Consider the following 144,179-nt stretch of genomic DNA (forward strand, 5'->3'; position numbering starts at 1 on the left):
GAGGAAATGCATACTTGAGATCCAGCCATATTGCATTTTCTGAATTAGTGATAAATGGCGGAGGGCCCAGCCCATGGTGGTCCAGGTTCTATAAGAAGGTAAGTTAAGGAAACCGTGAAAAACAAGCCAGTAAGCAACACTCCTCCATGGCCTTTGCATCAGTTCCTGCCTCCAGGATCCTGTCCTGTTTGAGTTCCTGCCCTGACTTCCTTCAGTGATGAACAGCAATGCTGAAGTGTAAACCAAAGAAACACTTACCTCCACAACTTGCTTGTTGATCTTTGAGTTTCATCACAGCAAGAGAAGCCCTAACTAAGACAGAAACCTTAGGATCTAGAGAGTATTATATAAACGGAGGGGGAGAAGTCAAGAGCTTTGTGGGTATTCTATACAACAGGGCAAAGTGGAGTTGTCGATTATGAAAACAAACAGAGGAGGAAGTTTTAAGCAGAGTTTGGTTTGGGGAAAAATGCCCTGGGGAGGAGGTGTGTGTGTGTGTGTGTGTGTGTGTGTGTGTGTGTGCATGTATGTGTGTGTGTGATTATCTAGACCACAGGCTCTGAGTCAGCTTCCTGAGTCAGATTCTATTTTTCCATTTTAATGCTAGGTGATCTAAAAAAGTCATTTAACTTTGCTGTGTGTAAGATTTTTCATCAAAACGAGCATTGTGTATTTGGGGAAAATAAGTTGGCATCTACTTTCAGAGAGAAGGGGGAAGCAAGTGATTGCTATGAGTGCTATTTTGACTGGTTTATAAATGACCTAGGTTGCCTTATCAGACAAATAAGATAAGAAGTAAAGATGATTTGTGAGATTATTAAAGCCGATGTAAGATTTATTTAATCTAGAGACTGTTTAGAGATTGTATCAGAAATGTTTCCCTTAAAGCTACCCTGTGGCAGAGTAGAGTAAAACCATGAATGCCCAACTTCTAATTACCATCCCATTGCATTGATTTTACACTCAGACTATGTGCCCTGTGGCTGTATGGTAGAGTTCTCTACCATAGTTTAGTTGTTTCACTGTAAGAGGAATATGTTTGGCACCTTGGTATGGATGTTGGCCATATTGCTTACTTCGATGTATGGCAGAGAAACCATGCCTCATGTTCTTTCTTCCTCTGGCTAGTTAGTTAGCAGATGCAAGTAGGTTTGCCATGTAGCAGAGGTGATGGGTAGACCTGCAGTAAGAAGTAGAACCAACCAGCGCACAGAATCCCAGTCTACATGCATCTCTGCAAATGCATGAGTAGAACTGTAGGCTACTGAGAGCCTTCGTATTTGTCATGCAGCATTATGGTGGAACTAGCTGATACAAACATCTGATAGGGCATTGGTGTAGGCGGTCCTTCTGTTTATGTGTTGCTTTCATTGGTTGAATAAAGAAACTGCCTTGGCCTAGTTGATAGGACAGAACTTAGGTAGGAGGAGTAGACAGAACTGAATGCTGGGAAGAAGGGCAGAATGGTAGAAGCCATGGATCTCCTGCCTGAGACAGATGCTGGTTAGAATCTTGCCAGTAAGCCACAGTCATGTGGGGATACACAGATTTAATAAAATGGGTTAAATCAATATGTAAGAATTGTTGAAGGAGTGGCGGGAAAGAATTAGCCAATAAGAAGTTAGAGCTAATGGGCCAGGCAATATTTAAGTGAATACAGTTTCTGTGTGATTATTTCGGGTGTAAGCTATCCGGGTGGCTGGGACAAACAAAGGACCCCCACTATTTTTGTAACAGGACATGCTTTTTCTTAATGATCTTAATACCTTTCCAAGACACTCAGAATCTATTGATATTCTTCTAGGAGTGGGAATCACTTATACATGCACACACATACACAAATAGCTCATTATGCTAGTTTCTCTCAGACTCAACTGTCAATCACCAATCTGTTTAAAAAGAAATTCTTATTATATTAGTCCACAGTGCTGCTACAACAGAAAAGCACAGAGTGGGAAATTTATAATAAATAGAAATTTATTGCTTTACTATTCTGGAGCATTAGAAGTCCAAGACCAGGATGCTAGATCTGGAGAAGTTATAGAGATAAAACAAGGCCTGGACTTACTCCATCTCAGGGGCATTGACCTACCCACAAGGCAGGAGTCCTCACGGCTTTCATCTTCTAGGAGCCCCATTTCCCAGCACTGTTACAATACAACTTGGACCTCAACTTGAGTATTGGAGGGAAGACAGTCAAACTATAGTACCCCACACTCTTCCCTTTCTTCTTCCCCATAACTTATGTGGGAGCATGATTCATGCTCTTATGCAGCTTTTTACATGTTTATTACTCTTTCCTGATCATTTCTCATGTTGTGGAAAAGGCAAATTCATTTATCAAATTAAATCACAGACATCTGAAATATATACAGATAAAGAAAACTGTGTGTTGGAGGGGGTAGTTAAGGAAGGCTTCACGGAAGAGAGGAGATCTAAGTTGGACTTTGAGATTGATGGAGGAGGGTCATCTGTCTATGTGTTATTTTCATTGGTTAATAAAGAAACTGCCTTGGCCCTTTGATAGGACAGAAAATTAGGTAGGTGGAGTAGACAGAACAGAATGCTGGGAGGAAGAAGGCAGTGAGGCAGACACCTCAGGCAGACGCTATAGCTCTCCTCCCCAAGATGGACTCAGGTTAAAATCCTTCCTGGTAAGCCACCACCTCATGGTGCTACACAGATTAATAAATATGGGTTAAAGCAAAATTTGAGGATTAGCCAATAAGAGGCTGAAACTAATGGGCCAGGCAGTGTTTAAAAGAATACAGTTTCCATGTAATTATTTTGGGTAAAGCTAGTCAGTGGCAGGGAGCTGGGAGGCGGAAGCGGGCCCGCTGTCCCACAACATGAGATGTTGATGGAGATGCAGGAAGAAGGAGAAGCAAATGATACAATGGACGGAGAGGGGTCAACTCAGGAAAATACAGGAGGGGATTCTCCTCATGACCTCATCTCATCCTACGTGACCCCCCCTGTGTGGTCCCACCTTAGAGTATCACTGACATGGCACATAATATGGGGGATGAGATTTCTAACACATGTACTTGGGGGGGACATGTTAAAAGTATAGCAGTACAGAAGACTGGATTGAGAAAAAAAAATTCATCAAGAGAAACATAAACAGGTTAACTTTGCATGGGAATCAATTGAAATGATGTCAAGCATCTTTGACTGGCCATGTTTTGTACCCATGCAATTGTGTGCATATGTGTGTTTTTTCATGCATGACTTTAATTCTGATTTATGATGAGATGCTTTTAATTTGGCTCCAGTTCATCTACTCTGGGTAGAGAATGTTCAAAGAATTCAAGTCAATATCAGACTGTCAAAGAACCTAAGAAAACTGAAAGAAAGACCTAGTGCATGGTGGGAGTTCTGAGCTAGAGATGTAACAGAGTGCAGGCTACAAGACTGGAAGTCCCTAGAGTGGGCTACAAATTGAAAGAGACAGATCACAGGGGCAAAACAATAGCAAGTAGGGAGAAGTACTAGCATTTCCCCTATGTTTTCAATGCCTGAACATGCTGCAAAGAAGAGAAGGTTAGTATTTCAGATGCCACGGTTTCCATGGCTTCCTTCAAGGAAAATAGGTCCTGGAGCAGGGCTGAGGGAAGGCAGCAAGTGATCAGTGAGCTTGGAAAACCATGTGATGCTCTGGACAGACAGCAGATCTCAGGGCTTCCTGGAATGCCACTCTCACTGAGGCCCACCAAAAGGTAATAATTGGGTGGGAATGAATAGAAAGGACTGGACTTTTGTACACTAAGGTCTGGGGACAGAACACTAAGACGTAATGGTTGCGATATTTTACTACCGGCTGACAAAGAGCAGACTGAGCTCTTAACTTCTAACTCCTGTATGTGTTGCCCATGTATCATCATGTGCAAGGGAGCACGCTTTCTGGACACAATCTCTATGTCACCTGAGGTAGATTTTTTATGATTTTGTCAAATAAGTAAGCTGAAATAAGTCTGATTGCGTGCTTTACTTCCATCAGCATTGAAGATTGATGTGGCTATGGTTACACTATGCTGGATCGTGACCTAACCAGGAGACTCCGAATTGCCTTGGGCTGCCTTCCTCAGTTTCTAGACAAACTGAAAGCCTATGGCTGAAGAGAGCCAGGTCCATGGGCAGATGATCCATTCATTCTGGCTTCTATGAGTATCTGGTACTGGCTCATAACTAGCACCTGACTAGTAATTATCACATTGGATTTGATCATACGGAAATGCAGTCTGCATAGCGAAGGAAGGAAGCTTGCAGAAAGGGTGCTGTGATGGCTAGCTTTTATTGACACAAACTAGAAGCATTTGGGAAGAGTACCTCAGTGAGGAATTGTCGACATTGGGTTGGCCTGTGAGTATATCTGAGGGACATTCTCTAAATAATGTGTGATGACTCCGTCCACGGTGGGCGGGGCCCTTCCTTAGCCAGGGGTTCTGAGCTGTGTTGGTTGAGAAATCAAGCAGCACACAGCAAGTAAGGCAGTTGACAAGCAAGTATGCCTTCATGCATCAAATCCTTTTCTCTTGATTGTGGATATAGTGTGATGAACTGTTCAAAGTTCCCACTTTGACTTTTCCCCAGTGATGGACTGCAACCCTTCCTCTTCTAGGATACTTTTTCTCAGAGTATTTTTTAAAAAGATTTATTTATTTAATATACCACAACAACAGAAATGAAACTATAACAGGTACTCTTCATAAGAGTGAGCCCATGGGAGTGGTGTAGCCTGGTGCCCTCTGTGGACTGTTGACTCAGTGCCTCTATGTTCCCTAGTCTCTGCCAACACTCTGAGCTCCATGGGAATCTTGGGAGGTGCACCTGCAAGCAGATCCTCAAATAGAAATGGCTGAACTTTATATTATTTTTAAGGTTGATGATGAAATAAATCATAGGTCTGGGAAATGTGTGAGGCTGAAAGTTGAGCAGTTCTTAAAGTCTTCCTTCCTCAGAGAGGATAAAAGCTGTAGTTCTTTTGTGTGATAATGACAGACTGTCAGCTTCTGTCTGTTTGCCTGACTCTCAGTCACTGAATAAATGCTGGTAATTGCTAATTGCCTGGAGAAGAAAACTGACTCACAGCCCCAAAGTACCTTGCATCTTGAGCTGGCTTTATGTCTAAATCAGGGCATAGCTTGCTGTAGTCTGCCTCCTCTACTGTTTTGGGGTTAGATTAATTCAAGTTTGAATTCTGTCAATGACATCTCATTGGGAACTTTGAGGAATCCTATACCTCTATCTTTCCTTATAAATACAATAAGGAAGCGAAAAGCATTTGATAAAATTTCTTGCAAGTTGTTTGCATGCTTGGTAGTGGTTGACTGAAGTGACTATTACTCACACTTGCCAGAGTCCTTTAAGTGTCTTGCACTCTGATTGGTTCTCTGAAAATATATGAACTATCATGGATTTATGGCTGCATAAATAGCAGCCACAACGATTTATTTTTACCTTAAAGATAACTGGAACATGATATGGAACCCTCAGGATCCACATATCAGAGGGTCATTTGAGTGAGGATGGGAGTGTGACCAAGGTACCACTCAGTAGGCCACTGACATTGATTATTCAGTCCCTGTGACCTGGCTGTGAATTTTCTGGATATCAGTGTGTTCCAGGTTTTAATAAAGTTTAAAAGGAAAGAGATTTTAAGGAGAGAATTCAGAGTTTGAGATGCAACACAGAGGGGAACCATTTTCAAATATCGAAAGGGAAAGAATGCAGCTCTCCTTGGGACCTCTCCAATATCTGCTAAATGTCTGACACCCTTTTGGTATTTTCTGTTTGTAGTAGGGTGCTGCGGACCTCTTCCCACAGCCCGGCTCATGGCTGCCTGGTTAGCTTATGCACCAAAATAACGACACACAAACTGTATTCTTTTAAGCACTGCTTGGCCCATTAGCTCTAGCCTCTTCTTGGCTAATTCTCATATCCCGATCAACCCATCTCTAATAATCTGTGTAGCATCAGTCTTACCAGGAAAGATTCAGCATGTATGACCTGGCGGCTTGCTTCATCGCTTCTGCTCTGGAGAGGAGAGCATGGTGTCTGTCTCTCAGAGGAGCTGCCCTGCATCTGAGCTCACTTCCTCTTCCTCCTAGCATTCTATTCTGTTTACTCCACCCACCTAAAGGCTGGCCAATCAAATGGGCCAAGGCAGTTTCTTTATTAGCCAATGACCTTCCTCCATCATCTGTTGGGGTCATAAGCCAGTGGTAAGAGTCTGGAGTCATTAGTTCTGGGAGGCCCAGTGTGATTGTCCTCCTCCCTCCAAAGTAACTACATACTTCCACATTAAAACTAGAGGATATAAGGGGGTCATCAGACAGTCTTCATGATAACGTCCTATCTCCAGAGGCTTAAATGATAATAGTTATCGAGAGCAGGGCTTAGGCAATAGCACTTTGTATTTTCAAGTAATTGGGCAGCTTTAATAAGTAGCTGGATGAAAACCCTTTCTGTACAAAGGCTTCTATCATTATCAAAATCCCTGTAAGCTATTTTTGACTGAAAGATTTAATAGTAGTTCTTGATTCAATCCACATGCTGATTATTAGTGGTTTTGCAGTGGTAGAAATCTGCTCTGAAAGGTTCAAAATATCCTGGAAGGTAAAAAAAAATGGTGAGTTCTAGGTGTCTTAGTTACTTTTCTATTGCTATACAATACACCATGACCAGGTAAGTTGGTGAGAAAAGGGTTTATTTGGCTTACACTTCCATATTGCTGTTCATCACTGAAAGAAGTCAAGACAGGAATTCAAGCAGGGGCAGGATCTTGGAGACAGGAGTTGATGCAGAGACCATGAAGGGGAACTACTTACTGGCTTTCTTTTCAAGGCTTGCTCAGCCACCTTCTTAGAGAACACAAGACCAGCAACCCAGGGATGGCAACACTCACCAAGGGCTGGGTCCTCTCCCATTGATCACTGAATGAGAAAATGCCTTAGAGTTGGATCTCATGGAGATAGTTCCTCAACTGAGACTCCTTCCTCTGATGACTCTAACTTGTTTCAAGTTGACATGTAAAACTAATAAGTATACAACTTATAAAAGAAAATACTAATTGCACTTTTGTAGTAGAAGGCTGCTTGTTTGTTTCCTGGCTGCCCAGACTCCCAAAATAATCACACGGAAACTGTATTAATTAAATTACTACTTGGCCCATTAGCTCTAGCTTCTTATTGGCTAACTCTTACATCTTAAATCTGTGTATTGCCATATGGCTATTGCTTACCAGGTAAAGTTCCAGCATCTGTCTCTGGCTGGGCTACATGGCCTCTCTTCACTGTGCCTTCCTTCTCCTAGCACTTAGTTTCCCCCATCCAACTCTATTCTTTTGCCCTATCACAGGCCAAGACAGTTTCTTTATTAACCAGTGATATTCACAGTATACAGAGGGGAATCCCCCATCACCTTCCTTTTTCCATTTAAATAAAGAGGGAGGTTTTAACTTTAACACAGAAGAATTACATATGGCAAAACATTATCAAGCAAGAATTACAGTTACAATATTTATATCTACTTTATATTCATCATAACTAAGGAAACTGTAACTATAGGTATCTATTCTTCAACTCCATCAAAGACTCCAGAAGGATACAACATTACCTAAGTTCACAGGAGGTTCATTATAAACAACTTCCAAAACTCTAGACAGAGACTTCTTACTGTCTGGAAAGTCACTCAAAGTTCTTCTGTACTTCTGGGGCATCTATCTTCAACCTACAGGACCATAGTATTTAGCAAACTTTTCCACGAAGCAGAAAATTTCAAAGACAATTAGTTTCACTTATATTTGCAGTTTGTCAGTCACTTTTTTCTGTGTCCTGCAGAATGTCTCGCAGACTCTTGCATGTAGCAGGAACCCTAAAGGACCATCTCACCTTCTTTACACAACTTCAGCAGTCATTTTTCCATGGGTCCTGCATGTCCAATTCACATAGCATACCATCAAGCAGTCCAAGCAAGAGCAGTTTCTTGCCCAAATGGCTAACCAACTCATAAGAAGCCTTTTCCTTGCCTGCCATCCTCTTGAAGTAGATTGGTACTGCCAGGAGCAGATGTGTCTCATTGTCATGAAAAATCCTAAGTTATTAAAAAATTTTAAATGCCATATTCTGTAGTCTTTGAAAGGTTTGGAAAATGCCTATCCATCTGAAATATATCTCTGTAATCTAGAAAATCTAACTAACATGACTACAAGCTTGATGATTACTATTAACCTATATTTCTTAATTATACATTATAGTTTTTAAATGATCTGCACAAACACAATACCTTAATCAAGAGCAGAAATATATATAAAACAAAACTGACCTAAAATTTGTATCAATAGACTAAGATCGATACCAATGCAAACCTCTATATCATATCCCACTTTAAATGTAAACAAACATTTATAGACAATATTTGGAAATATGGGCATAGTTCTCTACAAACTGCTTCCTGCTTTTTGTTGGATGAAGTATTTTTGGGGGTGTTCATGGCATCCTTCAGGGGGTCTTGATCCATACAACACATCTGTGGCTTCAAAGGGTTGAAGTCTATGATGACTGAGCAAAGGTATGGCAGCAGGAACATCTGAGAGCTCATTCCTTGTTCCACAAATAGGAGGCAGAAAAGACTAAAACAAATGGCATGAGTCTTTTGAAATCTTAAAGACTACCTACAGAAACATCTTTCTGCAAGACCACATGTCCCAATCCTTCCCAAACAGTTCCACCAACTGGGACCAAGTGCTCAAACATATGAGCCTGTGGGACCGGTTTCATCTAAATCTCTACATTCCACTTCTAGGCCCCTATAGACTTGTGATAATATTATAATGCAAAATTCATCTAGTTCAACCTTAGAACTCCCTATATTCTTTCATAGTCTCAGCACAATATTAAGGTTCAAAGTTCAAAATCTCTTCTGAGACTCAAAACAATCTTTTGCTTGTAATCACCTATAAAATCAAAAAGTAATTACACACTTCCAACATACACTGACACAGAATAACCATTATTTATTTATTTATTTATTTATTAAAGATTTCTGCCTCCTCCCCACCACCACCTCCCATTTCCCTCCCCCCCAATCAAGTCCCCCTCCCTCATCAGCCCAAAGAGCAATCAGGGTTCCTTGCCCTGTGGGAAGTCCAAGGACCACCCACCTCCATCCCGGTCTAGTAAGGTGAGCATCCAAACTGCCTAGGCTCCCACAAAGCCAGTACATGCAATAGGATCAAAAACCCATTGCCATTGTTCTTGAGTTCTCAGTAGTCCTCATTGTCCGCTGTGTTCAGCGAGTCTGGTTTTATCCCATGCTTTTTCAGACCCAGGCCAGGTGGCCTTGGTGAGTTCCCAATAGAACATCCCCATTGTCTCAGTGTGTGGGTGTATCCCTCATGGTCCTGAGTTTCAGGACCATTATCATTTTTAAATGGAGAAGTTGGGGTGTAGTGAGGAAATATTGGACCAAAGCAAGACTGAAACTTGGCAGGGAAATCTCTAAATATTGTAGTTCCATAATGGAGGAGGGTCATCTGTCTATCTGTTGCTTTCATTAATTAATTAATAAAGAAACTGCTTGACCTGATAGGTCAAAACATAGGTAGGCGGGGAAGACAGAACAGAATTCTGGGAGAAAGAAAGCTGAGTCAAGCAGACGCTATAGCTCTCCTCTCCAAGATGGATGCATGTTAGAATCTTTCCGGTAATGGTGCTACACACATTAATAGAAATGAGTTAATCAAGATATGAGAGTTAGCCAATAAGAGTCTGAAACTAATGGGTCAGGCAGTGCTTAAAAGAATAAAGTTTCCGTGTAATAATTTTGGATAAAGCTAGCCGGTGGCCGGGAGCCCTTCCGGGCGGGCCCGCCGCTCCTCACTACAGTTCCATGTCTAGTATCAGAGGGCTCAGATGGACCCATCCTTCCAGCTTTGGAAACTGCAATATACTTCTATCTCTCGGGCTAGTTCCACTTCCTGTGTGCAGCTCTCTTTGGTAGATATCCCATGGTTCTGGGACATCTAACATCTTGGGTTCTCCAACACAATTCTGTTTTCATTTTTATAGCTTTACACAATGGCATTTCAGGGTCTCTACACTCCTTCTTACAGTGACTCTCCTTAAGCATAGAGGAAGATTCTACAGCTCCTTATATGTATATCCTTTATGACTAAAGCCTGGACTACATGGAGGACATGACCAAGTTTGACTACCAACTTGGGATGTACCCTGGCATTCTTGAATCACATTTGTAGCAACTTTGATTTGTTGTTGCTTTTTGAGAGAAGAAAGTTCATCAGGTCTTTGCCTTTTACAAGGTGGAAGCTTATCTAGGTAGGGTTGTAACTGGAGGCTACACTTTTGTCTCCTGGCTGCCCAGTCCCAACTCAGGTAAGAGCTTCTCCCTCTTTGTCCTTCTTATTCTTATTCAATGAGCTCCACTTTTATTTACTTAATTCACTTGTGAATTTTTCTATATTAACTTTCACCATTATCATTCTTTTATAGCTTATGTTCATAAAGGATTATAATTATTATGCATACACATATATATAATACATATATATGCATTTTATATACATGTGTATTGAACTTGAATAGATCTCTATCATCTTTTTGTCTTATACTTAAAACCATCTTCATGTAAATCTGTAATATTAACTTGGAGCAAAATTGGAAAATGATCAGAATCTTTGATTTTGAAATTTCAGTTTTTGCCAGTATGGCTACCAGTATAAAATATTTACTATTAAACTGGTGTTTAATTTATTGTGTTCAAATTATAAATATTTATAGTTTAGGAAAGAAATTAGCATCAAAAGAATTTAGTATATAACTATTACATAATTCAATTTGAAAAACAGAAAGGTATTTATATTTTGTGATTTTTTTTATACTTTGAGAATATCAGAGACAATACTGATGTATTATTTATTTTTCTGAAGCAGGAGAAAATAAAGGTAACAATTAATAATTAAGAAAAATCATTTGTTGACCTTGTATTAGGCATGAGTAGACAACAAGCAAAGTCAGAGAAATGGAGGAAGATATAAAACTTATCCTTTTGATTGTGTACTATACCACCAGCTGGCCTCTAGATTTATATCTCCAATTATGTACTGCTGTTTATATTGTAGTGACATACCACCCTTTATTGCATAGCAGTTTCCTCACAGACAAAACCTTCCACCATGGATAGAAGCTCATCAAGATGTAGGTTGTTCTTATTGGAGGTAAAACATCTCATCTTTGCATGGAAGCCTATTGAACTCAAGAAGTAAACACCAAACTGACTGGATTCACTGGGGGCTCTCCCTCCCCAAGTTTATATAAGTTGTAAGGACTGCTGAGAGCCACTCTCTGATCACCCTAGTGGCTTGGAAGAGGCAGGGACCAGACTGAAGAAGAACGCTTAAAAGAAATCCCACATTAGCCCAGAACTGAGTATAATGAGGGTTATTTATTTAGTGGGGTAGACTCACAGATCACAATCCTCTGCTGGAACAGGGAACAACAACTGAATCCTGCAGCTGGAAAAGAGGTTGGGCGCGTGCTTTACATCAGCATAATAGTATAAGAGGCCACGCCCAAGTGGGTGGGTAACTTAAAGGATACTGGCGGTAGGAATTCCTACAGGCCAAGGCAAACTGCCTGGAAGAGGCTCAGACAATGCGTAAACTCAGTCACCTGGAAAATATCCCTTGCAACCTGTTGAACTGCCTGTAGGCTGTGCAGTGTGCTCCATGTTTACAGCTTTTATGAGATGTCACCCATGCTGGGGTGAGCTTTGTTGATGTAACTGTCTTTGAGTCATTTCAGCTCTCAAAACCCCTCGTGCATGTTCTTGTAAGAAACCCCAATAAAACTCATTCTTTCACTATGTTGGACCTTGGTGGTATCCTTACTTTGGTCTGTTGTTGGTTCTGGTATGAGTAGACAGTTTTCTTCCCACATCTCTCCTGAAATACTGTCACAACACTTCATATGTTTGAGAAATGATTTTATTAAAAGTGCTACCAATCTTAGCCTTGACTTCTTTGTATGTAAAATGGGATTCTAGTAGTGTCACCTGGCAAAGTTGTTGTGAAGATTGGATGAAATAATAACCATAAAGAACTTAGGGGTAGACTGCAGATGGCTCACAACTGACACGCTTACAGGATTAGTACTATTATTAAGTGGGCCATTAAGTGTGCTGTGAAGGTACAATAGGGGAGTTTTCTTACAGCAGGCAGTGAGCATCTACTTACTTTTTGCTTGGTTCCCTCTTCTACCCTTCCATACAAGCAGTATGTTGGGAATCCTTTCTAATGAACAGCCCTACCCATACTTTATGATGCTGTATAGAAAGCAGTCTCAGATGCTACCTCTGAACAGTATGTTCATATTCATGGCTTTAGAGAACATTTAATATCATGTTCTTTTAATTTTCTTCCTCTGTCTTGAAGTGTTAGATGACTTGCTTTGACTTTTCTCTTCAAAAACTTGTACTTCTTTTCAATAAGAAACAGCTATAAATGCCAGGCTCCAATGGGGAAATTTTGAATGGTGTCCCCATCTGCTGACTTCATTCTTTGGGGGCTCCAGGTCTCTGCAAGGGTTGGGAAAGGTCTATACTTCAGGACCTCAGTCTTAAGTAGACCAGAGAGGCCAACATTGAGTCTGCTCAGTTCTGGTTATGTATTCTGGAACTTGAGTGAAGATTAAATTAATAACAGCTAATATTGCTATGTATGTAGACAGAGATTGTGTCAGTATTTACAAGCATGTGTATCCAGCCTTTCTAATAGGAGGAAAACTGTGACTCTCATATACATTCTATTATTCTAACTTATTTCGTCTTTGTAAAAGACATCTCCAGTTAATTGTATGCAATAATAAAGGAAGCAGTAAACAAAAGGTCTTATCAAGTCCAAGGTTTAGTTGACCACCAGCCTGCCCCTGGGAGTCCTATGACCCCATTAAAAGTGTCAGATAAATAAAAACTGAAGTTTTTCTCTTCCCAACATGAACTCTCATTTCAATAAGCCATTCCTGTCACCTATTTTTGATAACTGGGTTAGCTATTCTTCTCATTTTCACTTCTTGAATAGCATTTCTCTTTGACTCTACCCTGAGAATGCATATAAATTTTTAAATAAGCGCCTCAGCTGGCCAGTTTCTGGAAGGATGTTTCTGCAGGATGGCCTGATTATTCCTGTTATCTGGGTCAGCCATTTGGGGAGGGAGCTTCTGAGTCATGGCTAACATCTAACATGTTGCTGTCCTGAACGTAATATGTCATTCCTGGTGTGGTGCTAGGTGTATTACCTTTCTCAGTGACTCCTTGAGGGTGCAGGAGGGTTCCAGTGACTGAGGGTAAGTTATTCAGGGACATTGCATCTGCTGCCATTATTATCTGTACCTTAGAGATCTGATCTCTTTCCATCTGGATAGCACTCACACACAAAGGCTTGGGTTGAATGTTGGTGCCTTAGAAAGGGACACCTCGTTAACAGTGGTGACTCTATTCCATGAGGCTCTTCCCTAATCCTTTGGATGAAACAACTCAGCGTCATGCTTCAAAAGGTAGTTCATTCCTAGTCTCTGGGTAATAAAAGAACTCTACATTTTCAGTGGGTATCTGAGTAGAATTAAGTGATGTATCCCTATTCTGCATTTACACATGTGCACAGTTATATATACAAGTGTGTATTTGTGTATATCTCCAGTGAAGGATTTGTATTCAGAAAACATAAAGAACTATAACCCAATTGAGTGTAATGTATAACCTAATAAAGAATAGATAGAATAAGGAATAATTTATACAGGCGTATTATAAAAGGAAGTATCCAAATCTCTTTAAGGGAATGATAAGGTACTTATCATAACTTCTTTACTGTATAAGTTATCATTGCATATCACCAAAGGCTAAAACTGCTAAAAAGCTGGCTCTCTCAAATGCTGACTTGAATAAAGAGCACCAGGACTCTCCCAGATTGCAGGAGGAAAGGAAAACCAGTGCAGTCACTTTAGAGAACTATTGGGAATTACATACCAAATTGCTCTGAACTGAGATATATACCTCCGATCTCTGGGGTAAGTAGGGCCTCCGACGCTATGTCTCTGAAATGCACTTCCCCATCCCTAAGGTTCTTGTCAAGTAAAGAACTATGAGAACAGACTGAGACTGGAATACGCAGATAAAAGTCTACCTACTCCTTACACATACCAGGAATCAGGGCATCAGCTTTGTCTGCAAAGGTGATACACCTTTCTGCACCTATGCTTGGTCGTCGATTCCTTGGAAGCTGTGGTACAAGGACAAAGTGAGCTAATGATGCACTGTTCAGGCGTTCTAGCTTATGAAACCCCTTCCTCAGTAGTAAACAGTCCAGGAGTGAGCATTATGGGGAGGAGAGGCACTTTTTGTCCAGCTTGCCTCGACTGGTGAAGTTTCTGAGGTGTTCCATTGACCACATACAGTCTTCATGGACCTAGTGAATAGCAGTACTGTTGTCCCATTGTACTGGCCTTTCACTTATATTTTAATAAATAAAGCTTGCCTGAAGATCAGAAAAGTAAGACAACCACACTGACCAGCCTTACAGAGCAGGCAGCAATGATATACACCTTTAATCCCAGTAGCCACACTAGTTTACCATAGAAACCAGGTGGTAGTGGTGCATGTCCTTAATCCCAAAACTAGAGGGGATTATAATATGGGACAAGGCAGTTCTCAGTCTCAGTCTCCTTCTGGACTTTCCTGGAGGCAGGATCACCATTTTCGGACCTAGGTCGAGGTAAGAGCCAGTGGCTGGCTGCTTTGCTTTTCTGGAGAGGCAAGCTTTATTTATTAAAATACAAGTGAAATGTCACTACAGCCCATGCATGTGTTTCATGGGTTCTCCTTGTTAGTAAGCTTTTCTTGTTTCGAACCAGGTCTTAGCATGTTGTTTTCAGTGTCTACTACCCTTCTGATGGTTCTATAAACTATGGACATAACACTACTCAGGGAAATGGTTGTATCATGTGAACCGGATCTGTACATATGGAAACTGCTTATGGTAATAAGATGAGGAACAGCCTATCTGCCGATTGTCATATATTTTCTATAAAGTCCATTGGAGGTCATGGGACTGGATTGGTCCTTAACTGTTTGCGAATGGAAGACCCTTAAGGGATTGGACAGTAATGAATGCCTGTGTCAGGAAGTTGTATTTGGTGGTAGTCTATAGAATTCACACAGGAGCATTTAACAGTCTCTGTAAATAAAAAATACAAAGCTATCCAGATACTGTAGTAGGTTTTATTTCTCATTAAATGTATGAATGAAATGGTGAGATATTGTCCCACTCAAAATAATACCTAACCAGTAAATGTGCTCTGTATTTCACCTGTTGAAACCTTTATTTCTTAAAAAGAATTTCATCGCTTAATGTCAATCAATAGTATGCTTATTTTTGGAAAGTTTGTTAGCAATAACTGGAGTGATTCATATTTTCAACTCTGTAGCTTGCAACAGTGAAATTTTGTTGCTGTTTTGCTGTTTGGCTTGGCTGACCAGTTAAGCAAATAAAACTAAACTTGTTGAGGTTTGGGGTTAGTTTGATTCTAAAATTAGAAACTGGAAAGATAAAAGCCTCTTTCTTTCATTCCTATTGAATTACTACTTATTGAGTACCAGAGTTAATATTATTTTTATTTTTAGGTAATTAATTAATTGGTATATGATTTTTATAACCCTTTAGCTTACAACATTTATCTGGAGAATATATAATATATTATTTGTGTGTGTGTGTGTGTGTGTGTGTGTGTGTACATCTTTGCCTGTATATAAGTACATGTGTATATGTAGATATGAACGTACATGGAAGCCAGAAGTCAACTTGGTTATAATTCCTAAGATGCTATCTACCTTATTTTTTAAGACATGGTTTCTTACTAGGACCTAGAGCTTATGGATTAGGGTAGGATGACTGGCTAGTGATCTGTGGGGATCGGTCTGTCTTTACTTCCCTAACTTTGGGATTGCAAGTACATGCCACCATATTTGACATTTATTTATTTATTTATTTTAACATGGGCACTGGAGAAAGAACTCAAATCCTTGTGAGACTAATAACTTCAAACAGATGTAATATGTGACAATAGAAAAACAAATTATATTTGCTTTACTAGTAGGTTTTCTTTATTAGTTATAGATAATCATACATCACATGCAAGAAAATCACAATACAGCCCAAAATGTTTATGGATTCTTGCACAACAACAGTAACACAATGCAAGAGTTTACATGTTGCTTTTTACATACAACTTCCATAAAAGAGTCAAATAGAAATGCTGCAAAAAGAGTTCAGCAACGTTCTTAATGCTTGGTATACTAGTCAATACTTTGATCTGTGTAAGAGTCATTACCATACAACAGGTAATTGTTGGAAAAGCTACATTTGATCATCTTTTCCTACCTGGAAGTATGCACAATATAGAATGATAGCTTAGTCTTTTCTGCAAGTGAGGGTGTTTGTTTCTGTAATAATAACATTCTTGTAGGGCCAACATAATAAGTAAACAAATAACCAAACATTAAAGGAAGGACTCTCGGGAAAGAATGTTGTGTGCTTTGGACCATTCCTCTGTGAATCATCACAACAAGCCAGAAAAATACTTTTGAAAGATGTGTGCATGTGCACATGCGTGTGTGTTTGTGTTAGGGAAGTTGTGATAAACAACCTAGCTAGGCAGCATGCTGTGTTCATTGCTATGCCAGTGGATTTTACACACAGTTTTGGAAGATATGTTTGTGGTTTTATTTACATGGATATAAAAATCTGCAAAGTATGAACTATGTCACACTTCTTTTTATTCTTATTTTTTATATGCTACTTACTGGCATTTCTCCGTCAATTAAAATGTTCTACTGTCATAGAATCTGACCTAATATGCTGACAAGCATGATTCCAGATTGACTTTACCCCTGAATTTTGAGGAAAAGGTCAGTTCCAGTCTTCTCTCATAGTCCAGAATGCAAAGAAGAGATCATTGGGTGGGAGGTTCAATGTTCTACTTAGAGTAGACTCAGTGCTATGGTCCAAAGAAGGACACTTCTGCCTCCTCTTCTGCAGCTGGAGAGAAACGCAGCTCCCAGGAAATGGTCCACTTAAAACACTTGAACTTAACTACGTGAGAATCTAACCAGAATCATTACTATAGTTTGATTTTTTTTTTTTGCTGAAGCATTATGGGTTGTTTTTAAACACTGTCATTTGTTAACAGAATTTCAGATGCAATTAAAACTGTGGAGTACATCTTTTTTGCCTATTTTTCTAGCAGAACTTTTCTGGACATCAAGAGTGCATTGTTGGTGTTATGAAATATTTAATGACAAACAACACGCCTGATGCTTAGACTTATGCTTTTCCTTAAAAAAGAAAACTTGTTTACTTTTTACATTGGCTAAATGTTGTTCAATGTATTTTAGAAAGCTCCATTTGCAAACTCATTTGCTTACATTTCATGTAACATAATGAGATGAAAACAAAACCACTGCACATTTAAAACTGTAACTATTAATTAGGTGAAAAGCTCAGGGAATGTCTTGCTAAGTGGAAACTGTCAGTTTATCTGATTCTAATTAAATTAAAATATCATTATCTACCTGTTCATATATTTCTTTCATATTGGTAGATGTATTTCTAAAGTCATATAGAATTACATATAATGGCACTGATAACATTATGATCTCTATATAATTGCCACGTAACAGGGATGTGTGCTAATGCTTTTACCAGTTCTGACTAGTTTTGTGATTGATTTTCTCAAACTGTATACTAAAATTCTAACTTTACTTCAATGTGTGGGACTCTCCAACATTACTTGATGCTGACATGAAGTTGCTTTGCTATAAAGTATTATAAGAGATGGAACTAGGTCTAAGCCCCTGTGCACTTTTAACATGACAGAGTCAAACTGACTTTTTCATATAGAACCAATCTACCATCATTTTCCTTATTCTCTCTACAAATACTGAGCAAGTGAGAGCCAGAATGATCACTTCTGATTGAAAATTTATATCCAAAATAGCCCAGCCATTCTCTGGCAGTTCCCACCCAATGGATTTCTCTTTTTCTTTCTTTTGATTCTGTAGTTAGCTCTTTTCTTCATGGTGTCCGTGGTTGATGGCTTCCAGCTGTCTCCAAGAAGCCAGGCTAGTTAGAGACTAGCCAGCAGGATGCTGCCTCTGTCTTCCAAATCAATAAGAAAACAGTAACCGAATTGATCTCTCAATGGTTTAGTGAGGCTTCAGCCTCACTGTTAGGAAATCAGTGCTCGAAAAGAGATACTCTGGATTTATAAGCACAGCCATGCTGTCTTTCCCTGCAGATCATACAGTGGGTGGTCCCAGTGCCTGGATTTTACTGGAATTTGTTGTATTGTACATTGTAGGGGATGGAGCATCTATGACAGGAAATTATAATATATAATTTAGTTTATAGATTATTTAAAATATTTGTTTCATTATAAAGATGATTAGGTGTGCATCACTGGGATTAATGCCATTTCCTTTTGGTTCCTTCAATAAATGGATAGAGTTTATAAAAACAGTTGGAAACAACCTGGTAGGGTATCTCTTGACCGTGACCCTGGCATGAGACTGAGGCAGAAGGATTGGCAAGGGTTCAAGGTTGAGTGTCAGAATAACCTGGAATACAGAGTGAGACCCTATCTCAAAAAACAAACAGAACAAAACAGCACCACCACCACAACCAGCAGCAGCAACAGCAGCAGCAGCAGCAACAATAGAAGAAACCAAACCTCTCTGAAACAATGAACAAAACCCAACAGACGAAAGCCCCTGAAAGTTCTTCAGGCTAGCTCAGAATCTTCTTATTTTTGCCCCATTCATGTCTAAGTTGAGTGACTGAGTCACAGACAAAGGGGACTCTGAGAACACTTGGCAGGTTACTATCAGCAGGGCTGGGATTATAAATCCCTCAAATAACCTGTCACTTGAATCTAATTTGTATAGATTTGGTAGCTGGTATGGAAAGAACCAGCTGGGTAGGAGGCTGTTGAGTTTCTCTATTCCCTTGAGAAATAAAGGCCCAGAATTTCCATAGAGCAAATGAGTTGTGAGTTAATTCAGCCCGATCAGTAGCAGTGCCCCACTGAGTAGGAGTAGGGGTGAGACTGGGGGCAGAAGGGAACAAATTGTATCATAGCAAAAGAGAGTAACCAAGGGGCCTTGTTATTTTCTGGTTTTCTGTACAGACCCCTGCGGAGGCAGGAGCAGGCAATGGGAATCAGGTTTGCCACCTGCAGAGGTTCAGGAGAACAAGAACCAGCTGATTGTGTTTCTTGGGTTGGTAGGATGGGCATTGGACATTAAATGCTAAATGGCTCTGTATTTAAAATGATAAGAGCACAGCAAGCCATTAATAGACATGGATGGTGAAGGGGAGTGGCCAGCCAAGAAGTCAGGCTGGGAGCTCAGGTCTGTCAGGAGGAAGTGCTGACAGGGGGCATTACAAAGGGAAAGCCATCTAGGACAGAAGGCAGAGGGGGAGATGGTGGGTGTTGTTTTATGGAGAATGCCTCTGTGCATTGACACAGGTTTCAGAGGGAAATGAAAGACCCTGAACACAACAAAATATGAGTAATGACAAGCAACATATCCCCCAATCAGAAAGCAAGCAAGCAAGTAACAATAGCCCAAACTTCTTAGGAAGTAGGCAAAGGAAGACCCAGGCTTCACAAACACCTGCCGGCTATTTTGTCCACATTTGCTCTCAATAGGGCCTTCTCTCTTTTGAAAGTGTCTGGTAGAATCCTAAGGGGATAAAGTCCACTCATTTTGAAGTAGGAATGAAATTTTATCCACAGCAAAGGAGGAGCCACAAATGCCGTGCTGTATTTCAGCCCTGTGCTATGAAAGGAACACCAATGCAAATGGTATATTCTTGTTGGAGGAGTGTAGGAATTCTAGCGTCACTTAAGATCCAACAGGATTCGTAGACTCACCTCTGCCTGGAGAGGGCTGGCCACCTGCACTGAGCTTTCCTGAGGACCCTGGCAGCTGATCTGATCCTATCTAGGGACCTGCAGCCTAGAGGAGAGATAGGCGCTGAATTTGAGACTTAGTTGTTTGGCTGCCACACCAAATGGTGACATTGCCACTGTACCAGATCTACAAAGTATTCCTGCAGATGAGGTGCCTGTCTCCAGAGGGAGCCAGGACTTGGAAAGCATCAGACACTGGATTCAAGCATGGTGAGGTATTGTGGTGCTTCTGCTCTCCTTGAAATGGAGAAAATTTCAGAGTCCTCTGCTTTGACATGTTTGAGAAATCATATCCCCAAAGTCAAGCAAACGCAACCTTTGCCCTCTCTCTGGTATGTGTTAGGTAGCATGGTTTTATTTTTGTTTTTTTGTTTTTTTTTTTTTTTTTTTTTTTTTTTGGTTTTTCGAGACAGGGTTTCTCTGTGGCTATGGAGCCTGTCCTGGAACTAGCTCTTGTAGACCAGGCTGGTCTCGAACTCACAGAGATCCGCCTACCTCTGCCTCCCAAGTGCTGGGATTAAAGGCGTGCGCCACCACCGCCCGGCGGTAGCATGGTTTTAATGTGCTTAGATCACCCAGCTCGCTGCTGCTGCTCTGGGTATGTGTCTCGGTTCAGTTCCCAGAACATTCTTAGGGAAACTACCACTGTCTAGATTTCTTCCCTTTCTCTGCTCGCATCTTCCGTAGCATAGACTCCTTCTCTTTGCGTCTCCATTTGGCATATAGTGACTTTGTATTCATGGAAAATTTCTCAACATTAGTTGAGGATGCCAATCACATAAAACTTTTCCATGTTTGAAGCAATACAACAAAAGTCTCTTTCAAGAGATATGAAAGGCAATGGAATATCACAGCCTGGTTTTTGAGATTCGGTTACTTCAAAAAAAAAAAATTGAATCTCAAGGTGGGAAGAAGGACCTATGTCATAGACAGCCTTTAAACACTCTTTTCCTGAAAGATATTTTTGGCGGCTAAATATTCCTATTATGGTGTATGCGACAATGTTGAGATGAAATGTTCCTCCTCTCACTGAAAGGGCTTCTGTGCTACCTCTCCGAAGTGCAAAGGGAGCATGCGCGATCTACGTAGGCGGTGCATATGTCGCCGAAAGCCTAATTGCTATTAGAGGGATTTTAACAATCTTAGATTTCCTGTGCTGTGAGAAGCAGACTCTATTTGTTCCAACTCTGGGTGGCAGCTGCTCATTGAGAACCAACTTCTTTTGAGATGGAATTAATACCAAATTTCTTTTAAAACTACAGGTGTCATTTGATCATTATAAATACGTCCGTGTTTATGTTGAAACATGTAGGATCGTTCTGGTTAATACTGCGGTGATTTAGGTGAATGAGTGAGTGGCACTGGGTTTGCATTTTGTTTTCTTCTTCCAGGTGTGTGTGATGGTGACATCTGTAAATGCAGCCCGTAGGCTGAAGTTGGAGGATCATAAGATCAAGGCAGCTGGGGTTATATTGTAAGCTGGAGGATAACCTAAGCTACAAAGTAGGAACTTGTCTTGGGAAGAAGAGAGAAATAAGAAAGGAAAAGAAAGAGGGCGGGGCTGTGTTTGCTGACGCTGCATCCTGTCGGATAATATCCAATGAACACTGTATAACCTGTGAAACATTGAAGGAAACACACCTTTCAGGTATGAACGTAAGATATGGAAGATGCTTCTAGACGCTGGGCACAGTTTCTGAGAAAGAGCCATTTTTCAGGATTCTTCTCATTTTATGCTTAATAACAGACTTTTCCAAATCATTCTGCCCTTCTTATAAGCTTGTACTGAGGACTTCAGTAAATCTGTACTTCCGACTGCACAGAGGAAGGCAGGAGGGGTCCTTCTTTCTCCTGCTGTGTCTCCCCCACCATGGCCCAGTGGCCCCACCCACTTTTTATAGTTCTTCTTCTAAGCCTCAGTTGTCTGCTGTTGGCAGTGTGTAGTATCTAAAACACAGCCATGTTAGTTACATTAAACAGGACCCCTTGTCCGCGGACACTATGAGAGACCATGGCCTCACTCCATGGTCATCATCACACACTGTACACAAGAAGTTGTTGGCACCTGTGCCTCCTCACTCCCTGAACAGTGGGCCATCCCATAGCTCCTGACACATTTTACGACAGAGGGGAGGAAAGACTATAGGGTGGAACTATTTCCAGTGAAATTCAATTATCTCCAGTATAGAGGTCACGAACTTGGGCCCTCTCCTAAGCTCCTGCCTTAACCGTTAGTGCCAGAGGCCTTAGATACAGTCTGTACACCTGCTCTCTGAGTCATCTCCAAGCAGGGAACAAAGATGTGTTAGTGTTACCCCACAGGTGGCTATGTACAGCAATCTCCCTAAGCTTGCCATGGTCACTGTTTTATTTGCTTCAGCACTGATAAGTTTTCATTTACAATAGAAAACATTTAGTACATGACAGGTCAAAATTATTTTTTTTTAAAAAAACATTGTATAATTTAATCCCAATCATTTCTTTTTGTTCATTTTCCTTATCTTTAGATTGCAATGGAAAATTAACTCTGCCAGACTGAGGGTTCTCACTTCTCTGTGTCACTGAGCTGCAAGGTAGTTCTAGCATGCAGACTTTGAAACTGGCTTTCTATCAAAACACACTGGTAATGCCTTTCTGGCTTTAGATTGTAGTTTTAAAATTAACTCTTTCATAGTGTATTTTCTTTTGTAAGAGATGATATGAAAGAGCCTTGTGCACACATGTATGATGCTTGCAGAAAAAAAAAATCATGGGTCAAGTCCTAAATCAAGTCCACTTTTCTCTCAGTCATATGCCAGGTAGTTCCCACCCAGAGTAGGTCATTGTTCAGGAATCGTGAGAACTGAAAAGGGGCCCTGTGAACAGAAACAACACTGTGCTACCCCCAGAGAAAATGTGTGCCACACAGCATCCTGGAAGTAAGAACGTTCTTCCTCCGCACTTACATTCATACTTCACCCTCCCTAGTGAGTCTCATTTGCGTTTTCCATTTTAAAACCCCGAATCTTTTTAAGATTTTGGTTTTAGTTACTTCTGTCAGAAAATGTAAAAACTGCGATACAAAGCCCATCTATCCTGGGATGTAACATCTGAGAAATGGAGGTTATTAGAGCCATCATTGAAAGGAAACATTAAAACACTTATCTTGTTTTCTTTTCCTCCTCTAATGGATACATGGCCGGGTCCATGTAATTATAGCCAATCAGATCCGAGACAGTAAATCCAGTTATTCTGATCTATGACAGCTGTCTTCCAGAAACTGTGAAGCATATTGGTGTCTTGTTGGACAGATAAAGGGATACACATTTTACAGTAGTATCTGCTGGCTGCATGCAGACTCTGGAACCCTTGTCAGGAGCAGGACCAAGGGTCTTGCTATCTACTTCCATCTCCATAGAAGATGACAAAAGTTTAAAGTGGTGAACTTCCTTGCATGGGCCATTTGACTTGGCTGTTACTCCAGATCTAAAATTGGGCGACTGCCAAATCCCAACAGCATGTCACATCAAAAAAAAAAAAAAAAAAAAAAATCTAGTCAGACAGGACTTTTCTTAGAGATGTTACATTGAAGATTGATGTCTTATCAAGGAAATCTTGATATTTAGTCAAGAAAAAAAAAGACCAAGATAATAATTATGACATTACAAAAAATGCAAATCTTTAGGGAAAGAGGTTTGGGTATTTTTAATATTTCATATTGAAGTAACTACATAGGATTGAGAAACAGATCACATCGTTTTCTATATGGTTGTTTGAGTCTGTCTTGTAATTATGTTTATTGGGTCCATATTTTAAAAAAATGCTTAAACTTTCCTGTCACCTAAAAAAAAATCTGTTGTTTTATCATGCTGTTTCAGAAGGCATCAGAGAAAATAATCTAAAAGAAAGCATGCAGAATGGCAATGTTAGGGAGAAATAAAGATAGCAAAACTCGTGGCTTCTGGCTTGGATGGCATGATGAGTTCACTGGGTAACTTCATAAACTTAACTTGGGAACACTTGGAGGACAGCGAGGGAATTAGGGAGGCCATCCCCATATTGTAACTCCCAGAAAGTCATTTCAGTGTGGGAATCAAGCACTCTGCAGCTGACACCATGTTTGGCATCCCCTTCATTTTCATTACGGAGCTATGGAGAAGATATGTTCTTTCAAACAATACAAAACCAAAAAATGGAAGTGGCCCTGACGTCTTAACTAGACAATGATTTCAAGGTGAACATTGTAGGTCAAACATATCCCCTTACAAAAGACCAGAAAGACTGGAACTTTCCATAGAAGGTGACTGAGTTAGAGGTTAGAGGTAGCATTTACCTTAGGGTTTACTACAATGAACTTAACAATTGATAATTTCTTTTTGATAAGGTCATATGTATTTTCTTGAAAATAGAAATTCTACACACAAAGGGGTCATCTTCTGTGATGACCGCAGCTCACATACCATAGAGTATTGTGGTCCACTGAGTGTGTTTCTGGTGGTCCTGTATATGAACTGGATTTAGTAGTATCATATAATCTTCCTCCCGAGTGCTTGGTACAGTATGAATGTCTCTCATATGCAGGATAAAGTAGCCAGAGAGGGCAGGCTTTGAGTGATGCTCTAGGAAACCAGAGCCTCCTACGTAGCCCAACAGCAACCGGATTCCAAGTAGATGGTGGCCTCTAAGCTCAGCGAGACTCTGGATGGCATGGGAACCTAGTTAGGGCAATGGAGCAGTTTCTGCTTCCAGGTTTTCCAGCTGAAAGAAGAAAAAGAGCAAAGACAGTGAGTGCTTAGGGACTGGTCAGAGGGCACACTCGTGATTATCTTCTGGATTTAAGAACTGTCATCTGCAACCCATTTTTGCTAAGTGCTCAGACATTGATCAATATTTTAGTTACGGTAAATGTCTCAGGTCATTAGAAATATTGTTTTACATGCACTTCCTTATAAAACAGCAATTGATAGTTTTCTTGAAAATTTTTATTTATGTTTCTTTAGCTAGAATTATACTAAGTAGCCCAGGCTGAGCTTAGATTAGAGATCCTCCTGCCTCAGTTTCTTGGGTGCAAGGATTGCAGAAATGTGCCGCTATAATAGGCCTTAGAAAATACATCCTAAATAAAATTCTTTCTCTTTGTTTACATTTTCCTTTCCTTGACCTCGTTAGTGACTGGAGCAAAATCCCCAAAAAAGAAATTGAATGACTTTGTTTTACAACTTATTTCTAGATGAAAACATTTTTTATTTTACATCCAATTCTTAAAATTTCTTTCTGTTTTCCTCTCAAGTCGTGGGTATGGAAGACTCCCAGTGGGAAGCATGTCCATTGAAGTGTAGCATGAATTCTGCCTGGGTGTGTGAGAATGTTGTGTGGAATTTTCAAGTAAGCTAAGAGGATTATGAGAATGGAATATCTTGCAATGAAACAAGTTATTTCTCCTGTCATAACTGGTGAGCTATGAGGGTGTCTGCATGGCAAGTATAAAAAGTTGCAAGGGACTTTTTTACAAAAATTAACTTATTTGAGTAAGTTTTGAACTTCAGGATAGGTGCAAGAGTTGAGTGGTACAAAACGTGTTTGTTCACTGCTTACACAGATCCCTCTGCTAACAATTATCCCACAGACTTTCTCCCCTTTTGTCTCCTCTCATCTATTTGCTTGTCTATGTGTGCACACACATTCACACATACATTTTTAACCCATTTAATGTCATGCCCGTACGTATTTCCTAAGAACAAAGACTGGATCAGATTGATTTCATCATCAGGTGGGACAGCTCATCATGGACTGGAAGGCACTGAACACCGTTGCTGCTTGTGCCCTGAGCTGACGTTCCTGTGACCTGTCATGTAGGCAGCTGAGATGGCACAAACTATCACAACCCTGAGCACTATGCCAGTGCTTGTTCTTAAGGAAGCTTTGGTTGTTGCTCTTTCGGGTGCTGAGACTTTGGCTTTGGGTATCCCAACTGTGACAGAAGCCACTGTGTGTGTGGCTGCCATATGGTCTCTTTACATTGCCCTGTGGGATTCATGGATAGAGGAAGTAGCACCAACACGCTCACGGTCTGTTGTTTGCTGCACCATAGTGAACTGAGTCTTATTATCTCCTCACTACAATCTGTGGAGTGGCTGCAGGGAAGCCACCTGCCTGCTTGGTCATCTCCTTTGGAGTCTTGTTACCTTTTGCCATCTTCGAAGAAGTCGGGATCCAGTGCCAAAGTGGTATAAGATTCAGGATGTCAAGGTAGGCAAGGAACTTTTACAATAGAGAAAAGACAAAAGTTTGTGATCTGTTTTCAGGCACATTTGGAAAATTTTCTGTGGCTTGTAAAAATGTGTGTGTGGGGGGGTCAATGAATTGTCCACATCTGTCCTACCTCTAGATAAAAATGAGTTGGGATAATGTGTGGAGGCTGATGAGAGAGGGGTAAAGTTTAACAAGTGTTTATAGTTGCTGCCTGGGGGTGGTGCATACTACGAATCCTATCAGGGATTCCTAGACTTAAGTTGAAAGTAGAAACATCCAGAGGGCAGCATGTTCCCCAAGACAGTGTCACAGCACAAACCAGTATTGATAGGGAAAGGAATGGAGAATAGGAATTCTTTGATTAATAATTTATATGCTCTGAGCTGCTGGATTCCCATCATTGTAAAGACGGCTGGCTCATAAGAGACCCTATATTTAAGGAGAGAAGCTATCATCAATGCAGATTCATGTCTCACAATGAGGATGACTATTGATGACTATTCTGAATTTCTGTTTTAATCACTACCTATGACCGGCATGTGAAGATTTCTCTTCTTGATTCCATGGAGAAGCTATTCAAAATATGAAAACTGGTAATTCTCTCAGCTCATTCTGTGCTGAGGGAAAGACCCTCCCTCCCTAGGAGTATAACTACTGAGTTTATAAAATTACTCTTCTCTCTGCAAAGTCAAATCCTTCACAAACCCATTCTTGCTAGATCTTACACTGACAATGTGCTTTCTTAGGGCCAAAAGCTGCCCAGGAGAAAGGCAGCACTCTAAGTCATGGGATACTCCTGAAATCCCAAAACAGAATCCAACCCATTCCCGAAACACCCAAGAAAAGATGGGTCTGCCCACGAGGACTGGGATACCCAAAGAAGATTCAATTTGGACAATCACTAGAGAAGTTCAATCTACACATACATCATCTCCCCCATTCTCTGAAAAAAGGAAGATGGTTGCCACAGGTTAAAGCCTTGCTTATATGGGACATAGTTCTCTTTTGGAGATTACTAGAAGAACAATTGTGTAACTTAGAGCAATTGCTTCTTTTTTTTCTTGCCTGACCTTGGTAGACCAGAGAACTCATCCCATGAAATGGAGATAGGCAAGAGTGGTTGGAGTTTTAACTTCTATCCTTTTTTTTTTGAAATATGCCTTATTACTAAATATTGAGTTGTCTTGTAGGGCTAAGGTCATACATTTAACCAGACAGACTTTAAATAGTACCATAGGGCATGGAGTAATTGGGAACATGAGTGAGGCTGATTGGACCCCTTGATAGGCACTACTGTCTCTTTTTCTACTGATAACTGACATATTTGTCTTGAGAATGCTTGTGATTTTCAAGCAGGGAGATTTTCCCCTTCTGTAAGAATCATTTGTAGAGAGATGACTGTGGGAAACATGCAAGGAGGTCATAGTTCATCTTTTGGTTTTCTCCTATGTTTTAAAAGGAAGCAATTTAGAATTTCTAGGAAGAGACTAGGAAACCACAGCCTTGATGAAAGGATACTAAGCCAACAAGACTAATGAAAAATGCAACATCTCACTATAATCACCCTGTGTGACCAGTGACAAAAACTAATGGGATCTGGAGGCTTACAGTGGACAGTTGCCAACTGAATTCAGTTAACGTGACAGCAATGGCTGTTCCAGGCTATAGCCTGCTGTCCTGGGCACTGTGATTGTAAATGAATAAACTAACAGTGATAGCACATGCTTCGGCATGTTGGACTTATGTCTTAGTTACTTTTCCATTGCCATGAAGAGACCTATAAAAAAAAGCGTTTATTGGGGGTTTAGTTATAGTTTCAGAGGGTAAGTCCGTGACCATCATGACAGGAAGCATGGCAACAGGCAGGCAGGCAGGCACGGCAACGGAGAAGTAGTTGAGAGCTTACATCTGATCTACAAGCGGGAGGCAAAAAAAGACAGAGAGAGGGAGACTTGGCTTTTGTAAACTTAAAGCCCACACCTTACCAGGGAGACACCTCCTCCAAGACAACACCTTATAATTCTTCCCGCCAAAACAGTTCTATAAATGAGGGACCAAGCATTCAAATAAATGAACCTGTGGGGCTGTTCTTATTCAAACCAGCACAGTTTCCATATTGCACTTTTCTCAAGCCTATTGACTCTTTCCCTGACTCAGTACTCCAGATCATGTTATTGTGCTGCCAAAGCAGAAGAGTTATGAACAATCGTGAGTCACTCCATGTGTGTGCTGGGAACTGAACTGAGGTCCTCTGCAGAAGCAGTAAGTACCTGGTCTTAGCAATTCAACCATCCCTCCAGCCCCTGAGGTACTGTTTGAATTCTCCTGTGGTTTGTCACTATATGGGAGAATCAAAACACAAGCCAACCCTGAGCTGACACCATTATGTTGATGGTTTTGTGTTCATAGGCTCCCAGTAAATGATCTTGGGAAGCTCATTAGGTCTGATAAGACACAATGATCAACCATTTATGTCAAAGCCCTTAGAGAAAAATATGGTCCAGTCCTAGAGTCATCGATGCAATCATTTCTCCCTGGGCTGACCACGATCAGATAGGAAGCCTGGTACTGAATGGGACTGTTCAGATGTTATCTGTGCATCCATCCTGTTGAATTAAATGGGAGTTTCATCAAATTTGGCTGGGAACTTAAGCAGCAGAGGTGACATTGGAAACTATTCCAATAGCTCAGCCAGAAGCCCTTTTTGAATTGAAGGTCTCTGGGAATGGAGTCAGCCCCTAACCAGCATTACATAACCCTTGGGATTGCAAACCCATATGTCCTGACATCTGACATTAGCCACTTTGTCAGTGGAAGAAATGCCTTAGACCCTGAAGATACAGGGAGGACATAATAACATTCCTGTTATCTCACAGCTTCAGTCTGGCCAAACAAACTCATGACTCACCAGAAATAAGCAGTGACCTGCCAACTGTGCTATTGCTGCATTTACCGCCTCTGTCCACCTGCTGTGGGAGCAGAAGAACTGCTGTTGGCAGGCTTGGCTCTCAATGATCCTGCTGTGCCTGATGTTATTAGAGGCAGCTCTAGACAATGAATCCCTCTCGCATGTAAACTCACAGAGAGTTACGTTAGTTATGCTCATGACCATGACCGTTCCTGTGCTTCTCTTGACACCTAATGTTATGTAATGTATAGTGCCTGGACTGTAGCCACTGGGTGACTGTGGCCATCTGGTTTAACCAAACCAATGCAATGACAATCCAAATCAAGTTTATCAGTGACTCCTGACAGGGGTTACCCACTCCATTCCGTTATATGTTTATATGAAAGGCAGAGAATCCCATAGGGTTTCTTTCTAAGGGCAAGATTGCTCTTGGGCTCATTAATTTTTGTGTGTATAACCATGCATGTAGAAGGCAGATAACATGGGTTAATGTTCTCTATTGTTCTCCACCTTATTTTTAATACATGGACTCTCATTGAATCCTAAGTTCAATGATTTGATTGAGCTGGCCAGCTGTGAACTCGCCCGGTGTCTGTTCCCCACCCCCGGGATTACAGATGTTTCCCACCAGGCCTGGTTTTTAAACGGGTGCTGGAATCAAAACTCATGTCCTCATTTTGTCTAGCAAGGACTTTATACACTGAATCATCACTCCAGACCCAAGCTAACTTTTAATGACCCACCATCAGTGATATTGGCATACCATGTAGATATTTTCTTTATTGAGACCCCAGGTAAAGAATACATGAATATATGATTTTCTTCTTCTATTCAGCATTGTGAGGACTGTCCCTGATATCAGAGTTCAGATTCTAGAGGTAGCTCAGACATCTGTCTTTCACTCTACAGACAAAAGCCAATGAGATGGAAAGAACCTCAGAAATGAGCAGCTGCATCAGAGCCAGCATTTTCTGATGATATCTGGGTCTCTGATTGGCCTCATCCCATAGTCTGGCTAAACAGAGTGGAGTTGATATGGCTTCCAAATGCTTTTGTTGATTTTGGATTAGTACCTACAATATGCTGGCACAATGTATGCTAACTGTGAGTAAGGATGCTAAGGGGTTATCTAAAATTAGACCTATTAGTTTTCTCTGGGATGTAGTTGAATCTGCCTGGTGTAGTGTAGTACATGGTTAATCTCAATACTACATGTCAACCTCATTCTGTCAATGACATTCAGTTGACAGTAATTCTAATCAAGTGTTGATTGAAATAAATGGGGACAGATCTGGTCTGAGCATTTGCAAATAACCAATCTTTGCCAGTAAGCCACTGCCATGTAGCAATATACAAATTAATAGAAATGGGTTAAATTAAGATGTAAGAGTTAGCCAATAAGAAGTTGGAGCTAATGAACCAAGCAGTGATTTAATTAATACAATTTTTGTGTGGTTATTTCGGTTCGGGGCTGCCGGGACAAACAAGCAGGCCCTCCTTCTACAGATTGGAAGTAAATCTAGAAATGATGTCCCTTCTCCCAACAAAGTTTGTCCTCAGGGTTAGGGACATCATTTAGGGGTTGATTATAATTGGTATAGAATTGTGGTTGGGGGATAAATTTTATAGACTCAGGGACCTCTTTGAGAAAAAAAGGGAAAATTGGATGGGATAATAGATTAATATGAGCTTACTCACACTAATAATAATAGTGAGTAATAGAGTGAATACTTGTGAGTTATTATTTATAGACAATTAAATTGGTATAGATTCTTGTATATTGATACAAAGTTAAATTATATTGAATATTGTATGAATACATGCACCTTTGTTTATTGTATAATATTCTAATGTGAAGTTTTAGTCTTTAAGTTATAAAAGTATTAAGAATTATAGATCAATAGTCATCTATGTTTGTAATACTTATAGTTAGACTAGTTAGGTTCTTTAGATACATAGAGATTATATTCTGCATAGATAGGGAGTCTTCAATCACTTCAAAGAGCTGTAGAATATGGCATTTAAATAACTTAGGATTCTGTTGAAGTGAGACATGATTGCTCCTGGCAGCACTGATCTACTCTCAAGAGAATGTTGAGCAGCGAAGACACTCCACTTGGAGCTTGTCTTCGTCTTGGCAAAACTGGTTTTTGGGCAAAGAAATGCCCATGTCTCAACCACTGATAAGGTACATGGTATCTAGTAATGGATAAGCAGGACTGTCAAATCTTGCCAACACAGGGTAAGGTGGTTTTGAAAAATTTCCTGCCTTTGAAAATGGTCTGTCAGTTATTCTAGGCCTTAGCCAAAGTTGTTGGCTTCAATGTTGCAAATGAGACTTTGGGTGATTGCCAAGGTAGCCAGTTGTCTCTGTCATTTGTTGCACATTTTGGAAGTTGCTTTATTGCACTTCCTGCTTACTCAAGTAATATTATTTCCCTTCTCAGATTTTCAATGGGATTGAAGACTAGATAGTTGTAGTTACTTTCCTCTCATGACTTGGCCAAGTTATTTATTATACAAGACTTAAACTACTTAGGATAGGATAATTATTGAATATATTTGTTCTTATTGTATATAATTTTGTGTTAGGCTTAGAATTCTCTTATTTAACCAAAAGGGGGAAGTGCTGTAGGAAGTCTTACAGGCAGTGGTTACCGGCCCACTGGGACGTGACCTCTTATACTATATATGCCAATGTAGAGCATATATCCGGCCTCTTTTCTGGCTGCAAGATTCGGTTTCTGATCTCTGCTCAAGCAGAGGATTCTGATTAGCGAGTCTACCCCTCAATAAATAACTGTCTATTTCTCAATTCTGAGCTAGTGTGGGATTTCTTTTAAGCATCCTTCTTCACCTTTTGCTCTGGGCTCCCAAGTTGTGGTGCATCTCACCATGTGTGTCAGTGTTCTGGTCTCACTGTGTAGTATGGTGAGGCACAGAGCAAGGGAACTTCACTGCCATGCTTCTGCATATGCTGTCTTCTTGGATCCCCTGAGTCTATTCTTATTATCCTTGGATCTGTGGTAAGCTCTTGCTGCGATAGCAGCATCACAACTCTATAGTGGGCTTCTTTCTGACAAGAAGGACATTGCAGTCACACATGTCCATGGAGTTGGCAGCTGACATTATATACTACCCTTAGATCCATACATTAGAAGCATAGATATAATTCTCTGTTAATTTTTTATTTTATATCAACCATCTTTTAAATTGTAACTTTTCCAGGAAGTCAACTAGAAAATCCCCTTAAGCTCTGTTTTACTCTATTTAAAAAAAAAATAAAATGTTTGAAAAGCTTTTAGGCTTCAAGGTGAAACTTATTTAAGGAATTTTAGTTCTTCTCCATAGAAAGAATGAAGTATTTCCCGTAGTTTTAGGGCTGGAGAAAATGTAAGAGATTATGTTTTTCAACTTTTCAATCTACACAAGGGAAATATATCCTTGAAAAGTAAAGGGATGTGCACTCATGCATTGGATGAAAACGTTGATTTATTTAATATTTGATTTTGCAGCCCTCTTCCACTTTTTCTTCCTTATTTGCAAAGCCATCAAAAGTTGAAACTGAAGCCAGTAACTGAATCGGTTCCTTTGGAAGCTGATCAGTGTTTGCCCGTAATAGACTTCAAAAACCCCATTCATTAGAGAAATCATAAAACCAGAATCAAACAAAAACCATTTAGAGTCGATGACTCATAGGCAAAGATCTCAGTGTTCCTAAGTAACAGGCGCTCGTCCTTTCTTCAAGGCTCATTGCCTGAGTCAGGCATAGTGGGATTTCAACTGATTTCTGATTATACAGTATAGGTCTCTTTCTGATGTGGGGACAAGATGCTTTGTATAGTATTTCTAAAGCACACTGGTGCAGATGGATTGTGCACAGGACATTCTATTCCAGGAGAGAAGTTTATAGACATGGTGCATCTTTCCTCTAAGGTCCCTAGATTCACTTTCACTACCACTCATTCCCCATTAGGTCTAATGCAACTTGGGGCAAGAAAGTTGTTTAAGCACCCATGTCTGTCCATCTGTCTGTCTGTTTCTCCTTCCCTCTCCTTCTCTCTCTCTCTCTCTCTCTCTCTCTCTCTCTCTCTCTCTCTCTCTCTCTCTCTCTCTCTCCTTGTGTAAGAACATTTGCACTTGCATGTGGAGCTCAGAGGGAAACTTTGGGTGTCATGCCTCAGGTGCTACCCACTGTTATTTGAGGCAGAGTCTCTCAGTGACCCTCAAGTCAACCTATTAGGTCAGAATGGATGGCTAGACATTCCCACGGACCCATCTGGCTACGTTTCAGAATGCACACCACCATGTCTAGCCTTTTTGTGTGGGTTCTGGGGTCTGAATTCAGGTCTTCATGCTAACAAAGTAAGCACATTACCAACTGAGTAGTTTTCCCAGTCCTTGTTATAAAAATTCAAATCATCAGTTATACAGACAGACAAAAAATGCAGCAACTTTTTTACCAAATATGGTCAATCAGTGGCAGAGAACCCTGTAGTTTAAAGGATCTTCGTGTGATATTCCGGATGCTTCCTCCTGCTTTTAATGTGGGATGAATTTTGTCCTTACACTACACCTTTTCTGCAGTAGAAGAAATCTTAAGTGATTATGTGTTTGGTTCACTAAGAGACGCTGGCCCCAGAATCTGAATGATGTCATCAACTAAGTTCTAATTCTGGGGCAAATGAGGCCAATTAACTTCTGGTCATGAAGCAGTCCCTTCAACAGCCACCAGCATGGAAAGTACTCGGTCTAAGGGTTGTCAGTGGGTTTGGCACCAGAAGCATGGTACCCGCTTCCCATGCTTGCATTTGCCATAAGGAGATATAGTATCTTTGGCATGCTTCTCCCAGCTCTGTGTATGTGCCTTTTCAAAACAAATCTATTTTCTGCAAAGATATTGTATCCAAAACAAAAAAATGTGTCATTTATAAGGCTTACTCTTAGCAACATGCAATTTAATTAGACAAAAACATATCCTAAAGCTACACAGACTGTTTCCCTCATAATTACAGCCAGAGAGTGGTAAGCTTCAAAACAAAGCAAAACAAAAATAAAAACCCAAACAAAGAACAACCTGCTTGGCTTTCAGAGAAATAAAGTTTATGGTTTTGCTTGTATATAGATGCATTCAGAACACTTATTAAAATGCATGGGAATGAGAGTTTTCATAATCAATTTTAGAGTTCTGGTGACTGTCTGGAATTCTGAGACATTGCTATTTATTTTCATGAGACATTGAATGGCAGATTGATTCACAGCTTCAGAGTTGATGGTCTCTGGTGGGCTTGTCAAGTCTGATAGAGCAAGGTGCCTCTCTGACTATGGGATGTGCACAATGTATTACTTCTACATGAAGGTATTTTGACTCCCTCCATCATTTTGCTTGCTTATCTACTTTGCTTATTCCATTACTGAAGTGTGAGGTCTGCCTGTGTGAGGCTAACATTTCTTTAGTCCCAGGTACTAGAATTGTCTTTCTGATCTAGTCACATGGCTTAGGTGCCTTGGTTCATGCTGCCTGTCATGGGGGAGGGTTGAAGAGGGTGAGGGGAGAGGGAGGGAGGGGAGCAGAGAAAAATGTAGAGCTCAATAAAAAGACCCTCTCTGAGGTCTTGAAATATCTACTCTCACACTCATTTTGTTTCCGTAATTCAATTTTTGGACTACATATTTCCTCTAGTAACCTCTATATTTCTTGTTTTGCATTCTAGTATTGTGGGAACCTTGTCTAATCAGTTGGATTATTCATGCCATTTCTCTACTGACCGGGGCTCCTAAGAATACAATGAGATAAAATTTTATAAAGCTATGTCATGACATCATTAAGTTCAGACCAGAACTAAACACAGTATGAGGTTATAGATACTGGTAGAGGTTCTCAAATCGTATTAAAACACTGGCCATTGAGTTCACCCAGCTGTGCCATCTGGCAGTTGATTTCATTCTCTGTAACTTTGCCATAAGCAATCTTTCTTCTCAAGGCACCTGCTTCTTCTCTCTGTGCCCTAGGTTCTGGGACAAGCTTACAGCGCTAGGTATTTGCTGAGTGCTCTGCTCTTTCCCATTAATCTTGGCACTCTATTTCCCTGATACGCCAGAGACTCTTCTCCTTGGGTTAAGATTTATGTTTCATGAGTCGTGTTTCATCAAATCCTTCAAGGCTTTGCTATCACCAGGAGGTTTGGCCATATTCAGAAGTTCCCAGTTTTAACTACACACCTTCTTGGCCCTTAATTCTTCCTGAATAATGGTTAAGGCTGTAGGTCATTTTCTCTGACAGAGAAACTCAAAGTAATATGAAGTTTATGGGATCTGAATGAGACTGTATTTAGTAATAATGAGGAAATTTTGAATATGCTGGCATTTTGGCTGAAATCATAATGAAGAAAGTGCAAAAAGAAAGGTATTCTTAGCTGTAAGTTGTAACAAATGTTAAACAGTTGATTCTTTGTCAAATGCAGAAAAGTCATATCCCATTCTGTATTTATTAACTCTATAATTTATTAATTATATTTGCTTGTAAATTTTTTAAAAGACTTTTTCTTAAGATATTATTTCTTAAAGTCATCTTTCATAAACTCTGCTGGCCTGTCACCTATCTTGAGGGCACCTAACTCAGCACAAAGACCAGTCACCTGTTTCTTTTGTTTTAAAGAAACACATATTCCAAAGTCCCTAAAACCCAGGGATATTTAAGTCTCTTTGAATCAAAAGAAGCAGATGATTTCTCCTTTATTTATAAATCAGCTTCTTGATTATTATGAAGACTTGATAATGTGGGGAAAGAGGCATAACCCGGGTGGTCAGGGCTGGATCCCATACATATTATCACGAGATTTCTGGTGCGTGCATGGAAAACAGAATAGTCAGAAGAAGTAGTGGCTTGTAACATAACATGGATGTACAGTTTAACCATCCTTCTTTCTTCCCTTTCTCCCCCTATCTTTCCCCATTCCTCTCTTGCCCTCCTCATTCCCTTCTGTCCTATAAACAAATAACCCAGATTATATTTTCTATACATCTATTCTTGGACCCAATTATTTCAGACTGTGTTATCACGTTCAGCTTGTGTTCCATAGAGATCTGAAAATTATATATAGTTTTATCAGAAATCCACTAGTAATCTCCTGTTATTTCAGTTCCAGGATGTCTGATGCCATCTTCTGGCCATGGTGGGTATAGTACTCACATACGGTAATGTTCACACACACACACACACACACAAAATTCAAAGAAACTTCAAAATAGTAAATTTGTTTTCATCAAAGATGGTTGCAAATTAAGTATTTACCTTAGTTTCAACTCTAGCCAAGTAAAACAACATCTAATTTAAAAGTAGTTTAAAAAGAGAGTTGCTCTATTTTATGAGTTATGTATAATAATGGGAAAAAGGAAGCACAAGGAAATTAGATATTAGTAAACTGTTCATCTAATCTTTAAAACTCTCCCTGTCAAAAATAAATACACATCAAAATCACCATAAAACAAAATGGAGAGAGCCAGGAAGTTGATTGATTGATATCGAGCCACATTGATTGACAGCCTGGGTCATAAAATTAATTGTAGTTTGACTTAAATCTCAGTCACTGCATTTTAACTATGACACTGGTTACATTCATCCATAAACACTCTTTTCTACAGTTATAGAGATCATAATCCATACTGCATATGAATAAATAATATACTTTCCTAGCTACAACCAAATCTATAAATGTTATTAAAGCCAAGTATGCAAATAGACATATTTCTAATTAAACAATATTTTAGCATTATTATACTTAAATGATGGAACATACTAATTGCTTCTGTTATCTGTAGTTTACCTTTGTGTAAGCCTAGATAACTCTAGTTTCATATATATATATATATATATCACTCATTTATAACACACACATGATGATTGAACCATTTTCCTTTGAACCAAAGAGCTGAAAGAAAAGCCATTTTGGTTTCATTCACAAAGAATGCATTAATGTGGTCCAGTACTGTAATTTTGTGAGCTATTCTCATTTCGGGCTTTTGTCATGGAATTGAAATCATTTTCTTCCCAAATCAGCTCTCCACAGATGTCCTACAAAAAAACCCATGAATCCAGTATTTGATAGTGATGTAGTTCTTTTTTAAGATCAGGCTTTTGCATTTTCTTCTCTGAGAAGACCATAGTTTCATAGCTTATTCCAATGCAAGTCTCTCCTGATATTTGGCCTGCTTCTTGGAGTGAGATGCTTGGGTTGCCAAGAAAATGTCTTCAAAATGGTAATCAGAGGGTTTAGGTGACCTTATCATACCAATGAGAAGAAATTAACATGATATTAACTTTACTGCTGTTGCATGAGTTAAGGCTCATTGGTAAAAATTACTGCTTGTCTTCAAAGGTAACTATATTATTTTATAAATCTTTTTATTGATTTTTATTTTTCTCTGCTTCCTTCCCTGCCTTTTCCCTCCCCTTCAACCCTCCCCCAAGGTTCCCATGCTCCCAATTTACTCAGGAGATCTTGTCTTTTTCTACTTCCCATGTAAAATAGATCTATGTATGTCTCTCCTAGGGTCCTCATTGTTGTTTAGGTTCTCTGGGATTGTGATTTGTGCCAGGTTTTCTTTGCTTTATGATTAGAAACCATTTATGAATGAGTACATGTGATAATTGTCTTTCTGGGTCAGGGTTACCTCACTCAAAATGATGTTTTCTAACTCCATTGATTTGCCTGCAGAATTTAAGACGTCATTATTTTTTTTTTCTGCTGTGTAGTACTCCATTGTGTAAATGTACCACATTTTCCTTATCCATTCTTTGGTCAAGGTGCGTTTAGGTTGTTTTTATGTTCTGGCTATGACAAACAATGCTGCTATGAGCATAGTTGAGCACATGTCTTTGTGGCAAGATTGAGCATCCTTTGGATATATACCCAAAAGTGGTATTACTGGGTCTTATTTTACAAATCTTACATTTTCCTTTGGTGAGAAAACATAACAATTGCTCATCAAATATGGTAGTAATTGAAGGAAAAGGTATAACTTTTTTCCATGTGTGCATATATGTGTGTGTATATGTTCTATGAATGCATGGTCATGCTATTGGACACGTTTGTGTGTGCATGCACACATGTGTGTGTATGTGTGTGTGTGTTAGTCAGTGGTTGAAGTCAGGGGTCTTTCTCTATTTCTTTTCAACTCATTTTTTTGGGATAGGGCCTCTTCCTCTCATTAACTGGGAGCTTACTGTTTCAGCTCCACTCTATGGATTTGCCTGCCTCTCTACCTCTAGTGCTGAGATTACAGATATGTGTCACATGACCTAGGGATTACATACATGTGTCACACAACCTGGAGATTACAGATCCGTGCCACATGACTTGGAGTTTATGTGGGTGCTAAGGATACAGACTCAGGTCTTCATGGTTGCACAGCAATCATTTTGCCCACTATTTAAATCAGAAATTTTGGTATAGTATTTTTATTTAAAATTCAGGTTCTTGGCCTCACACAATGAGCCATGATTTCTTCAAGGATATCTTACAGATCCTGTGTTGTCTGGAGTTCAGCATAAAGGCAGAGAATGTCTGGTTATCATCATACCACACTCACAGAAAGAGGCATAATATTGGGGTGAGAGGGGTAGAAGAGAACAGTTCTCAATTATTCTTAAAACCCGTGGTTCTTGTCTAGAGCACACCTGTTACTGATTATTGGGTGTTGTATTTAACGTCCATGAGCATTTGTCCTCTTTTTCTCTGTCAGAGATGCTATGGCAAAGAGATGTGCTGGACCATGCACAATCATCTTTTAATTTATATGTTGGTATAGGAAAGTATCATAGCATTCTTCTATGGTTATAGTTGTTGTATTTAAATAATAGCCATATTGACCTAACAGAGTTACCCCCTCGCCTTATATGATGTTAAACACTTTCAAAATCACCCAGGTATCAAGTATAAAGTGCCTTAAAGGGTAAGGTTGGGTAGAAATCAGGCAGGAAAAGCCCTGAGTGGATAGTGACATTTCAGGTCTGAACGAGACTCATGTTACTCGCAGTCCATAGTGGCAAGTGTTCTGTCCAGTTCATCAGGACAGCAGGATGCTACGTGGGTGGGGAAACTCAATTGTAACAGGAACAGATGGAACATAAATGCTTTCATTGGGCTCCACCTAATCAAGATAAAAAAGCTGTAAAGGTGGCACACTGAACATAAAGCCACCGTGGGTGCTGCAGAGGGACCAGGACGCTGAGCCTGGGATGAACAAAGTCCAGAGGAGAGCGTTACCCTCTCCCCATTCTCAGTGACAAGACTTCTTCAGGCCAGTGAGTCCAAGTCTTGATCTTTTAAAGCATCTTGTTAAAAATTAATGTAGAAGACAAGTTGAAAAGTCTAACTTATGTTTAGAATATCGTGGGCTGAGGTAGAGAATGCCTACTCATCATTGTTTCTGAAGGGTGGACCCCAAATTTCAGTGTTATGGTGTCATTTGAGTTACAGTTGGTTATATAAGAAAGAGGTCTTCCAAATACTTCTCTGTAAAATACAACTCTCCCCTTATTCAGCTATTCTGTAGATATCTGTGGAATGTTTTTTAATATTTCAGGGACTGGGCTACATAGATACCAGAGGTACAAGAAGAAGCAAGATGGATGTGTTCCTGCTGTCAGAAGCAATGGAGTGGCTGTTTGCTATGGCCTGAACAACTGTGACCACAGTGACCTTTCCTCTTCCCTCTCTCCATCTCCTCACAAGAAGACCAGAGTTCCTGTCTTCAGGAGCTAGACCCTTTCCCTCCCAGCCATCCAAACCTAGGTTGATAGAAAGCATGGATGTAACTTTGCCATTTACTTTAAGAGTTATGTAAGTGTGGGTGGGTATGCATGCATGCAGAGGCCTGAGGTCGATATTGGGGGTCTCTCTTGATTACTTTCCATATGATTAATTGAGGTAGGCTCTCTTGAATGAGCCAAGAGCTCACTAACACAGCTGGTTTCTCTAGCCAGCTCTCTCTAGGGATACCCGTCTCCTGCTTTCTGAGGGTTGCAACCACAGGCAGGCTGTTGACTCCTGCCCCTCAGTATTCATATGGATTCTGGATACCTAACCTCTGGTCCTCATGCCTGTGTAGCAAGTACTTTTGCCACTGAGTCATCTCCCAAGGACACTGTCTATTTCTGTCACCAGACCTGAGTCTGTTCGCTTTTCTCTTCCTCAGAACCTGTGGCCATGAGGAATACAAGCTTAAGACAACATTCTAGAGGATGAGTCTATGGATCCAGCTACTCCTCCTGTGGTTGTCTTAGATGAGGGGACTGATAGTCCCAACAGGGACTGGCTTGAGTGAGAACAGCTAAAACTGACAGCACAGGCAAGCCTGGCCCAAAGTACTCATATATGACACAATTGTAGTCTGTGTAGATGACTGCTTCTAGACTCTAGGTTTGGGAATATTTTGCTGTACAAGAAAAACTTAATTAGATGCCTTCAGCTAGAATGTGTGACTCCAAATTTATGCCAGGCATAGAAATTTCTTGTATGGCTTATCAAATTACCTTGGTAACTGCCACATCGTCACTTCACTTTGTGCTGTGTGGACATGGCCTCAGCGATAGCTGTCAAAATACAGACACTCTCGGGAGGTTTGACATTGGATCTCTGGTCTGCAGAATGGGAAGTTGACTAATGTGCTTGACGTGTGACACGTGGAATATAATATATATTTTTTTTGGAGAAAACACAAACAGACAGAACATAAACATTGATCACCATGACAAACTATTCATACTTCTAACTAAAAAGTTAACACCAATCCAGTTAGTCTTGTTTCCTAACAATATGGCTATTTTAAACAAATGAACAAATAAACACAAAACTCACAGTAACACTGATGTGGGATTCCCCTCTGTATGCTGTGAATACCATTGGCTAATAAAGAACTACTTTGGACCTATAGCAGGGAAGAACTTGGTTAGCTATGTGGGGAAAACTAAACTGAATGCTGGGAAAAGAAAGGTGGAGAGAGAGAAGCCATGTAGCCTTGACAGAGACAGACATTGGGAATTTTACCTGGTAAGCCACGGCCATGTGGCGATACACAGGTTACTAGAAATAGGTTAAGATATAAGTGCTAGCCAATAAGACGCTAGAGCCAATGAGCCAAGCAGCGTTTTAAATAATATAGTTTCTGTGTGATTATTTTGGGTCTGAGCTGCCAGGTGGCTGGGAAACAAGATAGCAGCCTCCTCACAACAGATCTGATGAATACCTGTTCATCAGATTTGGACTCTGTTTGAGCTGATCTAATGATTCACATAGGCATAGCCATATAGTCAGACCTCCTTCAGATCTGATTGGAATGTCTGCCTAAAAATATCCACCATAGGATTTCCTATCATCCCAGACATCTTCACATGACTGCCTCGACCCTAAAGAAAAGACATACTGGGAGAGATGGGTGACAAACAGCTTTGATTTCTGTTAATGTTCAAATATGTCAGAGCATCTTTTCTGCTCCTTGCAGCTTCTCTTCTTGGTCCAGCTCTCCCAGCTGGGCCTCTGGGAAGCAGCCAGTTCCAGGCTAATGTGCTTCCCTGTTATCTGATGCTGACGCCGCTCCACAGAGGCAGTGATAATGATAAGTGCTAATTGGATGTATTTCTAAAGCAAACCTTTTAGTTACTTAGGACAGAACTTCTCCAATTAGCTTCCCTTCTACTCTCTGACTGTGCAAGAACCACTCTGATGTGCAAACACTGGGTTTGGAAGGTAGTCAAAGGCAGTCTTGGAGAAGCTGAATGGCAGTCTTGTTTAAGTCAGATAGGGGCTAAACTGGAGAGATTGGGGGCTATGCTTCCATTAGAGGAAGGACAGGGTAGGTCAGGCAGGGCCCTACAGGAAGCTACCAATCAGCCACGCCCCTGTAAACTAGGGAGGAAAGACCCAGCACGGCACTTGGGGAAGGGAGGAAGAGCCCAAGCTTCCCTATTTCCATCCTTTTCTGTAATGAAAGTAAGCTGTTTCAATGCAAAGGATTTGAATCCTAGCTTGGGACAGATAGTTTCAAATTCTGTTCTCTAATAGGCTACCCATGGGTTGGAGAAAAAAATCATTTTAAATCCTTAACCCTTTTAAAGTGACCCACAAGAGTTTGAAAGCCATGAAACATGAAGGACCACTTAGAAAAAGAAACAGTCAGTGTGGATAACAATGAGAGGGAGACATGGGGAGGTGGGGAAGCAGAGCAGAAACCTATTTCTTTATGGCTTTGATTTTCAAACTGGAAACAGGGAGATAAATTTGTTAATACTTGCTTTTGTGATGGGAATGAATCCGCCACCATTACCACATGCTCTCCAGGGGAACTGGCTCACATGTTTTATGTTAGCCATGTGTCTCATTTAGGTATGAGGATTCCATGTCTCCTGAGGCAAATTCATCTCGGTTGTATTACATAACTATGACGTTGTTAGAAAATGGAGCCTTGGCTAGGCTGGGTAGTCGCAGTTTGGGGGTGAAAAGGGACATGGAGAGATGGGTATGAGGAAGAGACAGCAAGTGGGAACAACTACCACTGTGATGGTCAAGGCTTTCCTCTGGCTGCTCCTCTGATGGATTCTGAAGTCGCTTGTATAAAGCTGCTGTCCTCATAGCCCTGCCCCTTGAGAAAATAAACTTGACCCAAAATTTTGACCCAAGCATTTATTTCACAGGAGTCTTGAACTCCAGTTTAGTGTTATAAAATTTTATATGCTGTGATTTTTTTTTTCAGGTGCGGTAAGCATTTTGGAACACTTATTTAAAATTTATTGATAATTAAGTCATACGTGTACTGACATTTTAGGTTAGATGTCAAATTATTGCAAAGTGGTGAGTTAGGAAGTTTTGAGAGTATTGGAGATAACTTCTTCATTTCTTGTATGGTTATAATATCATGGATAAATCTTGGATCTTCCTGGGACTCTCCTGGACATAGGAAGGAACACATGTCCAAACATCTAATCATTCTTAAATAATTTCCAAATAGTATGGACAGTGTTTAAAATAGATTTTAACATAATAGTTAGCAATATTCTGGCATTTGCTCTAGTCAGACACCAGTTATTACAAACCAAACTCTTAACAAATACAGAGATGGGTATACTTTGATTTGTTTTTCCCTTTTCTCCTTTTCCATGACATTGATTTTTGGGACTATTTTGTATTTATAACCACAGCAGATAAGGCTCTTTAACAACAGAATTGGAGTGTGGTTGGCTTTTAAGTGGCAGAGATATTAGTGTGATATTGTCGGGACATAGAAAGTTTCTGTGTGAAACAAGTACTCCAAAGGAGAATTACATCTATGATGTACTACAGCCATTAATTTTGCAAAGAAGACAAAGCTAGGAGGATAGTAACTTTTCACAGCTTGATAGATGGTCGGTCATCATTTTTATACCTAAATAAACATGTTCAAATATATTGAGCACATTTATGTGACACATCTTTCTGACATCATGATAAGAACTTGGTCCCCTCCTCCCTCTCTTTTTGGGTCCGGCCTCAATTCCCCAGTAACTGATCTCCTAAAGGTTTTAAATATTGGATTTCTACCAGGTGATGTATTTTTTAATAAGCTACATGTAATTTTAGAAAGCACATACCTGATGGTTGGTTCGATCCACTGTGTTAGCCGTGGAGGGGTGGTCTCTAGTGTTCTGACGGACTCGAGTGGAGTTCTGCTGTTCGATCGTTGAGGAGGTTGGGATGCAGAATTCTCTAAAGCAGCGCTTGAAGTTTTCATCCAGGAACGCATAAAGAACAGGGTTCAGGCAGCTGTTTGTGTAACCCAGGGCGATGCAGAAGTGCCAGGAAACCGTCTGGAAGGTAGTCTCTGGAATCGTGATCAGGGCTTTGATGATGACGTAGATGTGGATGGGGGTCCAGCAGACGATGAACACAGCCACGACCACCAGCACCATCCTGGTGATCCTGCGCAGGTTCCTGTCCTTTTCCTTGGAGCCTGACAGCATGCGCACGCTCTTGAGCCGTAAGATCATCAGTCCATAACACACGGTGATAATGAGGACTGGCATGATGAAGGCAAAGATGAAAACACAGATTTTGAGCAGGTTCTCCCAGTACCAGGTGGGATGCGAGAACGTGAGGGTGCAATCTATGGATCCTGGAAGAAAAGAATTTTCAAGGAAAATTAGCAGCGACATTTAGTTATAGCATTAGGTACCGAAGCTGCTCCTTTGTCTACTAATAGCTTTGACCTGAGCTAAGTGAAGGTTGTTGCTTACACAGACGTGTGAGGGAAGAAGGAAACTAAGAAGGAAACTCACTTATTGATGACAGAGAATTTACTTCCTTTTCTCCCCTTCCTACATTTCCCATTTTTCTGTCAACGTGTATCACATTAAGATTTTATGAAGCAAGAGTTATGTGCATTTTGCGATGAATCAGGCACTTGTCGGATTTATGCTGTTATAAAAGCTATAACCATCGTCCCAGGTTCCCAGGAGTTTCCTGCTACCGAATGTTTCCCCTCCACTTCGGAACGACAGTTGCTGCTAAGTCAGGACAGGTAAGTTTGTCAACTGCTTGAGAATTTAGAGCAAGCTTCAGTGAAATGTTCTCTGGACTTAAGCCTAAATTACGTTTGGAAAAGCTACGCTCCCATGCACTCAACATATTGTTGAAGTAAGTTCAGAGAAATCAGCAATATGTAGACTTTGTTCCTATTAACATATCTAAAAGGCTTGTAATTATAGAGAAATCTTTCTGTTTCAATATATTTAAAGGCATTTTATTATTTTTATTATTTTAGTTTTTCTTATTATTTTTATTATTGTAGTTAATTAATTAACCAATTTCTTAATTGAAAGTACAGTTCAGCAAAGATACTGTGCCATGAATTCTACTTGGCTCAGGATATCACCAACACATCAGACTAGACTTGACTCAGGCCCATGTTCACCCTTACCCTGCCTGTATTTTGTGGTTGCCATGAACATGACAGGCAGACCAATGGCAGAAGAGAGGAGCCAGTTGCAGACATTGACAATTTTGGCATTTCGGGGGGTACGGAAATCCAGGGCCTTGACCGGGTGGCAGACAGCAATGTAGCGGTCCACGCTCATGGTGCAGAGGGTGAATATGCTGGTGAACATGTTGTAGTAATCTATCGAGATGACGATCTTGCAGAGGATGGTTCCGAAGGGCCACGTTCCCATCAGGTAGTTGACACTCTGAAAGGGCAGTGTGCTGGTTGCCAAGGCATCTGCCAGAGCAAGGTTGAAGATGTAGATGTTGGTGGCAGTCTTCATCTTGGTGTATCTAGGAAACAGGAGAAGAGTGGAGGGATTATGAGAGACACCACCTGAACGACTGGTGTCATTGCCTTAAGAAAACATCAGTTGTTAGTGGAAGACCCTAAGAGTAGACCCAGGACTCTGTCAATGTAACAGTTGATTTTTTTTTTATCAACGAGTTCCCATGAGATAAATAGTTATTTCCCTAATTGCAACTTTTCTTTTCTATAAAATAGTTATTACAATAGAAAACATGACAATTGTAAGTGTTGTTTATTTACTTGAGACAGTTTCATGTACCCCAGACTGGCTTTTTTTTTTTTTTTTTTTATTTTCGAGACAGGGTTTCTCCGTAGCTTTTGGTTCCTGTCCTGGAACTAGCTCTTGTAGACCAGGCTGGCCTCGAACTCACAGAGATCCACCTGCCTCTGCCTCCCGAGTGCTGGGATTAAAGGCATGCGCCACCACCACCCGGCTGAGCTCATTATCTTGAACTCATGAACCTCCTACCTCTAACTCCGAGGTTCTGTGCACTGCTTTACTTAGCCCATTTCCTTGTCTTTAATGTAGTAATTGCTGTGATTGGTGCAATTGGCATGGGGAACTACAAGAGAGTGGATAATTATACTCTGCATATAAGAGAATATTTCAGCTATATGAAGAGATTTAAAATTATTGAACACTATTGTGGTACAAGGACATGTGTACCTCTGCATGTGCATAGATACATATCATAGATACATCCCTGCACTGGCTGATATGGGGCATGGAAATAATCCTTGGTAAATAGAGCAGGTGAGGGACAAGTAAGGTGGAAAGCATTCCAGAAGCCAACATTTTGTCTTTAAGTTCAAAGAAGAATGTGATGCTAAAAGTAGACCATTCTAGAAGAAGAATAAGAACTCTACTCAAGGCATAGAGTTGAAATGGTTCAATGAATGTATTTGGCATTCTGAAGAGTAATATTCTACCAGGAAATGGCAGTGAGCATGAGGGGGAAATAATACAGATGCCAGGAGGTAAGAAAAGTGTATGTGATGATGAATAAGCCCTCACCCAGTGGTGATTGAAATTTAAGACATTTTTGGCTTTATTTTTAAGATCTTTATTGAACTGTCATTGACATGTAAGAAATTATAAATAGTGAGTGCAATTGGGCAAGTTTTGACATATGTATATCTGTGAAATCACTGTGATCAAAATCAGTTTTTGGCTATGCATCAAAAGTCCTTTCCTTTATATTGCTAAAAAGTTTGTCATTGTGTGATTATACCCCAACTCCATAATCCATTAATTTGTCAATAGGAAGTGACTGACATATAGTTTTTGGCTGTGGTATATTAATCTACTTTGAGCACCCAGTTAAAAATAGAATACACTTCCTCTCTTGGCTAAATAGCAAGAAGTGTTGTTTGTCTTGCATGCAAACAGAAAGTTGAATGATGAGGTATGGATGATACGCAAAAGCATTTGTAATAATAAATTAGATCGATGATAGAATACATCCCGCACATAGATACCACTTATTGCTTTCCCCAGTTAGTATCTATGCACTCAAATTCTTTAATAGTATCCTCAGAATTATGCTAGAGAATGACTTCCTTCCCCTTGTCTGTCTGTGAGCTGTGCCCTAGGCTCTGCTATTGGTTCAGGCCACGAAGATGTTAAGAGATGGAGATCATAGGAAATAGATATGACTTCTGGCTTCAGTGGAGTCACTATGGTTTAATTTTTTACATGGTTCATATATTCACAGTGTGAATATATTAATATTCACTTCATTATTAATGAGGGGTCTTTTAAGAGACAAGAGTAGCAGGAGATCTTTAGGCTATTGATTCAGGATTTTGTCCTCAAAATGAATTGGCCTAGTCATTCCAACTCTGGTTGTTACTTGAGTGAAGAATGCTATAAAAGGGAAAGAATGAGCAATGCCCAGCATCATTCTGGACTTCCTCCAGACATTTCGTACCTTTTGCTAGCATGAATGCCTGTCTTGACATCAGCCATGATATGAATGGTCTGATTCAAAGAAGGGCTCTCACCAGAGCTCGCTCCATGTTGTTTGGAATTTTAGCCTTTAAAGTTGTGACTTATATAAAACTCTTCCTTTTTATACATTATCTGGTCTGAGTTATTTTTCCATAAACATTGGAAATGAGCTAATTAAAAAACTAGAGGTTTTTCCCTCATGGGAGGATTTTTAAATAGGACATCAAACCTGATGATTTTATAGCCTATAGTTGTTGGGAAAACTCACTTGAAAATGGGGTTTCAAAGCCCCCTGCCTGAGGATTTTAAAGAACACAAGAGACTGCAATACTTGAAGCAAGGGCTTCCCTGGACATTTTATTTACAGAAGCTAGTACACTCTCCTTTAAAATTTCAGTTTGTGCTTAGAGGCTCAGTCAAGCATGGTTAAAAATCTAAGTCATTCAGCACCAACAGCTCATTTCTGTGGGATTTGGTATTCTAGAGCCTCTGGTAGAGGGCCTTAATTCAATGTTCCAAGGCTGTTTTGGTCTCTGTGAACAGCAGGGAGCTGAACCTTTATATTATTTCATGGGCATCACCAGGACCAACCAGCTGAGTCTGTTTCTTGAGTTCCACTTTGGACACCAGGCGCACTCTGCAGAACTTGCAGAACAATTGGTGCATTTCAGATGCAAGGTGCTGTGGGATAATGCTCTTGAACACTGTAAAAATTTGTCACTCACATTGGTTTAAAAAAATGCTGATTGAATAGTATCCAGGCAGGAAGTATAGGCGGGGTAACCAGACTAGAAGAATTCTGGGAAGAGAAAAGATGCAGTCCAAGCCAGATGCAGAGGAAGCAAGATGAGAACACCTTACTGAGAAAAGGTACAATGTCACGTGGCTAAACATAGATAAGAATTATAGGTTAATTTAAGTTGCAAGAGCTAGTTAATAATAAGCATGAGCAGAAAGCCAAACAGTTTGTAATTAATAAAGGCCTCTTGTGTGTATTTGGATCTGAACAACTGTGGGACTAGATGGGACAGAAAATTTCATCCTGAAGGCCACCCTGAGTTGTTTTAGAGCTATTACTTTCTTCAAGGACTTTAATATAGGAGGGTAGAGATATCCAATTAGCTTGAGATAAGTCAATGGGATTCAGTAAAGACCATATACCTGACAAACATAAAGTAGGTAGTTTCAACAGAAGCAAATGCTATGGAAAATCAAATTATAATGGCTTTTAAACTCATTTACTTTAATGTTCAAGATATTGAAATAATTTTGATGTTGTGATAAATGGAAAGATTTTCCCCAAAGTAGAAAATGATTTTTTAAAGGCATACCATGACATTAGTCACACTCTGGAGAGAGTACCTTCAGGCAGTTTTCTGACCCATTCCACTCTTGGCATTTTCTTTAAATTTATTTGCTCACTTAGAATGTATAGTATATTTTAGTTAAAAAAATTAATTCCTCCCTTGTAATGAGGTGCTTTGCAATAAAATTTGATTAGTATTTATCATAAATGGAAAAGTGAGTGGAAGGTATGCAAAAATTTCAATCCTGCAATGTACATGTTTATCACAGTGTCATATGAGATTACCACATGGTTAATACATGAAATATTACTTGTCAATTAAATAAAAGAAAGCAAATATTATAAAGATTTTTCAATTGGCATTTTATGGAAGCACTGATATTAAATTTTTCTTATAAGGTCTGTACACCCTTCCCCTGAAGTGAACTGGAATTTCAATGCCAGTTACTCATGCTTTGAGTCATTTTAGTAGCTTTCTAAATATATGAAAGAGAATTATAGGGCCTGGAGGTTTGCTGATGCCTTCAGTGTATTTCCACAGTCTTTCATCTGGAGAAATGGTTTGCTTGGGGAAGGGGTACTGCTACTCAGTAAAGGAGCCTTTCATTATGCTCTGCTCTGATGTGGTGGTCTGGATGTCCTCTTAAGAAACTGAGATGAATTATCAGAGACACACTAGATTCTATAAGGAGTAAATAAGCCAGAATTAGCAAGCAGACGATGTAAGATAAAGGAAGGATTGTCTTTGCCATTCTCTTTGCTTGAGAAAGTTTTGACAAAATCCATGAATATTAAATGCAATCCTTTCTCCATCCTTTAATTTCTCTACTTCTTACTGTGCAAGGAGAATGGAAGTAAAAGGGAGGAAATGAGCAGGTACAAAAAGTGAACGAACAAGGTGTATGGCTTGGCAGACTCTCTTCTGGATTCCCATGCCCTTCCTGGTGTTGGCTGCACCTTTCTCTACTAAGCAATGGCCCAAATACTTGCTTTCTAGTTATCCTGCTAATAATTTCATAATAAATATTGAAAATACATGTATTCTAGATAAATGATTATGTTTTGTAAACTCAAAGGCATAACTATGCAAAATCACTTCAAATATGTGTTCATCTTAGGACCATCAGTGTTTGACTACCTGAGTATGTGTCCAACCTATGTCCTAGGCTAGGGTGAGGCTGTGCAAAGCCTCTTTCATTGGTCCCTCTCACATGGCACATGGACATCTTTCACTTCTAAATGTCTATCATTTGCATGTGGTTACAAAGCAACTACTGTGTGTTGCTACACTTGTTCTTCTTGTCATTTTCCCAATTATAGCTACTTTCTAAAACCTCTCTGAGTTTAGTTCACTGATGGTAAATGAAACTGCAGCAATCCAACAACCTGTGTGATGATCTCCCAGCATCCTGGCCAGTCTTTCCTCTGCTTTGTTTCTGAGTTAGTTCTTCAAATGGTGATGACTTTTAGTTCAGAAACAAAACTGACAGAGGGAGTCTGAAAACAGGAAGAATACATTTTCCAGTTTGGTTTGATGGCTTTCTATCAAATATACCATATATATTTTATATCCTATCTATCACATATCCTTCACCCTTTCCTCTATTATACTATAGGTATTTGCAATAAAGTTAATAGGATTTGTAGAAGAAAAGTCTCCAGGCTTGGGCCCTTTCCAACCTTTCAGGATTTTACCAATTTGAGTGAGGAAGGAAGAGGTTTAATTCCACAAAGCTCAGTAAATTTCTTTTATAAATTTGGCACTGAATTGGAAACATATACTTATTTTTCCATGACCTTTGTGTCTACATCTGCACACAGAAATCCATATTTGTAATGGAAGAGGAACACCCCTTTGAACATTATCTTTTCAATCTCATGATGAACGAGGTAAATAAAATGAAATAAAGGTATTTGTCCTACATTGCAGGCAATTATGCAAGTAGAGACATTGTCAACTGAATAGCTGTCTGAATTTCTCCATTATTATTCAGGTTGGAATATATGGGTGGATGGTGCTGAGGAGAGGCAGGAAATGATGAATAGGGAGAGGGGAATTCTGTAATAACAAGTCCCAAATGAAAACTATCATTGTCCATGAATATGGAAAGAGGCCATATGTTAGTTTGCTGTTTACAGTTACATTTTATACTACCTTGGTTAAGAAGGAAACAAGGATCTCTTTGTAAATTGCTTAAAGCAGTTTATCTGAGTTTCTTTCAAAGGTATGCTACATGGCCATTGATCCCCATTCCCCAAGAGCCAATACTAGCAGAGAACAGTTGAATGACCTCAGAGTGAATCTTCCTCTATAGGTGAAAGGTGATTTATTTATCATTTTACCCAAGGGAAGACAGAAGTTTCCAGAAAATTAAACAAAGAAGCATAGCCTTCTGGTGGCGAATTAGCAATTCTCCACGTGTCTCTAGAATAATGGACTACAGGAGCCCTTGACTGAGCTCATCCTCTTTTTACCCACATGTTCTCTGTTCCTGTTTTCTCTTTGTCTACTCTCCCTTTTTCAACCCCAATTCCCTCAGGGATGTCATGAGAAAAGAATCTTCCAGATAGAGTTGCATAAAGTTTTACTTTCTTGGAGCATTGGTGAGCTTTATGCAAAGAAAGCTTAAAATGAATAACTGATATTACTTTACATCTGGGGCTAATAAAAGTCAGAGTAAATTGTAAATCTTCCATTGCTTGAAGTCTAATGGGGATGCAATTCTATTGTTTCAAGTTTCTTACCAACACTAGCCTTCATTTAATTTGATTTAACTTTATATTTGGCTATTTGCAATTTTCTGTTACTTTACTTAATATGTTTTAATTAATTTTTAAATCATGTGTATACCATGTATATTGACTACTTCCAATGCCCCCAACTCTTTACTACTTTTGTGTATATATCCTCTTCCCCACAAATCTCTCTGCATATATGTCCCTGTCTGTCTGTCTGTCTGTCTGTCTGTCTGTTTCTCATGTTCATGTTTATTTGTTTTGTTTTGTGACACACTACAATTAACCAGGGCCATCAGTATGACTGTCACATCCTAAATTTACAAGAAAAAACATGGTTTACCTTTAAAAAGTTTTTGATTCTATGATAAATACATAGTTTAGAGAAATGTTACTTTGCTGCATTGTGTGATATAAAGAAGCAGTTAGAATTGGATACAATCAATGTGTCACATAAAGACATAAGGTTTTGAGGTGAGGGGACTTGTTGATAAAATGAGGGCTTCAGCAGAAGTGGGAGTGGAATAAAACCGGGCTATGGGGGAGATAAAATACAAATATTTTATATACACTTATGAAATTATCAAAGAATAAATTTTTAAAATCTTAAAAAAATGAAAAAAAAGAATTGGATACAATTTTCTTATCTGTAACCTAGAACTTTTACTTGCTGAAAAATAGAACACACACACACACACACATACACTATTTCAAAACATCATCATCAAAGCTCCCATTTCAGAGCTACAGCTTTATGGTTTATAAATAGTAACACTTTATAACTTTCAAATTCAGAACTTCTAAGAGGAAAGGAAATTTTTCTATGATGTGGGATTCCCTTCTGTATGCTGTGAATACCATTGGTGAATAAAGAAACTGCCTTGGTATATTGATAAGGCAGAACATGGGTAGGTGAGGAAAACTAAACTGAATGCTGGGTGAACGGAAGCAAAGTGAGAGAGAAGCTATGTAGCCCTGCCAGAGACAGACACTGGAACTTTAGCTGGCAAGTCACAGCCATCTTGTGATATACAGATTAATAGAAATGGGTTAAATTAATATGTAAGAGTTAGACAATAAGAAGCTAGAGCTAATAGGCCAAGCAGTGATTTAACTAATACAGTTTCTGTGTGATTATTTTTGGGGATGAGCAGCCGTGAACCAAGAAGCAAACCTCCCTGAAATAGATTGGTGCCCATGTGGCCAACTAAATCCATGTAAAACCCGAGAAAGCTTAAAAAGGAATCCTAGGCACAAAATAACATAGTTAAGCATGGTTTGGTAGTGGCATTCTCTTGGCTGACTCTGCTTGCTAGAATGACTCCTTTAAGAGAGGTTTTCCTGATTCAGTGCTAGCACAAAAAGAGCTGCAGCTTTGAAATGCTGGCTTTCTGGGCCTTGCTGCCAATGCTACCTCTAACTCTTTCAGGAGGCTGAGCACTTAAATGGAGTTTGTAAGCAGCATGTTTCAAACCGTTAATTGCTTGACTTAGTCCTGGTATATACTTGGAACTGGGGTGGTATACACAGTTCAGAGGTAGCAAATAGCTCCACCATACTGGGCTGGGTGGGGCAAGCAGGAAGTGCTATATTTACCCTAGCGATGGTGCAGCTTAAGTTCATAAGAAGTGCTAAGCATTTTAAAAAGCACTTCTGGTCAGAAAATAATTACAGATATGCAATAATGACAAATCCAGGAAAAAGACCACTAATGAGACACAGTGTGTTTTAAAATATTTACCTAGGCTTGGGAGAGAGAAGAAAAAGAATATAGAGAGTTACAAAATGAAGTAAATGGCTTATAGAAAAAAATGAAACAAAGTCTTTAAAGAGACAGAGTATAGACGGTCATAGATTAAAAGGAGTAAAGAACAATAAGCCATGCAAAGATGAAATATACAAAGAGAGTCTGGATTATGTATATTATTGTGTTTCCTTTTAATTTTTTGACTGTAAAGAAGCTAAGTAATCAACATATATACTTTAAAGGTATATTGTCTTCAGAATATGGATCTAAGGATATGTTGCTTTGGAAAAGAGGTTATTGTTTGTTTCCACAGAAGATGAAAACCTATGTATTCATTCCAGGTATATATGGTTTGATGGACCAAGAGCCCCTGAAAGGTTGCCATACACCACCCAAAAAATTATTTCACCCAACTGCTTACTGAGATGAACTTAGCACACAAGATACACCATGAAAGACCTGAATAACAGCACCCCAATCATCAGGAAGTAGTCTAGAGAACTAAACTCAAATTCCTAAATATTGTTTATAAATGTTTGTTTATATGTAAAGAAAGATAGGCTATAGAGATGAATACTTTGCATTTGTATGGATCTTGTTTTATGGATACAAATGTAAAGTCAATTTTGTTGTATTTTTATTTCTGCTCTTGATTAAGGTATTATGTTTGTCCAGCTCATTTAAAAATGTAGTATATAACTAAGAAATATAGGTTAATAGATAATCTCCTATAATAGTCAAGCTTCTAGTCATGTTAGTTAAGTTTTTTAGATATATAGAGATATAATTCAATTAGATAGGTGTTCTTCAAACCTTTCAAAGACCTACAGAATATGGCATTTAAATGTTTTAAGAATTTAGGACTTTTCGTGACAATGAGACACATCTGCTCCTGGTAGCACCAATCTACTTTAAGAGTAAGATGGGCATCGAAGAGGCTCCTTATGGAGTTTGTTAGCCATTTGGGCAAGAAACTTCTTTTGCCTGAACTGCTTAATGAACTGGACATCCAGGACCCACAGAAAAATGACTGCTGAACTTGCCTAAAGGTGAGACAACCCTTTGGGGTTCTAAAAAACTTCATGAAAAGTCTGTTAGACATTCTGTAGGACACAAAAAAGTGACTGATGAGCTGCCAATATAGGTGGAACTGTCTTTGAAGTTTTCTGCTTCATTGTAAAGTCTTCTGGATACTATGGGCCTGTGGGCTGAAGATGGATTCTCCAACGGTAGAGAAGAACTTTGGGTGACTGTCCAGATAGTGAGATGTCTCTGTTAATTCTAGAGTTTTGGAAGTTGCTTACAATGTACTTCCTGTTTACTTAGGTCATATTTTATCCTTCTGGAGTCTTTGATGGGGGTTGAAGGATTTATAGTTATAGTTTTCCTTAGTTATGATAAAAGATAAAGTAGATATAAATATTGTAACTACAATTCTTGCTTAATACCTGTTTTGTTATATGCAATTTTACTATGTTAAAGTTAAAACTTTCCTTTTTATTTAAAAAGAAAAAAGGAGGGGGAGGTGATGTGGGATTTCCCCCTGTATGCTCTGAATACCATTGGTGAATAAAGAAACTGCCTTGGCCTGTTGATAGGGCAGAACTTAGGTAGACGTGGAAAAATAAACTGAATACTGGGAGAAAGGAGGCAGAGTGAGAGAGAAGGAGAGAAGCCATGTAGCCATGCCAGAGACAGACACCGGAACTTTAGCCAGTAAGCCACAGCCATGTGGCATTACACAGATTAATAGAAATGGTTTAAATTAATATGTAAGTGTTAGCCAATAAGAATCTAGAGCTGATGAGCCAAGCAGTGATTTAACTAATACAATTTCTGTGTGGTTATTTTGTGGCTTAGCAGCTAGGAACCAACAAGCAGCCCTCCCTGCAACAGTTCTATGCACCCACAATGCATAAAATCTAGCAACATCTGATAATGGTGTGTCTGTAGACATTTCTTTAATATTGAAGAAAACATGAATAGATCTCTGAAATATGCTAAAATGGTATCAACATTATTAATACATTTTTGGAAACAAATGCCAGTTTCAATATTAGAAAAACTAATTGCAGAAGCTTGTAAAGCTCCATGGGTGCTCAGGTTAAAATTCTTCAGAGAATGTAGGCTATTGGTAAATAATTTTCCTTTGAAATTAGGCTTTAATGGCTCACACGCACTTTCAGTGTTGTTTACTGACCTTACTCTTTGGTAGTAATTTGATGATGTTGTAGTCAGCCAGTATAAGTAGGAGATGAACAATGATACAGGGAAGGAAAAAAGCAATAGACACAAGTAAGGAATTATCTACCCTTTAAAGCATCCTAGCACAAGATGGGTACAATTGGATGCTTGTTGAAAGGGGCTAAATGAAAGGACTGGAGTACAGCAGTTTAATTCATTGTGATACAAGCAAAGTTTTCTTAGCAACACCAAAAACTTGAAATAAAATAAAGAGAGTATTTATTTTTGTCTGGATAATTCATCACCAAAGTTTAAAGTCATTAACTGACTTCATCAGAGAAACTTATGGAATAAGTCTGAGGTAGACTACCTCAAGACCATGTTATTGAACACCCTGTGTTACAGGAAAAAAACAGGCACAGAGGGCTATGAGTTTAAGAGTGTCTTCTCTGCTTCATTTCTCCAGACTTCTCTAGGAGCTGAAATGTCCCCACTATACTGCCTTCTGAGACTTGCATATTTATGAGTGCTTTGCCAACAAGGTTATAAAACATTTTGCCCATGAAAATTTCTGCTCATGGCCCAGTTAAATCAGGTTAACCGTGGAAAACATTTATTTTCTTTGCAGAGTTATATCTGTTTAGAGTATCTCTGAAGTCAGTTTTCTGGTGTGTGTGTGTGTGTGTGTGTGTGTGTGTGTGCGCATGTGCATATGTGCAACTGTGTGTGCACACATGTGCTTGTGTGCATCTGTGTGTATATGCATGCATGCATGTTATTCATACCGACTTTCCTTACTCTGAGGTTGTTAAAATGATCTAAGTAGTAACACCAATAAATCATACAATGGGATTTCACTGGGTCTGCCTTCCTCTATCAGAGAGGAAATCAAAACAAGGCTGTGTCTTAGAGTACTTCAGTACATAGCAGGCACTCAACATGCTTATATTTGTGATACAAGAATAAAATTGGGCTGCAGAGATAGCAGTTGAGAGCTTTTGCTGATCTTGTACAGGACCTGATTTCAGTTCCCAGTTATCCTCGTGGTTAGCACCCATCTATAATGCCAGTTCTAATGGATTTGGCACCCTCTTCTGACCAGCATGGGCACCAAGCAAAACATTCATGAGCAGAAAATAAATAAATAAAATGAAACCCAAGATCATCCTTGTGATGAAACATTAACCCCATTTTCTCCTCTTTATTTTTATATCTCAAAGACAATTTGTAGAGGTGTTGTTGTGGTTTTCAATGAGACTAAAAGAACACCTGGCGGGAGTTGAGGGTGCAGTCTAGAAGCTCTCCAGATGGCGTCACACTGCTTGTGGCTTTCGTTGATTTTGACTGTGGTATTCTGTTTGCTGTTTCGTTTGCTGAAGAAGTCACCTTATTATTCTAAGAAATATAGTTTTCATAGTTTCCTTTCTTAGAGTCTATTTTTTAAAGTTCTCTTTTCTTTATGTAAAATGTCTGTTTATTTGAAAAATGTATTGCATGTGGTACTTGGTGGCCTGTCCAGTTCAGGATGTGTGGGCAGTTGTTTCAGCAAAGGTTGCTTTTCTTTCATCCCTCTGTTCATGCTTTTAACATATAATGTTAGCTTTTTGATATCTACTCATGTCTAATTTCATGTGATTCTTCCTGTTTCATGGAAACATTGATTTTATTTATCTGAAAATATTAAGTATAATATTTTAAAGTCATTGTGTGATCTCTTTTTGCGGCTTTTTTGGATTGTTGGGTACCCACTAGTCTCCTTCATTGTATAACACTGCCATGCATGAGCAGTAAGATGATGGAAGATTCAAGGGAGATCTTTGAAGTCAATAATCATCACAGCTTATCTGGAGTCATGGCTGGAATTATCCAGTTTTTAATAAGTATAGTGGATGGTTGTATTAGTAGATGATATGCTCATATCTCCTAATCTGGTTTTGAGTGCCTTCTAATCTCCAGAGAATTGCTAGTCCCTCAGATGCAGCCTAGCATTTCTGCCCCAACCATTGCACCATTGCTTTTGTCCAGTTTGTGGACTGGAAAACATACAGTGTGAACTGACACAGTTTCTGCCTCTATGTGGGACACCTTTCCTTAATGTAATGGCATTGATGTCCCTTTTGAGTCCTAACTGTTCATCCAGGCTTTCTGTTAGTCTGGCTAGGAGAACATTCTTCCTTCTAACTCTATGGCTCTAACAGTCTCAGTTTTCTCAGTTCTCTTATCTTCCCCTTTAAAAAGAATAAAAACACCTATCTTACAGTGTAAGGCAAAGAAAAATTGTATGTGTGTAGTTTCCCTTTATCTGCCTATCTGTGAGCTTTGGCTTCTGAATGGAAATTCACTTTATGTCCCACAGCTCTGTTTTGTAAATTTGAAATAACTGTTCTCTTTGCAGAGAGGTCACCTGTTCAGGTTTGGGACAAGGTGGGCTGGTGTTTCAATCTGGATTCGAAACAGGAAGACAGCAGGATACAACTCAATCACATCCACCATAAATGTATTGTCAGTAGCAAGGACAATGCTATTTCTTCTTCATATGCTAATTTGTTTTATATTCCCACAATGGGTTAAAACATTACCAGGAAAAACAGCAACACTTAACTGAACTCATTAAACTGATATTGTACCATTTTCATAAATTTATGTGTGGCTACCATTGATAAGTTATTTACTTATGTTCTTTCAAAAATAATTTCTAAGGTGTTCTGGATATGAGAGCAGGCGATAGAGTTTTTTTGGGTATTCATAGTGGACCACATTGAATTTACTTTCAAACAGTATAGAAAACCAAATAAAGGCAAATCTTGTGTTCTTCATGGACTTGAGAATACATTTCAAATTTCTTATGCTCACACCTGAAACCATAGTTCCAGTGAAAATGAATGATGTTCAACAGAGTATCGGCTGCTCTATTTGTGCTAGACCCCAGAGCTGTGTGGAGTCTATGATATCCTGAATATTCTGCTGTGGTCAATCTCAGCAATCTATGGGCTTTCCTGGCTCTGACGTTTACATGTACAGCTATCATCAATTAAGACAGTTTTGGTCATTGTATGGAGTCTTGAGAGACTCCATTCCTATGGGAATAAAATATACTTGCTATGTCGCCTCAGTATTTCCATCTCAGTCCTCATGTGAAGTTCCCTCATTGCTGTGGGAAACATAATAATGAGATACAATAGTCGTGAAGTTGAATAATAGTGAGAAAGATAAAAAGCCTCAGACACTGTTCAGTTAGTTTAGTTGTAATCAGGGAGTTCCTCTGGGTATCAAAATTATATGAAGATTCTCCATATACAACAAACAAACCATCACCCACAAAAAAAAATAACCAAAAATAAGTTGACTTTATAATCGTGTTTATGAGAGAAATAAAATAGAATCTGCCCACAACCAGAAAAAAACAAAACATCTCCTGATTAACATGACCACTGTTTCTCAGGCAGATGACCCCTTCCTTATTTCTTAACTATACTTCTGTATGTATAACATTATTGATGCATTTTTATCGAGTTACCTTTGTGTGTTCATTCAGACAAACTCCTGTTTCTTCAAATTCTCTTGTGATAACCAACTTCAGATTTTTGTGATGTTTCCTCTTTATTGGTATAGCAAGTTTATTGAATATACAAAAAGTCACAGACATATCCCTGCTGTTTTGGGACTCATGTATATTGATTGTGGAGTGCACTTGGACATAGTAATGTAAATTAGTAGGGTGTACCCTCACCAGGAGGCCAAAGAAAATCAGCCATGGAGAGAGGCCTTAGAAATTCTCCAGCTACATGAACAGAGGAGAACGGGCCATTTGGGGGACACTATAGCTATGACAGCTGCTGTACCACTAATGTTTTGGCATGTGCACTCAGCAGTGTTTGTAGAATAATAAACGTCCAGTCCATCTGAAGCTAGGCAATTACGAGGGCAAGAATTTTGTACCATCTCACCATAATGTCAGCACTGGCTCCCTTTTTCTGATCCTCTGTCCATTCACTGTCCCTGCAGTACCACACTCTAGGCTCTCTCAGCTTATAGATCTTCAAATCTCACGTCTTCAAATCCTAACCAAAACAACCACCACCAACAACAAAACCCAAACCAGACTTTAATTCTAGTGAAGTGAAGAACTATTTATTATAGTCAATTGATTTATATTTATAGCAGGTTTTTTCGTATCTTCTAGGGACAGTTCATATATTACAATGAATATGTAGTGTTCTCTGAGTTAAAATTTTAGCTGTCAATGTCTTGGATACCTGAATAGTGGTCCTAAGAGCTATCCTAAACCCATTCAAGGACTATGAATCTTTAGACCAGTGAATAAGAGAAACTTTTTTGATTATGTTAATTTTCTTTAATTTGCATTCTTTCTCAAGTTAGAAATAACATTCAGGTATAGCCTGATAGGGACAATATGTTTAAAATTAGGACCCATAGGTATGAGCACCTTATCTGTGACCTTAGTTATGTGACTGAACCCATTGATTCCCACATCATAAAGAGCTGATCCCATTACCAATAAAGATGACTGCTGAACCAAAGGAAAAGATAATGGAGCTACACACTGCTTCTGTGCATTGCCATGACAGCTAGTAGGTATGGCCTGCTCACTGTGTGCCTGGCATCATTCTAAGAAGGTTCCTTGGATTTTTCTCAAATTTCATAACAGATTTATGAGATGTATACCATTATTTTTTGGTAGATGAATACACTAGGATTCATGAACACTGACGACCTCACTTAGGAATAAGCGAGGCAAGGGATCCGAGCAGATGGCTGAGTAGGAAGCTCCAAGAGTCTGTCTTCCCCACTGAGCTATGATTGTACTGGCAGAATCTGTCTGATGTAAATATTTTGGAACTTTGGAGTACATTGAAGATTTACAACTTCCAGAGGAACATTTGGGCAGTAAACTGCAGTTAAGTTCGGTCAGTTTTCGCATAGTAAAACTGTGTAAAAGTGTGTAAACTCCAAGCAAGTTAAACAGCAAGAATTCTGTCCTACAAATATCAATGTGTGTGTTCTGGTCGGATCAGTGCAGACACAGAGGCATGGAGCATTGCGAAATCCCTTCAATGGCGCAAATCCCTCCTCCTACAGCTGAAACAATGTCAGGAGCATCTAAAGGTCCTGGGATCTTCACTCTCACTTCCTTCATTGTTTTAAGAACCTCCTTTCTTTTGGAAGACAGACATGTAATATTAAGACAGCCAACAGAAAGTGTATATATAAGGAAAATGAAGAAGTGACTATTTATGGCCAGTGAAAAGAACAGGCTCAGAAAAGGTAGGAAAGACCACATATTTTCATCTCTGGCCAATGCTTGAAGCAGGTGATGATCTACATGATTTAAAACAAAACCAAAAACAAATATCCACGGACTTCAGAGAGAGAATCTGGTTGCCAAATTTCATAGGCTATTCTATTCAAGGTAGATTTTTGCCATAAATACCTTAAGGCACAGACATAGGAAAATGCTGACTATTTAGAAGGAGCAGAATAAAGGTAGGGAGAAAAATAAAGCATAAGCTGAAAGAGAGAGGATATCAGACCAAGTAGAGAAAGCAACAACTTCAAAACAAGTCTTAATGATGGTCCACAAAGTAATGGACCATTGTGGAAAAATCAGGAAAAGAATGAGTGGGCAAGATAGAAATACTGGGTAGATGTGCAAAAGCTAAAGTAAACCAGAGGGAAACCCTAGATCTGGAGATAATGGTAAATAAAATGGAAATTAATGAGTAGAAGAATCAGGGAGCTGAGGGTCATTCAAGTTGAAAGTATTCAAGCTGAAGAAAAGAAAGAATGAAAAATAGAGCCTACGGGATGAGTGGGGAAATGCAAAGCGAACTAAGACATAAAATAGAAAGAGAGAAAGAAAAGAGAGTGTTTGAAACAATGCCAGGCACTCCTTAAGTTGGATGGATGATGTGAACATGTAAGCATTCAAGGTGGTGACCCTAGGTAGGATGGAATCAGACACTTATTTTGAGATGCACAGTGAACCCACCAAAGGACAAAGGGAAGCTTAAAAGCATCAAGCTTTTATCACATGTAAGATTATGCCTTAGCAGCTTTCTCATCAGAAATGTTGGAAGCTGGAAGGTGGTTAGAGGGTTAGCAGACTTAAAGTGTCAAAAGGAAAACATCATCATGTAAGAATTTCTTCAGATGTGAGGAGAAAATTAGGACATTTCTAGGTAAGCTAAAATTGATGAAATTTGCTAAATTTTGCAATTCAAGACATCCTACACTTGGGAGGCAGAGGCAGACGGATCTCTGTGAGTTTGAGACCAGCCTGGTCTACAGAGCTAGTTCCAGGACAGGCTCCAAAGCCACAGAGAAACCCTGTCTTGAAAAACCAGAAAAAAAAAAAAGAAAAAAAAAAAGACATCCTAAAGGGGGTCTTGCAGGTTAAAATAGAAATATAGTTGACAATAACTTGAAGCCATATGAAGATAAGATCTCACTAACAGAAAACTAATAAGCAATTATAAAAACTAGCATTGTAAGAAGTCCACTAGTTAGTTCCTGGCCATTTAGCCTTGAAATAATCACACAGAAACTATATTATTTAAAACAGTACTAGGCCCATTAGCTCTAGTTTCTTATTGGCTAACTCTTACATCTTAATTTAACCCATTTCTATTAATCTGTGTATTGTCAAGTGGCTGTGGCTTACTGGATAAAGTTCCATCTGACTCCCGTGGGGCTACATGCCTTCTCCCTGACTCTGCCATTCTTTTTCCTAGCATTCACTTTAGTTTTCCCCGCCTAGCTCTGTTTCCCTATAGCTCTGCTATAGGCCCAAAGCAGTTCCTTTATTAACCAATGGTAATCATAGTATACAGATGTTATAAGGAGGGTGCTTGTTTTTCCCGGCCACCCGGCTAGCTTAGACCTGAAATAATCATTCAGAAACTGTATTAATTAAATCACTGCTTAGCCCATTTACTCTATCTTCTTATGCTAACTCTTACATCTTAATTTAACCCATTTCTATTAATCTGTGTATCACCATGAGGTCATGGCGTACCAGCAAAATTGTAGCACATCTATCTCTAGCAGTGGCTACATGGCTTCTCTCAGACTCCACCCTTCCTTCTCCCAGCATTCAGCCCAACTTCCCTGCCTACCTAAGTTCTGCCCTACTATAGGTCCAAAGCAGTTTCTCTATTTATTAATGGTAATCACAGCACACAGGGGGGACTCCCACATCATACAGAGGGAAATTCCACATCATAGCATTATTAAACTAGTGGTTTGTAGGTACACAATTCTGTTTTTTTCATGAGTTACATACTGAGACAGTGAAAATATAAGTCTAAAAGCTAGCATTTTGCTAGGTATGATGACACATACCTTTAATTGCAGCACTAGGAAGGCAGAGGCAGGTGGATCTCTGTGAGTTTGAGGCCAGCCTGATCTATTAAGAGCTTGTTGCAAAGCTACAGAGAAACCCTGTCTTGAAGAAACAAATCAAAACAAACAAAGAAACAAAAACCCAACCAAAACAAACAAAAAACCCCACCCTACCCCAAACAAACCAAAATATATACGTAAATAAATAAATAATAAAAGTCAAGAAAAAAAAGCTAGTATTTCTTCAACCTTGTTTTAGAAGTTCACATTTTGTTTTCTATATAAGATACTAATGCCTTAAAAAACACCACCAGGAAGCAGCAATTATGACTAAACTGATAAACCATAAGAGATCAGGTCAATAACCATCAAACTCTTCTAATAAATAAAACCTTTGGACATCAGACTTCTAGACATACATACTACCAATCATCAAATATGTTTAAACTATTGAAGAAAAGAAAGCAAACACTTTCCCATTCTTTCTAGGAAGGATGGGGAAGTGTTTGCACTGATTTGACATCAAGGTTCAAAAATTGCAACCAGCAGAGAAATCTACAATCGATGTACAAATAAACTTATGAAAAACGGGTGCAAAAAGTTCTAAACAGAACACTGTCAATCAAGATTTGCAGCATATTATAAGTTGTATAAATCCAGGATATCTGACACCCCCTTCTGGCATCTGTGGGCACATACATGCACACAAAAACAAGTAATAAAACCAATCTATGAAAATAATTAAAATAGGGTTGACAAAATGGCTCAGTAGGTAAAGACACTGGCTGGTCAAGCCTGAGGATCTGAGTTTGATCCCCATGACCTAGGGTGGAGGGAGGGAGAGTGCTAAATCCAGAAAATTGTGCTCAAGTACTGTGACACACCAGATACACACACATGTGCGTGCATACACACACAAGTTAAAAAAATAATTAAAATGATGAATTTCTACACTGTGTCAGTATTACTCTAAAGGAAAATGTGAATCAGAGTAAAAGGAGCAATGGGGGCAGAATTTACATCTGTAATCTGTTTGTTGTGACATATGGCCTTCTCAGCTCTACACTTCACTGCTACAATATACACACCCAAGCCGTGAACTATCTGCATGATAGTCAGTCTCACGGAGGTTATAAAGGTTCACAAACATCTCAACCCATGTTTGTGCAAATGGATGCTCACAAAATCTGTGGTAGCTGGTGAGACCCCGTATTTAAACACCACTGAGATTCCTCACAAATTTCAGGCAGGAAGCAAACACTGTAGTTAGGAATACCTTGATGCTCCTCGTTACACCAGTAGGAGCTGTCACTAATTAGGATTTATTTCATTTGTTATCTGGAGTTTATAATTATGGAATTTGAATTTTTTTGGAAGTATAGCAATATATAATGTTAAATAGTAGCATAAAACGTTAGCACTACATAGTAGGCTTCAGATTGAGAGGAATTAAATGTGGGGAAAAAAAGCCGTTCCGAAGGTTGTTAAATTTTTTAAAGGCAATTTGATTAATGCTTATGGCAATTTAACTTGAAATCCCATTTGTCAAAACTGCAACTGAGCATTCCTTTCTCACCCTTTCAGTGTGCCCAGGTACCTGCTGCTACCTAAGTAGTTTAGCATTTCATTAGTTCCTGCAATGCTAACGTTCAGGGCCAATTGAAAGAAAAATAAAGGCAATGCAATTTAGCTCCCTGGGATCCTAATTTACATAAAATTACATATTTATCACCACTGTTTTTCATCCAATAATTACATAATTTTCTTGAACTTAAATACCTTGCCTTCTTGGACTTTTTTCTAAGAAACTAAAAGTAGCTTATTGAGGGTTTTTTTTTCTTCTTTTAAGTATGTTCAGGCAGAGATTGTTGGAAGGTATTTCCCCTCCCCTGTGGAGAATTCAATAGCATTTGTTAGGGGAAAATATGATTCATGAATAAACCAGTGATTTGGCAAAGCAAGGAAATACCATTAGTTTTTAAAGGCTGGAAGTTCAGTCTTACAGTGTGACGGGGTTATTAAACCTATGCAGGATTGGCGCCCAACTTGGAATGGACTCCGTTGGCAGTAACAATGTTTCAGTAAGAAATAAGGAATACAAGTGTGGTTTTAATAGAACAGCTCCAAGCACAACGATGATTTATTCTTTCCTATGAAAGCTCTCCATGAAGGAAGTATTGTGCTGCTTTTGGAATCATCTAGTATCTTTGAAACTTCTTTTAGTTTTATATTAGTAACTGTTTTTTTCCATACTGTACGATTTACTTAAAAAAAATCTGATGAGTTTGGAAATATGTATGTGTGTGTGAATATATGTATATATATGTGTGTGTGTGTGTAAAATACATATGCTACAATAAAAATCACTATCAATGTATATAGGCAACTCTGAGAACAGTTGGGTGTATTTAATATCCTGATTTTATGATCAAAATGATAAATTTTACAGTTTCTCCTAACTAAAAATAAAAATCTTATTAGGCTTTATGCGCAAATTTTATGGGACTTTTCTTTACAGTATCTTGACACCCACTTCTCTACTTTAAATTTTCAAAAAATACACATTTTTATGATTACTCTGTTCCCCCATCAAAATTCTCTTTAGTGGTTGACACTGTAGCATTCAATCACTCAATGCATGCTCACATTCATTTTTGATAAGTGTGGTTTTCCACTGAGATACATCTGACCTGCCTTGCAGCAACTTTCAAGAACCAAGTTGTTTTCAAGTTGAAGGGTAGATATGATGGCAAAGTGTGTGTGAGGGCTGTGCCAATATCATGAAGATCATGGTTTAGTATTTATGTGGTTACGATAGGGCAGTTTTTAAAAATGTGCTCGATTAGATGAAAATATCCAGGTAATGATACATATACATCTGGGGTTATCTTCTTGGCTTTAGCTTGCCAATCATTTTGTCTCTGATGGACAAGAAAACAATAGTTTAGGGTTAGCCCTAAATGGAACTATTTATTGTTGTTTTCCAGAAACAAATATCAGTCTAATTTCTATAACAGACTGTTATCATATTTTCAAAATCAAACATAAACATTAGTTAAAAAACATTTGAATTCACAAATTTCATCACTCAGTTTTACAGATAGGGAAATTTTAGTAATTCTGTGGCCATTGCATTTTCTGCTTTGTGAAGTAGCACCTCCTCTACTGCCCTAAGTGTCTCACATCAGGTATTTGCGAAGTGCTGGGTATGCGGTAGAAGTCGGGACATCTGATGTCACCTCCTAGAAACACCTGTGCAATGCATCTCCCATCCCAGTGTACATGCCACAATCAGGCATTTCCTTGTGGTCTCTTCCCACTTCTGCGGAAGAAGCTCTCTTCTGTTCACCTTTGCCACTTCAACTTCTTTGTCCCAGTGAGGCAAATATGCATTGTTTTCAGGTGAACAATTCACAACTAAGAACTCTTCTCTCAATGTTAGCTTGTAGTCTATCACCAACAAAGCAGAATTCCACTTGAAGATTTCTTGGGATACCTCCCCTCCCCAATCTGCTTCTAAGTAACAGCATGTGGAATGAAATGGAAGGGGATATGCAAGGAATCCGTACGAGATATGAAGAGGTTCTGTTTTTATACTGTTCATGACTATCTCCATCAGCCATTGAAGAAGAAAGAGAAGAGGAAGAGAGTTGTAGGAAGAAGCAAGAGCGAGGTGGGGATATCTATTAGTCTTATCTTCTGCTTGCCATGCTCAGGCTGCCTGGACCCACACAGGCATGTCTGTGACCTGGAGTTAGCAATGATGGCAGATAACCTGCTCAGAGTCTCAGAATTGCCATTTCAGTAGGGAGGCACAGACACAAAACATGATAAAAAGGTTTACCTTTTTATTTAATTAGGTAGACCCTTTAGCAAAATTCTTGAGTAAACTTGTTACTCTTCTTTCAAATAGATTTTTTAAAGATATACTTGCAGATTTGATCCTTCCAGATTCAACTTGAGTTAGTCACTCTCAGCTTCTACAGACTCTCTCCATGGGTGTCTTTGGACTGTGACGTGTGATGACAAGAAGGCCAATCTTCCACAGATCAGCATCCTCCTTTCAGCTGGAATGCTGAAAATATCTTTCCAAATCAAGCCACAACAACTCCTTTTATAAGAATTTTACTTTCAAAATATTTATTTAATTACTTTTAATTATGTGTGTGCATGCGTGTCTGTGTGTGGGTAGGTGTGTGTGAGTGTAGGAAGACCCACAGAGGCCAAGTACATCAGATATTCTGGAACTGGAGATACAGGTAGGTGAAAGCTACCCAAATGGGTACTGGGAACCCAACTAGGGTCCTCAGAGCAGCAAATGCTCTTAACCACTGAATCCTCTCTCCATCCCCAAGAACTTTGCTTTGTAGAATTCCAAATTTTTAGTCATTAGCTGCTTAGGAGAAGCCCTCTAAACATTGCTCTGTTTTTTTCATTTCTTTTTTTTTTCTTGACAGTGCTAGGAATTAAGGCCTCATAGTTGACTGCCAAGCTTCCTACCACGGAATTGTATACTCAGCCCAGCACTGTTATTTTCAGGAACCAGAAACAGGACACTGAAAAGCAAAGGATTAAAAAATTATTACAGAATTAACATAATAATATCTGGTTAATAATGTATATATATATAGTATACCCACATGTATAATCATTTATAATGAATTATATATATAATTATAATTAATTTATAATATAATATATTATAAATGAATATACATGTGGGTATACTATAACATGAATAAAGAAGAACCAGAAAGCTTAAATATTAAATATAAGGGGACAAAGAAGAACTGAATGCAAGTAAGGGATCGAAGTTATGAAAGTGGAGATTAAGCTAATTGGTCTCCTAGTTCCAGTATTTTCTTTTTCTTTTTTTTGGTCGAGGGATGGATAAGTGCACAAAATACATTTGATAGTAAACTGTAGAATCTAACATAAAACTATACAGCTTCAATTTCAAGTATCAATTCTAACCATAGAAGTTATTTAATTATATAGAGTTTTACAAATTTTTGTTTTAAAATAATAAACTTAAAACATTAAAATAAATCAGTGCATTGAAACAGTTCAGCTGTCTTACATCCCTTGGCCCGCTGGGTTTTAAATACAAGACTGGAAATGTAAGAAAGGCAGTCTCTGTCCTTTAGAAACTTGTTTTCACCAAGTAGGAAATTTCTGTGGTGTGTGTGTGTACATACACACACAGGCATTAAATGTAATTATAGAAAAAAGTCATGGATCTTTGGTATGGGATATCCTGTTTATGTGTTGCTTTTATTGGTTAATTAATAAAGAAACTGCATTCGCCTGTGATAGAGAAGAATAGAGCTAGGTGGAGAAAACTAAACTGAATACTGGGAAAAAGAAGGCGGAGTCGGAGAGATGCCATGTTGGTGTGGGAGAATGGTTTGTATTCTGTCTGTATTATTTTAAATAAATGCTGATTGGTCAGTAGCCAGGCAGGAAGTATAGGAGGGACAACCAGACAGGAAGTAGAGGTGGGTCAATGAGAACAGGAGTATTCTGGGAAGAAGAAAACTCTTTATGCAGTTGTGAGCCCGCCACAGAAGAAGCAAGATGTGACTGCCCCGCTGAAATAGGTACTGAGCTATGTGGCTAACATAGACAAGAATAATGGGCTAATGTATATTATAAGAGCTAATACGAAGCCTGAACTAATGGGCCAATCAGTTTATAGTTAATGTAGACCTCTGTGTGATTTCTTTGGGACTTAACGACTGTGGGAACCAGGCAGGACAGAAAACTCTGTCAACACCATGTAGCCACCAGAGGGGAAAGGTGCAAGCTACCAGCTGGATCCTTGCTGGCAGGCCACAAGCCACATGGTAAAATATCAAATAATGGAAATGGGTTAATTCTAGGTGTAAGAACTAGTTAGCAATATGTTCAAGCTATTGGCCAAGTGGTGATTTAAATAATATAGTTTCTGAGTGATTATTTCAGGAGTCTGGGCAGTTGGGAAATGAACAAGCAGCCTCTAATAACAGATCTTGCTGAATAATAGATCTACAAAGCTGAGCCCAGCACAGTGACTGTCTCCTCATTGTTTATTGACATGAGTATTAGCTTTGCTGTTCACAGATATGAAATGTTGGCAGCAGGAAAGTGTAGAAGTGTTTTCAGATCAAAGTTGAGCTTTGGCATGTAAAAGCCCACAAATAATTAATGGATTCTATTTTCCCAAGCTGAAAGGAAACGCAGGCTCAGATAACTAGACCTAGTTAGCCTAAGATAAAAGGTTAAGTGACAATGTCACAGGGTGATAGAAAGAAGCCCTGCAGATACAGACTTGTACGGGGTCAGATTGCCCACATCCTCCATTCCTGACTTCTGTGAAGCAGGGTCTACCAGGAACAGAATAGTCACCAGTAAGTTATTACTTAAGGAATATTCTGGGAAGACAGAAACGAAGAGAATACACCAGGCGCACATCCAAGTGAGCCCTCACCAGCTGGCTCACAATCCGTCCTCAACGCAGTAGAATGTAGTACTTTTAAAGATGGAAAAGTTAAGTGTCATACATAATTTTGCTCAAATATTAGTTCCATCAATTTTTTTTGCCAGACAGATTTGAACCTAATAAATTTGTCACCTGTGAAGGTTGGGAAATGTTACTATTTTCCTTAAACTCTTGATATAAGTCTGGGACTGTTTAAAGCAGTAGAGTAATTTAGGATGGCTAGTAGAAATCTAGGGTATAGTAGTGTTCAGAAAATTCAAATAATGGAGGCAGTGATGATGATGATGATGATGATGGTGTACCCAATGGATTTAGTTTCAATATTGTATATACTTTTCTGGAGGACAGATTTCTAGGGAGCACATGCTCTCTCTTGTTCATTTTTATCTTTCTGGACTTGTATTTATCATTGCTTTATATTCACTAAAGTACTGCTTTTTATTGTCCCAACATGGCTTCTAGATGTTGATCATGTGTATTAAAGATACTATGTATACTGACCCATGATTGCTTTAAAATCACAACTCTTTCCAAAGGGTTACTTTGAGCAACTATCCTTCTAAAATGTTTTAAGCCTTTGGTTCTATGACTTTGCCTATTCCAGCTAGAATGTTAATTAATACATTGTATGTTGTGTGTCAACCTAGAATCTAAAAACTGTGTGGAGGTAAAAATGTAGCAGATGCACTGGGGCACATTGGATTTGTCATTGTTTCAGAGTCAGAGTTTTTAATATATTTATTGACAGGGTTTCTCTGTAGCTTTCGAGCCTGTCCCGGAACTAGCTCTTGTAAACCAGGCTGGTCTCAACTCACAGAGATCTGCCTGCCTTTGCCTCTCAAGTGCTGGGATTAAAGGCATACACTACCACCATTCAGCCAGAGCTTTTAATTTTAATATCTTAGAAGACATGTTCTTATGTCAAACACATTTTGAAGGTGTTTGAATGCAAAGGCATGCAGAGGGTATGTTCATTCTTTGCTTCATGCGCTATGATTTGCTGAGAGAATGGTGCTGGTGAAATGATTCATCTTCTTCCTAAGACTGCACTTTGGAGGAAAGGAAGGATGCCATCTAATTCGGCCACTCCAAGTTAAATCTGGTACATCAAAGAGAGTGCTTTGTTCATAGTTAGTGCTCAACAAACATAATGACTATGTTTAATCTTCTTTAACATCACTCTGTGCATTAATTGCATTTCTGTGGCTATAATAAAATTCCATAACCAAGGCAACTTATAGAAGGAAGCATTTACTGGGGGGGCTTATGGTTCCAGAGGGACAATTGTGGGGAAGTAGCAGGCATAGAAGCTGGAGCACACTGCTGAGAGCTCATCAAACATGTACCAGGAAGAGAAAGAGAGAGACAGAGAGACAGACAGAGAATGGAATGGTTCAAAGAAACCCTCAGTGACATGGCTCCTTCAGTAAGACCGAACCTTTTAAACTTACCTGGAGAGTGCTATCAAGTAGGGACAAAGTATTCAAACATCTGAGGCTGTGGGAGGCAGTCTTATTTAAACCACCACAGTCTGGTCAACAATTTCTACCTGGTGTGGCCTCATGCACTAGTAATGCCAGTACTGGGAAAGGGTGGCAGGAAAATCAGGAGTTCAAGGTCATCCTTGAATTACAAAGAGAATTTGAAGCCAGTCTTGGCTACAAACCCTTAAGCCCAACACCATTTTCTTCCCTAATTATAGTTACATTATGTGAGAACTCCATTATTCAATATAATGAAGACTTTAAAGCCCTCACAATTTTAAGGCACCAACTTTAATCCTTAGATATATGTTTTATTTTACAAAGGGGTTAATTTTAGCTTCTTTTTTCATTAGAAGAAAAAATATCTTAGAAGGGTCTTTATTAGTGTCATCTGCTTTTAGTAGTCATTTATTTTAGCAACCGTAGCTCATCATAGGAAGCAAACTCTCATTTAATTTCACTCAATCCATGTGCTTTCCTTTTCAGAGCTGATGGGGGATGAATGAGAATGAAACGACGTCAGTAATAATTCTTCTTTATTCTTCTTGGCAAGCACAACCAGGTGCGGATGTTCAGGTTTTACTGCTGGCAACATTTTTCAATTAACATTTAATCTTCCCCCACAGAAAGTTCAACCTCACACTGGCATGGAACCCAGCATTTCAGTGGAAGAATGTTGAGAAACAAAGCCATCCCTTCCATCGCTCTGCTGTTCCTCACTGTCTTCATTCTGAGAGGGCACAGTGTGCCCCAAGAGCATTATTCCCTACCACATTTAGGACTTACTTTATTTATAGGGGTTGCTGTCTTGATTTTGGCAGTTGATAGACACAGTTTTCAAGTCTTAGAATAATACATTATCCAGGCATTTGGAATAAACAGACAGGCAGAGACACAGAACTTCCACTACCTCATAGAAACAAGTTGACAGATGTTTCTGTCCTGCCAGGTCCCACAGCCACTGAGTTCTAAAGAAATCACAGAGATCTACATTAATTATAAACTTATTGGCCTAGTATATTGGCTTCTTCTTAACTCTTATAACTTATATTAGTCTATAATTCTTGTCTGTGTTAGCCACATGGCTTGGTACCTTTTTCAGTGAGGTAATCACATCTTGCTTACTCTGTATCTGGCTTTGTCTCTTTCCAAGTGACAACTGCAAACTGAAACTTCCCATCCCCAGAATTCTCATTACCCTGCCTCTCCTTCTTTTTGTTTGTTTGTCTAAGAAAAATAGGGGAAGTGCTGTGGGACAATGGTCTGTACCTTGCCACTTGTATTGTAAATAAGTGCTGATTGGCCAGTAGCCAAGCAGGAAGTATGGGGGGGGGGCAACCAGGCAGGAAGTAGAGGCAGGGCAAGGAGAACAGGAGAATCCTGGGAACAAGAAAGAGTCAGTCTTCAGTTGTTGCCCAGAAAGAGAGAAACAGAGCAAGCAAGATGTTACTGCCTTGCCAAAAGGGTACCAAGCTACGAGGCTAAGACAGACAAGAATTATGGGCTAACTAGGCCAGTTAGTTTGTAATTAATATAGACCTCTGTGTGAGGTTTCTGGGACTGAACAGTTGTGGGACCAGCCAGAACAGAAACCCTAGTCAACAGAAACACTCCGTCTTTTGACCTATTTGCCTTTGATTAGAGAATCAGACTCAACAAAAGTCAGGGTGACTCTTCATTGGGATGAAGTTTGAAGTGCCTAAATTTCCATGTGCAGAGTTATAGGTCTAAGTAATTTCTTTTGACTCAGATGAACAAGTCTTGGGTAAATAAGGGTTTCCTCCTATGTTTTTGTAGTAGCCCACATGTAACTCAGTTTCCATCTGGAGTCATTTCTGACTTAAAGAAGTCATTTGAGTTCAAACTTGCCTGCTCTTCTTTTTCTTATAACCTATAATGAGAGACTTCTGATTTAGCCTGTGAGAAAAGAACACTCCATCTAGTAGATAGTATACTGCTGACACAAACCTCAGGGACATCAAACACATGTTGGAGAGGAGGCTACTCACTCAAGGACAGGAATGGTCTTGTAGTTGGATATTGACTGACTGATCGTGCTGTGCTTTGTTCTTATTTTGTATACAAGCAAGTTCTGAAATAAACTCTGGGCTATTTGGCTGCTTCAGCATGACCAGACATACCTCCTGATTCTACCCTGTCTTCTGTTTCTTCTGACTTTTCTTTGGCCTTGAGGATCCCCTATCCAGGAACCCTAACTGACCTTGTGGGAGCAGGCTCCTGCATGTTGTCATGACTCATCTTTCAGTGCCATACAAACTGAAAAGTGAAATACTTAAATATCAAATTATCTAATCTTGGTTTGATATTTTTGGAGACAGTTTCTCAGTCAGGCCTGGAACTCATCATGCAGCCCAAGCTGGTATTAAATTCATGACAAATTTTGTCCAAAAATTTGGTTTTTATTTCCCCACCCCCTTTGAATTGATTAGGCAATATGAAGAGATGGAACCAAATGCATAATCTACCTGCAGAATTTCTTCACTTCAGCAAGGTGGGTTTGGGGTGACCCAATGCCTTGAGGAAGAGTTAATAGGAAGGACAAGAAGATTGATCATAGTGATACTCATGTAGTACTTTGCTTCATTTCTATAGGCCAAAATGGAAATCTACAGCTGAAAACATTTTAATGATTAAAAACTGTGTTCTAGTGCAAGAAAAGGGCTCTGGATGCATGTCACTGTGCTAATCATGATGCCTGTGTCCTGTGGGGTTGGAGGATGAAGAAGTTCAGAAGCAATCAACAAGTCTTTTTACTCTTGCAGAGCACTTCAGAGGAAGCAAAGATTTTTACTATAGAATCTAGTTTCGGTCTGAAATTCATATGAGATTGAATATGGTTAGTCTTCTTCACAAAACACTAATAAGATTCCCGTAGCTTGGGTAGGTAGCTGGCATAAACATTCAACAATGGGCAGAGGTTCAGGCACATCTTTTTGGTACAGGGTTAGCATTCCAACTACTACATCTATTCTGAAGAGAACTGCTGGGTCTTATTTAAGGAAAAATTTACAGCCTCTTGGGCTTTAACTCTCCTGGATTTAATTTACTGATTACATTATACACAGCCTCCTAGAGGTCCTTAAAATAGGACTCAGTTTCTTATTCACAAGACCAGCAAGGTGGACCAGACTGGAGCAGTAGGAGCTTGGATGCACCTTAGAAGCATGGAAGAGCTTTAACATGCCAATTCCCAGACCAGTTCTCAGAGACTGTAAATTAATTAGCCCTCTATGGGCAGTGCCTCTCCTCATCTTCCTCCCTACTCTTTCTTCCCCCCTCTTTCTCATTCTTCTTTTCCTCCTCTTCTAAGTTCTTTCAAAAAAGAACTTCTTAGATAATGTTAACTTGTTTTGTAAATTTTTAATTAATTTTTATTGAGCTTTACATTTTTATCTGCTGTCCTCCCTGTCTTTCTTCCCCCTTATACCCTCTCCCACAGTCCCCATGCTCCCAATTTACTCAGGAGATCTTGTCTTTTTTTTAATTCCCATGTAGATTAGATCCATGTATGTTTCTCTTATTGTCCCTAAAGGGTCCTCATTATTGTCTAGGTTCTCTGGGATTATGAATTGTAGGCTGGTTTTCTTTGCCATATGTTTAAAATCCACTTATGAGTGACTATATTTGATGTTTGTCTTTCTGAATCTGAGTTACCTCACTCAGTATGATGTTTCCTAGATCCATCCATTTGCCTGCAAATTTCAAGATGCCATTATTTTTTTTTCTACTGTGTAGTACTCCATTGTATAAATGTACGACATTTTTCTTATCCATTCTTCAGTCAAGGGGCATTTAAGGTTGTTTCCGTGTTCAGGCTATGACTAACAATGCTGCTGTGAACATAATTGAACACATGTCCTTGTGGTATGATTGAGCATCCTGTGGGTACTAAGTGAGAACTAGATCTAAGTTCTAGCAAGGAATCCAGTCTATATGAAAAGAATTTTACAAATTGATTTTCTTTTTAACTAACCATGGAAATCATACTCATTGCACAAAGCCCTTATGGCATCTTTAAACACATGGGAGAAACTTTTAACTCTTCCAGAACAATGGGTCTCACTCCTAGTAACAAATTAACAAAAAGTTTCTCCCATGTGCTTAAAGATGTCATAAGGCTTTGTGCAATGAGTATGATGTTCCGTGGTTAGTTAAAAAAGAAAACCACTTTTTAAAAAATTCTTTTTATGTAGACTGGATTCCTTGCCAGAACTTAGATCTAGTTAGAAGATTTGAGAATTTGTTTTTCTTGGACTCTATGTTGCCAGTTATAACTCTACCGAAACTTAGCTCTCTGTGCAGATTTTAGCCGGGTGGTCATTTGTCAAAGCTAAAGACCTGTGGTATCCACAAGGAGGTGTCCACTGGGAGCAACTGATCCAAAGATCAATCATTTAGATGTGGATAGATGGAACTGCATCAAGTCATGGACTCAGGAAGAAAGAGGATTTCAAACAATGCATACAAAACCATGGACGGAAGTCAGGTATCTCCCCCAGCCTCAGAACACCCAGGCCTCCTGTAGTGATCTCTCTTCACCAGCTGGACAGGCTGAAATAAAGGGAGTGGCAGCGTTCTGAACAACTCTTGAGAACTATAGTTATCAAATGTTTTAAAATACAACTGTGTTACATAAGTCAGAAAGACAATAAATCAGCTTTTGTGTTTCAGACGTCTTAAACATGTTGATACACTCATGGACCTCACTCTTCCCCGAGCATCTAAAAGTAGTTATTGGTTTATGAGGGAGAGGGAGACATTTCCTTCATTAGCAGCCACTTAAATACTGCCAATGCTCGTGTAAGCAACATAAATGAAATCAATGCATCATTATAAAACAAACATGAAAGTGGTGCTAGGTAGGAAGAAAGTGATCAGTGAGTGGGAGAAAGGAACAGAGGAGGGAAAGGGGCATATGATTGACATGCATTATGAAAAATGTCATATTGAAGTCCATTGTATGTATGAACAACATATATATATATATATATATATATAATTGTGGGGGAGCAGGGCTCAAATATTCATCTATCATGAAATAAATTAATTAAAAAAACCCGGGTGACACCTAAAAGCTGTAAATCATCATCTAGATGTGTGTGGTGGGTTTAGTAAGGCTGCATTGCAGACATACATGTCATTGAGAATAGATTTCATATGTCGTAAAAAGTTAATATGAATTCACACATGACAATTTCAGTTATTCTCAAAAACCTCCAAGTGATTGGAGGTGAAAACGCTGTGCAAAAGCCTAGAAAATTTCTTGGAATCAAAAGAGCACAAAGGATATTTGAGAAAGGGAAACCTTTAGAAACCCTCTTAGCATTCACCCTTAATCACTAACTAAGGGTGGTCAGGGATGTTGGTAATCATTTGGACCAATGAAGAGATGAAAGAGAGAACATCATGTGTAGCTACTACTAGAACCCAACATCAGCATCAGTTCAGGAAAGGAACTGTCTGTCGCAACTGTGCTGTGTGTTTAGTTACCTATTACTATTGTTACTTTATGAGCTTGAAAATTACGTTATTTCAACAAAATTCTTTGTATCAATTATGAATATGGCAACTGCATGAATATAAAATTTTATACCTCTTTACCAGCCTTTGACTAATGAAGTCTTATGGACCAAATTTATCCAACCACTTCTTTTTATGATTTACTAGCAAAGCATGATTTTGTGTTAAGTGGTTGAAAAAAAAATCAAAAGAAAAATATTTTTATGCAGATATATCCTCCAATATGGAAGTCCAAACTTCAGTGTGCATATAAGTTTTATTGAGAGAGAATTGTTTCTATGTATTTGCATGATGTCTATGGTTTCTTCTAAGCTATTATCACAGAACTCAGTCATTAGAACAGGAATTATTTGCTCATAGAAACAAAGCATTTACTTTCTAGCCTTTTGTAAAAAATGCTGGGTAATGTGGCTATCTACTCTTCATCCTCGTGTGTGTATCTGAGTGCTCCAAAGTGAGGTGAACCATACTTGGAGTAGTTTAAATTCAAATTTTACTTTATATAATGATGTATTTAGAGAATTAACATAACTTTCCAGATTGAATCTGTAACTGGTTATCCATTCCTACTGTTTTCAGTGTTGGAGAGAACACACAGATTTACAGACCTACAGTCATTAAATTGAAGCAGAACCCTGATAAATGAACCATTAAAAACTAGAATAAATATTTTGTTGCTTAAAATGACTTCTAAAATTTACTAAATGTAGATATCAAATCATTGTGATAGTGTAGCTATAGGCCAGCTACTATTTATTAGGTAATTGACCTCTTTATTTTAGAGCTGCTTAGGAAATGAGGGGTAAGAATTCAGACAATGGAACTGAATCCTAAATTAATCCTGAATCCAGACATTCTATATTTCCATTACACAATTCTAATCTTACTGAACACACCGTCTTTATAAATATATGGAAATCCATTTAATTTTGACAGTTTTACTCCGATATACAAAATGAAAAATGCCACGTCTGTTTTTGAGTGTGTGTGGGTATTCACCTTGTTTTCACACTCTTCTGTTTGATGGCAATGTACGGGCAAGCATGGGACTCATCTGTGTGGGGTGAACTTGCTGCTGTGTGCAGTGCACCGCTGAAAATCTTGGTTTTCTTATTTGAGTCAGAGCATCCTGCATCTGTAGACTTAAGCAACTGCCCTTCAAAAGTGTTTGGGAGATTTTGTACTGTACCCAGCCTGTGCAGGCTTCTTTTCTTGTTGTTATTCCCTGAAAAGGGCAGTATGCCCTCAATTTGCACAGCATTTCCATTATATTAAGATTATAAGCAAGCAAGATATGATTTAAAAATTCATAGTTGAAGGCAAATAATGGACCATTTAATATGAAGGCTTGGGCTTGGTATGTACAGGAGTCCTAGGGCCAAATCCCCTCTGGATGCCAAGAGTTGATTGACACTATTTCCTCGAAGATTGCTATGTCTGCTGTCGATCCTTATTCCAGAAGGAAGCTGTAGAGGAGACCTAACTGATATTAGTTGGCCTTACAAAATGTACTTGTGGGCTTTTGTATCCATTTGAGAGCTTGTGTGGGTTTGGAGAGAACTGTGGATTACTTGAAGAGCCCTGTTTGTAAATTGCCAGGTGACTCCAAGGGAAGTGTTGTTCTGCCTCTGGGCTCTCCTACTGTGAGCCAGTGTCCCTTCTGAAGATGAGGTTTTGCCTCATTTGTTTCTTTGTAGGTTTTGGTTATGATTCTGAAGTAGGCTAGCTAGGAATAGGGAAAAGAGAGGCAAACTACATGGTGACTGGAGGTAACAACCACAGAGCTGTGTGATACAGCTGAGTATGTTGCCATTGTTCAAACCAAGACTCTCCAGACTGGGACCAACACAACTGGCCAAGTCGCCCCCCCGAACTGTTCTATCTATCTTCAGTATGGTACCTTATTGCTAGCCTTCCAGAACTGGATGTTCCCATCATGCATCTGATGCGATGACACACCCCAAGCTCCATTTAAGGAGATAAAAGTGTATTAAACCCTATTCCAGGAAAACCCCACCTCTTTCCTGGAATTCCTCACCTTATTTCATGAATAACCCTCCCTTCTATAAATGTTTGTCTATAAGACCAAATGGTCCAAAATGCCTGGTGCTGCTACATTCTCCTAAGAAGTCTTCATTTTCTCTTAGGGGCTTACTTTTGCTCTGTAAGGGGATTTCCTCCCTATTTTAATTTTTTTGTCCTCCCCTCTGTGAATTACTTCTCTGATCAGGAAGTGGGAAGCACTAGACAGAGGTACCACTTTGGTCTCTGAAACCTTCCTTGTCATCACTGGCTACAGAAACTTTGCTCTTTAAAATGTCCTTGTGTACAGTGATAAAATGCTGTCTAGAACCCCAAACACAGGAAAACTGTTAAGTGCCTTATATAGAAAGTATATATGTTAGATTCTGTATAAAATAAACATAACTTCACACATGCACAATGGGCTGTGAGTTCAGTGGAAATCTATCTGTAATATGTATTCAACAGGGAATCCTTAAAGAGAAACACATGTGGAACAGGTTTATGTATTGATTTGTTGGATAATGTTTTTCAACCAGAGTCCTATAGCCACACTATGGTAGTCATGGAGACTTTGCAGAGCGTACCATGATGAACGATGAGAGCCACTGTACTCATTTCTTTTTACTTTTTTATTCCCATGGTGACAGTCTCATTCTGGTCGCAATTCAAAGCTGATGGAACAGTGTGTATTTATACACATAAATGCACATCTCTGTGTGTATTTATACACATATATGCACTCTCTGTGTGTATTTATATACATATATGCACATCTCTGTGTGTATTTGAGCTGTGGATTGCTGGTATCTATCTACAATACTGATTCTGCCTTGGAGAAAATTGTGTGTGTGTGTGTGCACGCGTGTGCACGTGCGTGCGTGCATGCGTATGAATGTGTTTGTATGAATAAAGCAGTTCCCCCATTTTAAAACCAAAAGTCTTCCTAGGTGATGTTACCTATGATATTTCTATGAAGTCATGTTTGTATTTCACATCTTTGATCTAGAACAGAGCCCTCTTTTATTTCTTACATTCCTTAGAACAGAACTTTCTGAGAATCTTACTTAAGGTTTGTTCATCTAAGGTGTTGTGGAAGCAATAAGGAGGACAGTCCTGAGAAAAGAGAAATTAATCATATCTTCGGGGATACAATTATTTTCGTTGCTGTTTTTGTTATAGTTATTTATGATTCACCCAATAGCCTCAGCTATTCTCAAAGATGCTACATTCATCTCTCTGGCAGTTCTATCTATTCGGCTACCCAGTCACATTTGTTGCTTCAAGCAGGAAGATGTTAGTGAGCTGCTCTCGTTCCTTCATGGACTGTACTTGTTTTTTTTTTTTTTTTGTAAAAGAGTGACAAAGTCCCTGAGATTAGATGGGGCACTACAACCTCCAGACATCCAATTGAATATGCTCAGCTACCTAGGCACAGTCTCTTCAACCCACATACGCTTCTCTAGAACCTTATCTGTCATCAAACTGCCTATTTTTCTGTTTTACATTCTTATTCCCGGAAGGTTATCTGCCAATAAAATTAAGCCCCTGTTCTGCCACAGGTGGGTGTTTGGGTTGACCTTTCAAATGGAACTACTTTTGTCAGAACTTTCAGTACAGAGAAGAAAGCATAATGCCGTGTTCTCAGTGAAAGACAGTGTCACCGTGTGTCTCCAAGTGAACGAGGGCAAGGTGAAGCCTTTGAAAGGAATCCACCCAGCCAGCAACCTCTTCAGCACTGGGAAAAGACCAAACTGTCAGCCTCAAGTAGTTCCTGTGAAATTAGCTCTTTTTATAGAAAATAGAAACCAGAGGGAATAAAAACGATGAAGACTCTGGGCTAATAAGGAGAAAGGACTCTTGAATGATTTGGCAATTGTTTCACACTTTTTAAACCCAAGTGCCTACCCATAAATTGGGGGAATTTTGTTATTTCAGTATTACTACTGTAAACCAAGCTTTGTCTGTTGATCTAGCATCAGAATTAACTAAAATAATCAATTTCTATCCTGATAAACAGAAAATTACATAAGCTAAGTGACATCTAGGGGTGTTGAACTAATGAATATCTTTTCTTGGGTAAACAATTGATTTTATTTGTATTGGTTCACTTATCTAGCATAGATAACCCCCAGCCCATTCAGCTCTTTCATTTTATGATTCTGTGATTCTTTTTTTTTTTGTCCCTCTAGGAACAGTGAGCAATGTATTTTCCTTACTGAAAGTCATCTTTAAATTGCAGCCTTAACTGTGGGATGAGACTGAATTTTAATCTCTCATTCAAATCTCTGTTCTGAATTACAGAATGTAAATGTTTTAAAGCATAAATTCTCGTATTGATTTCCTTCATGTATTTTTCCTTCTGCTATTAGCCTTCCTCTCAATAGATGGTGCTCTTTTCTCAGAGACATGTTCCTTACCCAAAGATCAGAGAAATCAGTTTTACTTTAAACAATCATTAATTAAAGAAATCAGACAAGCAATTTGCAGTACCTCGGGAACAAGAGCATAATGAGGGAAATGATACTTCAATGACTTGAGCGCTCTGTTGAAGCCTGTGACATGTGTGTTGACGAGGTGAAGCAAATGCTGTAACTAAACATGAAAATGCCATGCTCATGATGCCACATAAGAAGGACTGAAATCAGGAGCCATTTTAAAGTACTGGGATATCCATCTACTTTAGCAAAAGTGGATAGATTAGTATTCCACATTCACAGGTAGGATTTGAGCATGCAACTCAATGCCAACACACCCAACATCACTCTCAGTGCTGAGACCTTGCTCAGTCTTTGGCAAATTCTTTTAGAAGACCCCGAACAACAGAAAGCAGACCTCAAACTCTTTGGAAGTAAGATTGAGACACTTTCCTCTCCAAACCATCCTGAACAATTGCCAGTAGTACAAAATGTTGCTGCTTTTATTATACTAATTGACTCCCAGGTTTGCAAGTCCTGAAAAAATAGTTGTGCCCTGTAGATGCCCTGAGCTACCCAACAATTCCAGATGGTACTCAGGACTCCCTGAGCAGATCTGCAGGGAAAAAGTGCAAACTGGGCTAAAGATCACAACAGCATGCTTGCTATATCCAAGCCGCCTTGCCCTGGGGAGTTGCCAGGAAAACTCCCTCCACCTGGGCTGGGGCAGCCTCAGGCTGGAAGAAGAGTAAGATAAGGACTCCCTGAACACCAGAGAATGGGTGGGGCTGTGGTCCAGCCTAAACCTGCAGGTCTAAGAAAGTTAGCAAGTTCCTTCATCTCTTTAACCTACTGAGATGCCTCTGCCTTTCACTTAGGGAAAGCTAACTAGATTTTTTTCCACAACTCACTGTTCATATAACTCATGCAGAGGGATGATTGACTCTAAGACATGCTTCAAGAAGAAGCTTAGAAGAAGATGGGGATCTAAGATGGAGCACTTCCCTTCCCCAGACAATATCTTAAAAGCTTTGCCCAAAGGAACTTCTTGGTTTTGGAATTTTGAACACTGCTTTATCAGGGGAGTGAGAAAAACCCAGAAAAGTAAAATTTCATACACAAACAGCAAGTGCTCTATTCAAGTCACCCCTTCTTGGCACCCTGTTTGCTTCTCTTCTGTCACTCACAGACTTTGTCTCCTTCACCCCTGGTGGAGCTAAGGCTCAGGGCATCACTTACCTGACAATCACATACATGACCAGGAAGTTTCCGAAGAGGCCCACTACGCACACGATAGAGTAGAGGGCCATGATGGTTATAGCTGTGACCATGGAAGGACTGCCAGGCGAAGAACACAGGCTGTCGCTCCCGCCAAGCCCGGTGCGGTTCAGACCACATGGGTCGGACTGGTTGCCATCTACATGGGACAAGTTGAGCCAGGAGGCAGGTGCTGGGGAGCAACTCCCTGGAGCCAAAGGGTCAGAACAGTCGCTGGTGTTCCCAGAGCCGACGCGGCTGTCCATGGTGCTGAAGGCCTGCTGCGGACTCGATGCGGGCAGTAACTGAGAGAACCAAGACTTTTTGGGTTTCACGGTCCCCAGCCTCTTCCTCTCGCAGCTGCCTCAGCTCCGTCAGTTTCTTACACAGACCAGCCCTTGCGGAACCAGAGAAGAGCGTCAGCCAGAAGGGAACGGCTGAGCGTCTGATATTCTCCTCTACTTACGTCCCCCTCCCACCTTAGAAATACAGGGAGCCCTGTCCTTAGCATCCCAAAGCACTGTTCACTGTGTGGAAGGGAGGGAGCGCGCTGTGAGGGATCCAGAGGCTGGAGAGGAGGGAGGAGAGAGAAGGGGTGGATTTTGCGCAAAGCAACTCTGAGAGTCAGTCTCCCCTGTCTTCATGCGCTTCCGAGCAAAACCAGTGTGAAGTGGGATAGGAAGGGGCAGAAACAGGGACGTCACAGAGAAGGGTAAGAAGAGAGGCAGTTAAGTTTCTTTGCAACGAGGATGCATAAGGTAGGGGATTCATATGCCTTTTTCCCAACATTTTCTTTTCCTTTTCTAATCAGCCAGAAAAGTCACTGATCTGTTATAATCTCAGCGACCCCTAGACCCCAGTATTCTTCCCACTCAACTCCCCAATGCAATTATTTGGGGATGGAGACCAACTATTGCTGTTCTTCTTTACTTAGATCCCCATATCCGAAGCGAACATATAACTCCAGTGTCTCGCATTTTCAGCCCCACAAAGCTATTTAAAACAACAATGGTCTCTCATTGATAAAGAGAAACTTGGTGAAGCAAGCCCGTTTCTTGTGCTCCTATACCCTCAATTTATCGTGGATCAGATGGCCCATTTGCCCTGAATTTGTTTCGATGAAGCAGAGATATAAGAACATGTTACAGAAATGAGGGAGGAGGGGTGATACCCAATAAAATCCACTCATGAGTGCACTGCCTCTCCTAGCTCCACTCTCACGGATCTGCTTAGAAAGATTTTTGCTTTAACTTTACACTTCCTCCATGGTCACATAGCCTGCTTCCAGAGAACAGGCTACCGAACCAAGCAGAAAATTTTACCATTTTATTCTTCCTACTGTAGAGATTTCAAAAACAGTCTTGTGGCTCCTTTGAGCAAACAAGATCCCAAAGGAACAAGGATTCACTTGAAGTTTTTGATCTTATGTCCAAGTTCACAGGTGCTTCTGAAGGAATACAAGTTTAAATTAAACAGTAGTGTGTTTTCTTCTTTTCATCTCTGTGTACACATATGATTGTGCATACCAATAGTTGTTAATTATCAACATTGGAATTAAATTGGTTTTATTGGTTGTGGAAAGTTTAACTGTATTCTCATAGACTGTGGTGAGCAAGCTTAGAAGGAACATGTAATTCCAATTTTACTTTTTGACCTTCATCTTGAAAGCAGATAACTCACAACTAAACTATTAATCATAGACTTTTGGACAATGTCCAGGATTATTTTTACACTTTTCCATTAAACGGTATAATTTCAGCAGTGATGTAGGTAAGGTTTCCCAGTGGATGCTCAAATACCTGTAAATACATTCTCCTAGGAATAAATGTGTAGATTCCTGTGGTTGAGCTGAAATCTGTGTGGGACTCATTCACCAGTTTCCTGTGAATTCTCAGAACCATCCTCACTCCCTTCATGGGAAAGATAGGTCAGCACATGGAGACTATTGCTGCCTTTGCTGTCAGATGGTTTTGTAATATAGTCCTGCCTGTCATCTCCAGCAGTCTGAGTCTGAATATGTTGCTTTAACTTATTGAGTCATAATTTTCTTTTCAGAGTAAGAACCTGAACTTTATTCAATCATATGTTCTCATCTGAGATCAATATTTCCCTTCTATTTTTGATTCTCTTGCTTCACAGAGAGTAATTATCATCCTTCGATTACTACCAATGTGACATTTTATGAACACTATTTCATGTTTTCATCTATCTTTCTGTCCGTCTGTCTTTCTATCTGTCTATCTATCTATCTATCTATCTATCTATCTATCTATCTATCTATCTATCATCTATCTTTCTATCTATCTATCTTCCTATTTTCTGTATGTCTTATTCATTCAATATTTACTTTGAGAATATGAAGACAATTTTTTAAATACAAATGTTAAATTAGCCTTGATAGGTTTATTAAAAAGTTATATGAAATGATAATTTCATACCACTAAATAGACTATGAGAGAACACCTAGTTCAACTTCTGTTTTTAGTTTTCTCCATAATTGCTCATTTCCTTCCAGAATGATCTGAAGGTCTTCAGGGAAGCTTAAATCTCCCATAAGCAGAGGCAGACTATACAAAAATGACTCAGCAAACAGATATCCTAAATATTTTATATTGCTGGATTGCCATGAGATTTCAAAGAGCCATAGTATGTTATCTGTGGGAATATTTACCTTTTCACTGATGTTTCTTGCTGAATCTTAGTTTTCTATTTGAATCAAGAACAATTTATTACCTAGTGGTCTAGATTTAATTTAAACAATAAAACTCATATAAGTAAACACTTTTCATGAAATTGTCTGCTTCACAGAAATGCATTTTGTCACCATGTGGATAGATCCAGCAACGAGCAAAAAGTTGCTCCTCTTTTTTGGACTTTGGTGTCTATTGGCTTTAGGTATTCATATGATGGTCATCAACGCACTCTCATTTTCATAGTTGAGTCATGAGTGTTTTTGAGAATGGTGACTAATAGAACACATTATTAACAGCTGTTAATGAAAGCCAGAATCATAAGTATGATATATGGACTAATTACAGTGGTTAGAAACTCAGAAAAGCAAGGGCATATAGGGCTTCATCAGGAGAGTGTGCGATGTGTTTTGTAGCTATACACAGCTAATAAGAAGGCAGTTGAGTCTGATACAATATTAGACTACTGGAATACTACGTGATCCTTCAATAAAATGGAGTAAGATTCCTTGATTTAGAGGTTACAAAATAAAATTTTAAATTAAAAATAAAAACTCTCCACCAATTTCCATGTGATAAACCTAAGAGGATACCTGAAGTAGAGCCAGTAAAATCCTTGAACTTTAAATTTATAAAGTAACCCCAAATCCAGACTCTTCTGTCTATTTTCTTGAGACTTACATTCTTTATGCTTCCTGTTAATTGGTTCCTCTTGTGTAAAATAAAGAATGAGAATCAGCTACAAAGCAGTGTTCCAAGATTACATGTATTTAAAAGAGCATGCCCTTTGCCTTCAAGTTCATTGTCAAGAAGAATTCTTGGAGGTTTTATATAATATTTAATGGCACAAACTTATCCTTACGACTTTTATCTTTTTACGAGCCAGAACGTTCTAATAACAGCTTGACTGTCAGCCTTTCAAATAATTATTATAAACAACTAGCTTAAATAATTAATTCATGCATTTTCATGCCTTTCTTCACATCTGGAAGCTCAGTTTTGAAAAAGACTTGGGTTTTAATTTTCAGTCTCTTATCACTTTATTCTTGATAGTAGTTAGTTACTCTATCAGTTTCACTTAAAAGTTATTGAGAACTCAGGAAGCTTCTGTTTTTGCAGGCGTTGTGGCTTGAATGTGAATTGTGCCACAGGGGCTCAGGTGTTAGAACACTTGGTCCTCTGCTGTTGGTATTGTAGACCCTGTAGCAGGTGGAGCTTTGTGGAAGGAAATGCGTCACTGGGGGGTGGAGGGGTGGTCCCTGAGGTTTTGTAGCCCAGTTCCATTTCGCATTTATGCACTGACACTTTATTGCAGTTGCAATGTGAGCAACTGCTTCACTCCTGACTACCACGCCTTCCCTGTATCGTCTCCCATTCTGAGTCAAAATAAACACCTTCCTTACAATTTGTGTCTCACCAGGTACTTGGTTGCAGTAACACGCAAAGTACTTAGTAGGTTGTCTTTATCATAATTCATCACGTTAGAGGTTGAAACCAAGAAATTTAGAAAACCACATTTCTTTATCAACTTACTAAAGTTAACAATACAAATATTACACAGAAAAATAAGTAATTTTGTTTATTTTAAGGACTATTTTCCCCAATTTTCATTTAGGTCAGAAAAAAATTAAAATTAGTAGGAAGAGTGGTACCATGGCTGAGCCATTCCTTCTCTGTGTGGTTTAGAAGTAGGTAGTAGGTAGGTTCTCTTACATGGATGATTCTGTCTCAATCAGGCACATAACGGGTGGTTGAAATTTACAAAGGAAACTGAAGAATGTTTGCATTTACTCAGGTATGTGATTGGAAAGAGGAGTAAAATTTAGCAATCTTTAGAATTGTGGCTTTTTTTCCTTTGGTACTAAACTCAGTTAGTACCATACCTTCTTGTCTTAAAGGGAAGTTGGGTTATGGGAATTGAAGACACACCAATGATTCTTGGATCCCGTGGTACTTGCAGATTCATCAGCTGCTCCCCTATTGTGAGTGAGTAGTCTATTTAATCATGACTATGTGATATTGCCCCAAGGTTATTTGGGACTATCAGTTCATGGCATCTTATCACTTCCTGAATGCCCGTCTATACATGCTATCTATACACGCTTGTTAATACCACTACAGGCTGTGAAGGAGAAATTCTCAAAATTATGATGCTGTCAAGCTCTATCTATTTCTTTTTAATTTCCAGTTTCCTCTTTGATAATCAATTCTTTCAGTCATACTGGAGGTGATAGACTCACCTTCTCCATTTTAAATCGAATATTGACCAAACATATGATTCTGAGTTAATGTAGACATCTATCTTTTAGTCATTCTTCAAATAGAAATAGTGTCCCATGAGAAAAAAATGTACATGGTTCCTCCTCCAGCTGTGACAACCACGCAAGTGTTTTTTCTTGTGAATGGCAACCCTCTGTGGCTTATGGTGGGTGAAGTGTTCTATATATTTTTTCTGTTTCCTCACACTGATGTTAAAGGTGTGAGTTTGTGTGTCTGTAATGTATATGTGTGTGTGTGTGTGTGTGTGTATATATATATATATATATATATATATATATATATATATATATAGTCTATGCCTACATGATGAGAGTGTGAATATGCAGAGGCCAGAGGAGGATGTTGAGTGTTCTCTTTTAGAGCTCTCTGCTTTATTCTCCTAAGATAGAGTTTTTTCACTGACTCTGAAGCTATGCTGGAGATAAAAAGTCCCAGCAATCCTTCTATACCTGAGCTCCACAGTGCTGGGTGGAACTACTGTCCATTTTCCTGAGACTCACGTTCTTTATGCTTCCTGTTAATTGGTTCCTCTTGTGTAAGATAAAAGAGTAAGAATCAACTACAAAGCAGTGCTCCCATGACCCCACCCAGATGTTTATGTGGGTTCTAAGGATTTGAACTCAGGTCCTTATGCTTGTATGGCAAGTACTTCTACTTGCTCAGCCCTCCCTTCAGCCTCCAATGGTTAAAATTCTATAAACTTAACTTTTATTCATTCACTGATACCATTTCCCTTGCAGTTCTTGGCAAGGAGGGATAAGCGACTCCCAGACAAGGCAAACTATTTTCCTCACTCTTGGTTGCCCACCAGGACTTGAGGAAAAGACCCCCTTTGCAGAAGACACCACCCATTTTGGAAAAAATCAAGCAGATACTGTTCTGGTGCTTCCTTTCTTCTGGCCCACTTTCACAGCACCAAAAGGCGCTGTGCATGTCACCGTGGGAAGAAGAGTGACCACCAGTCTTTCCCAGCTGTGACTCCTGACAGCTACACTACTGACCAGTCTGACAGGAAACGTAGCATGGATGTTAGAGAGGTAAAAAGAACCTTTGGACTAGATTTAAGGTCCTATCCCTAGGAAGAAGGTCATTCCTAGTCTTGCAAATCTGACCAAGAACTCAGCTGTAGAGCTCATAGGCTCCAGGGGTGAACCTACTATTGTTACTTTGTTAATAGACATAGTGTCAAACTGCTTTCTAAAAATGTATCTCTATGCATGACAGCTTCCAGACCTTAGAGAAGAATTTTTGTGCAGTGGGGTGTGGTAAATATATAGGCTCACAACTTGTACAAGTGTAGAGATGTGATCTGTGGAATGAGGGTCCATAACTGTGGGACGGAGGAGAGGGGGGCTTTTAAAAAAAATTACCCAGTGAATGTGAATCTTCAGCAGTGAGTAACAGCACAGAGTAGATTTCCCGGGCTGGCTGTTTGACCAACCATGCTTTCCATATCATCTCCAACTTAATCTAGTGAAAACCACATGCTTTTGTAGAATTGTTAAAATAAATTTTTTTCTTGTTGATTTCATGACTCTTAGAGACCTCCAGAGTTCATAAACCACACCTTCATGCTTACTGATTTACACCATCATAAAAGTGCTCTGGCTTCTTTGTTTTTATTTCCTGTCTACTCACAGAACAGAGATCCATGGGTGCCCCTGCTAAGCAGTACCCAGGTTTCTCTTCCTGTGCACTAGCTCCTGTACCCCACAGCCTTGGATGACTTTCTTCCATTCACACTAAATTTTTTCCTTTCTTCCTTTTTCCTTACTTTTTTCCTTTCTCTCTCTCTCTCTTTCTCTCTTTCTTCCTTTCTTTCTTTCTTTCTTTCTTTCTTTCTTTCTTTCTTTCTTTCTTTCTTTCTTTCTTTCTCCTCCCTCCCTCTTTCTTTCTTTCTTTCTTTCTTTCTTTCTTTCTTTCTTTCTTTCTTTCTTTCTTCTTCCTTCCTTTTAGACAGTGTTTCTCTTTATAACACACCTGGATGTTTTGGAACTCACTCTGTAGAGCAGACTGGCCTTGAACTCACAGAGATCAGCCTGTCTCTGCCCAAGTACTGGGATTAAAGGTGTCCACCACCACTGCCTGGCTTTAACCTGCAATCTTATGCCTTCATTTCTTAGGGTTCCCTTCTTGTCAGTTCTTCCTCTCCCTCTCCTGGTGCCAAAGAATTATCTTTATTCTGTCAATCATGTATTTTAATAAAATGCTGATTGGCCAGGCAGGAAGTATAGGTGGGTCAACCAGACAGGAAGTAGAGGTGGGGCGATGAAAACAGGAGAATTCTAGGAAGGAGGAAGCCCAGTTCTTACCACTCCTGCCCAGACAACTGAAGAAGCAAGATATGATCTACCCCACTGAAAAAGGTACCGAGCCATGTGGCTAACATAGATTAGAATAATGGGTTAATATAAGTGATAAGAGCTAATAAGAAGCCTGAACTAATGGGCCAATCAGTTTATGATCTTATGGAGATCTCTGTGTGATTTTCTCTGGGGCTTTCTGACTGTGGGGTACCGGGCGGGACAGAAACCCCAACAAGCTGGCCCTTCAGGTTACACTCTCCTCGCTCTAAACTTTTATGCTTTGCAGATTAAAAGGACATCAATGGTGACAGCATTTCCTCTAGCATTTAACGCTGCTTTCAAGGCATCACACAAGCTCCTATGCACAGACGACCTTGCCACTTTGCCTCGGAAACCACAAGGCTGCCCACTTTTGAAAACAGGCTGTTTACTTGGGTTTCTGTTTTGAAGCCAAGTCCTGTCCATTGTCTCTCTGTTTTCTCACAACCCTATTTATTCTTCCACACTTTAATATCAAGACCTTTTTGTTTCAGAGGCCAATCAGGGACTTTAATAAAGCAAAACTTACAGGCCTTTCAATCTTTAGCTCTCTTGTTCTTTCTCCCCCATTTTCTCCTTCTCCTTCCTCTTCATTTACTATACTTACAATTTCCCAACTATGCTTTTGTTTATCCTAAGGTTTATTTTTTTCTCTTGCTTGTATCACACATGAGGCATTCTAGGCATTCCTTCCATTTCTCTTCTCAGTATGCCCTTCATAGTGATCTCAAATCATGCTTGTCTATACTTTTGTGGATGTGGAAATGAACTCAATCTACATCTCCACCTCTATCTTTTACCTAAGAGAGTAAGATTCTTACATGTATCAGATTGGTTGGACATGTTCACTGAAGATACAGTATGTCAACTATCCTCATCTTGGCTCAGCATCATTCTCTTAATGGCACCACCATCCTTCTGTCCTTCCTCCATCTTTGGCACTTGGCAGCAGGTAAGGGCACACACTCTAAGTTTCTTTTCATGGTAAAAATGTGTCTGAACCACGGATAAGTAGAATGGCCATAGAAAACTTACATACTTTGCTGATGATCTGTTGTTTTAAACATTCATAAAATTTACTTCCTAATATGTCTACCCCATGGACCTTTTATATAAATACTAAATGGTTTTAGATTAACAAACCACTTGTGAGAATTGCTAGCATATTTACGCTTGACATAAATATTTACTAAGCAATACCATAGGCTATTCCCACTCCCTTTTCATTCAAAGATTTAATTATCAGATCATTGACTTAGATATTATAAATGTACTATTGTTGTTAGTATCATTTTCCTACTTCAACCTTTTATGACATCAATCTATCTTCCACTTTAGACACTCTATATAAGTCATTCACATGAGATTTAGGAAGCAGATAGATGACTATGTCGCCGATGACCTTACTCCTTATGCCTCTATAACTTGGGGGGCAGAGTTGACATCCTGAGATCTTCAGGACCACCCCCAGAACTGCACCTCTACTGCTTACTGTTTGCACTTCAGTTTTTTCAGTGTTGTGGAAGTTAGCTTTCTATTGCTGTAGTAAAAACACCATAGTCATGAGCAGCCTGGGGAGGAAAAAGAGTTTATCTCAGCTTACAGTTGTCAGGTTATATACTCTATCACCAAGGGGAGGCGGGGCAGGAACTCAAGGCAGGAACTGAAAAAGAGGCTGTAGAGAAATGGTGCTTGCTGTCTTGCTCCTCATGGCTTATTCAGCATGCTTTTAAAAATATATTTATATAACACAGGGTCACCTGGTAAGGGGTGGCATTACCTACAGAAGACTAGACCTTCTCACATCTATCTATCAAGAAAATGCTTGGCAGATTTGTCTACAATCCAATTTATGGAGACTTTTTTTTTCTCACTTGAGAGTTCCTCCTCCTCTAGCTTGTGTCAAGTTGACAAAACACCAACCAGGACAAACGTGAGAATCTAGCAGTTGGCTCACACAAATACTGAGGTGCTAACACACAGTTGGTGACTAATGTTTGCTATGTTCCCTCGTTTCTTGGTGTTTTGCTCATTTTCTTTGCTGTCACATAATAGATATTTAAGAATCCACTGTTGACTGTGGAGCACCATTTCTCCACAGTGTGGGCTAGCATGAGGGTGATGTAGCAAATCCTTGGTGATCTCTGCAACTGCCACAGAAAGGGAGACAATCTCAATGGGTGATCACTAGCATTATAGACACACACACACACACACACACACACACACACAGAATCTTGGAGTTTGATGCTCTTGTGTCATTTTTCCCTTTATAATAAAATTGGAAATTGCCTGACGGTCAATGATTTTTGTTAACATTAAGAGAGTTTATTTGAAATATTATTTAAAGAAATAAAAATTCCTTCTTAGATCTCTTGATAGTATTAAAGTGTCATGGAAATTTTTACTACTTTTTTTGTTGTTTGTGATGCAAAGACAGAACAAACTTGATGACCTTAGAATTAGTGGGCTGTTTCTCAGTGGTTAAGATACCTGCTTCTTACTGAGTGGGTCCCATATTTTAGCTACAGCTATAGTTATCTACAAGTAGAGAACTATTCCGATAATACTTGGTCTTACTGTCCATTTAGAGCCCTTTCTTCTAGGAGCAATGAAAGCAGTAAATCTATTTTAATGCTATATTTTTGTTCTGGATCATTCTTCTTCAGTTTCTTCTTCAGTGAAGACATTGCACAAACAAAACCTCTCTCTCTCCCAACTCTCTATATTTTAGAAATCCTGGGAATAAAATATCCATGAGCTATTTTTGCTTGTTTGTTTTGTTATAAATGAATTTGTTGGGGAGGGACTGACTTTTCTTTGGCTAGTATTATGTGTTCTCCTCTTTCAAAGTATATGGTTACACATTGTCTTCCTTTCTAGGCAAACGCTAAGACGTTGGATTGAAGGAAACCAACCAAGCTTGTCCTCAATAATACTTGAATGTCCACAATTGAAATTCTTGGAAAGACAGACAGAGTTCTTTTTCAAATTTTTTTATGTATTTTTCTGAGCTTAACAAAACATGTTCTAAACCCTCATGTCCCCAGACAGCTTGACTTTTCTTTATTTCCTTAATCAACTTAAGTGCCTTAAGAGCAAAGAGCAAGCTTACAATACCTTGTAAATATGTTAAGATGAGTTTTTCTTAGACGAAATTTATACAGAGGGCAGAGCATTAAAACTGGGAAAGTGTGAACTGAATGCAAGATATCAGACATTCCCTAAACAGAGGCCACAGGAATACTGAGAATATCCTACAGTGCTTTTAGCAGCTCTAAAGTGGAGATGTACCTGCTTGTCACTATTGGCATGACACTAACTAAACTACAGCTGCTAAAATATTCATTAGTCTTGACAGTAGAGAGTTGATTTTCTGTAATTATAAGGAACTCCTTCAGGCCAAGTTTACATATTATGCTCAGATACTATTCGTCTTGAAGTTTAAAAAATATATTTAGTTTTAAAGTGTTTGGTGGCATGTAATTTTAAAGGGAATTTAAAGACTAGTTTTGGAGAAATAAGTATTTCTAGAAATATATAGTGCAAAATGATTGATTTGATAGACTACTTTCCTTTAGGCATCCATATATTAGAATACATAGCTCTCATTTAAAAGGAAAAATTTGATTTGTTGTGTCAGTATACATGTAATACATTAGAAAACTCCTTCTTACTTGCAGTCAAATATGTTAAGGGCAGATCAGTGCTCTCTCTCTCTCTCTCTCTCTTTCTCCTTCCCTTCTTCCCTCCCTCCCTCCCTCCCTCCCTCCCTCCCTCCCTCCCTCCCTCCCTCCCTCTCTCTTTCTTTCTTTCTTTCTTTCTTTCTTTCTTTCTTTCTTTCTTTCTTTCTTTCTTTCTTTCTTTCTTTCTATATTTGAGAAAAGATTTACCTTATAGCCCAGGCTGTTCTTACACTCCCAAGCGAATCCTCCTTCATCTAACCTCCCCAGTTCTATGAATACAGGCATGGTGGAACACTTTGGAGTAACTTTTAAACACACAGATAGACAGTTGAGTTCAGAAAAGTCCCAGAGGTTTCTGCATTACAGAGGGTCTATAATCAGGAACACAGAAGATGGTGATATTCCAGGGTGAATTGTTACCTAGTAAAGAAAAATTGTAGGAGAGACCTTTTGTGTTCAGAAAGAGAAGAATAATGGATGGGAGAAGGGGCTGAGGTGTTTTGAGAAACAGCCCCATCACAGATGTGTAGAATAGGCTTTGTCTTTCCAGAGATATACAAACATTTCTTCATCTAAACATACAACAGTTTAGGCAGCTGAGCCTTCACTCCTGGATGAGAAAATGACATTCTACTGAAAGAGAATGTTCAGTGATCTCTTCTGAATCAGCCTATGCATATTCAGTGTATTTTATTATTTACCAGAAGTGGAATCAGGTTTGGATCTCCACATTTTTAATCAGAAAATAGACAGAAGGAAGGATTAGGGTACAGTGTGGAAGGAAAAAGGGCTTTGAATATGGGTATACTTTCTTCAAAGGGAAAACATCTCTGTATTTATGCTTGTATTTCAGTGCTGAAATGTCTACTCAGAAGACTCGACAATTCTGTAGTCAGGTGAACTGTCGAGAAAAAGTTGTTATGTTCCATAGTAGATGGTTTGGTACCTTTTATTGAGTATATGGGTAGAAGATGAGGTGCATCAGTTATGAAATAACACATCCTCTTTATATAAATGGCCTGATTTAGTAGGCTGTTTTAGTATATGTTATTTCAATACCATTTTTTGTAATTCAAAGATTGAATTATAAATAATCTGAAAGATTAATTTGATACGTCCCCTGAGTGGACAACAGCAGGAGGTGGATGTGAACAAGACAGACACGGGAAGTCACTGTGACTTTTGAGAAGCCTTAGTCACTTCTGGTAATTTACACATATGGAAAGCACACTTCTTTGGGATTTACTGTCTTCCAGATACTGTGTGTGTACTTATATGAAGAAATGTGACTGGATTACTTATTTACCCAGGCGAATGACTAGGAGTTATGAGAAGGGGTCACAAAGGGCTTCCTAGCACACTACTTTAGCCACTGTCTACCACCACACAGGCACCCCCAGACTCAATGCTGTCAAAAGTCTAGGCCAAATGCTGTATGTCTTGACCCCCAGGTTATTGTTGTAATATGAGCGGCGGGGCTGCGTCCCCGGCACCCGGCCGCCCGCATGGCTTTACCCAAAATAATTACACAGAAACTGTATTCTTTTAATCTCTGCCTGGCCCATTAGTTCCAGCCTCTTATTGGCTAGCTCTTACATATTGATCTAACCCATTTCTAATATTCTGTGTAGCATTATGAGCTGGCTTACCAGGAAAGATCTTAACCTGCGTCTGTCTGGAGTGGGAGAATCATGGCGACTCCTTACTCGGCTTCTTTCTCCCAGCATTCTGTCTGTTTACTCCGCCTACCTAATTTTCTGTCCTATTAAAGGGGCCAAGGCAGTTTCTTTATTACTTAACCAATGAAACAACAGATAGAAAGATGACCCACCTCCATCAGGTTATAGACTTGGCCTGATGTGTTATGAATGCTTTATTTCTCAAGAAAGGCTTTGGCTATGAGAAGTAGATAACCTTCATATTTTCATTTATTTTAGATGCTTATTTGGCATCAACCATGTGCTAGATATTAGTACCAGGCACTCAGTGGAAGTAGTAAACAAGAAAAAAAATGACCTGCTTTATTGTGGGTTTTCTTGTAGGGAAAATAGAAAATGGATAGAGAGGAGAGGGGAAAGGAGGGGAGGGAAGGGAAGAAAGGAGAGAGAAGATAATATCAGATAGTAAAAAGTATAAAATACTAGCAAGGAAAATGAGTCAATTTTGTGTCAAAACCAGATTGATAGCTGAGTAGGAAACCAAATAAGTGACATTCTGGTGTGTCTGCATTTGATGATGTAAAAGAGATCAGGGCCATTAAAGGAATAATTTTTTATTTCTGGACATGCTTATGAACTGCTGGAATTTCATGCTTATAAGTAAGCCTATTTTTTGCTTGTTTGGCTGACAACTTGATTTCCAGTTCCAGGCTCCACTGGACTCCATCTCTCTCCACTGAGCACCTGACAGAGTGAAAACATTTCCCATGTATTATGATTTCATACATTCTGAAATTTCTTCTATGTATCACTAGCCTCAGGAAGCAACTCAATGCTGTATCACTACACTAGAAATTGTAGACTTGAGAACATGTTCAGTGGAAATTCTTCACCTGCAGTTTTAAAAATTATAGGATTATATTGTGTCACCAGCTTAAATTATTGTTGGAGTCAAGTACAACCACAGTAAAGTACGATCTAAAGATGGTAAGCGCTTCTTTACCCAGCGTCTTTTCCTCCTGCGCTTTCAATTAAAGGCAACTGTTCTTCAAATTTTGTTTTTGTTCTGTGTGTTTCAAAAGTTCTTAGCTGATATGTAGAGTGTCCCTTTCACCCTTACTGTTTTACATAGTGTGCACTGTTAGTCCTCTTTCCTTCTTTGTGCCCTCTTCCTGGGTTTGTAGACTCTGCTCCCTAGATACCTGTGAGTGTACACAAAGTGTATGGAGATGCCACTGATGCTTTCCAGTAGACACAACCACCTGCTCTGTGAGGATGTGGGCTGCTTTTTTCATGGAGTTTGAGCTGTTCTTAGGCTTTTGTTACTGCAGCCAATAGTGCAAGCTGTAGCCCTGTGAGTCCTGTGTGCTAGCCACTGTGTCTTTCACAGGGATTCCTGGAGTTACTTCTAAGGTAAATTACACACACACACACACACACACACACACACTTTATATATATCTGGAAGAGATGTGTCTGGGTGCTGCCACTTCCTTAATTTGGCAGTATGGTTTCAGCCTTTCAGAGGGTTTGCCAATTAAGTAGGGAATGGAATTTTAGTGGAATTTTAATTGTTTTGTATTTCCTAGCTTTCCAAAGAAACTTCTGGCCTTTAATTTCTGCTCAGTTTTCTCAGGTCAGTATTCTATCACATTTAAAAACAGAGATGTCCTTTTATTTTTTATTTTATGAACTCTTTATATTTAAAGATATTACCACTTTAATGTTTTCTCAATCTGCCATACAAAATCATTTTATGTTATATGTTTATGTTCACCCTTTTCCACATTCTTACCTCCAAACATGATTACAGGAGGCAGATTTTCCTACCTTCAAATGACATTAGCCTTGCATTACTATAACACAATACCTGATGTTATTAGCAGTCCCAATCTGATGAGAGAACACGTTGTGGGGGAAGGGAATCGGTCTCACCTCACGTGGTGTTTAATACTCCTTGTCACTTCAGCAGGGTTTGCACTCACCTAGAAACAAGCCTCTGGACACGCTCGCTGGGGATTTTCTAATTATGTCAATTGAGATGAATAGACCTACCCTGGCTTATGTCCTGGAACTCATATGAGGAAAACTTGAGCTGAACATCAGAAACCACTTTCTGTTTTATGACAGTGAGAGTCATGTCACCAACTGCCTCATGCTTCTGTGGTCCACATTTCCCCAACATGATGGTCTGTACCCAGGACTGTAAGCAAAAGAAATCCTTTCTCCCTTAAATTGCTGTATCTGTTTACTTGTTTGTTTTTCCAAGCAGGGTTTCTCTGTAGACGAGGTTTTCCTCGAATTCAGAGATCTGTCTGCCTCTGCTGAGTGCTGGCATTAAAGGTGCATGTCACCAGCATCCATCCTAAATTGCTTTTGTTGGGGTATTTTAACACAACAACAGAAAAAGAAACTGATATACTTACTAACAGGGAAATAGAGGAGAAAGAGAGGAAGAGAGAGAGAGAGAGAGAGAGAGAGAGAGAGAGAGAGAGAGAGAGAGAGAGAGAGAGTACAGAGGCAGAATGGGCAACAGTTCCTAATTTTTGAGAGGATATATGCCCAATTACTTAGGTGTGTTCCATAAAGTCCCACCTATTGAAAGCCTCCATCTTCCGATAGTACCACCTGTTAACCATGCCTTTAATACACATACATTTTGGGAACAATTACCACAAACAGCAGAAATGACAAAAGAAATTACCTATGCTAACTTTCGGTACCACAGCATAGACTGTTTAGAATAATCTTGATACTTTGGGAGGCTACTCTCCTGTCTGGCGGAAGTGGCACCTGCAGCTTCTGTATTTTCCCCACGAGATCATCTAGTTGTTGCTATATCACTTACTAAGAAACTTGAGTTTTCACCCCTGAGATTTTGTAAATTATTGATATGAAATAAAATTGATTTTTGAATTTCCCATTTATTCCAGTAATCCATCTAGTTTGTATGCAAAAAATTCCATGTTATTGTGAGACTTTTCTCATGTTTAATAACTGCTGAGACTACAAGGCACTATTCTACCTTTTTCAATATTTGTGTTTCTTCAAGTGAACCAGTCAACTTTTCTAGTTTTAAAAAGAATGCTTAAAGCACTTAGTGTTATCTTATTAAATATGCACACAACTTTAGGGAGAACTATCTATTCATAATACTGGTTTTACTCAGCATTTCCATTCATTTAGGTTCAGTTAAGATTTTTTTCTTCAAGTTTAGACATTCTTATTGAAAATTAGTTCAGGCACTTGCTGTTCTCTCTATATTAATTATTATATTTATTAATTGTCAAGTTAACTTTCTTTTTTGCCATATATTATATTATATCCAGTTATGTATATATACAACTATGACATTGCTTTTTATATGTTAATATTACATAATTTGTGACTTTATCAATTTCTTATTTATGGAAGATATTTTTAATAATTGTATTTTTAAATTGTATCATGTTTTTATTTCTTAAAACATTTTAAAATATATTTTGATAATATTCTTTTTCTCCAAGACATTCCAGATCCTCTCCCCCTCTACCCACCCAACTTTAAGTTCTTTCTCAAAAATCAAAAAACCCATTACAATTATAACACACCCAAACCAAGAAAACAAAACAAAACGACACCTATAAAGAAACATAATAAAACAAAAACCCATCAAATTTTAACCAAATAACCCCCCCCCACATACACATACACACCAAAAAAAAAAAAAACAAAAACCCTATGGAGTCCATTATATGTTGGTCAACTACTTCTAAACATAAGGTATGACAAATTTTTTTGAGAGAATTTTAATCTCATTTTCTTTGGGGTTGCATACATCATATTACAGAAAAATCTAATTATATCACTTTAAGATTATAAATGCCACACCATGCCTTAGAGAAGCATATAAACACAGCTGAATGAAGCCGTATGCGGTGTTCTTGGCATTCACACATGTGGCAACAGCGTACAGTGAAGTCTTAGCTTACTTTTTTTTTTCAGTTCAGACTAAGCATGTTATATACCTTGAAAAGTCATTGAGTTTATTATAAGGGGGAAACAGATATAGTTTATATAGTGCACATGTAATTTCATGTGTAGTTTCTTAATTCCTCTTATTGACTGTAAGCTTGTATTTCTCTGCATTTATCACTTCATTTTCTGTGGCCTCTATTAACCTACCAGCATTTTGTTCATGGTGAGAAGCCCCTTAAACACACAGTAGTTACATTTCTCCCCATGATCCCTAAATGACTTCTTTTTTGTTTTTTAGAAAAAAAATATTTATTTTTTTCAAAAAAACAAACTGTCTTTTCTTCATTTTACACAACTATCTCAGTTCCCACTCCATCTCCTCCTCACATCCCCTCCACTTACCCCACCACCACACCCCTTATGCATTCCTCAGAGAGGGTAAGACACATTGCTTTGGGGAAGGTCCTAGGCCCTCCCTAGTATATCTAGGCTGAGGAAGGTATCCACCCCGCCCCCCCAAAAAATAGGATCCAAAAAAGCCAGTACAAGCAGTAATAATAAACCCTGGTGCCACTGCTAATGGCCTTTCAGTCTGCCTAAATGACCTCTTAATGTAAAATAGAAATACTCTTATAACTTACAAAACCCTGTAAGATTTGCACCCCTCCTCTTACCCTGTTTACAGAGTTCTGGGATCTCATGTTCTGCTGTTTCCTTTCATTACCACCCATTACCTCATAGGCTTGGACCTGGAGTAATCCTATCAGATATTTTACCTTTCTGATATGGACCAATTGGATCAAATTTCCCAATTGATTACCACTTTTTAAAGTAGCATCCATACCAAGGTAGATGCATCTTGACCTTAATTCTTCTTACATGCTTCTTCAGGTCTCTCCCTTAGTGGATAGTATCACCTGGATGCTCTTTTGCTTCTGGTATCAATAATAGCATTGTTATTGGTGAACAGGTTCTCCAACAGGCTCTTGTGTTGGTCCCAAGCTTGTGGTACTCCTTTGGAAGTTTCTGGAGAGTTTAGGAGGTAGGTGTAGTTGGAGAAAGCAGGTCACCTGAGACATGCATTTCAAGGTTACACCTAGCACTCAGTGAGTCTTCCACTTTCTCTGACTCCTGCCCTCTATGATGTGAGGATCTGAATGCCTTTCCCACATGCTCCTGCTGTCTCCTTCTGCCCACCTCCCATGAGCCTGGATAGACCTTTCCTTTGGGCTCATTAGAGCACACACTTTGTCATAGTGGTGCTGAAGTCAATATACATTTGCATTCATTGGACAGTACAACGAATGGGAGGCAACAGTGTTCTGGATACAATTGAGGGCTCAAGAGACTTTGGCTGTTTCCACATGTTCTCCTAATTTTTTTCTAAGGCCCTAAAGGTCAGGCAAGGTTACACAAGATTGAGAAAGATGTCAGTCAAGCACAGGTGTCCCATTACCTTAGCTGAGACCAGCTTCCTTTTGCCAACCTTAGACAAAGTCTAAATGGGACAGGTTACACACACATGTATGATCAGCATCTATTGCTGAACGCATCAACTTTTGTGTTGACAATGAAGGACTCATCATTAGCATGTATTCTACACTTTATTTAATACATATCTCCATCTAACAAATCAAAACTTACTTTTGTGTGCACTGCTTTCTACCTCTTAACCTTTACCTCATGAAGGTAGGGAATTTTATCTGCTGTAAAATTGGTTTTCGATAAGCATTTTCTGGATGAATGAAACCACAGATTGTTTCTAAGTTCTGCCAACCCGAGTTAATCATTCGGGGCACCTAACTGACATTGCTTTGAGAACTTCACGATCTCTTCTCTCCCCTACAGATATCAGCATATAAATGATCCAAATGAAAGTCTCCTTAGAATGCCACATGCCATAGTTTTAAAGTTCCATAGTCACATCTTGTGGGTCCTGTTATATATCACTTCATTAGTATGGTTGTCTCTTAATCATTGTCTGAATTAAAAAGCATTTCTAGGCCTCTCTGCTAACCTCGATTTGAAAAGTGTCTTTTGTGTTCAGGGTCTGTGTCATCAAGGGCAGGGAGAGCTAGCTCATATGCTGTTGAGGCAATGTCTCCACTTACATGCTCCTTTATTAACACACTTTATTCTTTCACAATCTCACAACGTATTAACTGTGTATTCGGGTCATTCTCCACCGACTTAACTCTCCCACCCTATTAGCCCCAACTCCTTCCAAAACTCTTTCTCCTATTTCCTAGTTTTGTTTTTGTTCACTATCTCATGCAGCTTAGGGTCATCTGTATGACACTCAGTTTGGAACTAATCAGGAAATTTTAGCTAGTTCATCATGACTTTATAGAATCTGTTCATTGACAATAGAGCATTAGTAAGTGGTAGGGCCCCTGTGAGTGCCATTCATATGTGAAACCTTTTACTTCATTGGGATATTATTATGAAGTGGGGCCTCCGGTACAGAATTAGACTCTGAGCTTATAATCTTCATGATTGGATTGTTACACCTGTAAGAAGAGAAGAGCTCTCTCTCTCTCTCTCTCTCTCTCTCTCTCTCTCTCTCTCTCCCTCTCTCTCTCTCGTCTTCTATCTCAAGACGTGGAAGAAGAAAACCACCTACAGAGGACATGCACAGAGGACATACACAGACTCTGGTCTCGCTAACATCCGACAAGGCAACCCTACTCTGAGAAACAAGCCACTGTTGTGTAAGCAACTCAGTCCTAAGGGCCTACAATATTCTGTCATTGTGGCCCAAACTGCCTGAGATGCTTGCCTTCACTAATCTTTAGAGCACTTTTACTTACATTTATAAGTATATAAATAAATACTAGGGAAGTGCTGTTCCACCAAAATGTATCCCTAGCCTGGGGTGTTTTTAATTGACTGAAATATAATTCACAACTGAGAAATTATTTCAAAAACTCAGTTTTTGTTTATGAGACTCCAGGCTGGACTCCAGGGTTCTGGGAACATCAGACAGTTTGCCACTAAACCTTTGGAGAGGCGGTATCCAAAACAGCTCTAAAACATGTGGCAAACACTTCTTTCCCATCCGAGTTTTGTGTCACTCTCAAGAAGACTGAGGTACAGGACAGTGAGGAGTGAGAAATATGGAGAACTTTCTGAATGTAGGAATAGCAGTGAGGCTTTCAGTGTCTGAGCGGTCCTCAAAGGGGTTTGTGGGAGGCAGGTGAAGCCATGGACCTTTTATAGCTTTGTCTTCATAGCAAAAAAGAGAGTAATTCCAATTGCCTCTTACATCGTGATTAAAATAAATAGTTGGGTCTAACTGGGGAGAGATGAAGAAGCCCTTGGCAGGCTCTCTTGGCTCTCTGTGTCAGCCTTGGAGTAAAGCAGTCTTGTTCTGGAAGCCTTGTCAGGAAGTGGCCCTGGCCAAGGGGACGTTTCTCATCCTGTGCCCAGACCATGGTGACCCATTGAGCCTTCCCAGCTGGGGATTCTTCATCTCTGTGTGACTCATTTTAGGGTCTGCCTCTCTTGGGTCCCTATCATCATGAAAACCAGTGTTCTGCCCAAAGTGGGGATTGAAAATCTTTCTTTTTATTTTAAAATTTCCCAGTAGCTCTTCACACAAGAATATGGGTACCCCACTCACCACCCAGAATAAAGCTTATCCATGTAATGTCTGCCCCTTCCTGAGAACTAATATTTTTTAATTATTTTTATTATGTAACTTTGTAGCTTAAAAGCAATTAGAAAGATAATTATTTCTGCGACTTTACTTATTTGAGAATATTTTACATTTGTCAACTAAACCCTTCCATTAAAATACATTTGTCAACTAAACCCTTCCGTTAAAATCTGAGATTGTAGGTGACTGCCATTGCTCTCAATTACCCACCAGATCTAGATGGTAAAATACGGTTGCTGAGGACAATACACACTTGCCACTGAGCTAGAATAATCCTCAAGGCACACTAACTTTTATAATGTTAAAAGGTTCTGGGGAGAAAGGTCATCAAAAGTTCTCATCCAGCTATGAACCCTGTTAGCTACAATATCAACATGATAGCCGTGGTGTGTCTACTCCCACAATAGTGGTATAATTGTTATGGGGTAACTGACCATTTTCTGACTGTAGTTTAAGCAAATTCCACATGAGAAATTTGTATGGGGTATGTTAAACCTCATCAAAGTTCGTGTCCTAGAGGAATCTATTATTGTTTTAGTAAATGGACATTATGTTAAACTGCCCTCTAAGTATTTATGATTATACCCATGGATAAGAGCTGCTCTCAGCTGAGGTCAGAGATGTGTCTGTTTGTAGTAGATGGTGGTTATTGAAAAGACCTCTAGTTGGTTAGTGTGCTGAAATCAAGTTGAGTGCTCAGCCCTAAAAGTGACATCTATCATACCACTCCCCCCCCCTCCACAGGGCTCACTGAATATTGAAGAAAAGGGGGCAGAATGCATATCAGAGCCACTCCCAAAGGATGGGAAGGAGGTCTGGGAAAACCGTCTTCTGAATACAAGGTTGTTGTATCCATGAATCATAGCAGCAGTGCTACCTGCATTAGACCTGCATAAGAGTGGGCCCCTTAATATTCCATCATGGGTAGGACAGCCCATGCTCTCCCATGAGGAGCTATAGGCAGTTAGTGGTTGCTGAGGGAGGTGAGTCACATTTTTCAGTGCTGTGGCCACTGATAAGTTGCCCTTGTTTAAGTCAATATCCTCCCACCTATGCTCATGTAGACAGAGAATCCTAAATAAATGTAATGGGGTATACAGAAACACACACACACACATGCAGAGATAGGGTGGGGAGGAGACATGAAAATAGGAGGGGAGAAGAGGATTCTTTTTGGAGGTAGAGAAGGATAAAAGATGTGTGGGGGTATGATACAAATATATGTGAAATTATGAGAGAATAACAAAGTCAGACCAAAGGTATTTTACATTGTCACATTTGATTATTTAGCCCATTCTCGGTCGTTGTTGAAGAAGATGTAAATATTCAATTCTGCAATAACTGAATTGGTCTCAACTCATAAATACTAAAAAATCCAATAACTCTCTCTTCACTTGTGTCATTAAGAGAAAGATTCCTTAGCCTGTGCAGTAGCAGTGAAAGTGGTATTGAAGATTTTAAATTTATGATTTGCAGTCCAATAATAAATGACTCACTTGATAGTAGTAGTGTTGCTTCAGTTGTTTGAAAGGTTGAGTCATCCTGACCCTCTAGTATCACTCATTTTCATCAAATGAGCATTTCACCCATAGATATATTTAAATCCAATGTAAATTCCTCTCTGCTGTCCCTGCTGTAACATGATTTTAATAGCCCCATCTGTAACAGTAGTCCTTTCTTGTCCCCAAATCCAATGGCTGACAAGTTGTTTGCCTTTAAATAGATGAAAATAGCCCAGTGAGTAAAATGGAAAACCCCAAAGATATTTAAATATTGTTATAGTGATATTTTCCTAAATCTTGCTCATTACATCTCTGCAATTGAGACATATGTATTATTTCACCTGAAATTACTTAGGCTTAAGTTTTTTGGCATGTGGACATTTATAAACGCACATATATGTGCATGCTGTAAGCATACAGATAGTGATGAGACAGTTTATGTTTATAGTGAGACCAACATTTTATTCATCATTTTCATTTGTTAAAGCTTTTTTTAAATTTCTTTCTGCTCTTGGCTAATTTTTCTAAATATCTAATTTCCAAGAACCAGGAGTCCTAGATTACTCTATGAGCTAGCCACGCTTCTAAATATATGGCAAAATTAAAAAGCATCCAGGCAGCCTATGAAATAATATGAAATGATTTACATAAAGTCAAAATTTGGCTTAACCATCCCTTATTCCAAAGCCACTTAGGGACATAGAGAGACAGGTATACAGACACACACACTGTCACCAGCAGTACCACCATTTAACTCTTCCAATTATTAATTACCATTTCTGTGTTTTCTGCTCATCTTCTTTCTGATGTCACATCACAGAAACCAGGGACTTACAACATTAAAGAAATGAGCATCCAATAGTCCTTCCAGCAAACTAGGAAAAAAAGATTCTTATAACAAAAATACGTTGATCTTTTTTTTCCTGCCCCATTTCATTTATTCACCTTCACCGCTCTTTCTGCTTCTATCCGAGAGGGTTCCATACTCCACATAATAGCAACAGCTTTAATGGGATGCGAAGCCTGGCTCTTCTTACACAACAACATTTATTGGACGCGACAGTCACAAGAGGCTACAATTACATAAAAGCAAAGCCTTTTCCCATCATCTTAGCAACCCAGATCAGCTGAATTCAATTCACTAAATTCTCTTGTTAGCAGGCCAGAGAGGCAATTAATTCAGACAAAGCCATGGCTACACTCTGAAAAGAAGTCCACCTGAGGCAACTGCTCTTCTCTCACTGTTTCCTCTTTCTTGTGAGCTTTTGGAATGTGGACCTAGAGGACTCTTACAGCACTGGGCCAGATCCCATGCCTTCCAGCTCTGTAGAATATTCTCTCTGAAATGAACCTGGAGGGCTCCCAGTTTTGGTGTTCTTGTTCACTCTCCTTTCAAGGATGACAACATGAGTTATGAGGAGGGAGGGAGCCTGGACGATCACCAGTGCCAGGCAGTGACACGCCAGAGACAACCTTGCAATAAAAATTTTTGTTTGCTTTGTTCAGATATAAGATCAAAAGTGTCCTATGGTGATTTGACTGAGGCATCTCGGCCCACCAGAATTAGTGACAATAGCTTCCTTTCCCTTAAGACAAAATGCCTGAATAGGTGTTTCTGTAGGTAGTTTGGTTGTCAACGACACACACATGAAGAGGGAATCTCAGTTGAGGAGTTCACGTCCATCAGTCTCCTGTGGACATGCCTGAGGGATATTTTTTTGATTAGTGATTGATGGGGAAAGGCTCATCACATAGCAGGCAGTACCATCCCTGGGAAGGTGGATCTGGGTTGTATTAAAAAATATCAATGTCCACCTGTGTCTTATCAGATCACCACGGATTAAAGTTAGAAGGCAATAACACTGCTACCCCCAGAAATCTGACAAACTCATGGAAACTGAACAGTCAACTACTGAACCACAACTGGGTCAAGGAAGAAATTAAGAAAGAAATTAAAGTATTCCTTGAATTTAATGAAAATAAAGAGACAACATACTCAAACCTATGGGACACTATGAAAGCAGTGCTAAGAGGAAAGTTCATAGCACTAAGTGCCCACTTAAAGAAAACGGAGAAAGCATACATTGGGGACTTAACAGCACACCTGAAAGCTCTAGAAAAAAAAGAAGCAGACGCACCCAGGAGGAGTAGAAGACTGGAAATAATCAAACTAAGGGCTGAAATCAACAAAATAGAAACACAGAAAACAGTCCAAAGAATCAATGAAACAAAAAGTTGGTTCTTGGAGAAAATCAACAAGATTGACAAACCCCTATCCAAACTAATTAAACGACAGAGAGAGAACACGCAAATAAATAAGATCAGAAATGAAAAGGGGGACATAACCACAGACACAGAGGAAATTCAGAGAATCATTAGATCTTACTACAAAAGCCTGTATGCCACAAAACTGGAAAATGCAAAAGAAATGGACACTTTTTTAGATAAGTACCATATACCAAACCTAAACCAAGACCAGGTGAACGATCTAAATAGACCTGTTAGTCGCGAAGAATTAGAAACTGTTATCAAAAACCTCCCTTCCAAAAAAAGCCCAGGACCAGATGGTTTCAATGCAGAATTCTACCAGAACTTCCAAGAAGAGCTAATACCTATACTCCTTAAGGTATTTCACAATATAGAAACAGAAGAGTCATTGCCAAATTCCTTTTATGAAGCTACAGTTACCCTGATACCAAAACCACACAAAGAAACCACAACCAAGAAAGAGTCACTCATGAACATCGATGCAAAAAGTCTCAATAAAATACTGGCAAACAGAATCCAAGAACACATTAGAAAAATTATCCATTATGATCAAGTAGGCTTCATCCCAGAGATGCAGGGCTGGTTCATCATACGCAAATCTATCAATGTAATCCACCATATAAATAAACTGAAAGAAAAAAACCATATGATCATTTCATTAGATGCTGAAAAAGCATTTGACAAAATTCAACACCCCTTTATGATAAAGGTCTTGGAGAGATTAGGGATACAAGGGTCATACCTAAATATAATAAAAGCTATTTACAGCAAGCAGACAGCTAACATTAAATTAAACGGAGTAAAACTCAAAGTCATCCCACTAAAACCAGGAACACGACAAGGATGTCCACTCTCTCCATACCTCTTCAATATAGTGCTTAAAGTTCTAGCAATAGCAATAAGACAACATAAGGAGATCAAGGGGATTCGTATTGGAAAGGAAGAAGTTAAGTTTTCGTTATTTGCAGATGATATGATAGTATACATAAGCGACCCCAAAAACTCCAGCAAAGAACTCCTACAGCTGATAAACACCTTTAGTAATGTGGCAGGATACAAGATCAACTCCAAAAAATCAGTTGCCTTCCTATACACTAAGGATAAGGAAGCAGAGAGGGAAATCAGAGAAGCATCACCTTTCACGATAGCCACAAATAACATAAAATATCTTGCGGTAACTCTGACAAAGGAAGTAAAAGATCTATTTGACAAGAACTTTAAGTCTTTGAAGAAATAAATTGAAGAGGACACCAGAAAATGGAAGGATCTCCCTTGCTCTTGGATTGGGAGGATCAACATAGTAAAAATGGCAATTCTACCAAAAGCAATCTATAGATTCAATGCAATCCCCATCAAAATCCCATCAAAATTCTTCACAGATCTGGAGAAGACAGTAATCAACTTTATATGGAAAAACAAAAAACCCAGGATAGCCAAAACAATCTTATACTGTAAAGGATCGTCTGGAGGCTTTACCATCCCTGACTTCAAACTCTATTACAGAGCTATAGTATTGAAAACAGATTGGTATTGGCATAAAAATAGAGAAGTCGACCAATGGAATTGAATAGAAGACCCAGACTTTAACCCACAAACTTATGAACACCTGATTTTCGGTAAAGGAGCTAAAAGTATACAATGGAAAAAAGAGAGCATCTTCAACAAATTGTGCTGGCATACCTGGATGTCAATCTGTAGAAGAATGAAAATAGATCCATATCTATCACCATGCACAAAACTCAAGTCCAAATGGATTAAAGACCTCAATATCAGTCCGAACACACTGAACCTGATAGAAGAGAAAGTGGGAAGTACTCTACAACACATGGGCACAGGAGACCACTTCCTATGTATAACCCCAGCAGCACAGACATTAAGGGCAACATTGAATAAATGGGACCTCCTGAAACTGAGAAGCTTCTGTAAAGCAAAGGACACTCACTAAGACAGAAAGGCAACCCACTGACTGGGAAAAGATCTTTACCAACCTTGTAACTGACAAAGGTCTGATCTCCAAAATATATAAAGAACTCAAGAAACTAAACTGTAAAAAACTAATCAACCCAATTATAAAATGGGGCACTGCTGAACAGAGAATTCTCAACAGAAGAAGTTCAAATGGCCAAAAGACACTTAAGGTCATGCTCAACCTCCTTAGTGATCAGGGAAATGCAAATCAAAACAACTTTGAGATACCATCTTACACCTGTCAGAATGGCTAAAATAAAAAACACCAATGATAGCCTTTGCTGGAGAGGTTGTGGCGTAAGGGGTACATTCATCCATTGCTGGTGGGAATGCAAACTTGTGCAACCACTTTGGAAAGCAGTGTGGTGGTTTCTCGGGAAACTCGGGATCAATCTACCCCTGGACCCAGCAATACCACTCTTGGGAATATACCCAAGAGATGCCCTGTGGGAGGCGGTGGAGGGGAGGAGGCAGAAATCTTTAATAAATAATAAAAAAAAAGAATGCAAGCTGAGCCAGCCGTGATGAGTAGTGAGCACACAGTGTTCCTCTCAGCTTCAGTTCCTGCTGTGAGATAATGTTCTTGTACACTGTGAAGATTTGTCACTCATATTGGTTTAGTAAAATGCTGATTGGCCAGTAGCTAGGCAGGAAGTAATGGCAGATCAACCAGACTAAGGGAATTGTGGGAAGAGGAAAGGCATATAGTCAGTCTCTAGCCAGAAGCTGAAGAAGCAAGATGAGAATGCCTTACTGAGAAAAGCTACCAAGTCACATGACTAAACATAGACAAGAATTATGGGTTAATTTAAGTTGTAAGAGCTAGTTAAGAATAAATCTGAGGTAATAGGCCAAACAGTTTATAATTAATATAGGCCCCTGTGTTTTTCTTTGAGACTGAATTGCTGTGGAACCGCAAGGACAAAATCTTCTGTCTAAAAGTTCCTGTCTCTAGGTTCCTTTCTTGAGTAACTCTGAAGATGGACAGTAAGCTATAAGTCAAATAAGCCCCTTTCTTCCCTAAATTGCCTTGACTACTGTCTTATCACAGTAACATAGATGAAAGCTAGGACAGTTGTCATTTACTGAAGTCTGTAGTTCCTAGTACTGTGGAAAATATTTAACCCTTATAAACTGCTGTGAACAACCCATTCAGCCATTAATAAACCCTCTACCCAACTACACTAGGTGATTTGTTTCCATCCTTATTGGTCCCTTTGCATTACCCTCCAGGTTAGTAGTTTTACCTGTACTCTTCTTTAATTTTGGTTTGATTTTTGCTGCTTTAGGTACCTTTTTATTTCTGGGCCACTTTTATATTGGAGGAAAGTTTCAAAGAAAATTTCCTGTTTCCATATGCAAGTCCCTAGTTGTTTAAACACAGCAACTTAGATAGACAAAGGGCTCGGGTATTTGTCCTCATTTATTTCACTCTACATGGAACTAGCCATATTCATCCCTTTCCCCTCAAGTTCTAAACAAGTCTTTAACTTTCCCATTATATAGCATGAAACACACTTTTCAAAACTCTATTCAAATAATCTTTTATCTACAGAAAAACTCATATAGCAGTTTTGAAATTGTGATGTACTATACAGTACAAAGTCACTAAAACAATATTTTAAATTCTCTTCCTAAATAGAAGTAACAATTGTGTATCCTTATGCAGGTGATACAATGTTTTGATCAATGTATATTCTGTGGAATGAATCTGGTTCTCAATATGGGGCAAGAATTTCCACATTAAGCCTGAAATTTTTTTTTTTATGGATTCTATACAGGCAAAAGATCAGAGTTGAGCACAGCTTCTTGGTAGTAGCATTTCTCAGGTGGGCTCTGTTTGCTGGCAACAAGCAGAGGCATGGCTCCTCTAAGAGAGGCTTCCTAACTCAGTATAAGCAGCAAAAACTGTGTAGCTCTTTTAAGAGGCCCTGGCACCAAACACTCAAATGGTGTTTATGAGCAGCCAACAACATGCTTCTTTGTGGTGGCATGGACCTAGAAACTCCAGAGAGTTATGGTGAAAAACGTTAGTACCTCCAGTACCTCCACCATGAATCTAATCTCTCAAGAAGCCAAGGAACGGGGCGGATCCAGTCTCCAAAGCTGCAACTTTAATCCCAGCCATACTGCTTAGCAAATTAAAGACTCATGTAATCAGAGAAAGAGGGATATAGAGTAAAGAAAGATTCAGATAAAAAATCAACAACCTCTAAACAGTTTACAGTGTGTTTAAAAATTTACGTAGGCTTGAGAGAGAAAAGTAAAAAGGATAGAGTAAGACCTTTAATAAAAAGAGAAAGAAATAGAGTAGTTGGGTATGGGGTCACATAACTTTAATCCCAACTCTTGGAAGGCCCAGGCATGGTGGCTCACACCTTTAATCCCAGCACTAGGGATAGGCAAAGGCAGGTGTATCTCTGTGAGGGTCAGGCCAACCTTGTTTACAGAGTGAGTTACAGGACAGCCAAAGATACACTGGGGAGCCCTGTCTCAACAAACCAAAATTTAAAATGAAAATTAAAGAAATGGAGTAAGAAAAAAAAAATAAAGCCATGTAAAGATGGAAAATATACAGAGAATCTGTATAATGTATGTTACTTTGGAGAAGAGATTTTGCTTCTATTTCTATAGGAAATGAGAGGCTGTGGATTTATTCTGGGTTAAGAAAAGTAAAGTTTGATCAAGGAAGACCCCCTGAAAAATCTCCAATGGGAATGGGTGGCCCAGATGATCAAATGTTTTAGAGCACCTCTGTTGCAGTTTCCTCTGAGATCTACATCCAGAACAGCTTCAAGGTTACTGAGATGATCCAGCCTCACAGAATACTCAAGTAAGAACTTGACTATAACCTAAAATTTTCTTTGGGTCCCCATAAGATTATCAGTGCCCCCAATCAGCAGTAAGTAGCTTAGAAAACTATGCACATATTCCCAAATCATGTGTTATGGATGTTAGTGTAGGTTACAACTTGTTGTTGATAATGGTCAGGAAAAAGTTAAAAAATAAGATTAAATTCAGAATTCTTGTTTTGAAAAGAAAAAAAGGGGGGGGGGAGTGCTGTGGGATATTGCTCTTGTACCCTGTAAAGATTTGTCACTCGTATTGGTTTAATAAAAGGCTGATGGCCAGTAGTCAGGCAGGAGGTATAGGCAGGGCAACCAGAATAGGAGAATTCTGGGAAGAGGAAAGACTCAGTCTGTAGTCACTACCTAGAGGCAAAGGAAGCAAGATGAAACTGCTGCACTGAGAAAAGGTACAACAGCCAAGTGGCTAAACATAGATAAGAAATGTGGGTTAATTTAAGTTGTAAGAGCTAGTTAATGATAAGGCTAAGCTAATAGACCAAAACGATTATAATTAATTTAAGCTTCTGTGTGTTTCTTTGGGAAAGATTTGCTGTGAGACCTGGCTGGACGGAAACTTCCATCTACACCATCTTGCTGATCAACTTAGACTTGATCCTCCAAACGCTTCTTTATTTTAATGTAGTGCACCTGTGAATGCTAGTGAAGTTTTAGTGTGGAAGATAAGGTGGGGAACAGTAGGTATTTGGATGGGCAGATGCATGCATGGTGACCAGAGGACAATTTTGGGTGTCATGCCTCAAGTATGTTTCATATTTTTTTTTTTTGACACAGAATTTCTATGGCCTGTAACTTTGCCATGTAGGTAGGTTAGCTAGTCTGTGAGCATTCAGGGAACTGACTGCTCAATCCAGTCAATTGCTGGAGTTTCAGGGGTTCTGGGGACCTGAACTCTTGCATGGAAGGAAATTACTTTACTGACAGGGTCGAGTCATCTCCGCAGGCCCTGGAGTGGTCTCTTTAGAACCCAAGGACCATTCTACTGTTCCCGTGATTTAAATGCCTTTTGACCACTGCTGTCAGAGTTCTGGATGGTGTGGCTTTCACTGATCTTCCAAATCATCCAGGTCTCATCTCCTGCTAGCCCAACTCCAGCTATGATGGCTTTACTTCATTTCTCAAACATATCGAGTTCTCTGTTTTCTCAATACCACATTAACAAACATGTCCCCATATCTATTCTCCTTTGTGCTATCCCTGTGACTAGTTTTCTGTATTTAGTGGGTTTCCCTATGTGTAGTAGATAGGGCTCACCTGCAGTAACAAAATCCGTTGTCTTTTTATCACAGAGCACATCTCCTTGCAAATTTCCTTGATAGTACCTATCACAATTTATATTAACCACACTCATTTTGTCCACCCGTTTACCCATTTTCTCATCAGTGTAAATTTAATAACTGAAGAGATTGTCCTTATTTTATGCACTGTGTACTTAGTATCTCATACAGTGACAGGATATAGTAAATACTCAATAAATATTTATTAAATGAACACATAAATGAAATAGGGTGAAAAATTGTTTCCAGATATGCTCCATGCCAGCATTCGTTAGGGCAGAGAAAAATAAAGAACAATTACTCTTGGAGAGTTTAGGGTATGGTTTATGAGCTCCTGGGGTTTACATTTATTAAAACCTCCCTGAACTTCAATCTGAGTGCAATTTGAAGTTCATAAAGAAGCAGAAAGGGGCAACAACACCAAGCACTGTTCTTATTCTCCAAGTTCCCGAGTGATTTTGCTGTTCTCAAGGCAGAGAAAGACATTCATGGCACACAGGTGCTATCTAGCACTGCATTTGGGGAAACATTCTCCCTTCACTGCAGCTAATGGGAACATCATAGACCCATCATAGACCCATCATAGATGGGAACATCATAGACCAGAAAGCTCAACTAAGACGTCTTTACTGAGAGAACACTTTCTCTTCCCTTTCATGAAAGCACTGAAAATTATCAACCTTCTACAGTTCTTACTAACCACACAGCTTCCTTTCCTTCACCAAGAAGTATATGGGCAGAAGCAGAGCTCCTTAGGTCACATCAAAATATTTCTTACTTAGGACCAGCAGTGTGTGAACTTAGACTTCAATTCAGCAACTTCTGCTTCCAGGGGAGATGAGGTACTAAGTGGTGGTGTTGCCCCTTGCTTCATAGATATAAAAGTATGTGAAAACTGTTTTCAAGAATTTGGAAGTCAGATAACAAAAAGCAATGCTGACCAGGAGACCAGAACTATATAAGGTGGGCCTGAGCAGTGTGCCGACTTCCTTTCTGGAATTTTGAGGTCATAATAAAGGAAGCAAACCCCAGCTAGAATCTGGAAGTGTTTTTGAGTTGAAAAGAGAAATTTGAGAGATGAAACTGTTTCAAGTAAGCAAGAGAGCTCGCTAGCATTCAAGTAGGTCTTGAATATAGAGGACCTTGGAGGTCTCCCTCAGGTCTCTCTGTGTAGTTTAGTAAACATCCAGCTGAGGGCATGGGGAAGTGCTTGAGAATACAGTCAATGGTCCTTGAATGAAGGCTGAGAATACGGCCTGGTCCACAAGACTGGAAAACTAGCAACTCTCAGGACATCAAAGGAAGAATTGAGAAGCCACATCTGATTTGAACAAATACATCTACTCCACAGTAGACCAGATCATACACACCTCTAGAGTGTACATGAATGACTGAATAAAATACATCACTTTCTGGAACACATCTTAAACTTGGGGTCATGACCCCAAATGGGGTCGTGCAACCAAATGTGAAGTGAAAAGGGAATTGACAACAATAGAAGTTTCCTGAACATGCCATAAGCACAACTAACTCACACTCAAACAGGAAATGAACTTGAAGTGTTTGGACACCTCCTGTTGGTGCACAGCACAGCTTCACTGTGGCTTTTTTTCTGAGCACACAACACCCACACTCCAGTTGGCAGTGCACAGCACAGCTTCACCTTCCTTCTGAGCACACAACACCCACACTTTGTACTGCATGTGCTCTCAGACCACACAACACCCACAATACTACCCGACAAGCCTCTGCTGAGGTTTGAGATTTGTGTGAAACATAGAGTTTGACGCTCTTACAGAAGCATCATGGTTTGATTATGAAAAGCTAAGATTTACAGTTTTCCTATTATCATTCTTTGCCATGTTAGCACAAGATTGGCTCATCATTGGCATGCACCATCAGAATGTCTGATTTTATTTTTTATTTATTTATTTATTTTTTTTTAGAATGTCTGATTTTAAAAGCTGCCGTTTGAATTGCTGATTTGAGTTTAATAAAGATTGTGTTTAATTAATTTTGACTGCAGATTAAAATGGGATTTTGAACAATTTCTGAAATTCCCCCATCGCACAACTGCCATTTATAGCATGTATTTATGTAAAGCAGTGTTCTCAGTGTTTACGATTATAAAATCGACTTATTGATCAACTTGGAAAACATTGAAAATGCTTTGCATCCTGCAGCATCAAATATTCAGTCAAGGCTTAATGACTTAATTGAAAATAAGCACATCCATCTCATTTACATGCAAATTTATTTTTATGTTTAGTGAATGGTAAAATTATATGGATGCTAAATGATTATTTTAAAAGATGTATTTTTAAATTGTGTCTCTCTCTGTGTGTGTGTGTGTGTGTGTGTGTGTGTGTGTGTCCGTAGAACCAGAGGCCCCTGGAGACAGAGGTACAGGTAGTTCTGAGTAGCCTGACATTGCTGTTAGGAACTCAACTTGCATCCTCAGCAAGAGCAGAATGTGCTCTTAACAACTGAGCCATTTCAAACCATCTTCTGGTTTCCAGAATCACATTTCATTTTCCCTAAGATAGATTAAAAGATTTAAGAATAGGCTAGTTTATTAATACAAAAATGATTAATATAATACAAAATAAATACAACCCAAGGTAGAGTTCTCTAAAGAAATAATTCCCATCTTACTGGTTCTGTTTTTTGTCTGTATGCAGAATCCTGAGACATATCTCTATGCATATCTGTATGCATATATGTACATATATTAGTAATGTATTATATATTTTCTAGAACATGCACCTAAACAGGCATTTTAATAGGGCTGATGTCTGGAGATTGAAACCCTGCAGCTGAGCAGACACACACTTTCTTGTTGGCCATCATAAAATAGACATGTCCATGGGTCCAAGCACAAGTCTACTTCCAAAGTGACAATCTATTAGCATGCCATTTGTAAAAGGACATCGCCATATCACTGTATTCTAGGCATGCTTAGACACATTACAACACCCATGGTTTAGCTTCTATAGGAAAGGCTGCTTCTGTTGTTTGCAAAGAGTCTGGAATTTCCAGACTTCAGGAGCTTATGGCCAAAGTATTCATTTTGCTCTCTTTGACCTTTTGTGTGGAGCATGTGAACATGTCCATTTTCAGAATGACTATGCCTTGAAATTTATTTAATAATTAAGGTTTATTAGTGTTAGTCTGATGAAAACCATACACCAAAAATGGCTCAGAAATTCACAGAAGAATATATCTTACAGCCTCTCATTTATTAGTAGACAGTAATTGCTTTAATAACAATTGAGAGCTAGCTGTGCTTGGTTGAGATGTGTGGGAAGTCTCTTCCTGCATTCATTAGTAATTCCAGGCTTCCGGACAAAAAGTAGTAAGCATTGCTTTTAAAAATTCAGAGTCACCTGTACTTTTTAATTTTGCATTTGTGGGTGATTTTTTTTCTTTAATTCTTACATTATTATGTATATATTCTTGTTCCGCCTACTAACTTCCAACTCCTTTTAGGTTGAAGTTTTCTGCTTATTTTTAAATAGTAACCAATAGTGTGTGTGTTGCATGAAACTGAGGTATATAGCACTGAAAGAAATAATTAAAGGACAAATGAAGGAAGAAAAATATGAATATATGTGATAAGTGAGTAAACACCATACAAAAGAGAAGCACAATCCATCCTAGCAAACGTTGTAATGGATAGGTCTAAAACCAGGCATCCTAATGCTTACCTCAGATCCAACCACTTAAGTGACTGAGGCAGGATAATGATCACTTTTAGTCAAGACTGAGCTTTATCACTGCAATATGTCACAAATCATACTGAACTAAACTAACACAAACTAACAAAAAAATCCTAACCAAATGGCCATGAGTAATAAAATTTTTTCCCAAAAGTTCAGTTGAGAGGATAAGACAGTCAACTTTAGATATAAAGCAATGGATTTTATTTATTGTTTTTCAATAGTCAGACAACCTTAGTTTTTTTTTTTTTCCTATTTCTTATTTTCTTCTGGGGAGCAACAAGAGCACCGAGAGAGTAATAAGAAAAGCCAATTTTCTGTGGCTGCCACTGATTTTTACTTCTTTGGCATTCAACTACTCGCTATGGTTCAAGTGTTTGTTTTTTAATCTAGAGAGAAGAAAAGTGATTCATAATCTGCCTGTTAATGCAGTGGCCTATAGATGTTATGGATGTCTGCAAAAAATAAGTCTGTGTAAGATAATGGGTATTCTGTTGTGAATGTCTCAGGTCTGGAGAAATAATGACATTTTCTTAACTACTCATTTAGAAACTCTGACTTCATGTAAATTTACATCTCCTAAATCCTACTTGAGATTGTAAATACCAGGTGAGCTAAACAGGGAAGCAATTACCCAGATAATTTAGAGTTTTATCAGGCCATTGTGTGAAGTGTAGATTAGGCACTTCCGGTATAAAATGGCACAGAATGAACATTCCAGTTGGAGAGCTTTAGCGATGGACTGAATGCATTTTGCATTGTGAGATGAAAACCAGACTTTAAAGTTCACAGGTTTCATGGTGTGTTGTAGGTGTCAAGTTGACAAGGGTGGGATCTTAGTGGTTACTGTCACTTTGACTGGACTTAGAATTACCTTGGAGATGTATACAGATAGTAGTATGCTGTGGATATGTTTTATTACCATTGGTTAATAAAGAAGCTGTTTTGTCCAATGGTTTAACAGAGTAAAGTCAGGTGGAAAATCAGAATAGACACACACACACACACACACACACACACACATATATATATATATATATATATATATATATATATATATATATATAGAGAGAGAGAGAGAGAGAGAGAATAGGCAGAGTCAGGGAGATGCCATGTAGTTGCCAAAGGAGAAAGATGCCAAAACAGAAAACTTCCCTGGTAAGTCACAGCCTCGTGGCGATACACAGATTAATAGAAATGGGTTAATTCCAGATGTAAGAACTAGCTAGAAATATGCCTGAGTCACTGGCTGGACAGTGTTGTAATTAATAGTTTTTGTGCGTTTATTTGGGTCCGAGTAGTTGGAAAATGAATGAGCAGTCTCTGTTTACATGTGGGCATGTCCATGAGACTGTATCCAGAAGGGATTAACTGAGGAGAGGGTTTCTACCCTGTGTGTGAATGACATCCTTCTCTTCGCTGGGGTCCTAAACTGAATGAAAAGGGAAAATGGTGAAAGCAGGCCAAGTACTGGCATGTCACAAACCATATCAAACTAAACCAAACCAAACCAAATGAACAAAAAATACTACCCAAATGCCCATGAGTAATACATTTTCCCCCAAAACTCAGTTGAGAGGATAAGACAGTCAACTTCAGATATTAAACAATGCATCTTATTTATTTTTATTTTTATTTATTATTTACTGCATTTGTTGCCCCTTGCTTCTCAACCCTTTGAGATAAGCAAGTGCCAGCTAGATGTTGTAACTGTCAGTCATGCCTACTATAATGCTACCCTGTGAACTTTGTTCCTTGGTCTGTCAATCCAAACAAACCTTTTATTAAAAATAATTTACGTACATAGATCTAATCTACATGGGAAGTAAAAAAAGACAAGATCTGCTGAGTAAATTGGGAGCATGGGGACACTAAGAGAGGATTGAAGGGGGGAAGAAGCAGGGAGGGGAGCAGAGAAATATGTAGAGCTCAATAAAAATCAATAAAAAATAATTTATAGAAGTTATACTGCCATCTTTGGAGGCCTAGTTTCCATGAATCACCCAAGTAACTTCCTATTTCTTTAATCCACTGTTTTTGGATATGTTTAGAGCTATGTAAAAAGCTTTGTTATTCAGAAAGAGAGAGAGAGAGAGAGAGAGAGAGAGAGAGAGAGAGAGAGAGAGAGAGAGAGAGAGGTTCCACCTTCTCACCATCTCCAGTCATGGTCTAAGTGCTAACTCACGGCAACTTTGCTGAAGCTACCAAGTATACCTTTAGAGTAATCAGTGAGTTTAGCTCAGTCAACACATAGAAGCACACACACACACACACACACACACACACACACACACACATTCAAGTTTGTTACCTAGCAACAGAAGACTGAACATGAATGCAGAAAGAAACAGAGGGACCAGTAAACAGCTTATTTATTTAATTGCTTATGAGACCTGGGTTGAGAATTCAGGAGATGAGAAGTTGAAGTCATTGATGGTAGGCTCTGTAAATAAACTAGTGGGCTTGGAGGAGAAGAAAAGAATCAAGGGTTACCCTTGATTTATTGGCCAGAGTATCTGAAATGACAATAATGGCAATTAGACCTGAGAAAAATTAAGGAAAATCACACTGAAGAAGATAAACAGTTTAGCTATAATAGTCTTTATATATGTTGAATAAGCTATACTAGCATATATCTTTATGCATATTAAGATATTGCTATTTATATAGTTGTTACAGTTATTGGATATATACTAAAGTCAGTAGTTCAATTGTGACCATGGGAGTCACTAATAAACAAGGGATATTAGCATGACAACAGCTGTGATCAGCTAGAGATGAAGAGGAGTTAGGGAATAAATACGGTCCAAAGTGGCACCTTGGTAAATGCAAATAATGAAAAGTAAGGAAGATGTACCAAGTGTAAAAATAGGAGACTGAGAAGAAATGATCAAGCTAGAGGGGTGCTGGGAATATCTCTATTTGAATGTAGAGAGTATGAATTGTTGAATCAATGCTCTTGAAATGACAGGTCACGTGAGACGAGAGTGTGACAACATAAATGTCAGTTTTAAACCAGAACATATCTGTTAGTGTCAGTGGACTGGAGGTGTAAAAGAGGGAGTGGGTGATAAAAATGAAATCAATGAAGTTAAAAATGGTTTCATTTCCTTTTACTACTTAGGAGAAATGTATTCAAAGTTGAAGGTGCGAAGTGTTTTAAGATAAGCTAGATGATGCCTAACCTTGTGACTTGGATGAGGGTGATCCAGTGAACAGCAGAAACTTAGGTACAGGTGGGCGAGTGGTCTTAGGAACTTCAGAAGCAAGCCTTTGAAAAGATGAGTGAAGCTGGAGTCCAGAGTTAAGGTGAAGAGTTGGCCTTATCTGTGGCTGTTCATCATGACACAGAGAGGATGCAGAGTCCACGAGCTGGGTGCTTAATTATTGCTGAGGCAGGAAGAATCCCTTTTGATTGTGTTCATGTTTGCCCCTGGAATGTTTGGGGGGATTGTTTTCAATGTGTTAGTCAATTAAAGGGAAATTCTCTGTGCAGTGAATGGGCTAGACATTTGGAGACACATCTGGAATTCCCAGTTTCTGTTCTGTTCATCCTCAGAAAAGTGATGCGGTCCAGGCCCTCTGTTCTGATCCATCCTAGCTTTCTATTTGTTGTTCAGAAGCCATTGTTATGGTTCAGATGTGGATTTAGTGTATTCTCCACACAGTGGGCAGTCCAGAGTGCAGCATCGTTCAGTAACATCTGGTTGGAGACAATTAGGTGCTTTTGGATGCTTCCCTGAAAAGAATTAAAATAATTCTCATGGGAACCTAGTTAGGTCATTTAGAGTTTGTTATAAAAAGTTAAGACTTGCTGTCCACACTCTGTCTTCCTGCCTTAACATCTAATATCTCCCTCTCACAGGTGCTTGCACATCAGAGCCTTCTGACATGATTGACACGGCCAAGGGGTTCCTTAGAAGAGCCCAGCAGACATTAGCATCATGCTATAAAGATCTCCAAAACTGTGAGTATATATTATTTTCTGTGTAGGGTAGTTGGCCTCCGGTATTCTGTTATAGCAGTAGAAAAAAGACTACTGTGGTCATGATATTGTTCACAATTATTGTTGTCGCAGAACTGAGGGAGGTAGTCTGTGTGAAGCACCTCCAATCCAATATCCTTTGATCACAGATTTAGGATGTGCAACTGACTGAGTTATTGTCTGGGACACCTTATTAGACCCTGTCAAGGTAGGCTACTGGAGTCCCTTTGCCTACCGTTGTGAAAGCTTTAATACCGACATATAGCAGAGTTACTGCAGAGATGTAATTCCACAAAAGGAAATGAAACTGCCCTGTACCTGCCAAGCTGTTTGTGCTGTTCAACTGTGTCTGGGTAGCTTCATGTTCTTTGGGGAATTTAAATGATTTCTTTATTAACATTTGGTCTTGCTTCTCCCACATTCTTGCTAACATGCTTTTATCTGTCAAAATGAGAAAGGTGACTTTGTTTTTCTTTCTAGCTGGTTCTTTATTTAAAGTGAGTTATATAAAAAAAGGAAGATAGGAAGGCCTTCATCTCATGAATTGTTAGGGTTTTAACTGGTGTCCAAAAAAACCTTGAAGTATTATCGTACTGTATTCTTTGGAAACAAAAAAAAACTTAACATCTCTCTGTCTGTCTGTCTATCTTTCCATCTGCCTGTCTGTCTATCTATCTATCTATCTATCTATCTATCTATCTATCTATCTATCTATCTATCTATCTATCTATCTTCTATCTATCAATCTATCTTTCTATCTATTTATCATCTATCTACCTATGGTTTTAATCATTTTTTTGTGTTTCTGCATCTGCTTCTATCAGTTACTGAGTGAAGTCTCTCGATGATGACTATGCTAATCTCCTGTCTATGAGTATAGTAGAATATCATTAGAAATGGTTTCTTTGACTGTTTTTTTGCTAGCCATGTTTGGTTCTATCCTAAGTTTCCAGGCTATTCTACCTCTGGTTCCTGGCTCTCCAGGCAATGTCAGGATTGGGCTCCCTCTTGGAGTGGTCTCAAGCTAGATGAATTATTGGTTGGTCACTCCCACAATTTTTACACCACCTTTACCCCAGGACATATTGCAGGAAGGATGAATTGGAGGTTGAAGGTTTTGGGGCTGGGTTGGTGTCCCAATCCCTCCACTGGAAGCCTTGCTTGGTTACAGGACATGGTCTGCTCAGTGTCCTTATTACCCCATTGCTAGGAGTCTTAGCTATGGTCACCCTCATAGATTCCTGGGAGCTTCCGTTGCACTAGGTTTCTAGCTTCTCCGTGTAATGACCCTCAATTCCAGTTTGTCCCTCCTATTACTCTCTCTCTACACCCCTCCCCTACCTGATCTCTTCTGTTCTTATTCCCACCCACCCACCGCCAGTCTACCCCAGGGTATCTATTTTATTTCCCCTTGCCAGGGAGATTCATGCACCACTACCACATCTAAACCTTTTTGTTACTTTGCCTCTTTGGGTCTGTGGATCACAGCCCAATTATCCTTTAGTTTACAGCTGATAAGTACTTATAAGACATCCCATATTTGTCTTTCTGGCTGTGGGCCATGTTACTCAGGATGATTTTTTTCTAGTTACATCCATTTGCCTGTAAAGTTCGTAATGATATTTTTTTAACAGTTGAGTAATGCTCCATTGTGTAAATACACCACATTTTCTTTAACCATTTTTCAGTCGAGGGATGTAGTAGAAGCTGTGGGCTGTGTTCCTGCCACCCAAGCTCCTGGTCGCCTGGCTAGCTTATGCCCTGAAATAACAACACACAAACTGTATTCTTTTAAACACTGCTTGGTCCATTATATCTAGCCTCTTCTTGGCTAATTCTCACGTATTAATTTAGCCCATTTCTAATAACCTGTGTAGCACCCCAAGGTGTGCTTACTGGGAAGATTCTAGCCTACATCCATCCTGGGTCGGACCTTCATCGTGTCTGCCCCAGCAATGAGCTGCATTGCGTTTGTCTCTGAGAGGAGCTGCCCTGCATCTGAGCTCACTTCCTCTTCCTCCCAGCATTGTTCTGTTTACTCCACCCACCTATGTTCTAACCTATGAGGCCAAGCAGTTTCTTTATTTTTTAACCAATGACCTTCCTCCATCAGAGGAAGGGAGGACTGTCCCTAACTTTTGCCTCCTTTTGGGATACCTCCTACTAAATTGCCTCATCCAGCCTTAATATGAGGGGAGGTGCCTAATCTTATTGCAATTTGATATATGTTTATTTATTTATTTATTTATTTATTTATTTATTTATTTATTTTTGGTTTTTCGAGACAGGGTTTCTCTGTAGCTTTGGTGCCCATCCCAGAACTAGCTCTAGTAGACCAGGCTGGCCTCGAACTCCCAGAGATCCACCTGCCTCTGCCTCCTGAGTGCTGGGATTAAAGGCGTGCGCCACCACCACCCGGCTTGATATATGTTTTTGGTTAATATTCCTGGGAGGCCTGCTCTGTTCTGAAGGGAAAGGGCATGGAGTGGATCATGGAAGGCAAGAGAAGTGGGGGTAAAGGAAAGGGGAAAAAGGGGAAACTGAGGGTGGGATGTAATCATATTAGAGAAGAATAAGTAAGTAAAAGAAGAAAAGCTTCATACATAACTTGTACAGCAGATCTTTGGAAAGAGTTCAATCCTGCTACACATTTCAAGTCCTCAGACACAGTTGGATCCTTGGTGCAAGCCCCTGTGACCCTGTAACTCTTGCATTTTGACATAGCTGAAAATCCAGTGGCATATGAATGAGGTTGACTTCAGCTAATTTGGGAAAGGGGTGGGCCTCATTTGTCCCAGCTCCAGTGCTTCTAAGTTCCTAGATGTCTGATTCCAGGACAATATGTCAGTATCTGACCCCTTTACAGAAGAGCTTCCCAAGTGCTATGTCCTTTCAGGTTCTCTTTTTGTCATACACGTTTCTTTCAAATGAATGGATTTAAAATGAAATTATATTTTTATGTACCTGGGGCCTTTAATGGGAAGACATGCTCCAAAACACCTTTCTTATTGTTTCAGTGGGAAGTTCCTGGTTTCTTTCAATGCTACTAATATCTTTAACACTATAGCTGCTTCAACTAAAACTACTGTTTATATTCCTCACTCACCAAACTGTAAAGAACCCTAAAACTAAGATTCATAGTAGAGGTTATGATTTTGCAAACAACTAGAAATAAACTTTTGTATTTTCACCTTGAATCTACACAATAGCACATTTTTTTCAAATCATTATGTTCTTTTTTTTCTTTCAGTTCTCATTCAGAAATAACTGTTCATTGTATGCCATATGAATACTGTCTTGACATTATCTCTGCTAAATAAATGACTCCATTACTAATATATTCACCCTCACCCAAATTTTCATGTCATGAGGAGAAAGTCGTCAGGTGAGACTATAGTATGAATAACCACTAGATCAATTTCTGATAGTTTTCTTTCCTATCTAAAATTTTATGAGCATAGTCTTTATCATCTACACTTCTGTCAGAACTTTGGACTTTAAGCTCCCACTAGAATAACCCATTAAGTTCTGCTTATATTACTGTAAGACTTCTCAAACACACATCTCCAAATTCTTCTATTGTTCTGTAGACAATTTTCAAAGACCTACAAACCACATGGCCTTGCTTATTACGGCAATAACCATGTTCTTTGCCACCCATTTATGGTATTATTTGTATGGTATTGTGAGGAAACCCATTGCCGCCAAAAACAACTTAAAAGAAGAAAGGTTTTGCTATGTTCACAGTTTCAAAGAGGGGTGGCCTCAGTTCTTCATAGTATGGAGTGGACATTAGCAGGAGCTTATGGCAGAGGCTCCAGGAAGCTGAGAACACAGTCTGGAATTAGGGAGAGGGATAATCTTATAATTCCTGCCCCTAATTCTTTTGGTCAAACCCATAACCTAAAGGCTCCCCTGCCTTCAATATACTAATACAGAAAAATGGGACTAAGTTACCAAAACACGAGTCTCTGGGAGCATTTCAGATTCAAAGACTAAGTCTATCATCTATCTATCTCTCTCTATATCTATCTATCATCTATCTATCCATCTATCCATCTGTCTGTCTCTTTTTCTCTCTCTATCATCTAATCTATCTGAAGCATGAATAATAAAAACTCAGAGACAGATGTTAGGGTTCAACCTGAAGACCAGAACAGCAAAGCAGCCAACCACTGGCTCTTAGTTAGATCTCAGTCTTAAAATGGTGTTCTTGCCTCCAGGAATCTCAGAATGAGACTGAGCCTAAGAGCTGTCTCCTCCCGTTTTATAATACTCTCTAGTTCTTGGATTAAAGGCACACACTATTGCCACTTGTTTTTTATGACAAACCAGTGTGGCTAGTGGGATTAAAGGTGTGTGTTATTGTTGTCTGGTCTGTAAGGCTGGCCAGTGTGACTGTTTTATTTTTTTGATCCTCACGCAAGTTTTATTTATTAAAATTAAAATGAAATGCCACCACATCTATCTATCTATCTATCTATCTATCTATCTATCTATCTATCTATCATCTGTCTGTCTGTCTATCTGTCTATCTATCTATCATCATCCATCCATGGAAGTTTGAATGAGACTAGCTCCCACAGGCTCATGCAGTTCGTTACCAGTTGGTAGAACTGTTTTAGAAGCATTAGGAGGTGTGACCTTGTTAGAGGAGTTGCGTCACTGGGTGTGGGCTTTGATGTTTCAAAATCCCACACCAGGCCCAGTCTTGCTTTCTGCCTCCTGACTGAAGATCAAGATATAAACTCTTAGCTGCTGCTTTAGCAACATGGCTACCTTCTTGCCACCATGATCCATGCCATGATGATCATGGACTAACTCTCCAAAGATGTAAGCAAGCCCCAATTGAATGATTCTTCCATAAGTTGCTTTGGTCATGTTGTTTCATCATGGCAATAGAACAACAACTAAGACACCACCCATCTGTCTCTTAATCGCTCTCTCCATATGCCCCATGAGCTTTTGTAGAATCACTCCCTTTCAGTATATAAGCATTCAGTTATTTGAGCAGTTAGTTAAAAAAAGTAGCTAAAGTTTAAGAACTGGGCTGTTCCTTGTCCTTTTCTGAAACAAATAGAAGTATTTAGTATAGAATATATATGTAGGGATGGCCAGTGATAAGACACTAGGTAAACAGAGACACCAGCAACTTGCCTTTCTCTATGGTGAAAAGAAAAATTACAATTGTTAAAGTCTTTGATAAAACCATAATTATATCAAAATGGTCTTATTAGTCAGGCCAGCAACTTCTGATGTATCATGAAACATGCTGATGCAGAGAGTGTATTTATAAAAGATAAGTTTTTGATGGTGGTTCAGAAATGCTGCAAGTGTGCTGGTGTTAAACCATTTGGCCAGTTTCAGAATGTCATTTTCTGCTTTCACATATATTTGTGATTTTAGAACAAATGCAGGATGTTTCTCTTGTGGATAAAGACATCTGGCTTTGAGTCACTGAGTTGTCTAATGGAATAGGCAGCAGCAGCATCCAGAGTGATAATGGACAGGCAATTTGAGCACACTATTTAGCTTACTTAGCTCCTCTAGGGAGCAGATATTTCATCATGTGGAATAAGAATTAGCTTTAGAAGGGGCAGTGGTAACACCAGAATTTCCCAGCTTTTTGTCTCTGGAGACACTACCTAATCCAAGTATTGAACCTTTGAAAATGGGACTGCTGAGTACTCAGCATAGGCTAACATTTAAATTCAAATCAAAGCAAGGGATGTAATAAATTGCTATGTCCAGGCATAACTGAATATCAACTATCCTGAGGATACTGCCAGGATAGCTAAGACATTGGGTTCTACATATTACCCACAGAAGTCAAATGGATCTTAAGGATGCTGACCACTGTAAAGCTTCAATGAGAATATAAAAGCGATATAATTTAAACTTGCAATATAAATTTAGGGGCATTATTATAATTACAATATAATTAACAATATTAAAGACCTCTGGCTTTCATTTTATTACCTATGAGTTGGAGCTTATGCCATGAATTTATACTTTTACATGTCTTGGAGTATTTAACCATTCCTCTAGCTTGCATATAGTACTGAAGTAATTTGGAATTTTTCTCTTAGGTCCATTGGTACTAGATAGACACTTATGATGAGTTCAGGCATTTCGCAGAACTAATAGGAAATCTTTCACTGTAGGGAGAGAGCAGTTCTAGGCATCTCAGGATCAGACTGGAGGGCAGAAAAGAAAGCTGTACAGAGAAGTAACTGTGAGGATAAATGATGGCCACACTTGTGACAAGGGAAGCATGGCTTTTCTCCCTCACATGTGTATGCTTTATTTGGAGGACTTGGGGATTTGTTTTTAATTTCAGTCTGTCTCCAATGGGCAATAAAGGTCTCCTGGTAAATAACTGACTAAAACAATTTTCTTCGAAAGCCATCATAAGGGTCACCGTGGTTAAGTCGCAGTTTTGGCAGTTGTAGTGCGCTTGAACTGGGGAACTCAGCGACGTGAGATCTGAGAGGAAACAGCTAATGGCATCATTCTAACCCTGAGGTTCATGGTAAATATTTTAGGGCAAAAGCAGGCACACAAAATCCAATAGAAAACAACTTTCTTCTAGAATTTTTTTCTAGATTGGTATTTTTAGAAGTTTGGCTAAGGCCAGCTCTCTAATATCCCATTTCCCTCCATAAATGATGACTAAATGCTTAAAAAGAAGAAAAAATAAAGTAGCATTGGCCCCACAAGTAATTTAGGGGTTTTGTCAGAAGGCCCTGTGTGAACCTTTGGATTGCTTCTTGTGATTCTAAAGTGAGTTTGGAAAGCAGCCAAGAGTTCCTTTCCTCAGTTGAGTGTCTAGGCTCCACCTCCCTCTGAGCACACAGAAGGGAAGAAGCAGATGACGTGGACCAAATTCTCTTCTGTACTGGAGGGGTCGAGTTGACAGTTTTGAGAAGAGATGAGGGTTGTAACTGTAGGAAGCACGCTTGTTTTTTGGTGTTGCTATGGACATGTCAACAAAGAAATGGTGCACATCACAGAAGAGGTCGCAACACCAGTGTGGATGGTTGACAGTGAGAGTGGACATCGGGCATAACGGAATTCATTTTGTAAGCAGATTAAAAGCTCTGTGAGAAACAGCCTAGCTTTTAAGAAAAAATATAAATACCACAACTGAAAGATTCTTCTGTACTTAAAAAGTATAGTGATACTTTATTTGTGTTTTTAATAAAAAAAAAAAGCTTACCTGAAGATCCGAGGACAGAGCTAAGCCACAAGAGGTCAGGGGGTGGTGGCACACACATTTAATCCCAGGACTGAAGGCCACCCTGAGCTACACAAGATCGAATCTGTCTAAAAGAGAAATAGAACTCACATAAAAGTGCTCACATGCGTTTAATTCCAGAACTAGAGTATTGGAGACAGGAGTGATATGGCTGGGCAGAGAAAGGTATATAAGGCAGGAGGAGACAAGAGCTCATTGCAGCCTGAGGAGAGCATTGCAGTCTGCAGTCACGCTGAGGACAGGATCGCCCCTTTGTCTGAGACTTGGTATTGGTAAATCTCTCTCATGGCTTGGCTGCTTTGCTTTTCTGATCTTCAGCTTGAACCCCAATATCTGTCTCTGGATTTTTTATTATTCATGCTACAAGAAAGCCCAGTTTTTCCAGTGACAAAGTTCAACTGATAAATCCTAGGAATACATCACCATGAAACTGACAACCATGGAAGTCAAAGAACATAAGCAATCTCAAAATCTATAATAAAAACACAGGGAAATTCATTACCAAATGGTGAGGGATTTGGCACACAGTACCAGAAAATAAATGTATGAATAATTCAAAAAGGAAAGAGCAAATAACAAATACAGATTTCTTCTAAGTAATTTGGTAGTAAATGCTAACCAGTGACAGGGAAGTTGACTCCTGCATATGGTATACAGCCAAGCTATTATGGAAGTATTAGCAAAAATGAACTCAGACAGCTCTATGTGGGAAAGTGTGGTGTTAACAATAAGAAAAATGAAAAGACAAAATAAGCACAGAGGGTTATTTTACTAAATGATATAATTGAAGCACACACTTATAAAGGCTGCACAAGTTAGCAGGGTACCATGGGATGCTTTGACGTGTGACTAGATCATGCAATGATCAAGTCAGGTTAACTCTTCCCGTTTCCTCTATAAGCTTCCACTTCTTTATGGTCAAAACATTCTTTTTTCTAGCTTGTTGAAAACCGCGTAGCATTGTTCTTATCAACTCCACCTTGCTGCATAAGAGCTCGTGGTGCCTCATCCTCTGGTGTAACTGTCATTGATGGAATGTTCTTCCTCCCCCATTGTTAAACAAATGAGCAATGAGCTGGGGAGATACCTCAGTAGGTAAGAGTGCTCACTGCACAGCCCTGGTGAGCTGGGATCAAGTCCTCAGCACGGAGGGGAGACAGCGAAAGAGGACTGCATGAACCTGCAACCCCAGCACTGTCGGGGTTGGGGGCAGAGATGCCAGGATTTCTGGAATTTATTGGCTTCAGCTTAGCTCCATGTTCAGAGAGAGAACCCTGTGTCAAGGGGATGAGGTGGAAAGGATGGAGCAGGATACCCAGTGTCTTCTACTGGCTGTTTCGCACCCACACAACCACTCATATCCCCACATGTGTGTATGCATGTTTGCAAATATTATATATACCCCCCACACAGAAATATTTTCAAATCCTTTGCAAGTTAGTAAGGTATCATGGGATGTCTTAAATATGATGCAATGAAAATGAATAGACACTTGAAACTTAAAGAGAGAAAATTTTTAAAAAGCAAAATACATTTTAAAAATAGAAAAATATTCAGAAACAGAAATTTGAAATTGATTTTTTAAAAATAGATAATTTGTGCTGCTTGGTTTTGTTATATTGATACAAACCTAGATGTATCTGGTAAGAGGGGATCTTAACTCATAAAATTCCTCCACAGGACTGGCCTATAGGCAAGTCTGTTGAGCATTGTCTTGATTAATGATTGGTGTGGAAGGCTACCCCTGGGCAGGCAGTCCTGGGGTGTTTAAGGGAGCAGGTTAAACAAGCCACAAGGAGCAAGTCAGCAAGCAGCATTCCTCCAGGGCCTCTACATGAGGTTTTGCCTCTAGGTTCTGACCTTGAGTTCCTGCCCTGGCTTTTTTCATGATGGACTGCAAGCAGTAAATTGAAATTTGAAAACAAACCCTTTCTTTCCCAAGCTGTCTGTAGTCATGTATTTTATTGCAGCAATTGAAACTCCAATGAAGTGTAAGTTTAATGTAAGGATATCAGGCAAAATAAAACATTTAGAAGACAAAATATAAATTGCCTGTTTAATTTAAAAAGAAATGGAAAACCGACAAAGCCCATAACCATTTACAAAATTGAATCTAGTTAAAATTTTTCTCCCGAGAGCAACATTTGAGTCAGATAACTGTACAGTTGACTTCAAGAATTTTTTTTTTAGTAAATGTCATATTGCAATGTTATGTAATTCCTCCCAATAACAGATAGGGTAAAAAGACCCAAAGGTAGGAAAGACAAATTGACAAATTTAGGCATATATGAGGGACAGAATTGTTGTCGGGGAAAGCTTAATGTAAATGCTGTAAAAATGACTAGAAATGACAAAATATTGATTTTGGATTTTTTTTTTGTCTTTTTTTTATTTTTCTTGCTGATTTTTTTTATTAATTAATTAATTTAATTATTAAAGATTTCTGCCTCTTCCCCGCCACCACCTCCCATTCCCTCCCCCTCCCCCAATCAAGTCTTCCTTCCTCCTCAGCCCAAAGAGCAAGCAGGTTTCTCTGCCCTGTGGGAGGTCCAAGGACCACCCACCTCCATCCAGGTCTATTAAGGTGAGCATCCAAACTACCTGGGCTCCCACAAAGCCATTACATGCAATAGGATCAAGAACCCATTGCCATTGTTCTTCAGTTCTCAGTAGTCCTCATTGTCCATTATGTTCAGCGAGACCGGTTGACCACCACATGTTACTATATAAATTACCTTTGGGGAGCCTAAAGCTTTAAATCTAGAATGGAAAAAAAAAAAAGATGCAGACATAAGTTTCATCTTCATGAAAGGGAATTAAAGAAAGGATTTATAAAATAATAGTGGTGATTAAAAAGCATTAGAATTCTCTAAATTTGGAGTTCTTCTCCATGAAAAATGGTACTAGAAAAAGTGAGAACACAAAATAGAGAGGAAGATGTCTATGACACATACCCGATGACAAGTGTTCAGAATACTTGAAGAAAGCCTTAAAGCAACACAAATGACCTCAAAGGGTAGGGGCATATCTTATAGACATTGCATATGTTCAATGCATATCAAGGATTGCATAAGGATGCAAGAAGGGGCTAGAAAAGATGGATACAAGTAAAAATAAACCAGTAAAAATAATTTATATGATTAAAGTTAGAAATAAATGATAGAGGATAAGGACAAAACTCTCTATGAGGAAATCCAATCCAAACCAAATCCTGATCATGCTTTCCCTCTTTCTCTCTCCTTCCTGTCTCTCTCTTTCTCATTCCCCCATAATAGGGCAGACAAAGGAAGTATGAACACACACTACAGAGAAATGAGATATATAATCAGATATATGACACTTATCACAATAACTATGAAGGAATAAATATTATTTGCAATACATGAAAAAGGTTTTTAAAGCTGATAAATCAGTGTTGAATGCATAGATGACTAATGAAAAGGACTTGCCAATCAATAAAATAGCAAACATGACTTTGTAAGTGTGTGAGAGTGAGTGTGTTGTGTGTAAATGTGTATTTGTCTTTATAAGTATTTGTATTCTTTGTGTTATTTATTTTGCAATTGCACTTTTGTTTTTAATTTGACTTTGTTGTTTCTCTGGTGTAACCTGATATTAATATTTGTGGGGAGTAAATATAACAGGAAGGAGAGGTAGGGCTATAGAAAGATAAACAGATTTAAGCTGTGATTTAAGTAGAATATTGTATATTATAAATATGCTGATATTATATATTCATATCAGTGTAATAAATTATAGTTAACACAATATGATGAGCCATATATAATTTTACCTAGTACAAATGGCAGAATGATTTGAGGCCAGTTTAAAAAAAGCCAAATATTCTTATTTATAGTTGATTCTGTCCCAATACAGAATAAAGAAATCACTTCATTCAAAGTTTTCTCTCTTCCTTTCCACCTTCAATATTTTTACGTTTCACAGAAGCACAGCTCATTGTCAGAGTGGGAATGGAAGAAGGGGTATAATTTAAACCCTTCGCCCCATAATTGTACCCAGGCTTTCTACTTCTCGGCTCTGGGAACATCATGGGGGGGGGGAGGGTGTGACGATTGTAAGAGCCAGATTACTAAATGCTATCCTGTGAAATAGCTTCTTAAAGATTTCTGCATCAACAACACATGAACAATGACAACATCATCAGGTGTGCTACTGTGAAAGGGGACAAATTAAAGGAGATCACCTCCCCCAAGCAGGGAATGACAGGCGACTGATGACTCCTGCATGAGGGAGAATTAGCCAGGGATAGATCCCCAATTGGTCGTCCAGTACAAAATGATCAGCCCTAAAATCATGGCAAAACCAGACTTAGCTGGCTATATTTACATACTTGGGCACCTCTAGCACGTATGTCTAACAATAACTGTGGAAGAAGAGACTATCAGTTAGAGAATGGAGGAGTTTGGGACCAATGCAGGTAGGAGACTTTGGAGGGACTGATCAGAGAAAAGGCAAGGGGTGAGTGATGGAATTAATTTTAGTTAAAAATCTATTAAATAATAAATAAGCACGAACATGAAAATACTCCCTGAAGTCTAGGATAGAGGCTGCGCTGGGTGAACAGCCTTTAATGCAGGGCCTATTCTCAGCATTTACTATTCCTGCTTTCTGTTTATGAGGGAATAGAAGTGATTGTAGGAAAGAGTCAATGGAAACATGAGGTACAGATGGCCAGCTCCAAGCAGGGCTCCACTGCTCTTGAATAAGTGCCCAAGCCTGAGGTTCGCTGTCCTATTGCCCATACCCAGGTATAAAGGTTGAACCCTGGAATTTGGAGAAATGACAGGAAAAAAATCTGCCACTCATAAGTTACATCAGCTGGCATCCTCTTCTCTAATAATTCTTACACTAAAGTCACTGAACATTCCATACTCTATCTGTAAGTCACACACAAAACGTACTGTGAGAACCCACAAAAACTACTATGAGGACACACAAGAACACTATCAGGCTCCACAGAGACTGGAAAGAACAGGAAAGAACAAAAGAGGCATAGAGGAGGTCTTGACCAGTACTCTACAACCACATATGAGCCAGCCTGGAGAAACAGCTGTGCGGTGTACTCCATACTCTGTAGTAACAAGCAGAATTAGGAAGAGAAGGAGGAAAGACAGACAGAGAAGAAGGAAAGTACACACAAACACACACAAACCTCTTCAAACAAACCTTTAACCAAGAGGTGTTGAGTTCCCACAGAAAGTGAGAAAGGAAACTCAATGGAGAAAATGTGGGTGACCATGAGCAAGATTCCAAAGAGGATGTAGACAACTATTAGCAGGATTCCAACGATAACACAACTGAATCTGACAATAGAATGAGTGATAAAATAGTCAGGCTTCCCGTTTTAACATGGAAAGCAGCTTTTCCTATTCTTTAAATTACCATCATACAAATAGTCAATAAACCAAGCAACATATACAAAAACATAAATAAAAGCCAAGCGGCCTGAAGGACAATCTGGAGACATTTGTAGGCTGAAGAGGGGAACCATGGAGAGCGACTGTCAGGGGCTGGGAGAATGCTCAGTGGTAAAGTGCTTGCCTAGCATTCACAGGATCCTGAGTTCTGGATATGTCACCAAGCCACCAGCAAAGCAGGAAACAAAAAGGCTTAAATCAGGAGTGGCCATTGAGGAGTAGGACTATATTACAAGACCTCCCCCAACAGCACAGATTTATTTATACACCCAGGCATGCTTGATACAAAATAAAAAGAAAGCAGAAAAACAAGAATTCAGACAGATAAGAATGCAAGTCATGTGATTCTGATTAACTTTCTTTGAATTCAAGATTTTAAAAAACTTGAGCCAGTCAAGAGATATAAGGAGATCCAGGGGAAAGTTTTAGATTGAGCCATGGCTTGATTTAACAGTGGGTCAGAGACCAAAACAAATGAGAGAATGGGGTATAGAGGTGATAGATATCAAAAGGTAGAGATTCTAAAATGAAAATATGAAACAGAAAATTCAGAGGAGTGGAAAATAGTAAAAGTACATCATTTTCATTGTAAACCTTATTGGTAAAGTTCATGTTTTTAAAACTAATAAATCAGGTAGTCACATTTCTGGGAACTATGTTCCTCAAAATATGGTTAATAGAGAAAGGAGGAAAAAGTATTTAAAAGAAAATATCAGTTCTGCTATTGATCATACAAAACATTAACTGTATCCTATATATAAAATGTGGTATCACTTGTATGTCTCTATATAAAGACCTACATCCAATGTGAAATAAAATAAGCCAGGCTGGTCATAAAGAAGTAAAAGAAATGATGAGATTAAATTAACCAGAATGCATGGTACAGAAATCAATTGATAAATGCATGGTATAGCAATCAATTTATTGTAAATTATAATTATCAAATTGTACTTGTAATTATCAAATTATAAATGTAAATGAACCCATAAGGGAAAAGCCAGTTCAGTTACAAACCAAAACCTGGGACTGGGAGAAGGGTGAGCGGTTAAGAACAGGTTCAGCTCTCAGAGGAAGCAGTGTCCACATTGAGCCACTCACAACCACCTATACTTTGGACCCAGCAGATCCAATGCCCTCTTCTGACTTTTCTGGGTACTGTACTCAACATGTACATATCCACATACACACACATAACCATATAATTAAAAATAAAACAAATCTTAAAAAGCAAAACAGTAATACTCATTATTGAGTGAAATGCATGGTAAAAGAATTTAGAAAATTTAAAACAGACAGAATATAAGAATATGTAGTGAGAAAATATCCAAACAAATCATTCTCTTAACTTCAGAATAAAACAAAATCAGTTAAATTGGTTTAAATGGGATAAAATAGGACAGTATATAAATATCAAGACGCCAAACAACATAGCATCCATATTCATTAAACATAAACTATTGCAATGTCAGGAGAAAAACACTTATGATTGTCTTTAATGTGGTACTTCCATCCATCACATATCATGAAAACAATGTAAGCAAGATGACAAGAGTCACAATTAAGTGGATTGGGTCTGTATAGTCTGGAAATATATCTGTCATTTTTGGGGGATGAAAGGAGAACCAGTGAAAGAGTTTGTGGTAAGCCACGAATCAGTTTGACAGTGGGACAGAAACCAAGATAAATGACGTCATCCACGTCACAAGGCACAACTGTGTGACCCAGAAGAACAGAGTACTGGAGAATAATAAAAGTACATTATTTTCATTATCTTTTGTAAAGTGTCGGATGCTACAGACTACCTATTAGTAAAACCCCAATAAGCACATGAATTAAAAATATACATTTTAATAAGTTCAACCATATCTACTAGAAGAAGATTGAAGCTATAGAGAAACAAAGAGATTAAAAAGTTTTTGTAAAAGATTATTTAGTGAAAATGAAATCTGCACTAAATGATTAATAAACAGTAAAATAAACGTCCAACACAAGTATTTATAAAAGTCATAGACAATCTAAAGAAAGCAAAGGAAAATAGATAAAAATCAAGGAGACAATAATAAATTAGGAACTAAAAATTATTAAAAAGAATGATTAAATCTCATGTGAGTTCTTTGGGGGGTGAAAATAGACCATAAAAAATTTTAAATTGTTAGAGAGAAGGAAGCAGAACGCTACTAAATAAAACATGAAAAATGTTAATGGGAAACAACAAAGACATGAAGGGAATTTTAAAAATGCAAAAGAGACAACTCTGCTCATATTGTGCAATTTAATTTGATGAAATACATTTTCTGAAAGAATGTAAATGGCTGAAATTGCCCCCCGAAGAGAGTGAATAGCGGCACTAAGGGCTGTTTAGTCTATGCTGGGCAGTGTTCCAAGGGCCTCGCATACCTCGGCTCTTCTATTGTTCACAACAAGCTCCTGAGGTGAGTACTGTTTTATTTTATTATCCTTATTTTCAAAAGAAATATTGGAGGCACCAGCATGTCACTGTCCAAAGACCACACTGCTAGATAGTTTCACATCATGGCTGTAGTCATGGCTCTCTGACCAGGTTTGTGAGTCCAGCCATGCTTCACCTGTGAGACAACCTGAGTAAACTAACTGGTAAAAAGTAGGGATGGCTGAAAAGAATTTACGTGTTTTTTTTTTTCGAGACAGGGTTTCTCTGTAGCTTTGGTGCCTGTCCTGGAACTAGCTCTTGTAGACCAGGCTGGCCTCGAACTCACAGAGATCCGCCTGCCTCTGCCTCCCGAGTGCTGGGATTAAAGGCGTGCGCCACCACCGCCCGGCAAGAATTTACGTTTTTGCAATCAGTGTCTGTCTGGAGGAAATGAAGATTCCTGCCTGGCTTTGTATGAGAGCTAACCAATGCTTTCTGACTAGTTCTAGGGAGAAGCAGAGACCCTCTCAAGGTCTTATTTTATGTAACAGAAACCCAATTTTGATATTGATTATCCCAAGATATAGAACACAAAATGTCAACAGATCTAGGAGGGGGAAGTCATTACATTCAGTTGGGTACCGACTTGTGAGCCCACCAGGATCCAGTGGAAGTTCTCGAACCTGTAGGCACCCGAATGGCCCTGAGTCAATTGGTTGGGTTGCAAAACCCAAGAACAAGAACAAAAACAAAAAAGGAACAAAAAAGCACTAAAAGGCATGAATGTAAGAAAGGGATTTGTAAAGAGGCAGAGGGATAAGAGGGTAGAAGGGGGTAGAATAGGGTGAGAGGGCAGTCAGAATGCATTTTAAATGTCTATGAAATTGTCAAAGAAAAAATTTAATTGATAGAAATGTCAACGGTTGAAGCTTGCATATGAATAATGACAGTTTCTAAGTAAACAGAATTCTAGGCAAACAGTATTCAATAGCACAACAAAGTATATTTTATTCCTAAAAGTATTTAGAAGTAAATCTGGTTTTAGATTCACCAATGAAATGTCTGCTGGAGGACAGGGTTTTATTCTGCAACACATGGGAGGTTGTCCTATGCCCCAGTGGATGGTACTCTGCATGCATCCTGTTATGGGCATCACTAACTGGACTGACTCAGTAGGTTATAAAGGAAGGAGAGGAGGGGGACAAGCAGGAGTAGCAGGAGGAAATGAAGTTGGAAGGGGGATGGTGAAAGGTTGTTCAAAATCAGCAGGTATAAGGGCCTCAGAAAATAGTAAGATTTGAGTGGGAGGGCAGGGGATGAGAAATAGAGAAGATGAGAAATTAAGAATATGAAAGCAATATCTGGGACCAGTGGGTCTTGCATAAGTTGATAACAAATACAACAAAATATATACTATTTACAGGAGGAAAACCAGCCCAGGTCAGTAGAGAGCTAAGCCAGACAGTGTTCGCAAAGAGAACACAGGGGACTGTAGACGTTGCTGCCTAAGAGCTGATAACCACAGCCCAGGAGGATAAGTCAGACCCCCAGATGCTGCAGTCTTGATTCTTCCCTGAGGCACTGGCTCTAGCCCCAGACCAGCCTTGCCAAGTCTGCTCCTGGCCAAGGACGCGAACTAAAGCTCCCTTTGTCCTTTGGTCAGGGGACCTGAGAAAGTCTAAGGTGAGTCCTGCTCTTCCCAGAGGGGTGTCCAGGAGGAGTGTGGGGTGGGGAGGAGCATGTGACATGATCTAAACACATCACATGCAGGCACACAATTGCCAATGAATAAATGAAAATTAAAAAAAAAAACAAATAAAAAGATATAAGGATTTTGTATCTGCAGTGATGTGATAGGGAAAATAAGGTTAATAAAAGTTAATTTCTATGTTAATTTATTGTTGGGCAGCAGTTCCTTATCTTGGAGCAGGAAATTGCCCTGTGGGAGATGACTGCAATGATTGCTGCTGTGTGCCCCAGATTACATTTCTGACTAGTTGCCTAATAAAGAGCAGAGAAATAAACTTAAATATTGATAAAAATAGGCCCAATATGCCTCTGCCCTACATGTAAGAGGATGGCTGTAATTAAAATGACCAAACTGTAGACTCTTGGCAAGGACATCATGTAACTGAAGCTGCTTCTATGAAGCTCTTAGGACATTTAATGGAACAAGCACTTTGGAAATGGTTTTGAATGTCGACTAATATCTCCTGACCCACAAGCAAATGTGCATAGTCTTGTACATGTTTACTTATTACAAATGTTATATAAATATATACAAATGTGATAAAGGAACCTGGTGGTGTTGGCACACACCTTTAATTCCAGCAATTTGGAGGCAGAGACAGACCTAATTCCAGAACAGCCAAACCTGTTATACAGTGAAACCCTGTCTCAAAAAAACTGTAAAAGAATTCATGTATCTTCCTGGAGATAAATGCATAAAATATTTGCAAAATTCTCCATCCGGTCAGTCACAGCTTATTCATGACAGCATCAAACTTCAAACAACCAAACTCCAGTCAACAGTAGGATACGCGTGAAAATGGCACTGAGTTTGCTCAATGGGAAACTGCATCGCTACCAAAGACGCCTGCTGCTGCTTGAAGAAAGCGTGTCACTGTCATAACAATTCACAGATAAAACCAGCCCCGAGAGGCTCGAATTCTGTGTGATTCCATTTATGAAGGTAAAGGATAAAATTTCAAGTCTCTCTATACTCTGGTAGCTGTGGGGTAAGAGGTGAGGCTTGGCTGGGAGAAGGCACGAGACCACCCTCTGGTGTGCTAGGAATGGTATATATTTTGTTCTGTGTGTTCCTCGCAATGATTTAAATATGCATAACATTCATTAAAATGTGCACTCTAAAAAAATATCTGTACCAGGGCTGGGGAGATAGCTCAGACTGCCCCTTGCTGTGCAAGCCTGCCCACCTGAGTTCAGATCCCCCCAAATTCACATCTGTGTGTGAAGATCTGTCATCCCCACAGGTCCCTACTAGGAGATGGGAGGTAGAGACAGGAATTGGTCAACTAGTGTGGCATTTGCAGAGATGAACGAGAGGGACCACCTCACTCATTCAGTTTCATCAGTGAAGGGCATTCTCTAAGGTTGAAACACAAAAGTGTTGTGTTGTGCAGCAGGCTGCGTTCCGCCTGGCTCCCAGCCGCCTGGCTAGCTTATGCCCCAAAATAATTACACGGAAACTGTATTCTTTTAAACACTGTCTGGCCCATTAGTTCCAGCCTCTTATTGGCTAACTCTGACATCTCGATTAACCCATTTTTAATCATCTGTGTAGCCCCACAAGGTGTGGCTTACCAGGAAAGATCTTAACCTACGTCTGTGTCAGGTGAGAGAATCATGGTGACTGCCTGACTCGGCTTCTTTCTCCCAGCATTCTGTTCTGTTTACTCCGCCTACTTAATTTTCTGTCCTATTAAAGGGCCAAGGCAGTTTCTTTATTTAACCAATGAAATCAACACAAAACAGAAGACTCCCACATCACAAAAGCTCTGAAATGGAGGTGTTCTTTTCCTCATCAGAACAAATGTAGGACAGCCCCTTTCTGTTTCTCAGGCATAGATATGGTTAACATCATGCCACAGCCTTTCTTCAGGGAGTGCGTGTAGGCGGACCTTGTGACTCAGCTACTCTGTTCTTCAATATGCACACTCAAGAAAACGGTCTGTTTCTATACATACACAGAGACTATACAGCATCGTTAGTAAAACTGAAGGAAACAACTGGATGTTTGACAGCAGATAAGTAACAGTGGTGTTACAGATTTCTTCATGTATTCTCCTTCTACTATGCCGCAGTAGAAATGAGAGAACAATGATACACAGAAAAGTAAAAACAGAGCTGGATGAATAACAGTGCTCATGTAAATTGCATTGACAAATCATTTTTATGATTTTTATTGAGCTCTACATTGCATTGACAAACCTTATAGCAATAGAATACACTGGAGTGAAGATGAGTCATAATTAAAGTGCAACACAATGCAAGAGCAAACCAAAAACAAATCAAAATTAATTTTCAGAGAACATCGTATGCAGCCATTATGGTGCCACATGACCTGACTGACTTTGTCAGTTCTGTGTGCTTGCGTTCTAAGAGTATAAAATGATTATCAGAAAACAGCAAAATGTTTTAAATGATTATTTCATATTTTGTTGAACCTGGTGATATATATAGCTAAATTATCCATAAAGATAAGTGAATTAGAAAATATAGTACCCAAATCCGAATAATATCATTTTTAACATTCTTCTCCCTGCTGGAGTTTGTTGAAGCTGAATCCATTTTTCTCCCATGCAATATATTTTAGTTTCTCTGTGTTCTTTATAATTTCTAGAAATCTAGGTGTCAAAGTATGAACATATTTATTTTATACAGAGGCACACGTGCTCACATACAAATGTGCACACATGTATACACATACACAAACATGTGTGCACACAATCATGTGCACATACACATGCCCACAGTCACACACATGTGTGAATATATATTTATAAGACTGTTATTAAAATTAAAATAATTACCTAGTTTTGTAAGTCTTCAATAATATTCTTTGTATCCTAATATGTATGTTATGTGCTGTGTTACATGGGTATGCATGTTTGTGTGCTAGTGCAAGTGTTTGCTCACACATGTGAAGGCCTTAGGGTGATGTTGGGAGTATTACTCAACTGCTCTCCAATACGTTCATTGAGGCATAGGCTCTCTCATTTGAAGCCAGAACTTGTCAATAAAGCTTGTCTGGGTAGCTAGCTTGTTCCAGGGGTCCCCAGCCTTTGCCTTCAGAGTGCTGCAATCACAGGTGGCTTTGTTTTGACTCCTGACCCACCTCCCCAGCCCCAATAATACTCTCTAATTTGTAGAATTTTGTACAGTCAAATGTGCTTGACTTATCCCAAATGGCATGATTTTCTTATTACAAAAGTGATTTGTTGGCTTATTGTTACAAAAGAATTACTCTGCTTCTAATTTAATGAATGACTAATTCTGGCGACTGAAATTCTACTTCCATGCTGAAAGATAAAGTATGCAACAAAGTTCTAGCCTGATTAACAGCATGCCAACAATACTTTACAATAAGTGAAGTGCAGTAAGTGGCCACACAGCCATCACCAAGCCCCTGATGGTCTAATACACTAAGCTAGCAGGAAAGCTAGTTTTCCTCCATTTATTTAATCAAGGAAGAGGGTCAGAATACCTTTCAAGAAGTAATTACTATTTTATTTTATTGCAAATATTCGGATCTTTGTTTTGTTTTGAGACAGGGTTTCATGACCTAAATCTTACTATGGAGCTGAGAATGGCCTTGAACTCCGGATCCTCCTATGTCTATAGGTGTTTGTTATTTGTGGCACAATAGTTCACACCCCAAGTACAGCACTAAGGCAGTGATTCCATTCTTTCAAATTTGTGCCATTGATTTTTTACCTTGAAAGAACCAAAGAATGACTATAAAACCCAGAAACAAGAACTGTTTATGACATAAAATTGAAATTCTCACTCTCCACTGAATTTTTGTCGTTGTGCATAGGGCACTCTTGGCTCCAGTTTCTTTGGATGTTACATCAGAGTGACTTTATGATCTCCTGCAGTTCAGTTGACTGATACTTAAAACATGGTGAGATGAGTCTGAGACCAGCATCACTGAACAACATTTTCCCACCAGTTGTTGCTGCCTCTGTGAAGCATTGCACAACAGGGTTTCATAGAACAGGGTTGTGGGTGGTAAGCAGAATGGACAACATATGGCCCTTATTGTCTTCCTGACACACCGTGGTCAGCTGCCAACCTCTTGATGACTTCTTTAGTAGCTGGGAACAGTGTATATTGGTGTCTATCAGGGTCAAGAAGACTACATATGTTAGGAGCAGAAAATGAATGCTTCAGGCACCTAACGGTTAGCTCACAAATGCCTTTAGGTATAGTTCATCAGGATGAGTGAAGTAGCCTCTACCCATGAATTTCTATTTTCTCATGTATCAGTTTATTTCACTGGAGCAGGCCTACCCCTTTACGATGTTTATGCTAACTTAAGTAATTCATGCAAATTAGGTCTTTATCAGTATTAGAAACATTTGAGTTGACAAGATTGTTTTAGATTCTGTCCTCGTTTTCATAGGCAAAGCAATTCAACATTAATTTGTCAATAAAAGAAAGAGAGGTTGGAATTCTCAAGTGTGATTTCAGTTGTGATTTTGTGTTTTCATTTCTGAAAACCAATTATGAGTCAGGTCTTGTTGATAATGACACCACGAGCTTCCACACGCTGTCATTGTGTGTGTGGCCCCAAAGCAGCCACACTCAAAAGTCTTTCCTCAGAATGAACAATGGCTTGCTCACAATTACATAAACAACCCCCACCTAATCATCCTCAGTTTCTATAACCTAACCTCTCTCTGAGACTCCAAGGCTACATGCAGTTAAGGCAGACTTGCATATAAATTCAATGACCCTCCCCACCTCTACCCCTTCTGGGAGGGGAACTCAATAGCCAGCAAGTCCAGCTGTGACGATCTTTTGTAAGCAGACACAACTGTATTTGTGAAGATGGTAGTTATTTTGCCTGGGGGATGGTGCTGTGTAACACTGGGAAGAACACCCAATTCTGTAACAGCTCAATATGTAGCTAACACAGCCCCAACCACCAGATGGTAGTAGAACAGCCTCTGAGTATCTGCTAAATTGTACCCAAGGAAACGTTCCAAAAGGCATTCATTTCAGAGCATGGTACCCACCTATTCTTAAAAAAGACTTTTTGGTTGTATGTGAAAGATTTATATTCCATTAGGCACAGTTATACATTCCTATCATCTTTGTTTAAAAATGAAGCATAAGATAGGAGATATGATTGGGTATTTTGATGAAAAGTGGACTTGTGGTAGTTAAAAGTTGGCTTTTAACCTGACTGGGTTAAGAGAAGTCTTAAGATCTGGGAGTCACACCTCTGCATATTTGTGTGACTCTTTCATGAGAGGATAACCACGAGGGACTATGTGGTGTTGCAAGGAGGCAGGCTGCTTGTTCATCCCGGCCATCCGGCTAGCTTAGCCCCAAAATAACCACACAGAAATTAATTAATTAAATTAATTAAATCACTGCTTGGCCCATTAGCTCTAACTTCTTACTGGCTAACTCTTACATATTAATTTAACCCATCTCTACTAATCTGTATATCATCACGAGGTCATGGCCTACCAGCAAAGTCTCAGCACTTCTATCTCCAGCAGCATGTCTATGGCGTCTCTCTGACTCTGCTTTCTTCCTCCCAGAATTCAGTTCTGTCTTCTCCACCTTCTTACATTCTGCCCTATCAAGGGCCCAAAGCAGTTTCTTTATTAACCAATGAAAGCAACACAAAGACAGAAGGACCTCCTACTCTATTTCCCCTTTTCTGTTTAAACAAAAAGGAAGGCTTTAACATAGTAAAATTACATATAACAAAACAGTTATCAAACAAGAATTATAGTTACAATATTTCTATTTACTTTTTCTTTTATCATAACTAAGGAAAAGTATATCTAGCTATCCTTCAATTCCATCAAAGACTCCATAAGGACATAATATTATTTAAGTAAACAGGAGGTGCATTATAAACAACTTCCAAAACTCTAGAATTGACAGAGACATCTTGCTGCCTGAACAGTCACCCAAAGTTCTTCTGTACCATTGGGGAATCCATCTTCAGCCTACAGGCCCATAGTATCCAGCAGACTTTTCCATGAAGCAGGAAATTTCAAAGACAGTTCCACCTATGTTGGCAATTTGCCAGTCACTTTTTCTGTATCCTGCAGAATGTCTCACAGACTCTTTCATGAAGCAGGAACCCTGAAGGATCATCTCACCTTTGGGCAAGTTGAGCAGTCATTTCTCTGTGGGTTCTGCATGTTCAGGCAAGAGCAGTTTCTTGTCCAAATGGCTAACAAACTCCATAAGGAGACTCTTTAATGCCCATCATTCTCTTGAAATAGCTTGGTGCTCCTAGGAGCAGATGTGTCTCACTGTCATGAAAAGTCTTAATTTCTTAAACATTTTAAATGCCATATTTTATAGTCTTTGAAAGGTTTGAAGAATGCCTATCAATCTGAAATATATCTCTATACATCTAGAAAATCTAACCAACATGAATATAAGCTTAACTATTACAGATAACTATCTATTAACCTATATTTCTTTTTTTTTTTTTTTTTTGGTTTTTCGAGACAGGGTTTCTCTGTGGTTTTGGAGCCTGTCCTGGAACTAGCTCTTGTAGACCAGGCTGGTCTCGAACTCACAGAGATTAACCTATATTTCTTAATTATACATTTTTAAATGAGCTACACAATACCTTAATCGATCAGAAATACATATAAAAAAATCGACCTTAAATTTGTATCAATAAATCAAGATCCATACCAATGCAAATTATTTATATCTATATCATATTCCCTTTTAAATGTAAACAAACATTTATAGTTTTTTCTTTCCAAACTGCTTCCTGCTGTTTATTGGGTGAAGTAATTTTTTGTTGGTTTTCATGGTGATCTTTCAGGCGGTATGGTCTATCAAATCATATTAGTCTATAAATAATCCACAGGTTCTCATCTTCTGTGAAAACAAAAGAAGAATCTCTTTTCCTAAGCAACATATCCTTAGACCCAAATTTGGAAGTCATGATACCTTTAGAACATATATGCTGGTTTAGCTTTGAAGCACATACAATGAAATTTCTCTCCATGCTTAGTTCCTTTACAGTCAAAAAATTCAAAGAAAACACAATAATATATATAATCCAATCTCTCTGTGAATTTTCCATTTTCACGTGACTTATTTTTCTGTACTCCTTTTAAAAAACTCTATGACTCTCTGAAGTTTCTCTTTAAAGACTTTACCCTTTTTAAAAAGCATTAACTTTATTTTATGACTCACTATACTCTTTTTCATTTCTCTCCCAAGCCTATGTCCACTTATCCAACACTGTGACCCATTTAGAGGTTGTTAATGTCTGAATCTGTCCTATTATGAATCTATAATTCTTTACTATCCAGGAATACTTTTTACAATGCTAAGCACTTCTAAAAACTTCAGCTGTACCATTGTTAGGAGTAATACGGTACCGCTTGTTTGCCTACTCAGTCTAAAACTTAAGCTGCACTATTATTATGATATATATGGTACTTCCTGCTCACGCAGCACAGTCCAGCATGATGGAGCTGCTTGTGCCTGTGAGCTGTGCACAC

The 144,179-nt window shown here is 39.1% G+C and overlaps 1 protein-coding gene across 3 annotated transcripts; it reads right to left on the minus strand.

The window, feature by feature from the left end:
• Nucleotides 1-22,605: 22,605 nt before the first annotated feature.
• Nucleotides 22,606-82,367, minus strand: Oprm1 (opioid receptor mu 1). 3 transcript variants are annotated; one of them, XM_057761643.1, is made up of 4 exons: nt 81,972-82,367; nt 45,133-45,485; nt 43,808-44,328; nt 22,606-24,779 (listed from the first exon to the last, which is right to left on the minus strand). In XM_057761643.1, exons 1-4 carry the CDS (start codon nt 82,253-82,255, stop codon nt 24,741-24,743), a joined length of 1,197 nt encoding a protein of 398 aa, XP_057617626.1. In that variant the 5' UTR covers nt 82,256-82,367; the 3' UTR covers nt 22,606-24,740. The 3 variants fall into 3 exon arrangements, with proteins under 3 accessions (XP_057617626.1, XP_057617629.1, XP_057617627.1); XM_057761646.1 differs by lacking the exon at nt 22,606-24,779 and adding an exon at nt 34,053-34,070; XM_057761644.1 differs by lacking the exon at nt 22,606-24,779 and adding an exon at nt 40,781-40,825.
• Nucleotides 82,368-144,179: the final 61,812 nt, after the last annotated feature.

Source organism: Chionomys nivalis, chromosome 2 (genome assembly GCF_950005125.1).
Source record: "Chionomys nivalis chromosome 2, mChiNiv1.1, whole genome shotgun sequence".
Lineage (NCBI taxonomy): Eukaryota > Metazoa > Chordata > Mammalia > Rodentia > Cricetidae > Chionomys > Chionomys nivalis.

Coding starts and splice junctions, on each gene's coding strand:
- Oprm1 (XM_057761644.1), bottom strand. CDS start 82,255: ATGGACAGCCGCGTCGGCTCTGGGAACACCAGCGACTGTTCTGACCCT. Junction 45,486..81,971: donor GTCATGTATGTGATTGTCAG/GTAAGTGATGCC, acceptor CCTGTTTCCTAG/ATACACCAAGATGAAGACTG. Junction 40,826..43,807: donor TGGATCGAACCAACCATCAG/GTATGTGCTTTC, acceptor CCCATTCTGCAG/ACCAGAGATCCAATGTCAAA.